A 143,496-nucleotide genomic window follows, 5' to 3' on the forward strand; every position below is an offset into this window, starting at 1 on the left:
GCCACATGACTTGCCCAATAGATGCTACAGTGGATGCCACAGAAGGTGTGTCAATCATGTCATGATATGTCACAAGGCAGCAACCGAAGAGCTAGATCCATTCTGAGAAATAGGGTTTGCACAGAATGATTCACTGGAAGGTGTCCTCCTGCAGCTGTGACTCTTCAGGAGGATCTGGGAATCAATCTGGGAGCCATGACTGGACTGTCACGCAACAGCAGAAGCATCCTGGCAAAGGTCTGTGCTAAAAAAGAAATAATTTGATTTAACAAGATTTGAGTCTTAGTCTTTCGTTGTGGAAAGAGGAAAAGTAATTCTTGCTGTTTAATGTGATTATTGAGAGAACAAAAGACATTCTTATAGGTGACCTGTTTGTTTTACATGGAAATGTCTCCATTCGTTCAATTGCTTCTGCACAGTACTGTAGGAATGACAGGCAGAGCATCTCCTCTCCATCAGAGAGCTTGAGAGGAATCACCTAGATTGTGGATTCAAATCTTCCCTTCACTGACAACAGGAAGAGGGTCTGCAAGGGCGTAGGAAGTGGTCCACAGCCGATCCACTGGCATGAGCGGTGTGGTGAGCAAGCACGATGTGAAGATTGAGCAATAGGCCACTTGGCTTCTGAGGGTTGCTGGTGGCCCACTGAGTCAGGTAGTCAGGGAGTTACAAGCCCTTCCTCAGGTATGTCTTGATGAGCATTCTTGAAATATAAGACTACCCATGCTTTGCTTGCATTTGCTCAAAGGCTTGTGGGAGACTGATGGCGGTTTCATCCTGGGAGAGTGGCATGAAAGAGATATGCAATGAGACCAGAAGTCAATGAATAGAAGTTATCTATGGAGCTGCTCATCTCCCATCTCCTGGGAGAATCATATTAGGGTCTTCTCCCAAATGGCTTAGGGAAAGGGCCCACAAGTGGAACCTCAGCTGTGAGGAGGAACAGAAATATTGAGTTTTGGTCTTGTAGAAGATCTTCCTTTTTTTTTTTCCTTTCTTTCTTTGCTATGGTGCAGAACCAGCTGCAAGACTTGGATCCATGTTACAAGTCCACCTCTGCTTTTCAGCCCTGTCCAGCTCTTTGGGCTTCACACAGATGCTGAAGACTGTTTCCGTTTTGTGCGTGTTGAATATCATGCTGGGACTCTGAGCAGAGATGACAAGGAAGCTGCCCTAAGTTCTTTAACCATTCAGACTTCCTGTACTCAGAGCATGAGCTATGCCAAGATCTCCAGTCCTCATAATTTGTTGGATGGCATCTCAGATTATCATTATTATTTTCATCTATCTCTGCATCCTGACAAACTGTACATATTACAGTTTCCCATCCATTTGCTATTACACACAGGAGCTGGAATTGCAGAAAGGAAGAGGCATCCTCATTGACCTGGACCAGAGATGGAGATGGAGGCACCTGGCTCTCAAAGAGTCTAGGAAAAGGTCCTTTCACAGTAGTCCTGGGAGTAACAAACTGCTTCTCAGTATAAGGAGTGATTGTGCCAACAGAGATTTTTCAGCCTTAAGTAAAGACTACTGAAGTAACTGCAGGATCTCTCTTTTGTTCTCCATCTCTCCCTTCAGACGAGGTTGTGAATGCAGCTTGGTGCATTGAGCTGAGTACATGGAGCACTCACTTCTGGGCAGAGTGCATGCTCCATCTCCTCTCATCCTTGGGCCCAGTAACAGTGGACTTTCATCTTTCTCCTCCTCCCTGAAGATTTACTCATGCTTGATCCTGCAAGGCTTGCTCAAAGAACTCCCCCTGCTTGTGTCCTCTGCTCCATCAGAACATTGAGGCAGGTTATCACCACTACCCACCCAACACACAGCTCTCCCCATCCCAGAACTCCCTAGTCTTGGTATGTGGCTGCTGCAGCTTCAAGTCCCACATGCTCCCTCTTCCCAGACACTGTGAAGAAGGCCAGGTACTCATAGTGGGGGGTCTCACCATGGGGAGAGATGATAGAATTCAATAACACAGCACAGGCAGCCTGAGGTCAGTTTGCATCAAGGTGTTGAAATCCTTCCAAGAGCCTGCCCTTCAGGTCCTTCTCTTTGAAGCAGGGCAGGAAAACGGTTCCCCAGGGCCATGCCGAGTTTCCGTTTACATAATTACCTCTATTACTTAATCTGGTGGTGTCTCTGGACCTCCCATATTGCCTAAACCCCAGGTGGGCATACCTTGATTATAATACCTGTATTTAACTCGTGAATGTAGTGGTGGGATCTACCTGTGATGTCCAGGTGTCACAAGTTGCAGAGAAGGTCATCACCTTTTTACTTGCTCCAGGAACTACGCCCCAAAAGAGCTGTTGCAGGACTATGTCTATACCAGAGCCTTGCTGGAGTCCATCAGACACTGCTGTATTTGCAAGTTTGCACATTGCCTTCATAAGCATGCCTTGGTCAATATTTCAAAATCAAAAAAGCCAATAGCAGCTGCTCCTTTTTGAAACAAGGGAGGATACAAAAGTTTAGCAGGAAGTGGTCCAGGAGGAAGTGAAGCCATCAGAGAGGGGACAGGGCCTCTTGCTGTTGCACACTGCATGAGGTCCATCCTACCAGGAAAGGGAAAAAAGATATATGCCGGTCCCAGCAAGGGGCAACTATTCTCTGAGGCCTAGGACAAATGCTGCTTCCAAACCCAGTGGCTACATTTCCTCTGCTCCACTGGCCCAATCTGAGTCGAGGTTCATGCCCCAAATCCATTTCCTTCGTAAGAAAACAACACAGCCCATTCCCTGCTCTCCATGGAATTATGCCCATGGTCCTTGGCTCTCCCTACACACATATCCAGAACAATTTTGTTTCCTCCCGTCTGCCCAGCTGGCACCTTAGGTTAGTCCCAGGCCATTGGAAAGCCCCATTCAACTTGCACCCATGTGGATTTCTCTTCAGCAATGTGGCCAAAGTGCTCCTGTACCAGCTCCATTACAACAGCTCTGAGCTCAGCAAGACACCAGTAGGTCAGGGAGACCAGAAGAAAGAGTAAAAACAGGAGAAACACGTTGCACTGCTGCAACAACCTGTTCTTAAAATCTTGTTTTACAAGCAAAGAGGAAACATTCTCTATGTATATATGTATAGATATAGCAGCAATGCTGTATTCTGGTTATGCTTGACTACAGATATAAAGCAAATAATTCATTATTAGTATAATTAGTATAACTGAAGCTCTAACTGTCTAATCTGAGAATCATTATTAATCCAGATGTAATTATTATAGGGAAAGAAAGAACACTTCAATACAGAAATAGAGTTAAAATCATTACTCTCACACTTCTTTGGGTCTACTCTTTTTCCAGATGTTATTTTGATCTCTTCCCACTCCTCTGCGTCCTGAGGTTGGTGGTTTCAATCTGGGGTTTGTGGTGGGAGTCATAGCAAATTCTGGACATTCACGACACCTGAAGTTCTTCTCCAGGAGGAAAATAATGTTAATGATGATGGCTTCTTCTTTTATATGTTTGCTAAAACGGTTTTATGCCTTTGCTTTTTCTTCATGGTCTGCAAGCCCATCTTACATCTGAAAGTGTATGATGCCTTTTTGTAGGGCAGATACTTTTTTTCCAATTATTGCTAAAGTCAGTTTTGTCAGACCAGGTCTGCATTTTTATAACTGACCATTGGAGATGTCTCAATAGGAGACATGGGATCTCCAGTGCTAACTTGTGCCCCATTTCTTATCAACCTGTGCCCTCACTCCTCAATGCCATATTCTGTGTGTCTGCTGTCCCAGCAGATCTGAATTTCTCTACACTATGCCACCGCACTAGGGTCATAAACATCTCATCCTATACATGCTTGCTACTGCTACCTATATAAATCTATACTTATACAGGCAGATAGAAGTAAAACAAATTAGCCATGGCCATCTGGTCTGTTAGCAAACTTGCTTTTACAGCTAAACCGAGGAAAATAAAGCTTCAGGTTGGTCAATAAAAGTTCAGTCAGAGCAAACCTGACAAACCACAGTCCTGAGACCTTGCAAACTTAGTACAAAGCTCATGGCCCATTACCGGCAGTGGCAATACTGTACTAAAGGCCTATAGAGCAAAAAATAAAAAAGTCTTAGACTCTTGAATGGAAAAAATGGATAGAACTACTGTCTGTGCTTTGTTTATAAAATGATATGTGTTTATTATTTTTCCAGTACACAGGAAGGCACAATGAGGTCAACTCAATGCTACCGCATGAAGAAGCTTTTAAAATATGGCAATATAAAAAGGAAAGGAAGAAAAAAAGATAAATTATTTGCATGGCTGGAGAGTCAGGAATTGTGTAGCTGCAGTCCAGGCTCACTGCCTGTTGCAGAGTCCATGCTGCGAAGCCTGCCTGACTTGCTTGAGGGAAGGTGGAACTAAATCAAACAAATAAATAAGTACAATAAAGGAGGACAGCATGAGAGCAGTCCCAATGATTCACAGCCCATTACAACACAAACCACATGTTGGCACGCAAAGATGCTCAGCTCAGTGCTGGCACTGCCTGGGCTGTATTGTATAGCTTGTCTGGCATGCATCACTATGCCAGGGATGGAGTTGGGTTGTATGACAGGTTGGTGACCACCTTAAAGATCTGCACTTATGAAGTGAGTCCATGACCCATCTACAAGTTTGCCTAATATGGGCATGTATGGGATAGGAACTGAGGGCAGACCACATGGGTCCTGTCCTTCTCCTCTTACCACCTTCAGGTCTCATCCCTGGGACAAGTCAATGGATTGGAAAGGTACTCAGCAGAGTTACCTAGTTACTGATGACTAGGGAGCAGGTTAGTGATACCCTTGCCTTTTCTAGGTTTAGATATGAGTCCTTGCTCCTTACAGATGTCTCACATCACCACAGGCATTGACTCAGTCTCAGGTTAGCACAGGCTCTGCAAGACATGGAGAGGAATGTGGAATGTTCAGATGCTATGAAATGGGGATGTTGATGGGTCTAATGACAAGGACAGGACAGGGGGTGGTGGTGATTTAACCCACTGAGGTTCTGCCTTCTGCAGAAAGGGTTTTTGCACCATGGGGAATAAACTGTGTGAAGTCAGGAAATGCCTCTGCCTGAGGGACTACAAAGAAGGAAATGTAAGTCCTAACTAAAGCTGGTTGCAACAACTGCCACCCAGTTCTTTTTCTCTTTAGCAATCCAAGCTTTCAGGAGTTGAAAATTTCACCTATAGCTTGAGAAATATAGGGAAAATATTATGAAGAACAGCTTAAAAAGACAAAGAGCTCACTCATGTATAGATGACATTAGGGAAGGAATCAGAGAGCTCCTCGTCTGACCCACCTTCCTGTCAGATAAGTAGCTTGCCCAATGTACAAGAGGAATGTTGGTCTGTAATCCACAGAGCTAGAAATACAGCATTTTTCAGAATCTCATGAGCTCCATCCCTCTCCATTCATTCCTTGCAGACCTGCTGCAACACAAGGCAATCCTAGGAATCTTACTTGGTTCTGCACAGAGGACAACCTGGACACCCCTCACCCCAGTATGTTTTTCATAGAGTCACAGAGCTGATGAGGTTGGCAAGGACTTCAGGATGTTGTCTGGTCCAGCTCCTGCTCCAAGCAGGGCCTTCAGGAGCAGGTGACCCAGGACTCCATGTGTACAGTTGTGTTTAGGGTGTCTCCAAGGGTGGAGGAGACTCCACGGTCTTCCTGGACAACCTGTTCCCATGTTCATCCACCCTCGCAATGAAGAAACATTTTTTCTTGTTCAGATATAATCTTCCATATTTCAATTTGTGCCCATTGCATCTTTTCCTCCTACCAAACACTAAGAATCTATCACCATCTTTACTTCTCCCCGTTGGATGTTTGTACATATTGATAAGATCCTCTCTGAACGTTCTCTTCTCCAGGTTAAAAGGTTCAAGCTGGCTCAGTCTCTCCTCACATGTCAGATGTTCCCATCCATTAAGTAACTGTAGGATCTTTTGCTGGACTCACTCTAGTAGGTCCACGTCCCTCTTGTATTGGGAAGCCCAGAACTGGACACGATATTTCAGACGTGGCCTCACCAGGACTGAGTGGAGGGGGAAGATCACCTCATTTGACCTTCTGGCAACGCTCTGCCCAGTGCAGCCCAGAATACTGTTGGCTTTCAGTGCCATAAAGGTGTGATATGGCCTATATTCAGCTCGACATCCACTAGGAGCCCCAAGTCCTACTTGTGTAATCTGCTTTCCAACATGTCAACCCACCAGCCTGTACTGGTGCATGGGGTTATTCCTCCCCAGGTGCAGGAATTTGCATTTCTCTTTGTTGAATTTCATTCATCTCTTTTCAGGCCACTTCTCCAGCCTGTCGAGGTCCTAAATCGCAGCACAACTATCAGTTGTATGAAACACTTCTCCCAGTTCTGAATCATCTGCAAAATTTGCTGAGGGTGCATTGAATCCCATTGCCCACGTCATTAACAAAGATGTTAAACAGCACTGGACCTCTATGAACACCTGGGGAGAACACCAGTGATTGGGCCCCAGCTGCACTTCCTGTTGCTGACTGCAACCTCTAAGATCAGTAGTTTCGAACTATATCATTGTACACTTCTCTTGACATTACTCAAATCAGTTTGACTATGAGGTTGTTATGAGAGATTGTCAAAAACCTTGCTACAGTCATAATGAATAATACCCAGTGCTGTCCTCATCCACCAAGCCAGTCATCTTGTCATGGAAAGCTATCAGGCTGATTATATACAACCACCATGGCTTTTCAGAGATAACAGAGCTCCCTCAACACTCACAGGTGCATCCCCTCAGGACCAATGGTCTTGTTTATACCTAGTTTAACTGTTTCCTAGCCTGATCCTCCTCTACCAAGAGCAAGTCTTCCTTGTTTCAGAATTCCCCTCTAGTCAGAAGGGCCTAGGATTACTGAAGGCCAGTCTCAATAGAAAGGATGGGGAAAGAAATTCAGCACCTTTGCCTTTTCTGTGTCCTTTGTAGCCAGGGGCTATGGCCCATTTAGCAGCAGGCCTGCATTTTCCCTAGCCTTTCTTTTGCTATTTATATTCTTGTAGAAACCTTTCTTGTTGCCCCTTTCTTAAGCTCATGGCAGTAGAAATAATTTAGGAGCCTTCTTGAAGTTCTGAAGGTAGAAATTCAAAGCCTTATTTCTGAGTCCCGCTGATCACTTATAATTGCACTCTAATCCAGGATTGATTTGAGAATATTAAGCAATTTATTGAAATCCCTCATGCCCCAGCTTGCAGAATCTCAGGATTAAGTTCTGGAGAAGTTATTGTCGGAGCCTCGGCTGGGTTTGGATGAACCGAGCTCTTGATTAGTTTTTCCTGTTATTTTGAATAACATATTGTGCTCAGCTAGCCCAAAATATCACTGTTACAACTACAAAGAAGGCTTAGGAAGCACCAAGCTGAATGTGATCAACACATGGTAGAAGCCTTCAGTCTTGAAGTTGGTCCCATTCCCACAGCTACCCTCATCAACTACCAGGAGGTCTCCTTCACAACACACAAAGCTAATACCCTGGAGTTTTATCCCTGTGTTTTTCCTCTACCCCTTGCTAACCCACCACTTTATCCCAGGGCTCCAACTTCTTGTAGGTTAATCACTTGCTTTCCTTTGTGCCCAGACTCATTGGAATCAACAGTACAGCCTGTGCAAAAACCTGGCTAGTGCTAACCGCTGTCCAATTTAAGCTTTGTTTTGGAGCAGTCAAGACTGAGCTGACGACTGATGGATGCAGAGTACAACTGCGAAAACAAAGGGAACTTCTTAAGCACATGCTTTACTTGTGCCAAACTACAGCCATGGTCTCCTCTCTTGCTAAACTGGATACTCCATTAGTTGCTTTCAGAGACAGCATGCAGCAACTACAGTCTCCTGTGAATATTGCTCTAGCCTTTTTTTTTCCCCTCTCTCTCAGGACCTCTACTGACAAAATATTTCCCTTTCTCTTCTTTTTTTTCCTACTTTTTTGTTTGTTTGTTTGTTTGTTTAATTTTGCCATCTAGGGCTCTAAAGGAAGAAATGAAAGAAAAGAAAATAATAAAAACCTCTGGAAACTTTTTGTAATTCTCTTTCTCTTATCCCCTCAGGGGTTTCCCGCCTCTTACATGTCTGCCACACTACAGCTGTTTTGTTTTCTCCTAATCTGATAGCTCACCAGGGAACAGATGCAAAGCATAAGAAACAGTTCAACAGCAATTGCTCATCACTGAGTGAGGAGTTTTAGCATACCCACTTCCATCTCTACACCCATTAAGATGAATCAGCCAAAAATCCATCTCTGAACCGCCCACGAGTGAGCAGAGGCCCTGCCATAGAGCAGATGAAAGAACAGCAATGCTGCCTTGATCAATATCCCTTCCTTGCATCACCTGCCAGATCTGCTCTCCATCTGACACAGCTGTGGTGCATTGGGGGTGCAGTGGTGCCCATCCTGCTAGTAGACCAGCCCATCAAGGAAAATCATGCTTGGGAAACAGTTTTATGAAAAAGGGTGCATGTTTTCAGCAACAATGATCAATAACCCTTTATCTGTGCATCAAGAATTTGTCTCATCCTTAGGAGAAAGCAGGAACATTTCTGATGAGCAGTGCTTAAACCATGGACTTTGGTTTCTGCAAAACATGTGGTCTTCATCTTTCTCTCTCTCCATGATGCAGGTGCAGGAGTGACATACTCAAAAGCAAGGATATAGCCATCTATCGGCGCTACAAAGAGCTTCCTATGGCAGCATATTTATGGAGAGAAATACTGCTTGCAATCCCCCAAGCTGTAGCTCAAAATGATCCTACAACCTTCAGCCATAAAATTCACCATACATCCCTCTGCAGCTGAGCAGACAGGTGCTTGGTGAGAGATGGCAGAGCCAAACCCTCCTCAGAGGTGCACAACGGAAGGACAAGCAGCAAGTTACAAGATGCAGGAAGGGAAATTCCAGTAAGTTACCCCCCCAAAAAAATTTCAACAGGGCAGTGGTTAAACACCAAAACAGTGGCTCAAAGTGGTAGTAGTGGAGTCTCATACCTCAGAAATATCAAAATTTGGCTGCAGAAGGCCCTGAGAAAGCTGACCAGTTGGTCCCACTTTGAGCTGGAGGTTGGACAAGAGGCCTCCACAGTTCTCCTGCAACCTTAGTGAGCAGGAGCTTGGAATGGAGCTGGACCCATGTAACCAGATGTCAAAGCAAAACCAGAATAACTTCTCACTACTGCCTACCTTCTACCATGGGGATCATCTTATCCAGCTGCTACAGTATCACTTTTGCCCATCTGCTGTCCCACAATATGGGCCTTCTAGAGCCTGCAGTCAGGGAGATGGGCATTTTGATCACCAGAAGGTTTTTGAGCATCATTATGTAACTAGATTAGCCCTGAGTATCAGTGTGGATAGTCAGCTCCATCCCTGGTAAATTGACCTTGAGGTCTCCTCCCTTAGCAACCCTAGAAGTTGCAGGAGAGGAAACCACTTCTGTTTTTGTCTGAGACCACATCTTCTTCTTTTGTGCTTTCTTTTTCTACTTTAAAATAAAAAAGAGAAGTGATTTTAATTAAAAATAGAAAAACAGATGGTACTTTCGCTTTGGGCTGCCGAAAGTGTTAGGTTCCAAAAGATAGGCTTTTATGTACCTATTGAAAAGACCTCATTTAAGATGCTGAGTTTAAAATGTCTCTGGAAGGGCCTGGGGAAGTTAAATATCTCTGGATGTGACAATGCTGCTTAGCATCACCAGATAACTCCAAAACACAAGATGGGAGAAGAGAGAAGCCTGCACTAGTAGGCTTCGGTGATGAGGACAAATTCCTGCTCCAGAAGGTCCCAAGTGGTAGGATATCCCTGGAAGATTAGGAATGAGGCCACATCATACATTACCGCATTGTACAGCTGTGATGTTGCCAGCAGGAGCTCATCTTCTCTAGCCTGCACGTAACTTGCTTGTGACTCCACCTGCTTATCAGAATATCTCCTTAACATCTTAAATTACCCAGACTCCAGAACAGAGTATCTAATACCTGGATGAGAACATGACCTCTACACCTTGCTTTTGCTTTGTATCTCCCATACACATGGATTTCTTATCTTGGTTTCACTGAATTTTTTGATAGAGATGGCCCAGCCCTGTGGAAGCACTTGGTATGGCAACACAGTCCAAGGGAAAATCCTTCAGGAGAAATCCAAATGCTTTATTAAGTTCTTCACAAAGCCAGGAATTGTTATTTAACTGACACCAGCAGGTCTTTGCAGCCCTTAGGCGCAGAGCACACGGAGCCTACAATACCAATAGAAACTCAGCTACTCTGAGCTGCAGCAGAGCATCAAGCTGAGATTTTTCCATCCCTACCTGTCTCCTGACACCACTCATGAGTTCAAAACTCTGTCACTTTGAGCAGGCTCACAAGCAAGCAGAAGGAAAAGCAGAAGCTAGAGCTGCACTGGGGCTGAGCAGGACACATGGGGCAGCAGTCACACAGATTTTCCCTATGGTTAGCTCCACAGATCTATAGCAAGGTGTCTTGGGCAGAGGATTGCAACACAAAATCTGACACAGAAGCAGCTAAGGACCAATCTGTGTTTTCCCTCCAAGGCTACAAGCAGGACTTGCTTTTGGAGCGACTTTTTTACTTCTTGTTCACCAGCTGTTCAAACACCTGCAGCTGTTCCTACCACTGCTGCTCCTTTCTCTCAGCTGGGGCTCGTGCAACTTGTTTCACTAGAAAAAAAAACTCAACTACATATCTATTCGTATACACACACACGCATTGGTTCAATGCAAACATCCACAAAGGCTCTGCTCACTTGCATCTTGCTCTTTTATTCTGCTCCTAGCACTAGTTTCCTGGAAAGGAGGATCCATGTTTCTCTGAGGGCTCCAATAGAATTATCAGCTTCCCCCCTTGCCCAGGATGACACAGTTAATAGTGAATATTCACATAAAGCAGTTCTTCCTTCTACAGTTCAAACAGCTCTGGAGGACAACAGCATCAGGCTGCATTTGGCAGGGTGGGCAGAAAAATATTTGCAACACATTGGGACTGAGCTGGTCCCCCTGGGCTCACAGGAACAAACCCAGTGTGTGGGCCAGGGCATGTTTGGCAGCTCCTGCCTTTCATTTTTACAGCTGATAACTCACCTGGCTGTGGCAGATTATAAGGCCCAGAGTGGCAGGTAGGGAGAGAAAGAAAAAAAAACAGACACCTTTCACTTTTGTCAGCATTCAGAATAATTTTAATCCATGATTTAGAATCCAGGTGTCTTGGTATACCATATATGAGCCAGTTATCACCATGCCATAAGCATCACAGCCAAGTGGCTGAAAAGCCAATGTTTGCATGCTCCAAACCCACTGCTGACATGAGATAAAACTGGGTTTGTTTCACCTGTTCGTTTTCTCTCACATTTATCATGGCTCAGCTAACACACAGCAGTTTAATTCTGGTGGCTCAGTTTTGCATATGGGTACTTAAGGGTCTTATGGGCCAACCACAAATGTGTTTGAGGTCTGGGGACAGGCTCTTTGCTCAAGCACAAAGGATTACCTATCCAGGCTAACTCCCTGCAGAAAACTGTATGCACACAGGTCCACATTATACATCATCCCCCATCCCAGTCCTCTGTGCCTCTCATCACAACAGTGCCTTGGATGAATTGGGGAAAAGAAAAAAGCCTCCAAACACCAGTCACCAACATTCAGAAAAATCACTTTCAGTCTTAATGAAACTCATTTCAATTACAAAATAATACAAATTGCAATAATTTGAACACAAGAAAAAGCATCTGTAAACACACACACACCAGAAACTCTGAACACTTTGGACTACAGCTACTGGAACGAGCTGCAAGACAGCTTTGCTGCCACTGTAACAGCTCACTTAGCACATCTTTAGGTGTGTTGCGTTCCAGCTACACACCAATCTCACGGTTTCTACTGAGAAGCAGCCAATGGCACAGCAAGCACCATCACTTTACACTCTTTCCCTAAATATTGCTCTGTGCCCAGCAACAGGCATTTCCCCATGGAACAAGTCCAGGGCAGGAGGAGATGCATGGTGTCAAAGCTGTCATCCCATGGTTTGCTCTCACTGTGATGAGCAGCACTGCAAGCTGCTTCTCAGCATTCCCACATCCCTCCATCATCTGTTCTGTCCCTGCCAGCATCATCCTTTCCCCATGTGAAATCCTTGGCTCAAAGATTTATTTCTACAAGTGTCACTGTAGAAATGCAAGCCAAACTCGTGGAAATAAGTGTGGGGGGGAGGGGCAGAAAAATACACCAGATCTTCTCTTGTGGTCTATGGGGATAAACTAAGGCTCTATGCCACACAGGAGTGGTTAAAGTGCACTTTGTTCACACTAAGATGATTTTCAGCCCTCTGATCTGAAGTCAGCTTGCTTGGACAAAGCTTCTATTGCAGTGACATGAGTTCTCCATCAGGAAACCTTCCACTGTGGGTGAGGAGGGGGGAGGGGGGAAGGCACTTTTCTCCCCTTTCTCTCCCCTTCTGAAGGGGAAAGGGCATTCTTTCAGCCCGATTAAACATCCTGCAAAACCCAGAGAATCCTGTTTCTCCCAGAGCATCCAACGCCAGGCTCATGCCTTTTCCTGCAGCCGCCTCTCTTAAGGCAATGACAGCGCTATGTTTCCTGTCAGGTTAATTCTGAGAGTCTTAAAAGGGCAGTGCATCTCCAATGTGCAGGGAAGATGGGATTAGATCATTTTACCTTGTTTATCTGCACAATTAAGGCTCATATTCTATCTTCTTCCCTGACTCTGGAGGAGGAAGGAAAGAGATCTAAAGCACTTGACAGTTCTAACTGGAAAGAGTTAAAAGTTCATGCTAAGGTCCCTACAGTCAGGAGAAGTGTCACAAGTCAGTGGTACTTGTTTCCATGAGAAAGCACACGTTTTTCCTTTTTTTTATAAAAAAGAAAGCACAAAATACCTTTTTGTGTCAATTTGTATCAAATTGTCCCTTTTCACATTTCTCCCCAACAACCAACAATTGCTGCAGCCCATAAACATATTCCAACAGCAGCAAAAGAGCATCAGGTAAGAGGAAAGGCATTTTTTTCTTCAGAATTCAAAATCTTCATCAGTCATGTCAATGGCCCAGGCAAACTTCTCCCTCTGTGTCTTGTTGTAGACCTTCTCAATGGGCACACCAAATTTTTTGCACCTACACAGGAGCACAAGGCAGCAGAGACACATCACAGGTTACTCGCTATCATCTGGAGTGTCCCTTCTGGTGCTCTGTGACATATCTACAGGAGCATCTGCCCCAGAGCATACCCAAGACCCACCAGGCTATGGTAATCCTGGGGTCCAGGTAATTCAACTTGGACGTGCCCAGAGCAATCTGCTTGTTCTCCTCTTTGTCTGTGGCCTGGACTTCCAGCTTGGCCAGTTGCTCTGTTAGTCGCTCCAACAGCTTCTTCTTCTTCTGCACATTACTGAGTGTGGAAAAGCAACACAAACAGTGCATCAAAGGTAAGAAAGAAGAGCAGAGGTGAAATGCAGAGATTTTTTTTATTATTATTTTTAAGCACATTATTAGCACCAAAGAGACTAGCACAAAAGCCTACATCAATGGAGACTGTCTCTTCAAACCCAGCATGCATGAGCAACAACTATCTCTGCAATTCACTAACAGATGATGCGAGCAGAAAGCAAGAAGCCCCTCAGCAGAACCCAAAAATGAGCCTCATTGTCTCTGGGCACCAACCCATATTGGACAGGCCTCATACAACACTTGCTGCAAGTGACAGATACGCCAAGATCCAACACTATATCCCTCATGTAAACACATGCCAATGCATGCCTTCATAGCTCTGATCCTGGTCCAGGCATCCTTTATAAAAACTGCATTTGCAGGGCAGTTCCAAGTCAGCAGCTCTGTGTGGAAGTGTAAGCAGAAATGTGCCCTAGCACTAAGGATCCCCTTCCCACTCAAGGAGCTCTTTGCAATCCTATTCTTGCAGGGAACCATCAAGAATTCCACTCATCTGCTTGGGATGGGAGGCACTCAGGACCCAACCATGGGCATTCCTGTTCTCATGAGCTGCATGGAGGGTATTGGGCATGACTATGCCACCTACAGGTCCCAGACTTGCAGGTGGCTCTGCAAATGAGGATTGTGAGAGCCACTTACACCTCTGTTTTATCATCATTTTTGTCTTTGAGCTCATCTTCAGCTTTCTTCAGTTCTAGCTGGGCTTCCTCCAGTTGTTGCTTCTTGGCATCTATCTGCAAAGACAAATACAAAGTGATCCCATGTTTCTGTCCTCCAGAGATTTCAGTTGACTTTCCATTTTTGTTTATCACATTTGCTCATCAATTTCTCAGACATTCATCCAGGCCAAGTGTCCAACACCTGAAGCACCTGCTATAGATCAAGCATTTCTTGGCATCTTGCAAAATAACCTTACAGCACGGATGCCAGAAACACTTGCAGCACTGATCTGTTATTCTTGAGCAACCATTTGTGACAAGTAATAGTTTGAGGTGATCCCAAAGCAGACTGGCTAAGTTTCAGTTGGCCCTGCAAACAGGGCAAAGAGCACTCAAACACCTGGCCCTGGTTCCAATTATGTTGAACCATAACTATGTGTCATCCCAAAAGGCACCCAGCTCAATCTAAATACACCAACAGATGATATACTGTCAAGTGTGCTTTATCCTCTGTTCAAGCTTCCCCATTTCCCTTTCAGCTCCTGGGTTGATGTCGTCCCTCCACTGGTTCACAGGAGCCTCTAGTTCCGATTCATTCCCACCACTCTTGATGAATGTTATCTCTTTAGGCATCAGGCTAACAATTCTTCCACTCCCCACTAAAAAAAAAAAAAAAATCTAAAATATGAGGGATCAGTCTCAGAGTTTAATCTGTGTCACCTTGGTCTGGAGGATTTGCATTGACTTCTCGAAGGTTTTTGGTGCGGATCTCTGATGGTTGCACAGGATGGCCACAGCTCGATTAGCTCGGTTGTAGGAGAGGAGCTTTCCAGCAACACTGTCTCCAGCTGGAATTCAACTAAAGCATCACTATGACTCCCCTCAGAGCCCAGGAAAAGGAGAAAACAGACTAAAACAACACAGAATCATTGGCCTTCTTCATCCTTTCCCCAAGCAATTGGTAATAACCAATTTCTCAAGGCAAAGGACATTGGGGATGGGGCCAAGCTTTTCTCCACAGTAGCCAGTGACAGGACAAGGAGTAATGGGTACAAGTTGAAACATAGGAAGTTCCACCTCCATGTGAGGAAGGACTTTTTTCCTGGAGGGGTTACAGAGTCCTGGAACAGGCTGCCCAGAGAGGTTGTGGAGTCTCCTTCTCTGAAGATCTTCAAAACTCGCCTGGATGTCACCCTGTGCCACGTGCTCTAGGCGTCCCCGCTTGTGCAGTGGGGTTGGACTAGATCTCTAGAGGTCCCTTTCAACCTCAAACATTCTGTGATTCTGTGACCCCTTTCGGGAAGCACCAAATTGCATCTCACTGCCTTTCTCTGCTATCCAAGCAAGGATAATGCAACCAACCATGCAAGGAAGGAAAAAAAAATAATAATAATCCTGTCTTGGCTATGTTAGTAGAACTATCACAGACTGGGCATCAAGATTTCTCACTTAGGATGGTTCATGAAATGCTCTATGCCCCCAGCTAAGTTACATACTACTAAATGTGGTACACCCTCTGCCGTGGAAGAGCAGGTGTTTATAGGGACCCCAAGGTGGAGAACAGAAATCTCCAAGCCCACTGCCTCCCACGAGACAGCTCATCATACTGCGAAGATCAACTTACCATTAGTGAGCACTTTGAGCTGTTCCTGCAGGGTGATGGAGGCGTTGTAGGTCCTGAACACCTTGGCAGACAAGCCTTTCATCAGATGCTGGAGATGTCTGTTCAAGATGGATGTCTGGAGGAGGGAGGATAGGACAGAGCAGAGAAAGCAAGAAAGGAAGAGAACAAGAAGCCAAGATAACAAAGCTCATTTTTTCCTCAGACCTTCAAACGAGCAAATAAAGATCCTGTAGTTTGCCGAGCTACTTAAGGAGTTGGGTCAGGCCCTTATCTACAGTAAATTGACACATAGTCCACCAAAATTCATGAAAAACCATCTCTGAAAACAAACAAGCAATTAAAAGAAAAAAACATTTGTGGCATTGGATTTTAGATGTCCTCTTGGACATGCATATCTCACATATGGCACATCCAGTTCTTTTGCGCTACTGAGTCCAGAGGGCTGCAATCAGATCAGAAGATGCTAAAACTAAAGTCATTTAGGCTCTAGAGGAAAGCTTTACTTTTTACCCAGAAAGATCTCCATAGAGAAAGCCCATATAACTAGACAGTATCAGCTTTTCTAGAGGAAAGGTGAGCAAATGGCTTTATAGGGGATGTAGGCAGACAAGTGACACTATAGGGGACATAGGCAGCACCCTCTGCCCCACACCGCAAAAGGGGACAAGTCTTTGCAAGGGAGGCGGGTAATGACAAGAGAGAAAAGGCTGCGTCATCTCTCTCCAGCGGCCTCAGCTTCAAGGCAGCCTCTCACACTTCTGCTGAAGCGCAGAGAGGTGCCAAAGCATTAAAGTCTGAGGTGTGACAACACCAGAAGCACCCCAGAAACACCTGTGTGGGGGCAGGCAGATGAGAAAAGTGAAAATGAACAAAAAGTCCTCTCTTTGGCAGTGGGAGGTAACCAGGAGGTTACTCAACGGTGCAGGCACTGAGCCTGGATTTGGGTTAATTGAGATATCACCAATGCAGCAAGAGAATTGAAGATATCACAGCATCTATCAAGGGATTCAGACAGCAGCATCAGCCTTGCTGGAGAAGTTAAATCAAGACAAAATATGCTGAGAAGAAACAGGAAACCCACAGTTATAGATCAGGGTGCCACAGGCCATTTACATTCTTTGCAGGCTGTCAACACTGTTTCAAGGGCAGAGAGCCCCAACTCACATGGGGCCCCAACTCACATTGAGCCTGTCAAAGAGGTCATCTCCTGGGTCCTTGTTCTTCATGAAAAGTTGCAGATTCTTGAAGACCTAGGAGGAAAGGATTGCCCAGGTTAAGAACAAAGAGCAAGTCACTCCCAGATACTTACATCTCTTTTCCATCTGCATCTTTATAGCCCATCCCAACTCATCTGGGCACAGATTCTACTTGTGGAACATGCATCACACCGTACTGCTGGTCTGCTCAACATGAGGAGCTTCTACTGGGACCTCCAGTCAAGAATACTGCCATAATCCCTATTTCCCCCATCACTGTTATGCCTGGCATTGCAGCTTCCCTAAAAACAGCATTAGAATCATCTATCCAATGGGTACACTTCAACTCCTATTTCCCACCAGTCAACTAAAGATACCTGACCAGTAGGTTTTCTCTCATGGTTCCTGCTGCCACAATTGCTTGCAGGTCTCATGTTAAGAGACTTGTGAGCTAAAAACAGACAGCCTTAAGACCTATACTCTGAATTACCACTCCTCCTCCGTGGCAGGCAAAGCATGCTCACACTGCTCCTCTCATCCATCATTTTTGCATCTGAGCCACATGCTATCACCGTATGGTTAACACACGAGACATCATCACCACATGGATCAGATACAGATTTGGGACTGACAGACCAGCAACTGCACCAAGCCACCCAGTTAACCACCAATCACATTGCTGCATGTGCCGCTGCCTCCATCTTTGCCTTACTCACCAGCTTCTCCACTGGCACTTTGTTGTAGTAGCGGATTGAGTCTTTCCCGAGGAAGTCAAATTCCACCACATGCTCCTGCCCATCCAGCTTGTGGTATAGTTTAATGTGCTCAACACGCAGAGAGCAGCAGCCAACTGTGTCCGCCGTCTCCCCTTCCTCCTTCTCATTGCCAGCTCGTAGGGCCAACTAGAAAGGCACACAGTGGAGACATCTGCCCCAAGACCCCTTTCTACAGTTACAGAGTATCTATGGGGAGATCTTCAAGCATGAGGAAAAAAGCTCACTTGAGTGCCACACTGAATGAGCTGGTGGAGCTCTACCAAGCAAGGGCTGAACCCAGCAGCAGGTTACCCCTGTTACAAGACCACCCAAAAATCTTTCCTCGAGGTAGGAACATTGCTATCACAGAGACATGGGTTCTGGTAGAGCACAAGGATCTGTAAAGTCTATGCATTGCCACACAACCAGGAGCATCTCACAAGGATCAGCAGAAAGCTGGAGACACCCATGATCTATAACTATGGTCAGCTTCCTCACTTGGACCAAATCCCAGCTAGCACTGTTGGCAGACACCAAGAAAAATAAATGTAAAGTTAAGCCCCAAACCCAACAGGTACAAGGTATCTGAGGGCTAGGCTGAGGCTACAGGTACCTTATCAATGAAGTAGAGAGCTACTGCTCTTTGCCGCTTTTTCATCTCCTTGGACTTCCAATCAGCTTGGTACTGAGCACGGATTTTGTGGACAACATCTTTTAAGCGACGAGCTACCTCATACTTCTGCCAGTCCTTCTCCCCCTGAGAAGAAAAGCAGAGATATTTCTACTAGTACTTTACCTTCTGTCCATCTCCTCAAGCTAGACACTTTTGTGAGGACATGATGCTTTCCAGAGTATAAATATTGCTCAGTAGTCACTGTTCATTTAGTTTTTTAATCTATGAACTGGAAATATTAGAATAGATAGAAACCCCAAATAAGCTTTATGCCCTCTATTGGCTGCTCCAGACCAGGATGGTCAAGACTCAGCTTCTCTGTCTGGAGGCACCCTCCAACTGTTCAGACCAGTACCTAGCAAGCAAGGAGCCAGGTGCTGTATGTCCACAAATGCTGCTGCTTGGGCAACACCACCATGGACTGACACGATGTGCTTTCTGGAAACATTTCTACATGGTTGCCAACCTTCACCTGGCCTTGGGAGCGAGAAGCAAGGAGTTACAATAACATGAGCTGGACAACACGGCATGTATTGGTTAGCAGATACTGACTTAGGATGACATTAGCAATTCTTCAGCAGGACCCAAGCTGAAAACCATTGGCATTTCCACTTCCTACGCTGTTTTTAGCTGCCTTTCCCAAAAGGCAGGTGAGTAGTGTGGCACATGCAAGGCCAGCATCTCAAAAAGGTAAGATGCTTGCCCTAACAGCAGCATCACTCTGACCTTTAGCTTGGAGCTAGGGTTCAGCATGATGTACTTCAATGTGTTCTGGATGTTTTCCGTCCAAGAAGCCAGCCAGGTGACCGTGTTGTCAAAGCGCACCTCCTTCCACTTGTGTCCCGCTGGTGGCTCTGGGATCTTGGAGTCCCTGCAGGCAATAACAGGATTACACCAGTACTAAGCACAGGAGAGGCCACAGAGGGAGAACAAACAGGTCAACAGCTCAATAACTTGTTCACTGTGGGCAAAGGTCAAGAAGTTCTAGCATTGCTCACAGAAGGAACAGATCCCCTCCAAATTATTCCATAACACAATCAGATTTTTGCACTTCGGGTGCTAAGAACTACTGGTGAATTTGCTAGGCTGCGTGGGAGTGAGGACATGTTTTGAGCCGAGACCACACTGTCTTCCTTTAGGAGGAAGTAAGATCAATCCAATTTATATAACTCAAAGGCAGAAGAACACTCCCACTTATTGCTATTTTTGCTCTTTCCAGGGAGAAGGGAAACGCCTAATGCTTCTAGCCAACATGAAGGACCTGTAAAGTGAAGAGAAACCCGTCATTTTGGAGGAAGGCATGGGAGAGGCCAGAGGAGCATTTCAGCATTTGCAGCTGATGTCTAGCAGAAGGTGCCAGTACTGATGAGAGGCAGGAGCTGTTGACTGACTTCCCCAGAAAGTCAGGCCTAACTTGGGTGCCCACTGCAAAAGTATCCAGAATAGGATTTGCCAGAAAAGAACAGTGACTCACTTGCTGCAGTTGATGACCACATCTTCGGGCATGATCCTCTTCTTTAGCATGCCCATTTTGGGGTGATCACCACGGCCACGAAACAGCCCTGGTGGCTCGGTTTTGAAGTTGCCTATTTTCTCTCGGTGCCCATCAAGGATGCAGTATCCATACTCCTCCTGTATCTTATCTGCCTCCTCTTTCAACTTCTGAAACGAGTACCATCCCACCATCACCCCACAGACAGAGCTGAAACCCCATGGCTCACACCTGCTCATCATCACCCTCTTTTCTCAGGAGGAAGCAATCCAGGAAAGAGAGCTTTGAAAGGCTGAAAGTCTAGCAAAGGTCTAAGCTCACTCAACACATGGAGTATCTCCATCTTTGCAAATGCTCAGGCCAAGGCAGATCCTGTGCCAGCCTAGAGATGTCAAGAGAACAGAGACTACCAACACCTTAGCAAGGTGCAACCTCCTCCAAATCATGAAAAGCCAGGAAATGCAGGGTATCTTAATGATAATGGATAATGACTTAATGAAGAGCTATGTGATGGAGAGGCAGGAACTGGTTCAAAGGCCAAAGAGCTTCAAAGGCCAAGATGTTCAAAGGCCAAAGAAGAATGGAAACACCTGAATTGTACCCAAAACATATCAAATTAGCCCCAGACACCAAGGGAGCCTTACCTGCTTCTCCTCTTTCGAGAGAGCTTTCCGTGCTTCGCTTTTGTCCACAAAGTACTTGTGGATCTCCTTGAAGTCGCACTTTTCCAGGTTTTTGATTATCTTCTGCTCTGCTGGGGTCATTTCCTGAGAAAGAGATCAAAGGAGGTGGGTAAAGCAAGGAGGCAAAACAGATTTTGGGTGCTAGCTAGCCAGGTTAATTCTTCAGAGAGATGCATATGGGCACACACTTCTCAAGTTGCTCGTGAGGCTGCTTGCAAGACCAGTGCCTTCTTTTTTGTGTTGTGCCACTAAACCTGGGGTTGACACTAAGCGCCACTGTCAAACATTCAAGGACACCGCAAAGAGCAAGCCCTGACCCAAACCCACACACCCTGAGGATATAACAAGTTAAGCTTCAGAAGAAGCATTTCCTTCTTCCTGCACCACAGACCATCCATCATACCCACCAGGAACCTGACTTTGCTCTGAATACTGTCATTAAGAAAGGCCCTGAAGAGAAGATACCTTCCTCCAGTCATTGAAGAAGTTGTTCTGGAAAATCTCCTTGGTTGTGTACTCATGATCTAACATTTTTGCATAGAAGGTGGCTATTTCCTCAGTGGCCAAGCTCAGCTTCAGAGGTTTACCTAGGAAGAGAACAAACACGTTAACTTCAGTTATGCAGACAGCCCAGCAAAAACATCCTGAGCAATCACTTGGCAAGACTACACTTGGCACATCAAGTTTGCACTGCTGAAACAGGGACCTGGCACCATGCACAGCCTCGCTAACAGATCAATATCTCAAGTCAGATGCTGCCATGGTTGATCTGCAATCACACACTTCATTTTCTTTCCCAGGCAAGTAGAAATCCTGATTTATGTTAAGGTCACTGAGCCATGGGACTTTCAGCAGCTTCCATGTGATGCCAAGCCCCAAGCTTGCTGTCACGCTGGTGATAAAGGGCAACCTAGGAAGGCTTATTTTCCAACCCTGGTTCCTTCCATTCCTCCAGGAACACAATTGTGCTGAAGCTGGATCCTACTTGGAGATATTTCATCTCAAAACACTTTTCCATGTGACAGAGCAACCACAGGAAGCTCAAAGAATAAACTTGTGTAACAGCAATCTATCAGTTTCTTAAGTAAGCTGCAGGAGAAGCACTCCACAGAGCTCCATGGAACAGTTCAATGCTGCCTGTGCCAGCAGCTCCAATTTTGGGGATTCTTGATGTCCAGCTGAGTTGCTAGACACAATGGGTCACAGGTTCATAGGAGATCAGCACAAGTCTGTGGCACCAGCAACCTACACGTTCTGGATCAGACTTGGTCTCCTGCTCCTTGAGACTGTTGCTTAAGCATAAATGTTTTTTTCATCCTGAAACTGTTATGTTCCCCAGCAAGCAAGCTAATGTCACCAAAGACCCTGTGCCAAAGTCTCCCAATGCAGATGTATGCAACCCACTGCATCCCTGTGCCAAGGGCCAAGTGTATCCCCAACTGCCCGAGAACCAGAATGCAGGGATGTGCAGCCCCAGAGAGATAAAGGGATGCACAGCCCCATTCAAAAAAAGTCAGATATCTGTACGGCTTCTCTTCATAGAAGCCAAAAAAATCCCAAAGCAAAACCAAAACTGACAGCCCTATCGATGTACCAGCAGTGCCCTCTGGTGACAGGAGCATTGCTTAGCATCTCTTTTCCACAAAGAGTCATTTTCCCCCCACCTTTGTTAAAAACAAACACACAGAAGCCATCTGGGTTTTCAAGAGCTCCATCAGCCTCATTAGAGGCTGAGGAGGACCCAGACCCTACCGAATTGCTGTAAGGCATCAGCTTCATGGGAGGGTGCAGAAGATACATGAAGACTTTGAGCAAAGTCATCATGACGCCTTGTTTCTCTGGTGAAATCCAAGGTGCAGTGGAGCTGCAGTCCCATATCCTTACACCTTCAGTTTGGGCACAGCTCTTGCAGCACAAGCACGAGCCCTTACCTTAGCCCAGGATGCTCTGCACAGCAGAAATGCACAGGACTCACATGTCTGCAAGCAGCATGGGCTCATTAGCACTAAATAACTCCCAGGAACCCATAACATGGGCCAAACACCTTGATAAAAACTTAATACTCAAGGATAAAGTAGTAAATTTTGACCTGTGCTTGGGTGAGGGATCATTCCTATGAGAGTGGCACCACCTCTTAGACCACCCACCACCTCCAGACAACCAACCCCTACCCCAGCCACCATGGACATACCATCATAGTAAAACTGGACATTTTCAGGCAGCGGTTCATAGAGGGGGGCAAAGTAGGGGCCTTTATGCTCCAGTTGCTTCCACTTTATCCCATCACCCATCTTCTCCTCTTCCCACCTGAGACAGACACATACAGGAGAGCATTCTTAAACCACCATAGGCTTCACCTCTGGATATCAGGGAGAGATTTTCCCTCCAGCAAGATGCTTGGCAAGCAGAGAGGGCTACAAGGGCCAACACGCTCTTCCTCCCTAGTCTTGCTATTTTATTGGGCACAAGAGACAGCACATGCATATCCCAGAGAGGAAGGCTCACATCACACCACGCTTGTGGCCAGGACACCAGCACCCTGTGCAGCTTACACCTGCAATCCTAATGCTGATAGGCCCACACCATCCAGCAAAGTTGGGAGAAACTATAAAATTAGGATATACAGCACTTCTAGTAAATAAATATAAAATCTGTCCTGCAGTAGTAGAGAAATAACATTAAAAACATAATTAAGGTTAGAGAAATTGAGGCAGCGGTATATGTCCATGGCTGAACTTGTTATGGTGCATCAGGACAAGAAGGGGATTTATCCCATGTGGTGGAGGAGCACAAGGAGGAATCAACACAGGCACCATGCCATTTAACCCCAGCCTACCCAAGAAGCCAGGAATTTCTGGGAAAGCATAGCAAAAATTCCCCCTGGGAATGAAAACCTCAGCATCTCTGCCCTAGCAGTGCTGTGGAAGAATTTCAAACCTGTCTCCTCCCCCCAGGAAGGGGAGGTAAAATAAAATCAATCTTCCCAAGAGGTGCCTCGTCCTCAGAAAACATGGGTGGTTTGGGGGCATCACAAGGCAAAGCAATGGATCCAGCACGATTCGCACCACCAGCAATCACCCTGGGCCAGTTCTCACCTGTCCTGGGTTGACCTGCTGGCGGAAGGCCTAGGGGCCAAGTGGGGCACTGTGGATGCCTCATTCCAGCACCAAGATCCATCCGTACACGCAGATGGACAGACGGACACTCTTGAAGCATCACAGCAGTGCAGTGAGCCGGCCAAGCATCCTCCATCCCCAAATCCATCCCTGGCATATTCCAAGTAGTCCAGGATGCACAACTCCCTCCCTCCACACCAAAGCCTTCTGGGAAACAGTCCCAGGTACATTTTTGGGGTAAAAGTGGTGTCACAGGGGATTGCTAAGAGCAGGAAAGCATCCTTCCATTTTTGAAGCCACCTTTTCCCACACCTCTCATCCCCAAAAGCCTTTCCTATAGCATTCAAAAATTGCTGTAAAAATTCACCATGGTCTCATACCCAAGGAGATACAAAAGGGTAATTTTAAAAGAAGAAAAAATAAACTTTTTCCTAGAGTTTTACCAGAAGAAATAAAACTACAGTTCCAGCTGCATTGAAGTTCAACCTATCCAGAGGCCAAAAACTGCTGCATGCAGAGCACTTACCATTTCCATTTGTTTTCTATATTCTCTTTCTTTACTTCTTTTACTTTTTTCTCCTTTTTAGCTTTTTTGCTGTTCTTTTCTTCTTCCTTGTATTTCCTTTTCTGGGTTTTCTCTAGGGTCTCTGTCTCCTTGCTCTTCTCTTTGCTCTTTCTCCCTTTCTCTTTTTCTTCCTCCTTTGGCTTTTTCGCTTTGGCTTGTTGCTTTTTGCCCTTCCTCGGCACTTCTGTCCCCCCATCGACTTCATCTTTTGCCTCCTGCCCAAACTCCATGTTCCAGGCTGGTCCCAGACCTTCACCCCCTTGCTCATCCTCTTCTTCCCCCTCCTGCTTGATTCCCTTTCCATCTTTGCTCTCCTTCTCTTCTCCAACCTGCCCCTCGCTTCCTCCTGGTCCCTCTTGTTTCTCCTGTTCCTCATCTGTCTTTTCTACTTCTGAAACCTTTTCATTCTTAATTTTCTTCCTTTCCCCCTTTTCTTTCTTGTCCCTGCTCTTTTCCTGCTCTGATTTCACCTTTTTGCTCTTCTCTGCCTTCAACTTTACCTGCTTTTTCTTATCCTGGATTGTCTGTGCCCTTGTTCCCTTACCCCAGGCAGTCCCTTCTCGCTTCCCCCAACCCTCCTCCTCCCCTCTCACTTCATCCCCTCTCCTAGCCCTTTTCTCACCATCACCAGCCCCATCACCCTTTTCTGGAATAGGGCTGGTGCTCCTAGTTTTCTTCCTGGCTTTCCCCTGCTCTGATTGCTCATCCTCTCCTTTCCCAGCACTCTGCTCCTCTCCTTGCATCCCCAGGTCCTCTTCCTCCAACTCATCCTCCTCCTTAGGATCTTTCCTCATCAGTCCCCTCTTCTGCCGCTTCCTTCGCTCTTGTTTTTCTCCATTTCCTCCCCATTTCCTCTTCAGGTCTCGGGCACCTGGCTCCTTCTCCGCTCTCCTTCTCTCTTCCACATCCTGATCTGCTTCATCCAGGATGGTCTCTCCCAAAACCACCAACTCTCCATGGACACATGCCACCTCCGGTCTCACATCCTGCTGCCTTGACACCTTCCAAAACAAACAAACAAAAACAAACAACAACAACAACAACAACAACAACAAAAAAGGAAGAAAATATTCAAGTCAGGAAGGATGATCCAAGAGCTCCAATGCACACAAAGAAGCCATTGCCACAGTCAGGAAGTTTCCTACCCCAGCTCTGGGTATCCTCCGTCTCTTTGTTCCTGTTCTCCAGGGCTCATGCTCTGACCTGCAGCGAACAGCACAGCTACATTTAGCCTCATTTGCCTCCAGTGCACACATAAGCCAAGGCAAAGCATCAGCACCAGAAGTATCAATAAAGCACTGAGATATTTGTATTTTGGGATGGCAGCATTATGGCTGCTGTGGCCAATACAGATCTCCCAAAGCAGCAGAGACCTGACCTATCTGCCACAGCAATGTGGTGGCCCCAGATTGTGGATTTGGGAATAACAAAGCTTAAAAAAGCAAGAAAGTCTCAAGGGGGGGGGGGGGAAATGACGGGCAAGTGGGTGGGGAAAGAAGCCTATGTCAAGGTCAAAATTTCTTTGGGATCAAGGCCATGGTGGCCTCCTGAAGAAACCAGGCAGGGTCACAAGCTCTGCTGCCTGGACTAGTCCAGCCTGGTTGCCAAACCCTTGGTTAGAGCCCAAGGAGGATTCAGGGGGTCCAGTTTTGAAATATCACTAGCTTATTTGATGCCACCATCAGAGAAAGTCCAGGACCAGCTGCATTTCTCACCGCAAAGCGGGGTCATAGTTTGCTTTTAGTCAAAACATTCCATAGAGGATTCCCAGAAAGGGGAATTTGGGACTTCAGTGCAATGCAGGGCTCACGATTGTCCCAAAGCAAAGTTGTGGTCAAATAAGTCATGGAGCACTGCTCATTTTCCCATAGCCCTGCCCTAGCTCCACAATTTCCTTCCCCGAGAGGCTGGAGGCTCCAGCCACAGGAGCAGCATCAGCGCACAGGAAGCAACAAACTTGGAGCTGGACAACTTTTCCTGCATTTCTAAAGCTATCATTGCACAACTTCCACCCAACTTATTAGAGTAAATAATAAGTTGCTGCAGAACAAGCTCGGCTGTCCTGGTCTCCTCAGGGAGCGAGCACGGTGCCGAGGAATCCATGACTCAGGAGACATGCAAGGTTTCAGGATCAGCTCCTTCCCCAGAAGGTCTTTAATATTAAAGGCTTCTCAAGCAGACACGAAAGCCCCTGAGTCTGAGACGCAGAAAGGATCATCCGAGTTCAGTTTCGTATCTCTGCCCAGATCTGAAAGGCCTGTGAGAGGGAGAAACGCCCGTTTCCCAGGCCTTGGTCCCCTCACTACCATGTTTTTCTGGCTTTAGGATCACCCAGAAAACATGAAGCTGGCAAAGTGGCCCAATGGACCTACCTTGTAATGCTCTCCTGCCCTAGAGCTGGTCTTTGGCTGACAGTGGGTTCAGGCTGCTCCTGCAAGAGATGGATGGCAGCAGTGGATGAATCCCACCCAGAGCCATCAGAAACACCATAATGCCCATGGCATCTTCCCTTCCTCCTCCAACATGAATGGAAACTAGGAGCAGCAAAGCCCAGAACAGCCACGCCAAATCAGCCAGGTTTTCTCAAAGCATAGGGGCAGCTCAGACATTGTCCAATGATGGGAAACCCAAAGGTTGCCTCCACCAACAATAAAAAGGTCCTTTTTGGAGCCAGAACACAAAAATCCATCCTCGCTCCAAATAACCACTCGTTAGATGTGATGCTGCTATTGGGGACAGTCAGTGCAAAAGCCTGACCAGGATGCATGAAGGGACAGGAGGCCTCCAGGAATATGATCCCTTGAATGACAGTTTTCATGCATTAGTGACAACTTTACCCCTAGCAAATTAAATGGCAACTATAGCAGATGGTGAGAGATGGGGTCAAAAGCAGCAGGCAGACAGCAGCAGAAATAGGAGAAGGGGAAATAGGACGGAAGGAAGAGATGAAAAGATACAGAAATTGGGGGGCAGGTAGGGGAGAAGGTGAGAAGAAAAACAAAACAAACAAACAACACACACAGATACAGAAGCTGAGGACAACATCCAGAATAACAGAAATTGAGCTCAAGCAAGACTTAGTTCAAAGCCCTAAAAGTTGACCTGCAAAGGCAACCAGAAACATTACTGTGCTGCGTTTAAAAGCGGCAGGTTTTAAAAGCTGAAATGGCCTTGCTGTACCCTGAAACCAGGCTCAGTTTTGGCCAACGCTCACCAAGCATCTGGTATTTTGTTACCAGTTCCGGCTCCCCAAGTTTCCCTTTCCAAGGCTTTAAAGGGAGGCCAAAACCACACAAGGGTTTCTTTCTGCTGAGAAGCAGCAGTGTTAACTCATTAAGGAGGAGGAAAAAATAAAATAAAATAACAACCCTTGAGTTAATTAAAGGTTGATTATGGCTATAGACACTTTCGGTCCTTGGGAATATGCCCGCCCTTGAATTCACAATCTTTTGGCTACTGTCAAAAACCAGCCTGGTGGATCTGGGAGGGTACCCAGAGCTTTCAAAGAAACCCTGCACACAAATGCTGGGGGTTTGCAATGGGGAGAAGAACAACACCAAGACACCATTAGGAAGGATGCAGCCCAACCTTTGGTCCTTGCAGGGCCACAAATCTGGATGCAGTGGAGAGCTGAGGTGCCTCGGGCAGTTTGCAAGAGGGACAGCAACTCAAGGAAAAAGCAAATTCCAAGCATCTCCAAAGCAGCTAAAGGCCCCAGGGATGGGCATCTGCCTGCCAACACACAAAGACCCTCTGGCTTTTCCTGAGCCACCAGGTTCTATCCACAAGCCCTGATGGTTTGACATACCAGTTGGCTAAGCATAGTGTTATCATGGCCAGTTTCACCTCCACTTTCCCTTCTTGCCCTCTCTAAGGGCAGCAAAGAACAAACATCTTGGACAAGAATGAGTCACCAAGGTTCTGGTGCTCCCCACTAGGGCCAGCTCCCACTCTTGATCCAGTGCTCAGAATGACCCTTTCATCCCCAAAGCCGTGCATATTGGCCAGTGGGGTACACAAGCTCAGGGTAATTTGCTCTTTAACAACCAAAAGAAACTTTCTGCCTAAACACAGAGTGGACACTGCAGAAACCAACATAGCAAAAGGAAATGTGGCACAAGTTTTCAGGAGGCCACTTTCTATTATTTGCAAGGTCTTCCCAATCACCCACATGTTTCATCCTGAACTAGGGAAGCATTAACATCTTCCAGTCTCCTCAAAGCCTACCTAGACCAGACTCAAGCACAACCTAATTGTCTTCTAAACTCCTTGCAAGGTCTGTTCCTGCCATTCAGAGCTTCTTAGATTTAATTCAGTGTGCTCAAAGGAACACTTTTAGGGGCTTATACCCAGCCACAAAGCCTCACATGTCCCTCAAAAGCAAATCACATGAGTGTTTAATCCTTTAGCATAGGCACCATCACATACCAGTTCAGACATGGCTTCCTCTTTTGCTTGGATCCCATTGCACAGAGTTGAGCTAAGAGCTTTGCCTTCTGCAGCCTCTTGCTTTAGAGAGCTTCTTGGCAAAAAAAAAAAAAAAAAAAAAAAAAAAAAAAAAAAGATTTTTTCCATTAAAAAAAAATGTTTGATAATCTATCTCATTTATCTCCTCTCTCCAGACAGCATCTCGGGTCTTCAGCAGCTTTTTCTGAGAAGATGCCCAAAATCTTTTTGTACATCTCACACATGTCCCTGAGACCCCATCCCCACTGAAAAATTGCATTGACTAGGGCAGAGTCAGGGAAAACATGTCTATGGGTCAAACTACAACAACCCCACCCCATTCTTCCCCAAAGCTTCCAACACAAGCACTGGAAGAGAGATCCAGAGCCACCCTCAGCTCCCCAGGAGACCATTCCTCCCCCTGGACATGTCCAAGGGCTTCCAACTCTTTCCCAGCTGCACCTTCCAGTCCCACTCATTTCTTTTGTGGGAAAAGCTACCTGCTGATGATGTTTTCCTGCAGCGGCTTCCCCTTCATTCTGGATGCTCTCTTCTTCTGTTTTGATGCAGAGGGCTCCACACAAGCCAGGAGGAAGAAATGGTTTTAGCAGAAAGAAAGTTTGTGCCACAGACATGCAGGGCACAAAACTTGTTGCTTTTTTGTCCAATGGGATGGGCTCCAGGGTCACCTCCAAAGCCCACATAGGGATGGTGGCCAGTAGGATGCCTCCTACCTGATCCGTGCATGGAGTTTCCTCCTGCCCCTCCTTCACAGCCTTTTTTCTGGGCATCTTCAGCACATCCTGTCCCTTCTCTGACTCGTTCTTGCGTTTCCTGGCAAAATATCATTCCATGAGTAAAGTCAGTCATCTCATCATCACCATGGCCAACCAGCATCACCCAGCTTATGGCAAAGCTGCAAATACTGCCAAGAGATGAGCTGTGAAACCACATTGCCAAACCTTTATGTCTAGCAGGACCAAAAAATATCCCTAAAAGGAAATTTGGAGCATCTATACCAGAGAGCTCACAGCTGCCTATTCTATGGATGAGCTGCCCTACAGAGATATCATGCATTCACTTCAAGCAGGATTACATAAAGCTTGCAGATCCCAAGCACCCCTGCCCACATCCCACTCAGAACAGCAAATGGTACCCACTGACTGATGCTGTTCTTTATCTCCACCTGTGTCTTCATACCCTTCACCCTCGAGACCGCCATGGGTCTTCATGATCAGGCACAGGGCTAATTCAGCCATCCCCAAGGAGAACTCCAAGCAAGATGCAGACAATAGCACCGAGGTTTTGCTCTCATAGGCAGCTCTGCCAGGGGGTTGTTTGAGCCTCAATCCTGAGGTCCACAACTACATATATAGGGATTCCCGAGACCTCCCCCCAAAAATCATTGCTTCTGCTTGGAAATTTGATACAGGAGATACAAGCAATAAAGTTACATCTGAGACAAGAGCTAGGTGCTCTCTGAGAAAGAACTTCACCCTCTTAGGAAAACAAGCAACTTTCAAGAATAAAAGCACAAGCCATGAAGCAAAAGGACAGGCCCTGCAAACTTTTTAAAGAAAACAGACTGAAAACCTTTGTGTTTTACCAGCCCTTCCATAAGTAGTTGCAGCTGCTAGTAGACCTCCACACTCACCTCATGCTGGCTGAGTGGCTCCCTCGGTGCTGCTGAGGGTGGAATGAGACCTCAGCTAGCTCCCTAAGGACAATGCCTTCCTCACAGGGAGCGTATTTCAAGACTCCCTTGGTCCTGATTGGAGGCCCCCAGCCCAAAATGCATCCTGGGAAATGAAGTTTTAGCCTGAAAGATGAATTTTAGGAGAGCCAGGGGTCAGCAGCTCTTCTGCAAGGGTTGTTGCTGGATAGAAAGCACTTCACACCACTCAGAAAGAAATAGGGGACTTCCAAAGAGGACCCAAAAGCCATGGTGCAAACAGCTTAGAGTCTTCCCCTTTAAAGAAAGATATCACCTCTGTGGTTAGGCAATTGAATTGCTTACAAACACAAGACTTTCTCAGCTGCCTCTTACCCAGCCCCATCTCAGGGTGGTCTCTGAGCATAAGCCTTAGAAGCTGGAGGCCAGAAGATACAGCTCATCATCCCTGCACTAAGCCCTTTGCACCACCCTGCTCCCCCTCTCTCCCAGCCCTATTCATGCAGAGGAGTCTATTGCTTGCACCTGCAGTGTTTCCCCATCAGGAACCTCCTATCAGCTGAACAGGAGCCTCAGAATAGGCCTTTCTGTCCTCAATCAGCATTAAGGCAACATATGGGGTTGCAAGGATGCCAGAAATAAGTGCAGAGCCCTCCAAGCTTCTTTTCCATGGGGAAATTTCTCCCACTCTGCCCAGCACCATGCACTTCCATTCACTGATGTGCAAGCTTTTCTGGGCCAGCAACTCCTAATTTTTAAGAAAAGGAGAAGCAAAGGAATAGTCATGTATCCAGCTCTCCAGTCTGGGCGAGTAGCGGGCCAAGGTTGAGGCTGGTCGCAGAAGTCGCCCTGGGCAGGGCTGGCTGCGGGAGGGCTTCTTTGATCCCAGTTGCGCCACCCATGGAAAATGCATCCAAGCCACTTTTCTTGATGGATGAGTGAAAGTCATCCGGGGGTGGGAGCTGGCCACGAGGCAGGGAGCAGGCAAGGGCTTCTTGCCAGGGCTTGTTTGCTCTCGGCCTCCTTCCTCAGGGTGACAGAGGTGCAGAGCCAGCGTATCGCGGGTTTTCCTCTTCGCCTTCTCCTTCTTCACGGTGGATCCCACAGGGATTCAGCTGGTTTCCAAGTGAGAAGTTCTCCCGAGTTGTCCCACCAAATACACAACCTGCTTCATTGATAACCTAGATGTTGCTATACAGCATTTTCCCTCTGCAGAGACCAGAGTTCTTTGCAAAGGAGGAAATGGGGGAGATAGCATTGCTCAGTCAAGGGCTCTTCCACCGGGAAAGCCAAGCTGGCTGCAAACAGGTCCCCAACGCACCCAAGCTGCTGGCAACCGCAAGGGTTGCGTTGGTGTCAATAGCCTTCAAGGTGTTAGTGCAGATTGGACTGAGCATGGCTCCCTCGTCAGCAGAAAGTGAACTACAGGACACATCGGTCCTGGAAAACTGTGCTGAGAAGCTGGAGCCAGCCACGCATTCAGGTAGCATTACAGCAGTGGCAATTTTACTGGCAAATTGTGTATTTTTAGAGCATTAGAGAGTATTTTAAGAAAGAGAAATGCCATGTCTGTGCTTTGTGATGCTCAACAACCCTTTCTATAGGAAATGCTGAGACTTGGGCCCTTTTGCCCTTCTGCAAAAGTGCCCCTTGGAACCTTTGGTCTTCCAGGATCACAACCCCTCCAAGCAAGCCCCAAGGAACAGTCAAGGAATAACTTTGGGAAAGGGAAAAAAGGAAGTGGCTTAGCCAAATCACTCTGTTATGAAGTGAAATCACGCACTGCAAACAGTTTAATGTATGCTACGCTCATTTTCTTTCTCCCTTTCATTAAATATCCTGTGGGTAACAAAACAGAGTTGTTACGTGCGAGTGTGAGTCTTATTAGCCTTATTTTAGAAGGAAAAACAGGCCCAGGCACAACATTTGCAGGGTGACATGCACCAACACATGGCATTCACAGCCCTGGTGGATGCTGAGCCAGCTCCAGCGCACATCTGCCGGCCCAGATGTTCTGGTGTCACGCACCATGTGGTGGCACGGAGGGAGCAGCTTGGATGCTACTTTGGTGTCAAAGGCAACAGAATGAATCCTCCTTGGGGGGGGGGGTGCTGCTGCTTATTGTACCCTATCCACAGCAGCTCAGATGTTGTAGGGGGGAGGGATGGCAAAATCCAGGTGTTGTGCAAGGGTGCAGGTAACGCAGGGGCTTTACGGGGGGGGGGCAGGGGCGGGAGGGGCGCCCAGATGTGGAGCGCGCGTGCGCGGGGGGAGGGGGTCGTGCGTCCAGAAGTGCCGAGGGGCGGGGCCCCCCGTCGTGGGGTGGGGAGAGCGCGCTAGACCCCGCCCCTCTCTTGACGTCGTCGGCGTTCTAATTCCCACCGTTGCCACGGGCGACGCCCCGCCCCCGCCCCGCCTCGAACCGCTCCTTCCCCGGCCTCGCCCTGCGCTGCGCTCTCATTGGGCAATGCAGCCGTCCGTCCCCGCCATTCACCGCCTCCATTGGCCGCCGCCGCGCTTGGCCCCGCCCCACCGCGCTGCTTATGCCCCGCGCCGGCTCCGTGCTCGCTCCCCAGGGCTGGTGCCGAGGCCGCGGCGGTTCCTGCGGCTCCTCGGGGCTCGACCCGGTACCGAGACCCGCGTATCGCTGTCCCCCTGGCTGCTGGCGGCGGCGCCGCCCGAAGTCTGTGGGTAGCGGCACCTCTGGGGGGTCTTTGGGGTGAAGGGGCCTTGGGTTTAACCCCCCTCACCCTCCCCCAAAGGATTTTGGGGGGTTCCCACCTTTCTGGGGGGAGAATCCCCCTTTTTAAAGTTTTTTGGGGATAGCGTGGCTTGCCCCTATCTTGGGGTCACCCTTTCCCTGTAAAGATTTTTTTAGTGCTTGGTTTTGCCCCTTTTTGGGGGTTCTCCCCCCTCAAGAGGATTAGAGCACTGAGTTGGACTCTTTGGGGTGATTCCCCCCTTAAGGGATTTTTTTTTTTTTTTAGTGGGGTAGTTGCATTTCCCCTCTTTTGGGGGGTGATTCCTCTTAAGGGTTTTCAGGGCACTTGATTTTGCCTTTTTTGGGGGGTTAACTCCTCCCCCCGTTTAAGGCTGTCTTTTGAGGCCCACGGATGCCCGTCTGCCGGCGATGCTGGCCCCTGCGGAGGAGCGCCCAGACGGTGCCATCGACGGTGACGCTGGTGTCGCGCTCCCGCCAGCGCCCAAGAGCGGCAGCGCCCGCAAGGTGAGGCCGGTGGCAGCGAGGGGATGTGATGGGTGATGCGGGGACCCTCCCTGGGCGGCAGAGGTGGCTCTGGGGGGTGGTTCAGACCTGTCCTGGAGCCCAGATCTTGCTGGGGCCGTTTCGTGTTGTTGCAGGGTGACCCAGTAGCCCGTGACCCAGTAGCCCATGACCCATCTCCTCTTACCCCCTCTTCCTCATCCATCACCTCTTGCTTGCTCCTTGCTGCCTCCTTTGCAAGCCTCTTGCAGCCTCATCTTTCTACCTGTTTAACACTCCTCTCTTGGCTTTTCCTTCCTTTTTTCTGTTCCTTTTTGCCTCTAGGAAGCCAGGTCAGCCCGGCAGAGCATCGTCTCCTCTCCCACTTGTCACCGGAGGTAACTAGCATGCGAGGGAAGCCCGTGCACCCGCCACATGTTTGCTCTTGTGGGTCGCTCAACCTGTGTTTGTGAGCAAAATGGGGCTGATAAACCACCTGCTGTCACTCATAACTGCAGAGTGAAGCCAGTGGGGGTTATCCATGGGTTGACACCGGTCCTTGGGGCTCAATGTGACTTTCCACTGGGTCTCTTGGGTGTTTCAAGGAGTACTAGTGGTTGTACAGCAGTGATAAGGCAGGTAAACATTGGCTTTCAGGTCTACTTTAAGTGTCTCCCGTTAGCTCCCTCCCCTGGGAGGGAGCTTTGGAGACCTGCAGTAAATTCTCCTTGTAATCTGATGCCTTTCACAAGGATATAATTTTAAAAACTTGTTCTCCAGCAGAGAGCCAGCGCTCTGAGCTCTTTCTGCAGCCCTGTGGCAAGGAAAAGAAAAACCTCTTTCATTTTCTGGAGGTGTCTTTTTCCCCTGTGCAAGGGTTGAAACTGCAGCTTGACAAGGATCAATCTGATCTCAAGTCACCTGTGCTAATGTCCAACCTTTCTGTCCTCAGCTAAAGAGGCTGCAACCTTAAACCAGGTTGGAGCTTACCCAGAGCCTTGTCTAAACAGCAGGTGCTGCTTGCAGGGCAAGATCGGCAGAGCATCTCTTCCCATCTAGTCCACGTGCCGTTTCCTGTGTGTGAGCAGTTGCCTTGCCCAGTTTTAACCTCTTGGATGGTAACGCGGAAGAGAATAACATAGGAAAATGTTGCAAACCACTTTTTTTTTTTAAAAAAAAAAAAAAAAAAAACCCTGGCAGAGGATATGCAACATCTGTCATAACATGATGATTTTTTACCTGAAAAAAGCCCCTGATTAGATTCCTATTAGAAGTATCAGTTTAGAAGTGGGGGAAAAAGGAAAAAATCGGTCCTGAATAGTTGTTTTTGTTGTGTGCATTGGAGGTTGTGGATGTGACTGGTGTTTATTATTTTGGCAGGGGATTGCAAATATTGCTGTTATCTTCTGCTGGGGTTAACGTGCTGTAGCCAGGATTTAATACATCTGTTTCCTGCTGGCACCCTGCCCTGTGTTTCATGACATGCAGGCAACCTCAGGCATCTCCCCATCTCCCCAGAGCCACTGCAGGTTTCCAAAAAGGAAAGTGGGGATTCAGATTTGTGCAGGTCAAGCTGTTTGAAAAGCTAAATACTCTATTTTTTTTTTTTTTTTTAATTCCCTCACCCCTCCTTGTTGCTTTTGCTCAGTACATTAGCCGACAGCCAGGACATTTCTTTGGAAAGTTTAAAACCCTTAATCCTCTGCTCATTTGTTAAAAGGCCATGTGATGTAACCATATTCTCAATAAAGGTTTTAGAGGTCTTAGCTGGTAATGTCTCCCACAGGAAAAAACAGCATTGAGCTAGAGTGCTTCATGAGATTAGTTTCACGATAGCAATTTTTGTATATAAACAGATGTTTGTGGTGATGGCTCTGGTGACCCAACTGTTGTCTTAGTGGCAGCCTGTGTTTTGGAAAAGAACTCGGTTGGTAGGAAAATTATCCATAAACTTTTTAAAACAAGGATTTGGGATTGCTTTTTGCGCATGGAGTGGTCTCCTGTGTTTCCTTTTGCTCTTTCTGGCCCACTAACGTGGGCTAAACTGGGGTCACTCAGCCCCTTGCTCTGTGTTGTCCTTGTTCAGAAACTCGGGGACTGCAAAGAGCAAGAGTAACCCCAGCTGATGCTCTGACTCTATGGAGATAGTGGTGTTTTCACGCTAGCACTGTTCAAAATGAGCTGGAATTCAGGAGGGTAGTTAGTTGTCCTCCTTGCTGTCAGCTTTCCATCTGCAGACCCTACTTAAAACATCCCTTTTTGGGTGACAAAACGTCCTATGTGCTTATGTCAGAAAGTAAAGCTTTCAATCAGCTCTTGTAGGCAATTGCTGGATAAAATTTGGAGTAAGAGCAGACTGAGGTTACCCCTGATCTGCAACCCTAATCCCATGAGTATTTCTGTTAAAAACGGTGGGGTTTGTGTACCATGGCAGTGAAGTGTCAGCGCTTCCTAGCAAAACGTGCTGTGTGTCTATAGATGTTAGTGTCACCTCTGAGCTCTTGTCTGCAAGCAGGAATTCTGCTTTTTCTAACTATAGTGCTAATCTTCTGGATCTGAATTTCACAGGATTTGAGAATGAAGAGCATAAGAGCTACCTTTCACTTGCTGAATGTGCACTGGGTCTCCTCTGAACGTCTGCTGAATTAAGTTTGCTTTTGACTGCTGTTTTCTGACCCTTCCAACTCCTGACCTTTAATTGCTTTTTTCATCATTCCTGCTAGAGTTGCTGGGAATGATTTCTGAACAAAACCTGTTGGGTTTTCCTGAGCTTTAGCCCTCGTCCTTCAGGTGCTGTTAAATGTAAACCAGTGATGCTGGTTAATGGCTCCATGGAGTGGGATTCAGTATAAACTAGTTACCCAAGACTTGCTAAACTGAGAACTCTGAAGGTTGGAGACCCTCAGAGTTAGCACCAAAATGAGTACAGCACCAGCCTTTCCAATGACTCTGATCCATGGTCCATCCTGAAGCAGTCTCCTCTTGGATGAGAGGAGAATTTAGGTGACATGAACCATTCGGTCCACTAAATCTACCGTGGCCACCAGAATGTGATATCTGGAGTGTTCCCCTTATGACTATCAGGTGTAAAAGAGACTGTTGAGCTCATCTTGTAGCCTGCTTTGCCCTTGCTCTATGTTTTCTGTCATGGCCGTGTGCATATAGAAATAGCACCTGGAGTGGCTTCTGGAAATAGCTGGGGTAGAAGGAGATGAGATGGAGGTGAGTCACGCAGAGCCAGACTTGAGTAGATCTCCTGGAATTTTGTCCAAGCTGTATATTCCTGCCTGGGGCATCCAGCCTCAGCAAGTGATTGGTGCCATAGGGGAACAAGATGATACTCGAGAGAGGTTGACTGGGTGAAATCACCCCCTAAACTGCCTCTCAGAGGAACTGACCTACATCCTGTCCTTTCCCTGGGGAAAGGCTGAGATGTAGCACTTTGATGCTTTTTAACTTCCTCCCTTAGAAGAAAAATGTAATAACCTGTCTGTTCCCTTGAAGGGATAATTTTATAAAATTGTTTTTTTTAAGAGAAATTCCCCAAGACTGCAAATTGTATCCAGAATGTCTGGGGTAATATGTAAGTATAGCAATGTAAGCTGAGCCTTGTGGCTCACTGTAAATGCAGTTGGTCCATGCTGAAGAGCTTGGCATCCTCATGGCGTCCAACATCTCCTGAGTCAGCATAAGAAGTGGAAACTGAATTTGCCTGATCCTGATATTTGTCCAAATTTCCTGAGTTCTATTTTTTTCTGGCCTTAGAAAACTGTGTTGCTCTTTGAAAGATTCAATAAGGCTGATTTTTTTTTTTTTTTTTTTGGATCAGCACCAAGAGTGCATGAAGTTACAAGTCTGTGCATTGTCTGGCACTGAGTGGAGATTTGCTACCACACGTGTGCAGTGTGTGACCCTCAGCTATAAATCTTGGGGCAGATAATTCTCTTATCAGGAGAATGGGTGCCACCCTGCTAGAAAAGGAGGGTGTTACAGAATATGCTTGATTTATCTGAAGCACTGATTCACCCTTTGCTGAGATTCATAATGTTGGTCTCTGCAATATATAGATATTTATATAATTATATTGTGTGGTAGTGATATAGGACAAACTGGTGCCTCACTGTCCTACAGTGATCTCCTATAACTTCTCTGTCCTTGTGCACAATATATTTTATTTGGAGATAGGTTCGCAGCCGAGCTTGGCACCACATGTTATTGTGACACTCTTGGTATGTCCTGTTCATATATGTGATTTAAACATATTTTGGTTTCACCAGCTGTTCTGTGGACATTCTCAAGCCTTTCAATTCATAACACTCATCACCAGGAGTGTTATGAATCTTGTGGCTAGAAAAAGTCCTAAATATTAGACTATGTGGTTCTTTCGTGATGCAGCCAAACTCTAGCTTACAAGTAGCTTTGGCTGGATCCTGGTTTGGGCTGTAACTAATCTCATAGCTACAGATCCTGTTCTGATTTCTATTTTGAGTAGATCTGTGCCTGGTTTATACGAACACACTCTCAAATCGCATCCGCTGCTTCAGACAAGGATTCCGTGGCCGCTGTAAGCAACACAAGTTACATTTCCATTTCTCTGCTGCTGGTAACTGTAGCAGCACATCCTTGGATCACATTTTCTTTTCTCACAGATGTGTCATGCTGACAGCTCACAGCCACCCTTTGATCACTTAATGTGCTCGGCTTTTGTTGTTCCCAATTTGCCTCCAGCTGCCAAGCACCTATTTTCATAGCAGAAACTCTGCAGCAGAAATTAGTTGCTTTGTGTGTGGTGGCTTTGCTCTTTGGACTTGCTGGCCTCCACCTCTTCCAAGAGGTGGTTGTGGTTTTACATTATGAGCGCCAATAAAAAAGGTCACAAATTAGACAGGAGGTGTTGCCGCCTCATGAGATTCATCTTGTCTCTGGGTCTTTATGGTTCTGGAGACCAGAAGTGCAAAGTGCATTTGATCATCTGTAAACAAACATTCCCTAAGGACTTTTGGGAGGAAGCCTAACCACATAATTGCCCTATTTAACACCCCACAGGGACGTACATAAACTGGGAGAAGTGTTGGCTTTGGGAGTTACCAGCATAATTGCATCATTATATATGTTCCCTGCAAAGGCAGGGTTAAAGCTGGCAGAAAACTTTGAGTTTGCTCATAAGGGGCCCTATTTGTCTTGGCCACCTCTGGAAGAGCCCGTCTGGCCTTTTCTTACCTGCGTGTAGAGCCTGAGCACTTTCTGTAACACGGTTTTCCTTCCACGCTGCGTATTAAATGTAGCATTTGGCAGGTTTCTTCCAAGCATGGAGTGGCCTTGCTATGGTAATACTGGCTTGAATCCTCCTCTGAGCAAGGCAATGAGCTTCAGAGCTGGACCCAAGTCATGTAGCTTCATGGCCCACATCTCATTTGTTTTCATCCTTTCTTAACATACATGTTACTTGGTGTGCATGCAGTCTGTACTGTTCTGGTTTATAGGCCCTACACAGTTTATGGCCTCCTGTTGATGGGTAAGTTTTGTGCTCACCTATTCTAAAGCCTTTTAGACTGGAGTTCTAAAATGTCATGTTCCACCTGACTTCACAGGCACTCAACTTTATTCTTGTACCAATGTCCCTGACCATGCCTGAAAGCCCCCAAAACTATTTGAAAACAACAAATAGCCTGCTTTCCCCCCCCGCCATTCTTCTGACCCTAAAGGATTTATTTGGAGAGTTTGCGCAGAGAAGAATTAAAGCAAGGAAAATCCCTTTTAAAGCTTGCAAGAGCTTTTTTTATTGTGGTGTTTTATGCCCTCTTATGTAAAGCATACTTAAATCTGTTGCTACATTAGAAACTGCTGTGGCTTTTAGCTTGTGGTTGCAACTCAAAATGGGTTTTGTGTGTTTGAACGTGAGCTCCAAGGGGCTGCACGTGCTTTCCTCTCTGATCTCCCCTAGCACTCCCCTTTTGATTAGAGGTGGTCTCTGCTTGTGGTGGTGTTTCCTTTCTCTCCTCTGTGAGCTGGCCTGGGCTGAGCTTCTCATTCTGGTGCTGAATTTCCCTTTTGCTTCAAGAGTTGTAAGGAAAAAATAATAATTTCTGAAAGTCTCCACGGGAAGCTGGCGACTAGACGTGGTTGCTTGCTGTGGTGGCCTTGGTGGCACGCTTATGTCGGCACATGCAGCTAGTAATGGTGCTTCAGGGGAGACAGCAAAGCCTCTTGCAGAGAAATTGCTGCAATTTTTGTGGGTGACTGCAGTTACCTGGCTGCATAAGGAGTGAAGAAAGTGTGAGGAGATCAAGTGAAGTCCCTAGGGCAGCAAGTCTCAAGATCCTGACTTGACATCTTCCCAAGGCTTTGGTGTTACATCAAGTGCTCTAATACCTGACTTTCCAGTACCTTTTTTTTTTTTTTTTTCTCTGAATGGGAGTAGCCATCTCATCAAATTTGATTGAAAAGACATGCAGCTTTCAGCTCGGGAGGGAAAAATATAGCTGTAGAAATGATTTAGTTCCTGTTTTTCAGGGAAAAGCCAGGACAAATCTGAACACTGCATCATCCTGCTGCACCTTTTCCCCAGCAGCACTAGGGCTTCCAAGTGTTCCTGGAAGGCATCCCTTCTAATCATGCAGGGAAAGCCAAAATGATTAATTAATATCAGTGCTCCTGAGTTTGAATACTTGAGCAATGCTCTCTGATCAACTTTGGCTTCCAGACCTTGTGGTGACTTGAGTTTTGCCTCCTTGGTGTTGTCTCAAGCTGGGCCTAGGAAAAATGAGGAGCTGCCAGGTTGATTAATTACACTCTATAATTGTTTTTAGTGAAGAGCTTTGAATGCTCTCTTTGAATGCCTTGCAGAGTTGTCCTAATGGCTTTTTACACCTCCCATTTCTGCTGTAGTTGTCCTTCTGTACCCTTGTCTTGCCTCCAGACAAGAATATCTTGTCTGTAGCCTAATGCTTGACTCTCCTGTGTAGTTTTGGCTTGTCCTTCTACATATGCCTCTCTTGCTTCTATCATTTATCCTTGGAGGCTCTTTGGGTCTCCTGCTTGTGCACTCATGTACTTGCTTCTCTTCTCCAGTAAATCTTAAAACACTCTTGATTTCGACCAAGCCTTTAAAAGAGCTAGAGAGATCTCAAAGATGCTGGAAGCTCCTGTAAGAAGAATAAACCAGAGGCTGGGAAGGAAGGATGCTCTCAGCCTCCCTCCCACACAGACATCTGCTCCAGTGCCTCACCTCAGGCTTTGGGATGACCACGGCATTTCTGTGTGCTCCTAGTGTGGGGAGGTCATGGCTGGGATTGCCAGCAGGGAGGTGGAGCTATTTTAGTGTGGAGTAGACAGATTCAGGGAACCAGCCCTTTTGCTTCTTTTACTCGAGATAACGCTTATTTTTCTCCTTTCTGAGGATGCAAATCTGAAATTTAGCTTGACCAGGAACAGGGTTTTTCTCCCTGTCCTCTCCAAGCTCAGCACAAGGTCTCTACTTTTGGAGATTTGACCTTCCAGCATTGCTGTGAGATGGTCAGTGCCCAGTTTCCCCTAACAGGTTGAAAAACCTGTTGTGCTAAACCCTAAATGAAGCTCCTTGGATGCCTTGGACTATGTGGGGATGAAGAACTCCTTTCCAGCCACAGCTCTGTCCTTCTCGGTGTGACCAGGCTAGCTTGGAGCTCAGCCCCTTTTGCTGCCTGTATAAACAGCCTTCCTACCCTCTTATCTTGCTCCTGGCACTTTGTAGACTTGCACCTCTGTTTGCACCTCTGTTTGCTTTGATTGCAGGTGATTAGAAGCAGTACTTTAATGGACAAAACCATGTTTGGATATGAGTTGTGCCAGCCTGTTGCTTGGAAGTGCTTTGTTTGGCTATGGCCCCTCTTGTTCTCCCTTGAGAAAACCTGACACAACCCATCACCTGCCTGCATGCTGTGGGATTCCTCATCCTTTTCCACTTTCTTTTGACACTTTTGAGCTTCTCCCAGGCAAAAGGATGTGTGAGGGGAAAGGGTGGGTTGCCCCACAGTGTGTCTAGAAACTGGACCTTTCAGATGAGGGCATTTGTTCCTCTGACTATCCTGACATTGGAATTTGTGCAGCAGTTGGTATTATCCTTAATGTCCCTTGTAATTGCTCCTCTAGAATAATTGTGCTTCCAGCTTGCTCCTTCAGCCTCTAGTAATGGCAGCAAATTCATGGATTACTGAGAAATACTAAGCCTGTAGACTCACAGACTGGATGGGTGACTTTGATTCCTCAGTCTCTAATATCAGATTTGATCTCATAATTGCTTCATTTAAATGGAAATGTCTGTTATCCCAGAAACTCTTTTGAACTGGACATTTTTTGTTTGACTGTAAATATATTAAAGAGAAATGTTTCTTGCAGACACTGTCTGAAGCGTGCTTAAAACATAACATTTTCCATTCACTACAAATCAAAGCTGGTGTCTTATTTCTACTTTTTTTCACTCAAAAGATTTTTTTCCTTTCCTACCTATCTAGCATTCAAGAAAAAACTTGAACCCTTTCTAACAAATGATTTGTTCTTCCCAGAATCTCACTGGGAAGATGTGAGACCTTCAGTTTTCCTAGAGATGTGACCAAGTGTTGCCCAAGCCATTGGGTTTGTCCATTGCCAACCATTCTGCTGGATTTTCCAAGCAGAATTTCTTTGGAGCATGGTAGAGAAGAGGGACCTGGGGAAAACCCTTCAAGGCTTCCTCTATGAAGTTAGCTGAGAAACTGTTTTTTTTGAGCATGACATGGACCACTGGAAAAAGCAGTTTCTCAGCACTCTCTGGCTCTGCAAGGTCTCTTGGGTGGCAAAATCCCTTGTTTTGAAGGTGAAGGTTTCCCCAGCAATGATGGGGGTAAAGGAATAAACCCTCAGTGAGTAGCAAATTGAGGATTAGAGCAAACAGGTCAGATCGGGGCTGCCGTGTTCCTCATGCTTCATGATGGCTGTTTTGCATCCCTGTGTTTTGGCAACATGGTCAGTGTCAAAGGCATGCAGTTCACCTGGGTGTGATAAAAGCTCTGAGGTCTCCATCTTCCTGAACTACCCAGGGTTGTACCCTTCCAAAAGGCATTTTTTTTTTTTTTTAAATCCAGGGAGCTCTTAGAGGCCTCTTTCAGCTGTCTGAACTGCTCCTCGCACAATAGGAATTGTCTCTGCTTGGGTAGAGCTTTTGTGGCCCTGATTTCAGAGACCCCTTTTTCTCAGCAGCATTTCTGCTTGGAGCATTCCGCAGTAACCTTTTGCCCTCGCAAGACAGAAGGATATTGCCATCTGTTATTTCCTGGAGTTGGAGATTAATTGTACTTCCCTGTCTGCAGCAAGTCTGAGCCGTAGCAAATGAGGCAGGGATGGAATTAATTTACTGTTGTGTGTGACTTGCTTCTCCATTGCGTAAACTCTTGACTTTCTGCCTGGGCTCTATTTTTCTGTAGTTGTCAAGAGTTGCAAGCCCTTCTAAGTGGTGGGATCGCATTTATTTCCAGAGTCGCATTTATTTCCCAGTTCTGGGGTTTGCTGAGCTCATCTGTCCTCAGGATGTCTGTCTGAACTCTTGTGTTGTGTCCAGATGGTCAGACCTTGGAAAAGAGATGTCTAGCTTTGCTGTTGTATTTGGGAAGCTCTTATGGAGTAGCTAAGAGATTGTTGGAAGCAACAGGTGATAGTAGGTGGGAAAACTTCCCCTAAACCTGTGCTGCATCCTGGGATGCTGGACTTTCAATGCCTTCAGCATGTATCTCTCCAGGGCCATACAAATGCATGAAGCAGTAGGGCATCTGAAATATGGCATTACCATCACCCTTGAGTGTTGTGTCTAAGCTGGGTTAGTCTTAGTGCTACAAGGTGGCAAATCTTCAGAGGAAATAAGGATGGAGAGGAGATGCCTCTGCAGCAAATGTCTTGCCTGTATGTTTTGGGGCAGGGTGCATCTAAATGTCTGCGGGGACAGTGTCTGGCCACTGTGCAGTGATCTGTCTCCAGGCTTCAACAATACCTGTTGCTTCCTTGTGCCCAAGCTGGCTCCATGATGCTGCAGTTCAAGCTTGCTGCTGCTCCAACCACAGCTTGGAAATACCTGTGGGAGGGTTGTATCACAAGCCTGCAGCCCTGGACACCCCTGATTTTTTTTCTCCCATATTGGAATTGCCTTGCCTATCATGGGAGATGGCAAGAAGGATGATCCATCTGCACAAAAAGAAGCCCAAAGCCTCTGTGTCTGCATGCATGTGCTGCTCGGGGGCGATGTGGGCCCGCGGGAGGGGGAAAGCCACCGTTGTGCCCTAAGTGACACTGTGTTACTTTCTCAGCAGGGCTGCGATCCCTTCGCGCAGACCCAGCGCAGCAAACTGCAGCACCGCCGCGCGCGCATCAACCAGCAGATCAACAAGGAGATGAGGATGCGAGCGGGGGCTGAGAACCTCTTCAGGTGAGTGCTGGTCCCCAGGACATCTGCCCAGCCCTGGTGGGAGAACACAGTCCAGTAGTGCAGAGGAGAAGGATGAAAAATAGTTTTATCAACTTGTTTTTGTCATACATTGCAGTGAGCCATCACTTGTCCAGACAGCACCTGCTATATTAATGCAGACTGCTTGTTCTGAGCGGATATTTCTGGTTTATTGGTTATTTTCTGAGACCAGTTCCTTGTCCTTCTAGGACAAGGCAGGCTGCCAGACCCCAAACTGTACAGAAACAGCCACCCACTTTCTACCCTGATAACTCTCCTGTGTCTTCTAAGCATGCTCCTCTGCCCCAGTGTCACTATGGACAGACTTATCTCTGCTTCGTTTGACAAGCCTGATCCCCTCTCTTCCGATATGCTCAGCTGTTTTGCTCCTGCCTACTGTCTCATAGGCTCTAGGAAGAACTTATCCGACTTGCCTAAAACACACAATTTTATCTCAGTGTCTGAGAAGTGATGGATGCTGTCACTGCTGGACCTGTCTTGCCTCTGAGTTGGCTCAGTGTGTGTGTGTGTTTTTTTTTTTTTTTTTTTTTTTTCTCTCCTTGACTTTGCAGCAGCTTTCCTGCAACACTTGCACTTTGTTCAGGGCAATGCTGATTTTAAACATCTTTACTTCTTGGTATTTTAGTTTCCTGGAAGCCTGTTACAAAACAAGGTGTGAGTGGATAATAAATGGTAATAGTAGAAACAAATGTTGAATTGAGCTCTGAATATGTATGTGCTGTTTGATACTCCCAGGAAACTGGTCAAATTCAGCTTTGGAAAAATTGACCCAGTATTTCCCCCAGGGTATTATATATCTGAAAATTTGAGTATTATACATCTTTAGTCCAATAACAGCCCTCCCTCTCTTAGGAGGATGCATGTGTAAACACATTTGTGCAAAAGTTGCATGTTTGAATGGCTTTCAGATTGCAGCTGGTGCAGCACAGGTAGAGCCAACTGGTTACTGCTTCCCCCTACTCAGTGGTTGTAAAAAAAAAAAAAAAAAAAAAAAAATGCGTGGGCAGGGTTTTTACAGCTACTTTGCCTCTTCTACCTGAGAAACATTTTTGTAGCTCTTATGTATCTCAGATATCTTATATCTGAGCAGAACTTCCCACATGTACCCAGAGGGCAGGTCTATATTAATGCAAAATAAAGTATCATAAGGCTACTGTAAATTTGCTTATGAGCAGGCTTTCCAGCTGCATATGTGACACTTCCTGCGATGTTACTTCCCTCCTTCTAATAAAATGAGATTAACATTGGTTTTCTTGAGTTTCAGTGATTTAGTGTTACTCATACATGCCTGTTGTACCTAGAGGGAAAGGAAGTTATAGCTGTACCAGTGAACTTTAGCAAGGAACCTCATTTTACAGGCAAAGGAGGTCAGCAAATGGTGCCCCGAAGAGCTCTGATCTTCATGACAAACAGAAACTGGGGGCCTGCAGCCATACAGCTGCTCCACTGCATCTACTGCTTTAATTGGTCAGGATGCTGTAAACTGCCAAAATGCCAGGCCTCATGCCATTAAAAAGGCCTTGAAATCCCCATGTGAGCCATTCCACATGCCTCTCCTTTGCTGAGCGAAGGGGAAATGTACTGCCTCTGCAGGGATGAGCCTGGCTATGGTTTTGGTGTAAATGGCATGAATTGGAGCTGTATGGTACCAGCCACTTTCCATGGAGGATTTGACATTTGTGGGATGTGAGCAACTTTTTCCTCTTAATGCAAAGAAGAGCTGAGAATAATGCAAAACACACCTTAATTGGACAAGGAGGAAAGTCAGCAGTTTGAATGTCTCTCATGGTAGCAGCAATTTTTCTTCCCACAAACTGACTCCGTGTCTGAGCAACATGTGGGTTTGTGGACATTGCAAATTTTGGAGCTTGTGAGACTGGGAAATCTGGGGAAGAAGCAAATTAAAGGTGTGTATATGGCGGGGGGGAATTGTATGCAAAGGGTGGTGGTTATTTTAAGCTTGGGCTACATTGCCCACGTAGAGTTAAAGGAAACTTCTCAATGTCAAATGCAAACAGGAGAAAACTGATTTCCCCAGTTTGGAGTAGAGTTTGCAGCTGAACATGCTGCTTTCTTTGCATCCCCATTTCTGGCTTATGGTTGAGAGGGAAACAAATGTGAAGAGAGAGAAGAGAGGGGGGAAAAAAAGAAAAAAACAAACAAAAAAAAAACCAAAAAAACCCACACACTTCTGAATGGTTCTGCTCAGTGCATCACTCACCTTTCCTGAAGAGGTTGCCATAAATGGTGCACTGGAAAAATGCACGTTGTATTTGTTCAACAGTGCAAGGGCTTTTCTTTGCTAGGCTAAGTAAATGGGCATAGGCAGCGGAAACCCTTTCCATTCCTGTTCAAACACTGCGGCTTAACTAAGTAATCGGGGAGATAAAGGTGTTGCCAATTTCTTTAACAATAAAATGTTCAGAGTTAGCTAAGCAAATCTTCGGCAACTTCACCAAAGGGCTAGATTAGGAGCTGAGGACTTGGTGTGCTCATAAGGAGTTCAGTGTGTGCCCTGCACGGAAAGCATGAACCTACGTAAGTGCAAACTTGCTCCAAGCAAACAACTTTGCTATTGATAATCAAGGCTTGTTCCATAAATTACCTCTGTGAAAGATACTGTGTTCCTGATGCCTGCAAATGCCATTTGTAGAGGATGAAGGAAAATGCCCAAAAGCAACAAGAAGTTTTGAAGTCCAGCCTTAAAAATCATTCGATGTCTGAACTGGATAACAAGCAAAGCTGCCCTGGAAAAAGTCACCTGTGCATGCAAAATTCTGCACAGCAAATTTTGCTGCTTCAGGCTGAAGCCTCTCTTCTCCCTCAGAGGAAGGGGTGAAAGCACTGATCAGAAATATGTTATGTGTGTGCACAGAGGTACCCTGGTGTCAGCCGATTGCAAATTGGCACATAGTAAATGCAGCTTTTGATAGTACTAACTTTTTTTTTAAAAAAAAAAAAGGTCCTAGCTGAAAGCAAAAAGGAGAAATTCTGTTCAACCCAGTTGAAACTGAGCTGTAATGAAAGCAGAGATGCACCTCCCTCCTTGATCTGCAATACATGAAGGACAAAAATGCTAACTAAATACTGGTGTATGTGGTAAGGGGGGTGGTGACTGTGCTGTTACCTTATGGGAAATTGCAGAAATGCTGAAGGATGTTTTAATGGAATGGGCTACAGAGATATTTGGACCTGGTCTGGTTTGATTTTGTTTATTTAAAATAACATGTATATATATATATATATATATATATATAGGTCTTTTGGGAATCCTTGTAAAGGAGCTGGAAGGAGACTAATGGACCAGAGTTTTAAAAGAAAAATATAGGCCTATATTGTGTCCTGAGCTGGGTCAGGGGAAGGCCACTGAAGGTGGCTATCGCTTAAAGTGTGACTCGATGCAACGTGATCATTACTACGTCCCCAAAGGCTGTAGGAGAGCAATATCCCACCCAGCAAAGCTCGTGTGTGTTGTTTTTACTGCACTTTGCTGGGGCCCAGTGTGATTTAGTGCGAGGGGCTCGAGCACGTTTCAGCGGCCAATTGCAGCCTGTCAGCTTTCTGCTGCCGCTGGGTTATCTCTCCCCTGCTTTCTTTTGCAGCAGATAAGAAGGGTATAATCAGCCTGGAAGTTTGTCTTGCCTTGTCTTGCAACTTGCCGCAGCTGAAATCAATCCTGGGTGTTTATATCCCCTGACAGGCAATAGAGGAGAGGGAGGGCAGGGCCTGGCACTGCTCAGGGGTGGCAGGAGGGTCATTTGCTCCCCAAAAGAGCCTTTTCCTGCTTAAGTTGAGGCCTAACCCTAAAATGCCACTTTTATTTGGTGTAGATGGCTGTCGGTGACCCAGTCTGGGAGGACAGAAGGGATGAACGGAGGGCAGGAGTTGGTGGAGGAAGGGTCAGATTAATCCAAGTAGGAATTAATCCTGTTATGAGCTGTGCAAAGCCTCAGCCTCCATTGGCACAGGGTGAACAAGACAGAAAACATGTCAAAAAGCCACTGGAGGGTTTTTTTTTTTTTTTCCCTTTTCCTCCATCCCCATCTGCATTCTAGTGCACTGTAGCATCCACATGTTCCCAAGCTCTATTCTCCTTGGTTTCAGTTCTTCCCTCAACTCTTTCAGAGGCCAAACTGCAAATTTGGAATAGACACCGAGAAAAGTTCTTAAGTTTTTCCCTGCTGCATGAAAAGTTAGATAGAAAGAGCTGATCCTTCAGCATGAGGGACCTTCTGGGTGCTTGTTCCTCCATCTCTAGGCTTCTGAGCAGAGGTCCTGCCATGGCCTGTTTGGTAGCCTGCCTAAATTTTTGGCTTGCTCTTGCAAACCGCAACCTGACCAAATTTGAGGTCTCGTGCACAAGTCATGAGGCTCATTTGGGAGCTGCATGTGGCAGAGCAGTTCCCCAGAGCCTGGTAACAGTTGTCTTGCTTTTTCATCTGGGGACATGTGGAGAAAGAAACAGATCATAATAGCAAAAAAACATCCTCTGGGGCTTCTCCTTCTACCCTGGAGCCACTGAGCGAAATTATCAGGGTGTCCAAAAGCACTTCCCAACCAATGGAGAAACCATGGCCCTGCGGGAGGGTTTGGAACAGCTGCTACATATGGCAGGGAAGAGGGAATGGCATCCTATGGTCAGATAAGTTAATTGCTGTTTATCTGCACAGCCTGGCTTTTATGGGGGAGTTTTGATCTACATGTTATTGTTTTCCAGAGCCACCAGTAACCACAAAGTAAAAGAAACAGTTGCCTTGGAGCTCAGCTATGTGAACTCCAACCTGCAGTTACTGAAGGAGGAGCTGGAAGAGCTGAACAGCTGCATGGACGTGTACCAGAATGACAGGTACATGGAGCTGCCAAGCAGGCCGGGGAGGTTGCTTTGGCGTGGGAAAAGTGGTTGGTTTGGTGGGGATTTCTTTCTTCTTTTTCTTTCCACCTGGCACGCGAGGTTGTTTCTCTTCTGCCCTCAAGGCATCGCAGGGCTGGTGTCACATCAGCACCCATGTCAGTCTTGCTGCTACCCCCATTGCTTCCCTGAGCATCCTGGTGTGTCCCCCTGATCTGATCAGAGTTTGATCCGCTAGTTGGTGGTGGGAGAATTGGAGAGGGATAGGGCACAGGCCACAGCCTGAAAGGATTTGCTCTTTCCTGCTGGAAACCTCCATTGCTTAATCTCTAAAACCACAGGGAGACCAACCCTGACTTTTTTTTCCTAGTAGATATTTAGGATGTGTTTCAGGATGGATTGTGCGTTCTCTGCGTTCTGATATCCTGAAGCCAGGAGCGATGGGTCAGAAGTAACCATCTTGAGCACAGCAGTGAGAATCCCTCACCCCCCACCAAAAAAAAAAAATCACATCAAGTGAAACTGGGTATTTAACAGAAGCAATTAAAACCCTGGCTGCTTAGGTGCCTGACCTCCTGCTCGGGCTACTCCTGCAACGGATTGCTCACTCATTTTTATTTTCCCAGAGAGGCTATTACATTCCTCCCCCTTTCCGAGGTTAGACCTTTCATTAATTGAAGCGTGTTGTTTCTCTGAATCGCTTACCCAGCCACCTCAGCCGTTTGACTCACCGGAGCCGTAATCCTAGCACGCTCGCCAGCAGCAAACCAACGTGCCGGGGCGGCTCAGCACAGCTATTTATCTGGGTGAGAAAAGAAGAGATCCCCGAGGCAGAAGAGACCAGGGACACTGCGGCAACGTGGGAGCTGCAAACGCTCCTTGCCTTCCCGAGACAGCCTTATGGCAAGTCTGTGAACATAGGAAACACAAAGGAAAAGCTGAGGGAGGCTGCGTCTCACTCTCCCTTGAGCATTCACTGTGTCCACAGAGTCTACTGCATCTCTGAGCATCATCCTGGACATTTTCCTTATTCCAGCAATAGACTGGGGAAGTTAAATTGTAGGACTGAGTCCTCCCGTGACACAGGTTTCTTCCTTAAGCTGTTTCCAAGCAGGGGTGCTTGGCCGGTGTAACCAGCCTTATGTTTGCTGTGGTTTAAAAAGAAAGCAACAGCAATAACCCCAAAACCCTGCACAGGCCAAACAAACCCCCTTTTGTTTGCTCTGTAGTATTCGAATCAAGCTGAAATCTCATTAGAGAACGAGTTGTAACCGTTTTTTCATACTAATTATAGCTGTCAGGAGGCTGTTTATTCAGTGGCCGAATGAGAATGAACAGGCTGAGGATTTTCCCATCACTCAATTTTGGAACTCTTTTTTTTGTCTCCTTGCCTCCTTGGACCATGGTGTGCTAGTGACTCATCAGTGGTGTCTAGAGCTAACTAGAGGGGTTTAGGTTGTCTCTTCCCACTTGGGGACATGGTAAAACAGCTCAGAGTGGAGGGTTAGGAACATCCTTAAGGAATAAACAGTGGTTGGGGAAACCATTTCTCTGCTAGAGGCCGGCACGAGCTGCAGGTAACACCATAGTTTCTCATCTTAGTATCCAGGAATGAGGCTCTGGGTATTTGGGGTTTCCGGGCAAAGAGCCTGGATCTAGCAGGTCTCTATGTGCAGTTGGAAGTAAACTCTTTCCTCCTGCTGCAGAGTAAAAAAGCTGTATTTTTCTATGTGCCCAAGGCCCTGCTCCTTGCACAGGCCACTTCACTTGGCAACAGAAAATGAAAATAGCAGCTAAAGCACCAAAAGGATGGTGCTACCTGGCTGGGATGCTTCTTTGCTCCACAGATGACCTCTTTTGTTTTCTTTCCCTCATGTTGAAACACAAACCGCTCCTCAGCTGGGTATTGCCAAAGTCCTCATAATCTTTGGTGTTTTACAAGTATTGAACCAGCTCTGTGATAAGGGCTATTATTAGACAACCGGTTTTAATAGATGCAGGAAATTTCAGTATTAGCCATAGCTCTGTGCCTCGGAGCAAGTCCTTATCAGTGATGAAGTCTATATTAGCCTGTGGAAGTTCATGAATCCTGTCATGCACATTTCCCAAGGGCTGTTAATTAAAATAGCTTTGTCACTGCAGCCTATTCGGGTTGCTATTATATTTGTTTTGGAGATAAAAAACAGAAGCTGAAGTAATAACAGACTGATGACTTCAGGCTGTCATCCTTGTGCACCTTTCCAACATGCACAGTCATTCCCAGCATCACATCCCTCAGCACGGATCACATCTGTCTTCCTAAACGGAGTCTGGTCCTCTTTAGTTTTGCCCTTCAGTAGGATCAAATTAAACCCAGGGAAAAGAGTGTTTTCCCCTGTAGTGTCTGTGTTGCTGCCAGCACAGGCAGAAAAGAAAAAGGAAGTGCAGTCCAGCATTGATTTTGGGGACCTCTCTGCTCTCTGACATGGGTGGCAGCTTCCCATCATCTCAATGCTGTCCAGTTTACCCCTGAAACACAAGGATTTTCCATCACTTACGAAACAGTCACTGAATAGGTTGTTTGTTCTTTCAGCGAGTCCATCAGCGTCCCCATGATTCCTTTGGGCCTCAAGGAGACCAAGGAGCTGGACTTGTTGATACCACTGAAGGTAAGTCTTGAGGGTTTGCATGCCTGATGTAATTTAGACTGACTAGGAAACCAAATTGGGGGATATTTCTGCATATGGGCACCATTGAGAGCTGTAGAGGGGACTGTACAGCAGCTGTAGACCATTTTCTTCTTTGGAATGGTGACTTTTAGGACCTGGCAAAAATAAATTCAGGATGAGGAGGTAAAAGACAGGGGAGGGGAAGATACAAGGCTGAGGAGTGGAACAGTGGGGAAGTGATCACAATTTTCCCAGGCTGCTGGAGGGCAGAGGCCTGGCAGGCCTGCAGCATCCCTTTGTATGAACTAGGGGTGTCGTGCCTAGGGAGATCACATTCCTGGCTTTTCTTGGTGCAGATTTCCAAAAACCTTGTTGAGAAAGCTGGCATGTTGCTTCTACAGAGTTCTCAGAAGTCACCTTTCAAATCTTGAATGTCTGTTTTCAAGGGTGACTGTGGATTTTCTTCTGTTCCCCCCCAGGATCTCATCAGTGAGCACTATGGAGAGGATGGTGTCTTGTTTGAAAAGGAAATCAAAGAGTTCATGGAGTTGCGGCAGGTCTGTGTCCCTCGAGTTGCAAAATCTTGCTCTGGCTTGCGGGAAGTCTCGCTGAAGGTGCCACTTTTTCCTCTGTGTCCCTTCATGCTCCTTCCAAACTTCCTTGTGGTTTTGGGTGCTGGATTCCTATAGCATACATTAGAACACGTTGGCTTCAGCTCTTAGGTTACAAAATGTTATAGACCACTAAATAATTATTTTCCTTCCCCAGCTAACACATTATATAGTAGTAGTCAAAGAAAAGGAAATGTAATCTGGTAAGGGTGAACTTTATCCTCTCCTACCTAATAGCTTCTCATAAGTATTTTCAGTTTTGCCTTGCCATAAAGCTTTGACCTCATGAGCAGGAAGAATGTTCTTTCCCAGCCTTATAAAGGTCCCAGTCCTGTTCTTCAGGCTGTGGGAGGGGAGCCCTGGAAGGTCAGAGGCTGGGAGAGGGCTCCTGACTGAAACTAGACATTAGTAAAAGCCATCAAATCAATTCCTGTCTCGTATTTTCTATTATTCTATTATCAGATGGATTTCTTCCCTAAAGTTCCCTAAAGTTTATTTAATCAGACTGTGCATGCGTTTCTCTCTTAAGAAAAAAAAAAAAAGGAAGTAATTAAATATCCCAGCTTGATTTAGTTGAGCTTTGCCATCAGAACAAAGGCAGAACTGGAACAGCACCTGGTTTTAGTTTGCTGGGTTCAGTCTGTGTACCCCAACTTGGACTTTGTACCTCCCCAGCCCTTTCCATAGATAAACCCATATCAGCTGTTACACAAGAGGCTGCCTCCCTCTGCTGCACAACCACTGAGCGTGGTGCTGAGAAGCTGGGAAGTCACATTAGGGAAATTCTCTCCCTTTGACTGCATGTTCTATGGTAGTCTTGAAGGTCTTGGCCCAATGATGCCCTCCTGCCCATTGAAATACTTTGCCTGGAAAGAGAGGGGCTCTGCGCAGAGCCTTTTAGGGTGGAGTTTCTCCCACGTAAGCCAATGTTGTACACCATAGAGCTAAGTACTGCTGACCAGCATCTAAATTTCGTGTTCCTTCTGTTCCCTCCTCTCTCTTCCCACCCATGTGTCCATCCTCCCTCTCCTGTTTCTCCACAGGCGATGCGGACGCCGAGCCGGAATGAGGCTGGGCTCGAACTCCTCATGGAGTATTACAACCAGCTGTACTTCCTTGACAACCGCTTCTTCCCTCCCAGTAAAAACCTGGGTGTCTTCTTTCACTGGTACGCAAAGCCTTTTCCTTTCTGACCTTTGCACTTCCACAAGCATTCCTAAATGGGGCTAATGTGGGTGTGTTGGGGCCGGAAGGTAAATAGGACCAGACCTCGTGGCTGTCTGCAGGGGTCATCTTCCCTCGTAATGTCTGGAAGATCCAACCTGTCTTTTTTTGACCTCAAGAGCAATACAGGGGCCAGCTGACACGGAGAGCTGGCTTTCCTTCTTGCTTTTGGCTTAATATTGGCTTAAAACATTTGGCAGATCCATTAAAGGAGGCACGTGGAAACACATGCTCTGTGGGGACTGGGAATGAATTGCTGGGGGAATTGCGGCTGCCTCTTCCCATCTCCAGGTATGACTCTCTGACGGGGGTCCCTTCCCACCAGCGGGCACTGGCCTTTGAGAAAGGGAGCGTCCTCTTCAACATTGGAGCCCTGCACACCCAGATTGGGGCACGGCAGGACCGTGCCTCCCTGCCGGGAGTCAACCGGGCGATCGACGCATTTCAGAAGGCAGCCGGTAGGTTGGTTCCCCTTCCTCTTAACATGACCCAATCTGCGGTGCTACTGCAGGTACAAAGAGGGGCTGTGCTGGTCTGAAAGCCACCCGAAGGCCCCTTTCTCACTGCACAGAGCTAGGATGTCTGCACTGGGTCAACCTACAAGAGCCTGAAGGGGAGAGGAAATAGTTGGGGGAGAAAAAAAAAAAAGGGCTGGTAAAAAAGTAGAGGGCAAGAAAAGGAATGATTTGCCTTCTGGTTATCTCCTAGGGAAATGCTGATCCACCTGCAAGCATATTTGACTGGTGCAGAGGAAGGGATTTTTTTTTCCCTTCTTGCCCACAACTGGCAGAAGGTGATAGCTTGAACTCCAACAAAAACTCTTAGTAAATGCTAGACTGGCATGGAATTGTGATTGTCCAGGGCTTTTAAGAGCAATCCACAGGCATGAGGATCTGTCTTGTTGCCAGTTATGATGAGAAACCTAAGATGTGTGTGGTACATCTGCACAAACATCCTGGAGCTGACTCTAGGGATGTTCCTACTGTGGTGCTATTGGAGATTGATCTCAGAATCTTTTTCCTAGGAAAGGTGATTCCTCCTGTTTGCAGCCCAAACAGCTGCAGCAAACAACAAGCAAAACAGCTACCTGGAGCTTTTCCCTTCTGTAGGTGCATTTAACTACTTGAAGGAAAACTTCTCCAATGCCCCCAGCCTGGACATGAGTGCCTCTTCCCTGAACATGCTGGTGCGGCTGATGATCGCGCAGGTGCAGGAGTGTGTCTTCGAGAAGGTGACCTTGCTCCGAGCCCAGAGCGACTTCCTCACGCAACTGCAGCTTGCCCAAGAAGCAGCCAGGGTAAGTGCTGCCTCCGGGCTCCACGGCAAAGCCAGGCAAGGGTGTCATGGACAGAAAGCAGAGGATTTTGTAGGGTTGACACCGGTGGGAGCAAGCAAGAGGGGTCCTACGAGCTGTGGTACAGCCTCACAGATTACCATGAAGCATCTGGAGAGCAGTGTGAACATGTGGAAACAGCATCCTTCTGGGCATTGCTTGCCTGTGTGTGCATGCTGGGCTGTTTGTAAATATTGCTGGTTGTTAATCCCACTATAAAGAAAAGAAACAATCCCCTCAGTGGTTTAGGGGCTAAGTCATGCACACTGTTGACATAACTGCATTTCCTAACCTTGAATTATGAATAGAATTAGCCCAATGTCCTTATCGGAGTTAAGCCCTTAATCGTTCCACCTTGCCCTGCTGAGAATGTTGCCTTCTCTACGTAGCTGTAACAGTGCCAGGCCCAGGCCAAGAATAAAGTCAAGCTTCGGAAGATGCTCTGTCTGCCAGGCCCCACCTCTCATGTTGCCCTGAGATGGCTTCTGAGATCTCTGGGATGCACCAGCTGCTCAGTGTGATATCAGATTTGGCAATCACAGCATCACCATCTCTGGATGTACTGGAGCAGGGCAAACAGCTGAGCTGACGCAGTTTATTTTTCTCAGAGCAGGATTTATGAGGGGCTTTTCTGTGTCACTTTGGGCAAGGGACTAAGAGAATCTGTGCCTCGAAGCAGTTGGAGAGAGAGATCTTTATTATTCAAATATCCTGCGAGTACAAAATGCTGTTATGGGAGTTTGATGTGCTGGGTTAGAGCATATTCAAATTCAGATACCAGATCCCTGTGTAGGTTATGGTGCCTCCTTTCTCCTCCCTGGGGTCTCTGGTAGCAGGACAAACCATACAAGATGGGAAGTGCTCATGCAGCTGCCTCCCTGCTGCCCACGCAATAGGGATACCAGGACTCCCCAGGACAGCTAGAACTGGCATCCCTGGCTCCTACAAACTCTTAGGAGTGCCCACTGATGGAGGCAGCTCTGTCAGTGCCTCCAGACAGATGTGATAAATATCCCATTCAGCTTGAGTTTTGATGCCTGCAGGTTGAAGACGTCTACTCGCTGGTGCACCAGACGATGACCCAGGCCCACGTGAAGGATTATGTTCCCTTCTCTTGGACAACCATGGTCCATGTCAAGTCAGAGCATTTCAAGGCCCTCTCCCACTACTTTGCTGCCATTGCCCTCTGTGATTGCCCTGGTGAGTATGAAGCACCTCAGTTTTGTGGCTTGGATTTGGCTTCTCCTTTAGCCAAGTGCTGATCTGTTGTGGATGCTGTTGCAAATCATCCCAATAGCAGCCTAGCACATGGAAGATTGTGAGAAAGAACTAAAATGCTGTTCACAGAGTAACAGGATACAAAACCTAGAGCCTTTGGGAGGTTCTGAGCTATTGGTCCTGCTTGACAGTTTCCAAAAGAGACTTAAAAAAGCACACTCAGGCTAGATGCTCCCTCATTTCTTTTTTGATTTGCACTGTCCTTGCAATGTCTGTCAGACGAGGTCAGCAAAAAGGTGCTTGTAGGAGTGTCTCACGCTCCCTGCTTTTTGGGGCTGGGTAGATAAACACAGGGAAAGGCTGCCTGCTGACCAGTCCTGCCACACTGGTCCTCCTGGCAGGCCAGTCAGCGGTTGCAAGAAACAGGCCTTCCCTGGACAAACTGGTCTGGGCTACCCAAATTTAATTGCCAGCCTTGTGGCTGGCTGTGTGGGTGCAGATAGGGTGACATGAGTCTGCAGAGTTCGGATGGAGATTATGAGTCACATCCCCAGCTCCATCTGCGCTGTCAGCAGTGTTTGAGTGGGTGAGTTTGGGTCAGGCTGAGGATTTGAGGGACAGCAGCCGACGCGCGCTGTGACCTGCCATGTTGGCTCTCCATGGGATGGGAGACAGGCAGCAGACCTGAGCTGCTGCTTGGGGTTGTCTGAGACAGCAGTGCAGCCCTGCAGACCCCTGTCCTCCCTCTCGCCACCCAATTCACTTTTGTGAAGCTGTGAAGGGCCTTGTTGACCATTGAATCATCCCAGACACTAGCCCTGCTGCTTGTTTGCCTGCACCAAGGGGACCTGGTTTGTTAGCCAGGGCTATTCTGTTCACTGTCAAATCCATCTGCCTCATGTACATCCTTCCCTCTGCCTGATTTCTTTCCCTGCCTCATCATCCAGTCCCTCGCTCAGGTCTTTGCAGGATCTGCAGCTTTCCTGGACATCTTGACGAGATGCAGAAGGCTGCAGCGAACGCCCAATGCCCCAGAAACACGAAGGGGTCTATTTTAGTGTGTGTTGCACTGGGTTGCTGATCCCTGGAGGACAGCAGCGTCATGACTGCCGCTACAGCCTGCCCCAAAAAACGGGAGCGTGGGGAAGCGGGGCTGGCAGCCCTGCCCGGGGACGCAGCCAGCAGCAGCTCACTTGGGAGCTGCATCCGGCCCCCGCTCTCCGCAGCCTGCCCAAAATCTTCTCGCCAGGCCTGGGCTGTGTGGGCAATGCAGAACCAAGAGAGGCTTTTAGGGCTGAGTGAGAAAAGATGCTGGGTCAGAGGTGGGAGCAGGGCTTGAAGACAAAAGTGACAGAAGCAGCAGAGGACAAGGATGAAGTGAGGTTAGCAGGGACAGGACAAACTTCTCCCCGGACACTCTGTGGCTCTTTGCCTGCCCTAACCACGTTAGGTTCTTAGGAGACGTGAGTCTGCACATTTCCCACTTCAATTTTTTCACAAGTGCTGCCTGGTCAAATAATATGTGCCAAACTTTGCCACTTCTCCCAGCGTGCTCTGGCCCCGTTGCTCAGCATAGCAAATCCCTTGCTTCTGTAACCAACCGTAAATAAGCTCTTTATGCTGCAGTTTAGTCCCCTGTGGGTGCTTGCACGGAGAGAGTTGGCATCCAGAGTCAGCCTGATGGAGCTGCCTGTTCAACAGCCCACAGGGTGCCAATGTCAGGGGGGTTGGATGGGCTTTGGCATCTCCCTCGATTTGGATCAGCAATTCCTGGTGCTCTAGTACTGGAGCCCAAGAGGCCTCTTAACTTCTTGCTGTCCCATCCTGTCCCCAGGCTGGAGGAGAAAGGAGAAAAACAGGAATAGAAGTCCTTGGTCGTGCACTGGGATCCGAAGTGCAGCAAGAAGAAGGGAACAGATTTGGGTGTTCAGCTCCCCATTTACACTGTAGCCTGTCATTTTTGTACAGCTCTTGTGCTTTAGTTGTCACCTGGCTTAGCTCCATGTCACTAACCTTCAATAGGAATATTCAGGACCTTTATTTTCAATTCCGCTTCTAAAACAGACCAAAGGAGGGAAAAGAGCCAGATATTGAAGTGACGCGGACAAGACAAATCTTGCACTTTGCTTCAAAGCATGGTGTGACCTTTAATATAATAAATCTTCCCCCTCTGTCAGCTATTTTGTGTTTTTTTGCAGACTAAAGCTAAAGCCAAGCCCCCTTTGGATGAAAGAAAGCTACCCCTGAAGCTAGCAGGGCCATGTCCATGTCACCAGCGGGGATGTGACTCGCTGGACTTGCTGTCCACCTTCTCTTATCACCTGGGACTCCCTGCCCGTGGCTGAGCAGTGCCCTGACTTTCTCTAAACATGTTCCCACCTCTTGTTTTGCACAGCAGCTTCCGATGCCGAGCTCCCAGAGCACGAGAAGGCTTTTATCCAGTTTCATGTCACCATGCCGGACGGGCCGTCTCTCCGCGTCCTGCTGCAGGATCCCGAGGAGAGAAGGAAGCTGGGTAAGTGCGGGCTTGGTGGCAGATCAGGATTTGGGGCTCAAAGGCCAAAACCCAATATCAAATCTGATATATGAGCAGAGCAAACCTTTCTGCAACCCAACCACTCTGCTGTAGGAGTTTGAGGGGGTCTCTGTAACTCAAAGACACTTTTTGTCATCTTTTCTTTGAAAAGATGCCTTCCTGGGAAGGCAGTGATCAGAAGGTATCATGATTCCTTCTTTCCCCATGAGGATGTTTAAATGCTCTGTCAGTCACAGGAGTATTCTCTCTAATTGAGCATGTTGGATCTAACTTCCCTCATGCCCATATCCTCTTATTTTACATGGATACTTAAAGCATGACACCAGCCATGAAACAGTCAAGCCTTCACATTTTTCCTCCTTGGATAACATGTATGCAAGCAGTAAAAATTGTGCAGGGAGCCAGGATTGGAATAAAGCTATTGGCATTTGCCACTGCAGAGCTCCTTCTGGTTATGACCAAATGCAGCACTTCTTTCCTTTAGCCTTTAGACAGTGCTGGTGCTCAAGAACCAAGCGGAGCCCCAGAATATTGAGGCTTCTTTGCTGGGGTCCGTGGTGTGACCCCTGCGTGGGAAAGCCCGGACCCCAGCTAGCTGGTAATACTTATTATCTTTCTTCTATTAATAAAAGACAATATATATCTATGGTGGTTGCCTCTCTCCTTGTCAATTTGGTTACCGGACCCAACATCTTTAAGTCACTGCTGTGAAGGCAGAAGACATTGCAGCTAGGCTCAAAGGGAATACAGAACAGATAGCCCTTCTGCCCTACAATTCCTTTTTTTTTTTTTTTTTTTTTTTTTGCATACTTCTTACCAAATCTGTTCACTGTTTTTGTAAATGGTAGTCCCGCAGCTTCTCTCTGGAATCTTGGAGTTGCAGAGCTGCACTGAGCTCTTCCTGGCTCCCTCCTTGCCAACAGTAAAAATCCCATGGTCTGAAGGTAGTTATATCTATCATGGGGAGGTTGTACCCACCTTGTAGTGCAAGCTGCAAACCATTTCCAGGAACTCTGTTGCCTGCTCCCTGGGAAAAATTTCCAAGTGTTTCCAAAGGGGATCTCACGTTAATGCTACAAATCAGCCCCACTGTTGCTGGGAAGGAACATTTGCATGGATGAAGGATGAGAGAAGGGCCCTCAGCCCTGCAGCCAGAAACATTTAGGGGAGGACAGTTCAGTGGTCCACAATAAATAAAACAACCCACAGAGCCTGTACTGCTCTGTCTTGCTGAGTCTGATGCTGACCCTGAGGTTTCCTGAGCCAGATTTCCTGCAACGTATTGCAGGGAAATGTGTTTGCAGGTGGAGCTCCTGGAAGGAGTTTGGCTTGAGCTTTCAGCTGATCGACTTGCCTCTTAAGAAGATACAGTGAAGGCCGCCAGTGGCTTTTTTTAGCTACATCAAAAAGATCGAGAGATGAGAGCTTCTTCCCATGATGATTTTCAGCTTAAGGGGAAAGATAGCAACACTTGCTTATTCAGCTAAAGTTGAATCTTAACAGCCCTCCCCAAAGAGGCTCGAACAATGGGAAGCTCAGTTCGCTCCTGCGAGAATGTCATCTTGTTCACCTCCCACACAAAGTGTCTTTTGGTGCTCTTTTCCCTAATTGCAGAAGTGTGAAATGAAACAGGCCCTACCCGGAATGAGTTTGTCACGTAGCCAGCCCGGGCAGAGTCCTCCCCTGGCTGCTTCGCCTCCTTTTGCGGCTAGCGGGTGGGAGGCAGAGGACATTCAGGAGGTTTTTTTTTTTCCTCACCCAAGCACAGGGAGACTCCCACAGCAACCTTTACGTGAACCCCCAAACCCGAGTATTACAGTAAACTGCCCCAGCACCTTTATCTGGTTTCCTGATTGGCATCAGCCAAGCTTCCAGCTCCGCTTGTTCTTCTGAGAGAAGACAGGATCTGCTCATCATTTTCTTGTAAAAAATTGAACATGCAGGCACCAACCTCAGCTCTGTTTTCAGGAAGAAAGTTGCAACACTAAAAACATCCCCCCGGATTTTTCCCCCCACCTTCTCTTGTTACATACTCTGATAACATTGTTTATATCAGGCATGTGATGTATTCCACCAGCTTTGCTAAACTGAAACCAAAAACTGCCTAACTTCGTGGTCAATTCCTGTTTGATCAACTGGCTGAGCAGGCACTGTCATTTGAAAGGTGAATTTATGGTCTCACAGGGAGGCAGTGTCCCAGGTTGGTGGTGATTTAGAAAGCAGCTAATGATCTGAGACCTGCCTCAGCCTGTATCTCCTGTGACCTCATGTTATCCATTTGTTCGTCAATAGAAATAGAAGGAATCAGTGGCAGTCATTACCAAGCCGCATAAAATCAAGGCATGCCTGTGTTTGTGCTTTCCTCCCCCCATAAGTTGCAGTTACTTTAATTAAGATCTATTGCATTTGACAAGAAAACACAAGTGATGATTTTGCAGAACCTTTTCCTCTCAGTTTTATATCCAGCCTCAAAGTATTTCCTTGACTGGAAATTTTATTTCTGAGAAGAACAAAGGAGCGTTATTTAGGGAACTGATTGATTTCCACTCATTCTCTGGAGCAAATCCTGGTCATCTCCCTGGATTATGTTGCCACCGTGTGTCTTGAAACTGGTACTGCTAGCAGCACATATGTTTTTCTTATATATGGATATTAAGCTTTTTTATATATAGTTCAACGTTAGCTGTGGACATCTTTGTTGTAGTCTCTTGCAAAACAGGGATATTTGAATTTGTAGGTCCCATATTCACAGGTCATCAGTCCTCACTCCTGATATCTAGATGTATCTGGCTCAATGGGGTAGTGTTTACATCTCTCCTGACATTTATCACCACTGTGCTTTTGCCAAGGTGAAAACAAATGGAAGTCTTTTTGGGAGGAAAAAAGCAAGAAGGGGCACCAAAGAGGGAGAAATGCAAGTATGGGCACCAAAGAGGGCAAAAAGCAGGACCTGCAGGGAAAAGTGAAGGACTGGGGTTTGCTCAGCCTAGAAAAGAAGGAAGAGAAGCATCAAACCATCCTAAAGCTGTAAGGCAGTCACAGGGAGGACAAAATCTGATTGTCGTCTGTGCTCACCAGGGACTCCGGGAGCCGGAGAGAAGTTAATTTGCAGAGGAGATTTAGGTTAAATGTTAGGTGAAACTTTGCTCGCTGCAAGGGCAGCGAAGCGACGTCTCCACCTCCCTCGCTAGGTGATGGCAGCTCCTTCGCCGGTGCTTTTAGGGAACATCTGCCATGTATTCTCAGCCCTGTCCCTCCTGCCAGGGAGTGAAGTAGGTCACCCCTCAAGGTCCCTTCCAGCCCTACATAGAGGCATTAAGCTGGCGACTGGGACCTACTCCCATTTAACGCACGTTGAAAGCCTGGCAGGCTGCTAACGTGACTGGGCTGTCCCTGAAACACATCGAGTGACACAGCAACTGAAACTCCTTTAATCCGTGGGCAGCCAAGCAAGCAAGACTGCCTGGTGTTGAAGAGGTAGCGACAGGAGAGCTGTGTGGATCTCTTGCTGGCGTGGCCAGGCTGTGATTTCTGTTCTGCTTTTTCCAGCAAAGGCTCATCTGAAGAAAGCCATCATGAAGCACGAAGAAGCCATGAGAATCCACAGCTTATGCAAGATCCTGCGGAAGATGGATATTCTCCAGGAGGTCCTTTCCTTTGCTCACAAACGCTCACTGAGCAAATACTCAGAAATTGACCATGAAGAGGACTTCTTTGAAACAGGAGATGCCCCAGATATTCACCGTAAGTGATTTTGGGGTGTATTCTGCGTGGGGGAGAGTGCCTCAGATAAGGGATGCAATATGCAAGGGTCCTGTGGAATGGGCAAACTCTGCAGGGTTTTATGGAGTTAATGTGATATGTAGCTGTGGGCAAAAGGTTGTGCATGTGTAAGAGGAGCTGGGCTCCCTATACTGAAATGGAGCACTGCTAATGTGAATGGGCTGGAGTTCTGAGTTTCATGTTTGTAGCTCCGTGAGCAGGTCCGAGCTCTTCTGGGTTATGTTTTCCCTACCTCAAACATGTTCACAGTGAGGTAGCAAACCCGCTGCCACTTGGCTGATGCTAAAATTACATGACCCTGGCGTGTGTGCTTTCTCTTTTTAACACTAGCCAAAACCCATCAGAAACCGGAGATAAAATCACCCAACTTTTCCCAGGTGAAGGTGACCGATCTCTTCCACAGACTGGTATGTACGGATGTGGAGCGGGGTGGCACTCTGTGGTCATGGGCAAGGTCAGAGATAAAAGTGCTCCTGTTATGCAGGCAGCCTTTCCAGGCAGCATTTAGGGGCACTCGAAGAAGCAAAAAAGCCCCCGCAGCCTGCAAAGTTCTGTTTCTTCTCCAAAACGCCATCTGGAAAGCAAATGCTGCCTTCTTCTCTTATTATTTCGTTAGTCATAGAAGCAACAGCAGGTTAGTTAGTTGACAAGCAGGGATTTCATCCAGCTCCCCCCGAGAAGACAGCAGGCACACACACAAAAGCTTGTCCTTTCATCCTGCTGTAAGAAGCAGTAGGACTGTGAGTCATTCTTCCCTCCTGGTGCAGGCACTTCCCTCAAGGGCTTCCTTCCAGCAGGAGACGAGCCACCTCCTCCCAGGCAGGAGCTTTTGCAGCAGAATGGGCAAGGGGGGGGCCATATTTGTGCATGATCTAGATGGAGCAAGACCTATTCAGTCCCTGAAAATCAGCAAGGGGCTTTGGTGTGAAGATTCCTGGATGTAAAGTGGAGTGGACACCTCTCTTGAAGCAATGACCTATCCTGGTGCAGTCCACTCTGAACTGGTTGCATCCCCCAGAGCCAGGCTGCAGTGAAAACCTCAATCCCTGACCCTCATTTGATGATGAGTTTTATTTCCTTAAAAGAGAAATTGAGAAAGGGGGAAATTGTTTGATTCAAAACTGTAATGTTTAAACTGACCCAAGTTTACCCTGATGGTGAGACTTCCTTCTCCTTTGCAGTGTCGGAGGATGTCCTCATCTATGTTGGCTCTCCTCTGACATGAGACCTCCAGAGATTCTTTCCAATCCACATAAGCTTGTGTTGCTTCACTCAAAGCCAGAGTCTAACAAGTGCTCTTAACTCCTCTAGCCTTGCGCTGCACAAATCTGCTGCTTTTTTTGGCATGAAGGCAGGCTGAAATCCTGAGCAGGCTCAAAACAGGTCAAAAAAATGCAAAAGACAGGATTTTTTGTCCTCCTTCCTCTCCGTCAGTGGGTATTTTTGCAGCACACGGTCCTCAGAGAGTTGCTCTTGCGCTAGAAGGTATTTTCACTGTTTCTGCTTTGCCCTAGGGACCCCTCTCAGTTTTCTCAGCCAAAAACAAGTGGTACCCAGTACGAAGAGTCCACCTGATGAGAGGGGAGAACGGCTTTGGGTTCACGCTTCGAGGAGACTCTCCCGTTCTCATCGCTGGTGTCATCCCTGGAGGTTGTGCTGCTGTGAGTATCCCATGTGCTTGCTGCCCATGGCTTTCCCCCTGCCAGGGATGATGGAATTGGGGTTGCCTTAAGGGCTGCCTGGCAGTTTTAGCACTTAACATTAGGCAGCCAGCATAACTTGGGAACAACACTGATCTGTCTAGCTGGAGACTTAACCCTGCTGGATCTGTGCCTCAGGTTGGCAGATGGGTGCTTCCAAAAGTGTTGAGCTGTGGTTTTAAGAAGATAACTAAGGAAAAATATAGAGGTTAGCTCAGGTTCTAACTGCTGGGGTCTTTTTTTCTCTCCTGTTTCTCATCTGGGAAATGAAAGTAGATGGAACAAAATGGCAAGTTTAGTACAGAGATCATCTCTGAAAACTCTGGAGTGGGCTTTGACTCTAAACAAAGATAGCAAAATGGGGGTATCCAGATGCATACAAGTTTCTGAACCTCCATTCCAACTGGCCCTGCATGTCCTGGCTGGCATGCTGAGTTTCTCCAACCTCTACCAATGATGTTGGCTACATCTCCAGGGCCTGTATTAGGAGCTCTGTGTGTGTGGAGGTACTGAAATGCATGCATCTAGATTCGAAATGGCAATCCACCCTGGAGTCTTGCCATGAGCTGAACTGAGCCCGCAGCCCCAGGCTAGTGCGTGCTTTGGTTTAAATGTGTAAAGAGCCTTGTTGAAGCCTGATTTGCAAAGCCTGGGTGTTAGACCTTGCTCTAAACCTGCTCTGAGGCAGTGACTGCAGGCAGTGATTTTTCTGGAGACACATCGTATTTATCTTCTGGCAGTAGGCAGGTCAGAGTTGGATGCGAGAGTTGGATAGAGCATCCCCCCTCCACAAGCACACTGGTAAACAAATTCAGAATTGCTAGACTGAAAAAAGTAATGAGCAGCCTCACGCTACAGCGCAGACATGTCCGTGTTCTCCGTTCCCTTGCAGGAAGCTGGGCTGAAGGAAGGGGACTACATCATCTCAGTGAACGGCAAGGATTGCAAGTGGTCCAAGCACGCCGAAGTGGTGCAGCTGCTGAAGAGCACTGGTGAAGAGGGAGTGGAGATTGGTGTGATAACGCTCCAGGACTCAGAGGGGCCGAAAACTGTAAGTCATGAGGGCGTTTTGCAAGCAAAGCTTGGCAAAATCCTTAAGTAGGAAACTGCAACTGTGGGGAGAAATTTGCTTTAGTCTGCTTAAAACAAGGCTCTGCTTTGTCTCCTGCATGGTGGGTTTGTTTACAGCTGGCCTGGCAAATACAAAGCACTGGTAGCTGCTTTCAGAGGAGGAGGGCCATCTATCTTCACTCCTAGCTGCAAAATAGTCACCAAGGCAAGCTGACCCAGCGGCTGCTTTGTGAAAGACAGAGGTTCCCTACTGGTCTGTAATGGATGAAGGTAGCAAGGCAATGAGGATTTTTTTCTTCCTTTTACTGCATAAGTTTCCTTTCCTTGCAGCCAGTGCAGCAGAGAGGCTATAAATGAGACCTGTTCTGCCTGAGGTGGAGGCTCCTCAGCCTATGTGCATGTGGCTTGTGTGTGTCGGGGAGTTAAAGCATCACAACACCAGAGATGATGGCTGCGGATTGCACTTGATAGAGGAAGCTGAAAATTTGAGTTCTTATCCTCGCCCTGGCTTTGTGCCACTCTGTTTTCAGATGCGTCTTAGGCTCCCAGACCCTGGCCATGTGAGGCATTCCTGTTATATACAGGGAAATATTCAGGAACAAGCAGAAATGCTACGGAAATGAACCACTCGAGTGGTAGAGACTATTCATGTGGGTTACCTCTTTGCCATGACACCTCACACTGGTCTCTGTTCCCCCTCCTGACAGGCAGACAAGAAGGCAGCGGTGATGTCTTCAGGAGGTGCACTGATGAAGAACAACAAGGAGAACAGCCGGAAAAGTCTAATGAACAGCAAGAGTGCCAGCACGCTGCTGGTCTGGAATAAGAAGAGCAAACGGAGCAAGAACAGCACTTACAGCGTCCCCTTCACCGCAGTGGGAGACAACGAGGCCATGTACTGAGACAGCCACCTGGCTAGGTCATGTTCTTCAAACTCTGGGCCTGCCGGACGTTGAATCCTGCAATGGCAGACCCTCAGCAGTGCAGGCAGTCTGTCTGGGGTGTCACTGCAGCACGATGCTCCTCTCGTTTGGAGGAGGCCTGGCTTCTAATGCTGTACCCGTCTGGGGTTACGCCACTGGTTGGATTCTCCTCAAAGATGTGAGTGACACACAGCCCCTGTCGCTACTGAATATTGGTTTCCTCTATCTCCCAGCTCCTGCATAAGTTGTCCTCAGCTAAACAGCATTGGGAAACTCTGATTTTTTTTTTCCTCCCCCTCTTAAGGGGACGAGGGACCTGTACTTTGGTATAAAGCAGGGACTGGTTTGTGTCTTCTGCTTAACACAAGAAGCAGCTGAACCAAGCCCAGCCATTAAAGCAAAAGCTGTAACCTTCTTTAGTGTCTCTCTTAGGCTTTATCTGCAGTGTAGAAGACAACACCGGTGATGCTCCTCACCAGAAACCAAGTCACGTGGCAATTTCAGCCCAGAAGAAGACCAAGAGGGAGGTATTTGGATCTACTGTGAGCAAGCCACTGAGTGGTATGAGGGTTTTCAACTCCCCTGGGGCAGCTGTGCAGCCCAGCAGGCTTAGACAGGCTGGCCTGAAGAGTCTGTAGGTTGCAGGGCCTCTCCATGACCTCCGTGACTGCTTTGCAGCAATTTGAGGGAGAAATTGGACCCTGTTGTTTTAAAAGTGCCCAAACTGTGAGTACTGAGGTTGTGGAGAAGAGCATTCAGGTCAAGAAATGCTCATGAGCGCCCGAACTGAGTAAATTTATGCTAACTGGCTTATGAGCCAGTCTCCCAGCGCAGTCACAATTCAATGTGCATGTATCTTACTGTAGCTAAGAGAGTTCTGTCCCACTAGGCCTACAGGGCTGGCTGTTACATAGAGCAGAGTAGGTGGAATGAAATGTCAGATTTGTCCCCATGTCAATATGAAGGGACAACAGTTCCCACTGTCCTAGATGATCTTTCTAAGGAGCAGAACAGTCGTGCATGTGTGTATTCACTCTCTCTGGTTTACATTGACATGACAATCTCCATGTGGTTACCGAGTGAACAGAGATGTACCTAACACCCCAGTACTGGAAAACTTTAGCATTCTCAATATTGCAAGCCCTGAACCAATGGATTAACAAGACCTCTTGCTGGCCAAGATATCAAATCAGAGCTGCATTCAGATTACATTCAATTCCCATTTAATGAGAGCAGAATAAATGTGGCAATAGCTCAGGTACTGGTGAAAGGTGGTGACAGTATTGTGGAGTTCAAGCACCCAAAGACCTGGAGAGCCTGAGTACTTAATCAGGCGATCGGGCAGCAGTGCAGGTTAACCAAGTCACAGCTGACCGGCTTAGAGCTCGGATGGGGTTGGCCACATGACCACCAGCAGAGCTGGCAGCGTGTCAGACCTCCCATCACTTCAAATCATCAGTGAGGCAGATTTTGGTCTGCTTATTCCTGAGTTTCACAAGTTGCGCATGGTTGGGCCAAGTTTAGCAAAGCTAGTGAGCTACAGCTGATACCAACTTGAGTATCCGCTCATGCTGTGCTGAACTGGGGCTTGTGCATATTTTTGTTTTAATGGGTGAACAGATTTGCCCAGCAAATAGATCCAATCGCATAGCCTGTTTCTCTGAAGGAAAAGGGAAAGACTTACTGTGTATTTGTTGTCTTGCTTTTTTAATCAGTAGAAGTGGATTGCCCTAAATATGTGAGTAGATTAATAGCTAAGAGCCTTGTTTCTTTCTTGGTATGAGATTAAAACTCCAGGAAGATAGCTCCTCCAGATTATTAAACTACTAAATTTGTGCTAGTATTGGATCTTGCACACGTTGCTAATACCCTAACATTGTGCTGTCAGCATTCATATCAGACTTGGGCTGATGGATGCATGCATCTTGGTAATTGTACTGGAAATGCTGGAAGACTCAGAATACACACTAGATATATTGGCAAAATTTTCTCAATTCCATTTCTGCATTGTGCACTATTTTTCTGAAGGCTAAGGAGCTGTCTAATTTTAAGTGCTTGGATGATCTTGGTAGGTATAAAATACCCTTCAGAGATTCAATTGTATTTTTGTACTTTTTAAGTTGTGACAAATTTGTAACTATAGTTTAACGGAGTTAACTGAACACACAGGTCCCTTGAGGCTGGCAGTGGGATGTCTTTGTGTTAGCTTCCCTTTGGGTTGTACCTTGATTTGTTCTAGGTAGCTCAGTGCTCATGTGCCAACCTTTTGGTCCTGTTCTGATTTATGGAAAAATGAAAAGAAGATTTCTAGTTCTAGACGGTATTATATCCAAAGCACATTAGTTACTGACAGACCTCTGCTCGTGTAACATATCTTGCCTCTCCTTGTTTCAGCAAGTTCTGTGGATGGATCAAGATTCATGCTCTTTGCTCTTGTCTCCACACATGATTGTAAGGTCTGGAATGCACTGTGTTTTGGTAACGAGTCTCCAGGCTCCTGGACACAAGCTGGCCCTACCTTGACTGACAAAAGGGATTTTTCCCCATGGAGGAACCCTTCATAATTATCATTTTCTGCAGCTTCCCCTGCAATAACTGAGAGCTGTACGTTGTCAGACAGGATTACAGGCCTGGCTTTGAGCATGAGGCCATCTGGTACCATCCGCTTTTCTGTGTCATCTTGCCAGCTGTTTGGTAGTGGGGCGGTAGGGAATGAGGTAGGTTTACATATAAGGCAGATTTACCGTTAACATATCTTGGAAGAAACTCTGGAGATCCTAGATGTGTTGCTTCCACCTATATAACCCAGTTCCTACATCTGTAGTGTCAGAGGGGTTGTGCTTTATGTGACATGGATATTTTCCTAACATCAGTGATTTCTTTGTTTGTTTTTTAACTTGTATGTGGAATTTCACCATTTATGGATTAAAAAGCACTGATTTGAAAACACTTTGCAGTGTATCTCTGCTGCTAACTGTATCAGAACAGAGTGCACCAGCCATGGTATGGGACTAAGCCATGAGCTGGGCTTGCAAGTGAGGCAGTTTAACATAGATCCAGGGATGGTTTGAATCTAGTGTGGTCTGCTCTGAAGAAGCTCTGAAGATCAGAGGCAAACCGAACTCCTAAACACTTAGTGAATGGACACCCCAATGCTTCCTATGTGAGGTAAAGGGACAACATAATTGCTCTTTGATAGACACGGGTGGATGGGAATGAACTAGGGTCAGAGCTTGAAGCATCAGTTTATTGTATAAGAGGATGGTGAGCAGTTATTCTTATGAATCTAACCACAAAAGCTAGTCAAGCCTTGGTCAAATTTGAGATTCCTTCAACGTCAAGCAAAGCCTTTTAGCAATTTCTGCTCTCACATAATTTATTTTCCAGCCTGCTCCAAACCGAACCATCCATCCTACATCCATGTGGATCCATCATGTTATGATACAAATCTTTGCCAACAAACTGCAGTGATTCTTCACCGAGTCCACATTTTATGGTGGTCCTTGGGCTCATTTTTTCCTCCCATATCTACCAAGCCAAGATTAAAATGACATATGACTTCTTTTGACGTCTTTTCTCAATATAGGCAGTTATGCCTTGTTTCCTCCTTTGCTAATGTGCCCAGCACCAAAACCTTGCCAGCTTTTTAGTCCTTGAAATAGTCTCAGATATTCAAAGCCACCCACAGTAATCTGTTCTGCTGCGGTAGATTCCCTTCCCATCTATATCCAGGGGACGTGGGAAGTGTGTGACTCCATAGCCAGGGCTGCCTCCCCCTCTGATGACAGAGGAAGGGCTGACACGTGCTCCATCGGCAAGTGCCTGGTTCTTCCTCTCCCCCACAGGAGAAGGGCTAAAAGTCCAATGATGATTCCAGATGCCCATTCAAGTCCTCTCACATGGAGCCTGCTCAAGGCAAACCACTGCAGTCTGTCCTTTACCCGAGTAGACTTGCTAGACAGCCTGATGGGTTCTTGGAGTACATTGGCTCACTCAGAGCTAACCATTCTGTGGTATTCCTCATTTGCAGGACACTCTGGCATACCAGGAACATCTCCATGCCTTCACTATCCTAGTCCAGCACAGACCATTGAAATGAGCAGCAACCTAATTTCCATCTAGGAAGCTGAATCACGCTGTGCTCATCTTCTCCATCTGGACAAGGAGTTGGAGGGTGTCCTGTAGGAGCCAGAAGGCAGTATGGGCAGAGAGAGAGGAAGAGCTATTGCAAAATGCTTTGACAGTAATGGTGGACTTGAAATCTCTCCAGCCTCTGTCCCCCTATAGAGAGGCTCAGAGTGGGCTTAGGAGCTGAGGCTGCCCTACTCCCGTGGCATCCAGGAGGGAGCCACGTGGATGCAAGAGCCAGGTGAGTCCCCTGGTTTTGCCACCTCCTGTGAGGTCCCACACAGGCTGGTGTGCAGTGAGTTTGACATGTCCTAGTGCAACACTTCTCCAACTGGAGGCCCCATTTCCAACATGAGGATGTGACCCCCATCTAATGTGGATCCTGAGAACAGCTTGTGACCAGAGAGGTGCGAACAGGCCTCTTAGTAATAGTCTTCCTGCCCGAAGGACTTATGTTGTTAAGCCCTTCAGCTGGGCCAGGATGTAAGGCTGCCCTGCTTGATATAAAGCGCTTGGTGAAGCGAATGAGGGTGTCCAGGACATGGGAAGTGGGAGCTGAGATGCTCCAAGGAAGAGCTCCGGAGCAAGCCGGTAGCGAGTGTATCAGTGCAAAGATTTCCAAGTTTGAGACTTGGAATGGGAGTTTTTCCTCTAAACTGGAGCTGAGGTAGGAGAGGAAGCAGGGTAGCAGTAAGAGAGAGAGGTTTGACAGCTAGACAGCTAGAAGAGAGTTGCCTCTTCTGTCCATCACTGATGTGCTTTGGGAACTTAGCTGCAACGCAAAGTGACCCAAGCTGCAAACGGGTCAAGGAACAGGGTCTAAAAGCTTCTGGCCAATAGCAATTTTATTGGGTTACAACCTCATATTTAAAAGCAAACAAGGTGGTACATGTGTCTTACACGTGCCTCAATAGCCAATCCAGCCTCATTTGAGGCTTGCATAACTTGAGATATCCAATCACAGAAAAGGTCAGCTTTAACTTTTTATTGTGTCTAGTCAGCAAGCCACATCCAGGTTGAGCCGAGTTCAGTCAGTTCTTGTTTTTGCCATTTGGTACCTTTTGCCCTTTCCCCTGCACAAACAGGTCAGCGAGGTCTGCTCAGGGGCTTTCTCCTGCGTAAGTGAAGCCCATTTGGTTCCTTGTCCTGTGCTTCTGAACAAGGTTTCATCCTTTGGCTATGCTGGCATGGCCATTTCTGCACTTCAGTCCATGTAGCCAAAGAGCAGGTATGTTTTGGGGGTAACACTGACTCTTCCTCCTCTCCCTGGACCATCAGCAGTTTCCTCCCCATTCTGGCATGAAATACCTCCTCTTTCTGCACAAGAGGAGGAGAAAATCCATGGTGCTGCCCATCATCTCCTGCTGCCCTGTTCCATCTTGTCCTCTGTCTCTTTGGGCTGCACTTTGCTGGGTGCAAACCCACATGTTCCCTCCGCGCCCGAGCGCCCTTGTGCATCCTGCTCACCCCTTGTTGGGCTGCCTTGTGTATCGCACTCACCTACCTCTGGAAAGAAGCGGGATGCCTGGTGCCACCCGCCTTCCAGCTTGAGCCCACTGGAGGGCAGCAGCACCCTGACCATCGCACCCACCACGGCAGAATCAGCACCGGAGTTTTGCTTAGGGCACCTCTTCCAGCGCCCCTGTTCCCACACTGACACCCAACGGTGACCTTTATGTCCCTGAGGTGCTTTGGAGGCCAGGGCACTGCCAAGCTATAGTGTACGCAGCCTTTCTGCTTGGTCCGTGGTGGGAAGGATGGGAGAAACAGAGGGAAGTGTTGGTTGGAGGTGCTGGAGCGCCCTGACCTTGCAGAAAGGGAGACACTGGCGGAGAGGCAGAGGCTGAACCTGCTGATGGGACTAAGGTCCAGGGTGAGGGCAGCTGTGCTTTGAGTCGAGGTAGAATATCCGGAAAGGCAGGGAAGTAACGGGCAGGTTTAGGAGCCACCGACAAGCTCCGCATGGGGTTGCGAGCCAGCAGCATCACGCTAGAGGGCAGAGTCGATTCACGCTGAGTCCTCGTTCCTGAAGTTCTGGTGCTGGGTGGGATAGTGGCCCCCCTGAGCCCTTGTTGCCCCAGGCCATCCCTGCTACCTGTTCCCTGCCAGGCAAAGGACACGGTGAGCTGGTACTCAGACCCCTGAACCCCCATGCACCCAATTGTGTGCAAACCTATATGTGCACTCACTCCCAAGTCTGCTCTTGATCTAACAAGCACCCTCGATGCTGAAACCTAAGCGTGAGCCCTCTTCTTAACCGCATACTCGCCAAAACGCAGCCAAGAGGGGAGGAAAGGGGACAGCCCTGTCAGGTCCTCAGCTGTCCTCAGTGCCAGTTTGCCCCAGCTGTTTCCCATGGGGACTGTGGTGGCTGTGGGATGGCCCTGTCCTCAGGGACAGGGTCATGTGCTCCCCAAGGAAAGATCTCCCACATCCCCACACATTAGACACATCTTCATGCTTGGGAGCAAGGTCATCCGGTGGGAGTACCCTGGCCCAGCAGTGTGAAATGAAGCCAGTCTGGCCACAGGGATACAAAATTTGTTACCCCAGATGTAGCATCTGAAGTCACTTCAATATGGGATCTGCATCACCATCCAAGGCTTCTGGCCATCACTGTGCAATGGCAGCATCAAGAGATGGCAAATTCTTGCTTTGCCGCAAACTCTACCAGTGGAGGAGGCCATTTTCCAAGACATGCAGGGATTTTGCTGTCTGTGAGATGCACCACGTGGCCAATTGGACCTACATGATGTAATTAGGACCAAAAAGGGCAGGAGGGTCATGCTACGGGGCAAGATGGTCGTGCTGTTGAGCAGAATGGTCATCCTATGGTGAAAGAGGTCATACTCTATGGGAAAAGGGCCATGTTATGTCACAAGAGGATTATGGGGCAAGGGGATCATGTTATGAGGCAAGGAGGTCATGTTTTGAGGAAGAGGTCCATGCTGTGGGTCAAGAGGACCATGCGTTAATCAGGAGGCCATTCAATGGGTCAGGAGGGTCTTAGAGCCAGGATACAGACATATGAGTGGTCCAAGAGTAGACTCAGCCCTGAGGCTGTCTGCCTCAGTGCCCCACTCTCCAGTCCAAATTATAGATGAATATAAGCAGAAATCAGCCCAGGTGGGACCAGCATGTCTGTGCTCCCCAACGTGCTTCCCCAACCCTTGACCATTCACAGTCTTCAGGTCCTGGAATGGTTTCCACTGGGAGAGGTGACAGTCATTCCCTGCCATCCTCTCCTAACCCTTCAGGATCGGCAGCCCTCAATCCTTTTCAATCTCCATCATCTCTCAGGCTTTGCAAGGGCTGTTATCTGTCAATAGATAAATGGACCAAAAGCATCCTAGCCCGATACTGAGATATTTTCTGTCCCACTGCCTTTATCTTCAGTTTCTCCTAACAAGCTCATCCCATTTTTTTTCCTGTCTTGGGAGCAGTCTCCCTCTTTTTTCCCACACTCGTCAAGGGCCTCCTCCACCAGGGCGCAGTCTTTAATGGAAGGGACAGAACTGAGCCATTCGGAAATGGCTCCTGAATCTTTAATAAAGCAAACATTGCCTGGGCCATAAACATAGGATGACAGCAACAGAGGCTCTCAAGCTTATTGCCTGGCTGCTAGTTCTTTACTTAACTCTGCCATAATGGCTTTAATAGCCCGGGAGGGAGCTGAGGTGAAAGTCCTATTAAAAAATGTATTTCCGAATTTAATTGAGGCTCCATCTGTGGGGAAAGACAGAGGAGAGGTCGCTCCACAAGAGAGCCATGAAAAAAAGAGCTCTCTCCACCTCTGCCTCCCCCTCTCTTGCCCTGCAAAGACAAGCTAGATAGAAAGTGTCTGAAAGCAAAACTCACCTCTTGACGACAGCCGTGGGGACGTGGGATCTTCACACTGTCCCCTTCCCAGGTGCACCGCCAGGGATCATCTGCTGCAGAGCAAGGGTGGATCCCCACTTGTATTTCCTCCGCTCTGTCCTTACAGGATGTCCTCTATTCATGCCCACTGGAAGCAGGCTGCTAGCATTGGCCAGGCCATGCAAGAGCTGTCCATGGGGCTCAGCAGTGCGTTGGATCGATGCAGGGATCCGTACTGAAGAGTATTGACTGCCCACTCTCAAAAGTGACCTGGACAAATGTGATCAATCTGACCGTATCCCCATCCATCCACCCTGCATGCTTCCCTCCAGTTATCTCTTAAACTATCCAGCTATCCCCATAGACTCTCTATACTCTGTTCTTATACACACGCATGCACACACATATATATACATACATACACACATCATTAATCCATTTGCCCCAACTCCACCAGTATCCATCCATCCTTCTACCTATCCATCTATCTACCCATGCATCCATCTATCTATCCACCCATCCATCCATCCATCCATCCATCCATCCCTCCATCCATCTCCCCTGTCACCAGCACTGAGCTTTCCCCCATCCTCTGTGTGCTGAGTGCTTTGCGGGCAGCAAGCTCCATAACAGCATCATCTCAAATGACTCCACTAGCCCAACACACTGAACTCCAGGCACAGAAGACTGGGAGACATCTGTGTCTTGGGTCACCACTGTCTGGGGCTATTTCTGGTGGTATTTCTACCCATGAAAATGTCTGTGGGGAGAAGAGAGTTGGAAGAACAAGAGGACAAACAAATGAGTGGGTGACAGGTGGGGAAAGGAGAAAAGAAAGAGGTAAGAGCCAGGATCAGGCTGGGACACTCCCCCGTTCCTTCTGTGCTATGACAGATGTGGGGCTGCAAGTGGCCACGGTGATTAGTGATGAAGAGGAGGATGAGAGAGCAGAGAAAATCAATCCTTCCTCCATCCTCTTCCTCCTCACCCACATCCTCCCCTCATCCCCTCCTGGCGAGCATCACCCTGAGTCAGCAGATCTGCCGAGGTCACGCCACCCGCTCTATTAATTGGATTAATAAAGATGTACGTCATTGAGGTAATTACCCGCTAATTGGGGATGACAAGGTTGTCAGGGTTTGTCCCTCAAAGGGACAATTTCCCGTCCCCGGCCCTCCCCTTTCCCAACACGCACTGAGTCGATCGCATTAATTAAAAATCAGAGAATCCATAACCTTGTGCTGCTGGGCCCCGGGGGATTTGCCGCCTCCGGAACTATGCGGAGGAGCAGGGATTTTGCATCTTCTACCTCCCAGCACCAAGTCCATCTGGGGAGAATGGGCTGGGCTGATGACACTCATGCATCAAGTTAGAGGGACCACTCACTCAAGCTCCCAGAAGATCTCTCCTGCTTTCTCCATGTCCTTTCCAACAATGGGATCTGCAGTGATGGACCACATCTCACCTGTAAACATTCTTGCGGTACGTCCCAAGCACCATCCCCAGCACCTTGAGCCGCACCACGATTGGCCTCATGGCCAAACAGGACAGGTGCTGAGCTCCAGCCCAGGCATATTCAGCAATGTTTCAGTGTTCTCCAGTTGTTTAAATCCCTTCAGGATAGTGTAAGGAGTCAAGAGTGGCCATGCTGATGCTGCAATCAGGGCCAAGACACATGCTACTATAGAGCACCTATCACCTTCAGCAACACGTGGTCCAGGACCTCCCCAGTAACCCAGGTGACTGAAGACAGGGTGTTGCAGAGCAAGGTCTTCCTCTTCCTACCCAGATGGGCTCCTGAAGGCCCTCCTTGCCTGGGTACTGAACCCAGCGTGTCCCATCCCTGCGGATCTCCCCGTGTGTGTCCCTGCACTGGGAGGGCACTGCCAGCCTGGGCTGAAGCTTCTGGGAGCTGCCAGCTGGGGAAAACACGACCTGACAGGTCTCAAGGAGCATCCAGAGCAAAGCTCGTCCCTGCGGAAAATACATGGGTCAGCAGAAATGAATCCCAGCAGGCCGGGGGTCTCCTGGAGCATCCCCTGGCATTACCTCCACCCTGCGACTGATCTCAGCCACGTATTGACAGGGCTTCTGTAGGGAAGTGGTTATTGTCCCTCTCTGGGAAACTCAAATAATGGGGCAGCCCCCAGTACTCACTGCTATGGGGCTGAAACACTGGAAAGGGTGTAAAACACACTGAGAATAACCTATATTGGGTTATTCTGGGCAATTAAAACTGGGCAATATTTCAGTTTTCCAGGGAAAAGCCCTGCCTGTCCAACTCCAAATTTCTGGTTGAACTAATCACCTCCTGTCACATCTGTCCATTTTAAGGGAAAACCAAACTCTGCTTCCTCAGCTCAGCCCTGTAACACAGAGGTATCTGTATGGGACAAGGAACAATTCATTGGAAACACCTTGTTAAAAAATAATCCCCTGAGGAAAGATCTCGGCCAAATTATTTCTCTGTGAGAAAACATTTGCACCCTGCCAAATCTTTCCCTGCTCTTTTCCTGGAACATGTCCCTGCTGTCAGCAGAGACCAGTGGACTGTAGCTCCCTCTCACTGGGCTCTGGTGTTGTGGGGATGACCCACATAGCGCTGGACTTTTCTCCTTGCATAGCCACAGTGTCCCAGGGTGCCGAGGCACACACAGGAGTGCAGATGTCCATGCGGCCAGATGCTAAACACTGCATGAGTGGTTGATGAACATCTGTGAGCTTGGAACAGAGCCCTGCAAGTCTGAACACTGAGCTGTCCACAAGGATAGAGCCTTGCACATCTGGATGTGGAGATATGCACAGCTGGATTACTGTTCTCATGCATGGATGCCACGCTCTGCCCAGATGGATACTGAGCCCTGATAGACTTGATGCGGAGCCCAACAGAGCTGGATGCTGAGGTAAACAGAGGGATGCTGACCTTAGCACACCTGGATGCTGAGACCAGCACAGCTGGATGGCAAGCTCCGCATGGCCATGCTGGCCTCTGGATGCTAAGCCCCACTGAACTTGGTGCGGAGCCATACACAGCTGGACACTGAACGTTGTTACTTCAGAGCACAGTTGGGCACCGAGCTCTGCGCAGCTGGATGCTGAGCCACGCTGGACCTGATGCAGAGTTCTGCAGAACCACATGATGATCCTTGTACGTGGATGCAGGCCTCTGCACAGCTGCTTGCTGAGTCTGCACTGAGATGCTGAGCCTTGCACACCTGCACGATGAGTGCTGTCCATCCCTGACGCAAATATCCAAATGCCTCAAGGCCCCTGCTGGCATTTGCAGGAAAAGAGGAGGATTCAGTTTGGTTTGGTTCAGGGAAACTGAGGCACAAGGTTTCAGCCCACAGCACCTCCTGCAGAGCTGCTACATGTTCTTTTCTCCCATCACGAGGCTGAGGACCGGGACCCTGATGTTTCTTTAGCTGCTTATGTGATATAACCAAATCATTTAATCCTTGCTGAGCTGAAACCAGCCTTCCTGCCCATGCACCGGCATGCTGGAGAATGCAGATATATTAAAGTGCATATTAAATTGCCTGAGTAGTCATTAAAAATTGCCATAGATGTTTAATGTTACTGAGCTAATGTTTCTACAGAGATTTGAACTTCTTAATTACCCGGTTTGGGGTGTGTTTACTTTCTCCTGACCTTTTTTCTTTTTTTTTTTTAAAAAATTGTCTTTTATTTAAAACAAATTGAGGCCAACTTAATTGTTTCCATGATTCAAAAGGAAAAATGCAGTCAGGGGTGATATCTTCACCAGGCACTTTCCACTGCCATATTTGTAACCAAAGTCCATGCTATGCTGAGAGCAGTGGCTGAGGATAAACTCCACCAAAGCCCAACAGAAAGTGAAGGGAAAGAAGGAAACTCAACAAGCTAAATTTCCATTCTAGTCATGGAACAGATATAAAAGATGATGCATTAGGAAGGAGGCTTAAAACAAGAGTTTCGATCCCCTGGCCAAAGATCTGGTTGTACCACAGAAGTAGGGGGGGGTCCTCTGTATGCTTCTCTCCAACAGTAAAGACAAGCAATGAAAACACAGTAAAGAGATTACCACTGGATCATGTGGCTCCAGCAGCCTTCAAACAAAGGAACATCCCTAAATAATTCACCGGTCATAAAGACAAATAGTGGAGAACTAACACCATTGTTTTCCCCAAAATTCCTTGGCCCCAGACAATTCTAGATGTGGCATGGAAGAAGAAGAAACCCGATGGGGCATCACAGGACTCATTTCTAGGGTATTAGGTCCTGGACATCAGCCTCGATCTCTGCCTCATTGGCTTTTGAACCCAAGAGCTTCCTTTTAAGAGCTCTGTTGGAAAGACAGCGGGAGATGCCGAGCCGCTGAGAATGGATGCGGAAAGAGAGCGATTATCCGGGCTATAAATCAGCAGTGAGGAGTTGATGATATAATAATGGCGATATGATGTCATCTCAATCCTACCCATTGATTTTTTTCCCCCCCTCGGCAAACTGGCTTTTCCCATCCATTACCCTCCCTGAGGCCCCGGTGCTGCCGATGCTGCTGCTGCTCTTCATTTCCACGGCTATTGATTTACAGCCACTGGGTACAAGTTGCTGTGCCTGCACCACAGGAACGTGGCTCTGATTTGGGGCCATATAGGTTCACAAGGGTGACTGCCAGGGTGCTAGTGGGGTTAAACATCAGACTATAAGTACGTTGTAACCCCAAGCTCCCATCCAGCTGGAACGGTGGCAGGAGAATTCAGGACATGGTTCATCCCTCCCTGTCGAGGACACTGGCCTCTAGTCAGATGAATTATGCCCTGAAGGGCACCAAGATGCTCTTTGCAAGACCTAGGCACCACCCACAATGAACGGGAGAGTCTTTGCTCATAACTGAGCTGGGATTTTATGTAATTCTTGGTCCATGAGCGGTGCCAAGGGGAACTTTTCCTCTTGCCCTCTCCTTGCTCTTCCTCCATTTCTGTCCCTTGGATCAGGGAGTAAAAAAGAAATAGCACCTGGTCCTGACTGGCAGTGTGTGAACATGGATGTAGGATAAGGAAGAAGGGAAATCTCCAAGTGCACATTCAGGTCCCAGTGCACATCCAGGTCCAAGTCCAGGTGTACATCCAGGTCCACATCAGCACTGCACTGACATCCAGAGCTGCTCCATGACATGAGATTTGCATGGCCTGCCCCAAGGATGTCTGTGCCACCTGGCACCCCGGACCAGCTGCTTGCTTGGAGCCAACCACGTTGCCCATCTGCTCACAGCACCTCCCACCAAGGAGGTTCTCCCTTGTCTCAGCATCCTGGCTTCAGCAAGAAAAGTACTAGGCAATCTGGTTCCTCCGGAGCAGATGTCTTTCCCTGAGAAATGCGAAAACAAGCATTAATCCTCAGGCTCCATGGAGTCAGACTCTGCCAAAGATAGACAATGGCTCAAGTCAGAGAACAGCACTGCATCACTGATTCCCAATCCACAGTACCCCCTGCCTCCATGTGTCTTCCAGCATCTGGCTCCATCACCCCATATCCTGCCTCACCACCCCTCTGCCAGCCTCAGGCACACAGGGCAGAGCTGACCCCCACATCTGTCTCTCCAAGGGACCAAGACCCACTCATACTTCAACCCAGTCAAGGGTGGTATCCCATGTAGCTTTACATTAAAAGTCTGGAATTAAAAGCATGTGTATGAAGATGCTTTCTGGCTGGTTTGCAAGCACATAAAGTGCACATCAAGTCCTGAGTGTCCTGCAGTGCCAGCTCAGGTGAACCCCATCAGGATATACACACCGATCCACATGTCCCATTCCCCATCCTTGTCCCCTGGCTCTCTGAGCCTTGGGATTGGCTGTGGGTTCACCTGGGACACCAAAGCAAGGAGCAAGGAGCAACTGTCAGATAAGACAAGCTGCTGCCAGCAATTTCATGCTGGGTAAATCCATTTATCACCCCAGTGTGAGGACGGGAGGCACTGGCAGCACAAGGTGCCAGTGGATGAGCACATCTCTCTCCAGCAGGCAGGAGGGACTCCAGGGCTGGGGACAGCCCAGGTGATCTGACAACATCCAGATTTTTCTACCAGCTGGACACCTCCAGCCAGGCCTTGACGATCCTCAGGCCTTGGCTGTCCATTCCCTATGTGTTCCCTCCCAGTCTGCAGGTGTCCACCAGGGTTAGGATGGACTTGGGGACACCTTCATCCATGGTAGGGATGGGTAAGGGCATGATGTAACATAGAGGTAACCGCATCAGGGTGAATCAAGGGATGGAAATGGGATTTTGCCGGAGATACGGAGATGTGCAGCCAGGGATGGGAGATGGGGAAAGCATGAGCTTAACCCCTGCTGGCATGACTAATCGCCCCTGCCTCCAGCTCCCTCCTGGGACCATCTCATCCAGCAGCACTGCAGCGGAGGCGACTGGGGCTGCTGGAAGAACCGAGCAAATCACAGAGGCAGGGATAGCGGAGGAAACACCAGGAATGTCACGGCAGCTCATCCAGCCCGTCACGGCAGCAGATGGGTCCCACCGGTATCTCCAGGGCTGCATCCCCTCCCCGGCTGCCTCTGGACTTTAACGCCAGCAGCTGAGGATGGGACGGAGGTCTGAGGGGATGAACAAGGGATTTGGAGACGTCTTGCTCTTGGTGTAGGGGGGTCTGGAGCACCTCTCTGTTCCTTGCAGATGGGCAAGGCTTGGCCATCCCTGACAAATGTGATCCTCTGATTGGGGAGCATGAGATACTCTGAATTTTGGGATTCAGGAAGCTGGAAATCCAGTCTCTCCCCCCCCCAAATCCAAGTGACCACGCAGCTGGAAAACCCCTCAAGTTCCCCAGCCATGAAATACTGTCTGCTCTGTGGATCTTCTCATCCTGACAGCAGTTTCTGGAGCCCTTTCTGCATGCAACTCACCCAGATCTATACTCAGACCCAAGTCTCCATGTCCTTTTTTGTGCTGGGCTCTGCCCTGACCCTGCTCATGACTGCTCTAGTGAGCTCCTATTTCTGTCCATCCCTAGTCCCTCTCCAAGGGGCAGGTTTGGGCACGGGGCATCTTGGTGGCAGGATGCAGAGCCTTGCAGCACATGCGCCTTTAAGAGAGCGCCTCATTTTGCCATGTTAGCACTTTGCAGTACGCAGCATTAGGGCTGCAGTGGGAATTGCTCTCTGATATTGAACAGGTAAATAAAGCAAAGCTCAGGGAAACAAAACAAAACAAAACAAAACAAAACAAAAAAGCCTGATAAAATGAGCTGTGTCAAAGGCTTCCTGGGCCTGCAGCCCCTTTGGTGTCCTCTCCCCATCCCAAAAACAGGATAAGAGGCTGTGATGGGGACACCTGAGCAGCACCTCATCCCTCTACTCCCCTTTCTCATCTAGGCATGTCCCAAGGGCTGAAACTCTTCCTGAAATATCCCTTTCTGCCTCTCCATTTGGGTACAGCTCAGTAGAATCATAATGTTGCCTGGGAACGGTCCTGGGAATGCTGCAAACCCTTGGAGGTCTCCACAACCTCCTGCGGATCCCTCACTTGGGAAGCAGGTCAGAGGGGATGGAGGTGGGATCCAGAGACCAGAGGCATCTACAGAGCTTGTCTGTATCCTCCTCCACCACAGAGGGCCAAGGGCTTGGACTTCTTTGCAACCAGGAAAGCGAGGCACAGAGCCAGGATGAAACCCCTTTTCCAAGGCATGCAACAGCAGCATTTTTTGGAATGGGAATGGACAACCTGAAGAAATGAATCCCGGCATTCCACTTTCTCCCCAACAGCATCCCAGCTCATGGCATTGCTCCTCCAAACCTTTCCTATGGGACATTTATATTGCACCCACTCCTACGTAAATTGATGTTTTCAGCTCATTTCTAGAAGCAGAGAGGGAATACAGGGAGATGACCAAGATTTCCACAATTTTAAGCCAACAGAGGTTGGGCTGCACCTCTCACATACCGTGGGCTCCTATTCCCATCCCCTCTGCAAATCCCAGCCTAGTTTCCTCTCTCAAACCTGCCAGGTATTTACAGAGTGGCACCTTGTGTATCGCCACGCTCATCATTTCCCAATTTGATTCCCCGCTTCTCTACCGTCCTACATGATTATAAAGTGGCCACATCTCCCGCTGAAGGGGATTCGCAGCTGATATTATATCGGTATTTTCACCTCACCACAGGGATCCATTTGCAGCATTATTGCTGCCAGGTAGACTGCCAGGACAGCCGTTACTTGTGCCGTCTGGACAGGTTAACAGTATTGACTCTGGGGACGTTTCCTTCGGAAATATTAAATGGGAAGTTTATTATTCTTTCGAAAAAGAGAGAGGAAGGAAAAGAGAAGAAGAGGAAAGCCCTCCAGAGCCCACATAAATCTATGTTTGAAGAAGAAAGAGTTGGGAGATGGAATTTGTTACTTATGAAAAATTTCCCTCCTCCCCAAAAAATACAATTCCAGTGGTGTGTTTGGACAGTGTTCTTTTAAATCCAAAAATCTTGCCATTCTCAAGGTGTTATTTGAGTCTATTTATTAAAAGCCATCAAAATATTTTCCTCTGGTTGGTTTCTAGAAAGCATTTTCATTTATTAAAAATATTGAAATGATGCTTTTCACCCTGTTTTTGAGAAAAGGCCAGCTGCATTCATGTGAAGCAGTGGACATACCCTGTCTTCAGCCCTAGGGTGTACACAGGGACTGGGCCCCTTTAGAAAGCAGTGGGTGTATTCCCAAATCTGGAGTCAAAGCCTAGGATAGAGGGAAAAAGCCTGTGTATATGCAGAAGAGGCTTGGTGTATTTATTTGGGGGACGAGGTGGTTGATGAATACATGCAAAACTCAGTGCAGCTAAATAGCTGGGGCTTGTGTGTACATCCAGGCAGAGCCAAGGGTTTATCCAGTCTGGTGCAGAAGTGGTGGCCAGTTTAGGGCAGAAGTCCTGTGTGATTTCACCCTGAGTGTATCCCCATAACAGACCTTTTCCGGAGCAAAAGTGGGTTGCCAACTGCGGGGACATGCATGTCCATGTGGGATTGTGTTCAGGGGGATGGAGCCATGGGCTCTAGCGTTGGCCTCAGCAAATTGCTGCCCATCAGAGTCAAATAAGGTCTCCACAAGCAATGGGGCTGGTCAATGCTCCTCACTGTGATCAATGAGCAAGCAGCGGTAATTACATTCCCAGGATCAAATGAGCATATACATAAATGTTCCATTTGGGTAAATGTTGTGTCTTCCTTCCTTCCTTCCTTCCTTCCTTCCTTCCTTCCTTCCTTCCTTCCTTCCTTCCTTCCTTCCTTCCTTCCTTCCTTCCTTCCTTCCTTCCTTCCTTCCTTCCTTCCTTCCTTCCTTCCTTCCTTCCTTCCTTCCTTCCTTCCTTTTTTCTTCTTTTTCTTTTTATTTCTTTCTTTCCTTCCTTCCTTTCTTTTTTATTTTTTCTTTTTCTTTTTCTTTTTCTTTTTCTTTTTCTTTTTCTTTTTCTTTTTCTTTTTCTTTTTCTTTTTCTTTTTCTTTTTCTTTTTCTTTTTCTTTTTCTTTTTCTTTTTCTTTTTCTTTTTCTTCTTCATCTTCTTTTTCTTCTTCTTTTTCTTCTTCTTTTTCTTCTTCTTCTTCTTTTTCGTTTTTCTTCTTCTTTTTCTTCTTCTTTTTCTTCTTCTTTTTCTTCTTCTTCTTTTTATTCTTTTTCTTTCTTTTTTTCCTTCCTTCCTTTCCTTTTCCTTTTCCTTTTCCTTTTCCTTTTCCTTTTCCTTTTCCTTTTCCTTTTCCTTTTCCTTTTCCTTTTCCTTTTCTTTTTCTTTTTTCTTTTCTTTTTTTTTTGGTTTCACCTATCTGAGTGTGCTGCAAGCAGATCCCGCTGACCCGGGGAAAGGTCTAGATCAGGCTGCTGTGATTAGGAACAGAAGAAACCTTTGAAATCTAGGTACATGCACCCCTAAATCCTGTGACTCTTCATCAGGTGGGTGAAGGGACACCTGGTTGTGTTGTGGACACATCACAAGCACAGGGAAGCAGAGCAGACCTGATGCACATTGGCCACCAAGAATGTACCCACACCTCCAGCCCCACCATGCCCCGGTAGAATCCCCTTCCTGCTCTGCAAACGCCCCTGGTATCACTTCTTCTAGTTTACAGGTCAGAAATGCCTGGGCATTTGAATCCCAACATTGTGTGGCAGTTGGACCCATGGGCCCTGCAGCAGCTCTGCTGGAAGCATCCTCACCAGTCGCCGACTTTCCCTTTCCCTGCGATCCAACACCAGGTTGTTTTGCACAGTGAAGCAGAAGAAACTTCAGCAGCCTCTGGGGACACGACATAACCACTTGGATCTGTTTTGCCCTGCAGAAAGACCCCAAAGCATTTCCTTTCCAGATGCTTCAGCTCTCTCCTGACACCACCGACCTCCAGGTTGTGACATGCCAATGGTAGAGCCACAGGAAGAGGAATTGGTTTCTTCCAACACCCAGCAATGTTTGGCAGCTCAGAGAAAGGCTGACCCCATCTGTACTCCTAGAGATCCTGTGCTACAGGGAGATGACAAAGAGGATCTCGAACATCTCAATCGCTGATCAAGGCAGTCCTTAGCAGGAAGGTAGACGGTTTAGTGTACAGAAGATCCTAAGACATCTTAGGTGGGGAGCTTTCACCCAGCACCCTTCAATTCCATTTGTGCTACTAAACCTGATCCAAGGATAAATCCACACCAAACTCTCTGCACTTCATGCTTACCTGCCTTCTTCCTCTGCATTCCTGTCGCACACTGGCCAAACCAGTCTGTCAAAAGTGTTCTGGCCCCATGTGGCCTCTGCAGGAGGGTTGTTGTCCTTGGAACGTCCCCCAGAAGCTGCTGAGGAGCCAGTTCGTGAGCTGCTGACTTGGTGTGTTGGCTGCAGTCACACAGGGAGGCATTTTGGGACTAGCTTTCCCACCTGGGCCCTGGAGCTGAAATCCAACACCACGTTGACCCTTGGAAGGAGGTTGACTCTCCTGACACTGCTGGGGAAGAGTTACTGCAGAGAGCTGGGATGCTGTTCCCATCTGCTGCATGACGATGCTAGACTTTCAAACTGGACACCGATCTTTCTCCTCCCACACATTTTTGTGACTCACCTTTGCCAACCAGGTGTAGACAGACCCTCACTCTGTGCATAATCCCTTGGTCCTTGATGGAGTTAGATAACACTGTCCAATGAGGCCTCAGTGCACCAGCCAAGAGCACAGATATCTCCTTGTCCAAGCACTGAAACCAGAAGAAAGAGCTCTAGGGCTGGTCCCTGGGTTGTGGAGAGGTGGGTACGTATATGTGTGGGTAAACATCCCTTCTGCCACACACTGACAGCGGCTTACCTGCCTGCCTGGAAGGGATGAATCTTCTCCTAAAATGAGAGGACGGGAGAGTCCCAGCACCATCTCAGTTGAGTTGAGCTGACTCCTTTCCCTGTGCTCTGAGCAGTCCTCTATACAGAATCTCCTATAGCAGAAAGAGGTTGGGTGAGAGGGTGGCATGCCCAGGAACAGCCTACTAACAGCTGCTACGGGACTGCTGTGCACCATGGATAGGGTCCCACCACAGCCCAAGGACCATAGGTATTCTCAGCAGATGTGAGGCTGAAGATACCACAGGGCAGCAGGTTTTACCCTTGCAGAAGTCTCCTTTCTTGAGTTCCTGGGTAAGAGAAGGAGGATAGGGGAGGAATCAGCACTACCCAGAAGAGCTGGTGAACTCATGGGAGGACAGTTGCAGAGTGAATGTACCTCTCCTGGTGTCCTCCCACAAACCAAGACAAGCTGAGCTGAGTGACCTGAGCTGCCCCATCCATCCCTCACTTCCCAGAAGACAGAACTCTTTAGCACCACAACCCCAAGGTGGAAGTGAACAGATCAGAGTTGCCCCTTTTTACCAACAGCTTTCTATCATCATCAAATCCGTGCCCCTTCAGGTTGGAGGAGGTGTTAGATCATTAGTAACATCCTGACCAACATTATTACTTAATCACAGTTCCCTTTCATTTGCTCCCTTACTCTTCTATCTATATAATGGGTTTTCTGAATCACTGGGAACCTGTTATTTGCCCATTCCTCCACAACTTCTTGGGCAAGGCTCCTAGTTGTATTTTTTTCTCCTTCATGCAGGCTTTTGCTGTCCTTGCCAGTGATTATTCATCCCTGTGGAAGAATGATTGAACATGGAGAAAAATCAGCAAACACCCTCACTGTCCTGCTGCATATTTGGAAAGTCTACATGAAGATTTCTTCTTTTGTTGAGAACTTTAAATGTCTTTTTCACAAAGATATGCAAACTTTCTGGTTCTTCTTGCAAGAATCACTGCTGGTTCTTTATGGAAACCTGAAAAAAAAAAGAAAGAAAAGAAAAAAACTTCATCAAAGCAGGTATTTTCTAGGTAGTTTCATTTTTGTCTACGAGGGGATTTTAATGGTAATTTCCAAGCAGCTCTGCTTCAAGGGAACTTCGCAGCAGCACTTCTCTCTCTTGCACATCAAGAAGCCTCCAGTGAAGCGGGGTGCTAAACAGGGACGTTACAAGAGACAAGCTCCACTGAGCCGGCAAACTAACCAGCATGGGGATTGCAAACAGTGCCAAGTGTCGGCAGTAACTTCTCCCAGGTAGCTCCAAGCCCGGAGTGCAGCAGAGCCCCTCAATCCCAGGCTGATGACCTCACTGCAGGGGCCCTTTTTGCTATTGAGAGGGTGAGGATGGTGAGTGGAGGGATGCAATCAATGAGCATCATTATAATTCGGAGCGTCATGCCTGACTACTCAAAATCAGGTTGTCATCACTGCATCTCTCAGGAACAGCAGGAGTTTGAAGGGCTTTCCAAAGCCAGGATCATCATAACATCTAGGAGCCACAGGAGCAACTCCAATGCCCTGAACTATCCCAAGTAGAACATATAAATCGCCCTGGTCCATGGACAAACCGGGCCAAACAGGGAGCAATCAGGAAAAAACTAAACCCCCAGCAGCTGGCTTGATAACTTCATCCCCTAAATAGTCGCTAAAAAGAGCCCTGGCCTCTGAGCTCTTTCCCCATGTTATGGCATTGAAATAATTAGCTTTCACTTCTAAATTTTTTTTCCAGAGCCCAGAAGGTCAAAGTTTAGTCCCTTCAAAAATAAAAAATAAAAATAATACTAGTTGAAAAAAAATCCTCTCTCTGCTTTGCTGGCAGAAAACAGCAGGGGGTGAGGGGTAAGGGAAAAAAATCAATTTGAGCTTGGGTCAGCGGTGTATGCCAGAGAGACCTTTGGAGCAATGGAGATTAATTTAGTAGGAGAGAGAAGGCAGAGTGGAAAAGCAAGGAGGGGGGAGAGGAGAGAGCCCAGCCCTGCTCCAGGGGAGCTGGGGACAGGTTCGGGATGTGCTTGCTCTCTCTTTAATAAGATCCCAGTGTAATCTGGTGAAATTAATCACTGCTTCATTAGTACACAGATGCAAAAGTGCCAACTCAGTTGTGCACTAGAGGAAAAATAAAACGGAGAGTTACCAGCCTGCTGCTGAGCCCCAAAGCCACCATTCCCCCAGGATGGGAGCATGACAGGGAGATGAGTTTAGGGCTCCCATCAAACAATGTTCATGTTTTCCTCCTGTTTATGTCTGCTAGAAAAACCTCATGCCACTGAAAACCCTCTCACAAGGTTGATGGAAAGCAATGGGGGTGATTTGATGCTGGGCCAGGGCTACAAAGCCCTGAGGATGGTAGTGGAAGTAAAGCAATCTGGGGAGCACTCGGGCAAAGAGCCTGCTATATGGCAGGGAGCTAGTGCTGGGACAGGCCACGGACCCGCGAGAAGAGCGGAGGAAGAAGGGATGGAAGAAGGGATGGGCCTGCTCGCTCATCATAGGCCTGTCAAAAGCATCATCCCTGGATTATACATTACTATAAGCAGTGAAGGATATTAAGCACCTAATCCGAGGTTTGCCCAGCCCTTGGAGCATCTTGGTGGAAGATGAGCTCTTTGAAAAGCTGTCTGGTTCACCTCCACTATCAAAGCGGTGCTCAGTGTGACGTGGGCTTAAGAGCTGCTTAAGAGCTTATGGAGCCCACCTGGCTCATTAGAGGCCCCTTTCAGGTCTTCAGATGGGAAACATGAATGCTTAAAACTGGTTGGGGGGAATAAAAAAGACAGTTATTTGGCAATCTCACTCCACAATAAGATGTAGAAGCCCTAACCCATGCTTGCTGCTAATGACTCGTTCTTGGATTGTTTGATTCATCTGTAACAACTGCCATAAAAAGTTCTGGTCCAAATCCTGATCATATTGATACTGGTCACCCTGGCCGTCAAAGGCTGTATTGACAATTCTGAGTATTGCGATGGGTAGCATTCTGGTTTGATGAGGATGACGGCAGTGGCGGAGGGTGACTAAGGGGAAAGAGCAAGGTTTACTTTTCCCAGAGATGCTCCCAAAACTGCCACAAGTGCAAGAATGGAGCCTGAGTGGGAAATAAGATGTCAGGGGAAAAAACAAATGTGAACTCAGAGCATCTTCCCATCTTCTGGGTAGTGACCAAAGACTGACTCATCCCTGGTGGGGAATGGAGGAGGAACCTCACTCATCTGGACAGAATGACAAATATCTGGGGAGATTTTCTTCATTTCCAGGCCAGGAGATGGTTGGCCAGCCGGGATCCTCTTGGCCATTGCAAGGATCTCAACAGCAAAAACAACTACACAGCCTGGCCTGCCTTATGCATGCAGTAGACAGCAGTCTAGCCTCTGGAGAGTTGCGATGCTTGGGTTTGTCCTTCTCTTAAAGTCAAGGGACTCAAGACAGTGACATTGAAGATGAAATGTCCCTGATATCTGTGGATTAGCAGTCTACAAGAAACTTAAAGCAGCCACTTGGTGGGCATATAATCATAAGGCCAGGTTACTAGCAACTGGAAGAGTCTTGCCCACTCTCAGCTGTCTTCAAAGCATCTCTCCTCTGCCATGAAACAAGGGCCAAGACTTGCCCTGATCTCTGTGTTTTGCCAAGCACAGTACTTGCAGAGAAAATAATTGTCCAGAAAGGAATGCCTGCTTATAACACGCTTGTGCCTGAAATCAGTACTGCTTTTCACAGGGAGAGATAAAGATATGCCCAACTTGTCATAGATGTGTTGATGTCCTGCTCCAGAGAAGAAAACTGGGTCTGAATCCACCCGACTCTCGGTGACAGTCAGATGTTACCCATCTGAAGAAGGCAATATTGCTAGCAAAGCTTATGTCCAACAGGATTAATGGCTTACCGGATGACCCCACAACTTGAACATGCTTTCTCTGCCAATCATGGCAACAGAAATGCGTAAAGACTTTCTTATTGTTATTTAAAAAGCTTTTAAGAGAAGAAAAAGCAACCCCAAATCCAGCATCCTCTCAACCCTTTTAATTGAGTTGGCAAAGCACTTAAATGCTTGACTGGTCGGCAATTGCTTCCAAATTACTTCGGGAGCCACGGGGACCTTCCTGCGTGGGGCTGGTTTCATTGAGTGGTTCTGCCTCATGACACTCTCCCTGGATGCCCTGGCACAGACCTCGTCATTGCAGGATGCTCATCCCATCAGAGGAACCGTGCCCTCATCTGAGTGTTTCCCAAGCCCTGGGAGGATACTTGGGGACCAAGATCCTGCCAACATGGGCAGAGTAAAGGTGCAAGGACCACGAGTGGAGCAAGCATCATCTTTCCATAATACAGACACAGCCATTGTGCCTCAGTTTCCCTATCTCTAAAATGGATTAAATGTATAACAAAGATGACAGTAGAGGTGGGTCAGGTTAAGTATTAATATATGTAAAAAGAAAATCACTTTGTTAAGTGTCTCTCTCTCACACACAAAGACATATATATACATAATATATATGTATATATATTTCCTTCTTATATTTGAGCACAGCATGAAAGCAGCCTAGGAGGAGCTCAGTTTGTGCTGAAGGACTTTGTTCATGGCTCACTTAGTGAGAACACCAAGACGTATTAAAATCTACAGGGAAAAATCATCTTAAAAAAAAAAAAAAAAGAAAAAAGAAAGAAAGAAAAGGAAAGAAAGAAAAAGACCCAACTTGATTTGACTTTCATGAGACTCCAGTTAAATTTTTTTTTCAAGCTTCCACACAAAATGGCAAATCTTCTAAAATTAGATCTAGGGAATTATTTTATCTGCATGGGGAAAAAGACTGTTTGATACCACGACTGTGTAATAGGGGACTTCTCGGTTTCCCAAACACGTTAGCAAGATGCTTTTGATTTTTTTTTTCCCCTTTTTCTCATCCTTTTGTCTTGGCAAGCCCTCAACATGTTATTTAAAGAAAAATTAAGAGCTGCTCTTAGGTCTGGCTAAGCCTAACATATAGATTTCGTTTTAAAATAAAAGGTTGGACCGCTTTTTTTTTAATTTTCTTTTTCTTTTTCTGTTACGTGCTTTAACACAGCCCAGGAGCTCTATAAAAGCAATCTCATCATTGACATTGCTCCAAATGCTGATATTTCTCATCCACCTCTCCCTGAAGCATTCATACTCCTCACAGGTCAGCTGGGAGCAGCACACCAGGCAGTACCAAAAACTTAGTGTAATCGGTGAATTCTGGGGGTGCAAAAAGACCTGGAAGAGAGAAGGGAAAGGTTGTGAGTGGCTGTCCTGCATGTGGGGTTGCAGAAGAGGAGAGAAGCCACAACATACAGCTAAAAATGTGGGACATCCCAGGCTGGGTGAGGGGCACCAAGCCAACATGGGTCTACCCTCTACAGCTCTGTAGGAGACAAATCCCCTTGCAAGCCACTCAGGTCCCGGTGACCTGGCACAGGAGAGCTTTCAGGGACAGGACCTACGTTTGCACAATGCCAAGCAGAGCTGGGATCTGCTTTTAGCTGTGGACGTGCACGAGGCATGAAATACCGCTCACGGGGTAATAGATTTTACGGTCAGAAGGAATCATGGTAGTCTCTGCTGACCTGCTGTGCAGTACTGGCTCGGCAAGAATGGCATTTGGTGATGAAGGGACAACAAGAAGCATCCATCTGCTCAGCTTCCTCGTGCTTCCAGGTCCAGGGCTACTCAGGCAAAGAAAGAAAAGATGGAAAAGATAATGGAGTGAAAACCTACAAGCCTTTTATCTTGGGTGACTAATCCTAAATGGTATCCTGCTCTTTAAAGACCATTTTTAAACCAACATGATCCTTTTAAATGCAGCTCTGGAGTCTGGGGACAGGTGACCTATTGAAGAAAGAGAAAGTATGTTTGTTTTGTTTTTCATTCAAAACTGCCAAGGGAATTAAGTTGCATGGGAAACGCTTGTACATGATGCTGGATCTAAGCTCCTTACCTGTCAGCATTTCTAAATTAAAGCCTGATCTGTATCCGGCTATAACCCATGGAATTGTTTTGCAAGTCATGCTCCACGTGTGATGGGTCAGAGCATGAGGGCCTGAGATGGGTAGGAGGTCCTCATGCCCAGAATGAAGGTCCAGTATTTCTATTATCTATTCAGGTCCATCACTGGTCCATCTCTCTGGAGATTATACCTTCTCACTGGCTGCAACATGAAGGAAATAGGTAGAAATGCCTCATCAAAATCCCTGTGTGGTATTGCTATCTCAAACACCGCTTTGCAACCTTCATCTGCACTTAGGAGACAGGATAAGAGTGGACAGGGAATTGCATCACCAGTTTAGTATTTCACTTGGCACCTCAAGCTGGACTCTTGGCCTGGCCTTACTGGGTAAGTGTCTCTGACCGGTGTCCCTAGGAAGGTGTCCCTGATTGCAGTCGGCATCTCAGTAAGCATAGACCATGAGCGTGCAGATGATGTGTTTTTTTTTTTTTTTTTTTTCAGTGGATGGTGAAGACCCCTGGAGTCTTCACCTGAAACAAAAGCTGGTTTAATTCATCTCCACCTTTTTTGAATGACCATTCAGGTCTGGTGGATGGACAAGCCAGGCACAGTCTCTGAGTAAATGGTTGTTCTGTCAAGGGAGAATGCATTTTTTTTTTTTTTGGCTGCAGTGACCAGGAGATGGTGGAGATCAGGATCCTAAGAGAAAGGAACGAGGCAAATAACAAGAGCACAATCCTGGACTTCAGGAGAGCAAACTTTAGCCTGTTCATGTGTCTGTTTGGAGGAATTTCATGGAATTTAGTCCTGGAGAGGAGTCTAGAAGAGTTGATTTGCAAGAAGCATCTCCCAAAACTCAAGTATGGTCCATGGCAGAAAGACAAAGACAGGCGGTAAGAGGCCCATTTGGGTGTATGAGAAGCTCCTCATAAAACTCAAATATAGAAAGGAAGCATAAAAGAGATGGAAGCAGGAGTAGATGATCAGAATAAAGAGACACTGTCTGAGCATGTAGAAATGGGGTTAGAAAAGCCAAAGCCCATCTGGAGTTGAATCCAGTAAGGAACATGTAGGGCAAAAAAGAGGCCTTCTACACATTTATCAGTAGCAAAGAAGACTAGGGGGAAGCATTATTCCACTGTGGAGTAGGGCAGGGGACCTGGTGACAGAGCACAAGCCACTCAGTGCCTTCTTTGTTTCAGTCTATTGCTAAAACTATCCTTCAGCAATTCTAGGCCCCTGAGACCAGAGGGAAAGTCTGGAATAATGAAGAGTTAACCCTTGGTGGAAGAGGATTATGTTAGGGAACATTTAAAAAGATTGAACAGACACAAGTCCATGGGCCCTGACTTGATGCAACCATGAGTGCTGAGGGAGTTGGCCAATGCCACTGTGAAACCATCCTCAGTTACCTTCGAAACACCATGGTGACTGGGAAAGGTTCCTGAGGATGAGATGAGAAAAAGTGTCACCTGCTGTCTTCAGAAAGGGAAATAAGGAAGATCCAAGAAACCTTGATCCTAGGGAAGGTGTTGGAGCAACTAATCCTGGAAGGTATTTTCAGACATTTGAAGGCCAAAGCAATACAAAACAAAACAAAACAAAATCCCAGATGAAAGTAGTCCGCATGAATTTAAAAAGGAGCAATCAAACAGAACCAACCTGGTAGCCTTCCACAGTGAGATGACTGCCTAGGTGGATGAGGGGAAAACAGAGCATGTTGTTTATCTTGGCTTTAGCTTTCGACACAATAACCCATAACATCCACATAGACAAGCTGCTGAAGTACAAACTGTAGGGCTTAGAGGGTCATGATGAGGAGCACAAAGTTCACCTGGTGGCCAGTCACTATCAGTGTCCTCCTAGGCTGATACTGGATCCCATACTTTTGAAGCATGCTGTTTGATGCAATTACATGTATAACGAGACTGAATGCAAGTTTGTAGCTGATATGAAATTGGGAGGACTGGCTGATACGCTCTGTGGTTGTGATGCCATTCAGAGAGATCTCAAAAGGCAAAGGGCACAAGTCAAAGTACAGGAAATTCCATAGAAACTTAAGTTGTTTTTTTTTTTAATGTGAAAGTGGGAAATAAGGGAAAAGGTGCCCAGAGAGGTCGCAGAGTCCTTATCCTCGGAGATATACAAAACCCAACTGATCTTATCCCTAGTCTGTGACTGACCCTGCTTTGACCAAGAAAGCATACTAGGCAGAGGTGCCTGACAAGCTCAGTGATTCTGTGATTCTAATCTGCCACCTGAACTCAATGAGATTTGAGACAAGGTCATACAAGCTAGCACCATGATTTGCAGTTGATGTAAGGAAGATATCGGATAGGTCCACCCAGAAATCTTCCCAGGGGGTCTGGTGGCTCCCAGCACTGAATCATGTCGCGGCAAGGGCTGATGAGAGTCTCACACACTGCTTTCCCAAGATGGGATAAATAATTTAATTAATGCCAGGCTTGAGATGGGTTGTACCATCTTCATTATAGCTCCTCAATAGAAAGCTGCCCCTCCATTTAAGATGTCCATTTGTTACTAGGAAATTATCGGGAGGATATGTAACTATCCCTATGTTATTGTTATAAGCAGTGATTATGGAGGAGAAATTGCCAGAGCCTATTTTATATATACCACCTCAATTTAACATGAGCCAGTTTGTGCACCCAAGCCGCCTCCTGGGCTACACCAAGCTCCCCTCCTAAGCCATGTCCTTTAGCACCAACAGTCTGAACCCTGCAATGAGCTGATCCAAATATCATGTCCAGAGATGTGCTGAAAGTTTGACAAAAAAAAAAAATGCAACCCATCTGTGAACCTGTTTATTCACAACCATCTCCTTCAGCATCCATCCCAGGAGCTGAACACTCTGATAAGAAAATAGCCCCTCAGCTTCTTCTCCTGGCTTGCTCAGGCCCAGACCAGAAGTCTCCAGCCCTCATCCTGCTTCCCTGCTCTGAGGTCTGTCCCAGCAAGCAGCACAACTGTGAGTGCAAACATTGGGCAGCTGGCACCTGTCATCAGAATACCTTCGAAAAATTCCAGGGGTGAAGTGGAGCTGGGAAACCCCATGCACAGATACATCACAGCACAGGTGACTTGCTAATATATGAGCTGTCCTGGAGATCTCTGCAAGATATCAGAGAAGTCGCTTACTGGCCAGCCTAAGGAAGTGTGCTCTGTAGCCTGTCGTGTCATATTAATGGGCAGGATCATTTAAGCTTGGATAAAACCCACAACTTAATTTTTTTTTTCTCTTTGGTGGTGGTGGTGCTTGTCGCAGCTAACTGTTCCACATGATGAATGGGTCTGTTTCAGGCTGATCCGCTCGTTTGAGCACTGTGGTGGTTTCAAGACTTCATGCAAAAGAGGAGCCCTGGCCATTTTTCACTTGGAGAGATGAGCGACACAGGAATAAATTTTCCTGCTTAAAATTTGCTGGGCCCAGGGTTTCTTGGTGAGGCAGCTTTGACAGCCTGTCACTTTGCTAGATGTTTGGTGCTTCGAGTATTCTGGGTCCTTTTATTGCTTTTTAAAAGATTTAAAGGAAACAAAACCCTGGTGCATTATGACATTTAGCAGGGTCGATATGTGTATCTGACTCTATCCAGGCACCACATTGAAACATGCTGGGTCCTGATCCCACCCTTGCTCAGGCCAGCATAAATCAGCAGTGGATCGGTGGCAGGTGCAGGAATCCAAGGGCTGTAAAGCAAAGGGAAGAGAGATCTGAATAACACCAGATGCACGAATCACCGCTGACTTGTAGATAAGCCAAGATTCCACATTCTGCACTTTCTCACAACAGTTAAAGTAACTTTTTTTTTTCACAGGTCTCATACAGAAATAGCAATGCATGTGTGATACACCTACAAATGCACAAAGCTGCAGGTTGTTGTGTCTGCAAACACCTGGAGGTGGATGCATTTTATCCAGTGACCTCTGACGAGGCTCATAAGAGCTGGAGAAAAGGCCAAGAGACAGGACACAGACCCCCCATAAGGGAAGTGTCTTCATTTTGAGGATGTAGAAATCCCATCCCATTCCAGCCGACAAGCTGGATAGTGGAATAGTTCATCTAAACCTCCTCAGGCTGAATAATGAGCTTAGAGCAGTTGTCTACCAGACTAGGCACTGCAGGAAGAAGAAAACTTATCTTCTATTTGTCCTGGAGCATCAAACCACTGCGTCATCATTTCCCATGCCCTGGCATAAGGCAATTCTCTCTGCAACATGCAGGGGCATGTTGACCACAGAATCACAGAACCACAGAATTGTTGAGGTTGGAAGGGACCTCTAGAGATCACCTAGCCCAACCCGCGGGCTCAAGCAGGGACATCTAGAGCATGTGACGTAGGGTGGCATCCAGGTGGGTTTTGAAGATCTCCAGAGAAGGAGACTCCGCAACCTCTCTGGGCAGCCTGTTCCAGGGTTCTGTCGCCTTCACAGGAAAGTTCTATCTCATATGGAGGTGAAACTTCTTGTGTTTTAATTTGTACCTATTACCCTTTTTCCTGTCACTAGCCACCACCATGAAGAGTTTGGCCCCATCCTCTTTACATTCTCCCTTCAGGTATTTGTACATATAAATATACACATATATGCACATGTAAATGTACATATAAATGTATGTATTTGCACATACCCTCTAGGGATGCCAATAAATGGAGGAAGGGATGTGCCTGGTGAGAACCATTCTTTGAAGCTGCTGCCACTGCTCTGGTAAGGGATCTTAAATGCTTAGTTTGTCTACTGCAGCAAGAGCTTATGTGGGAAAGGTTGCAATGTCCTCCAGATACCAGCAGCTCTGAGTGGCCCTGACTTACTGTGTAATTTGTGTCCCTGCTAAATTTGCCACCAGTGAGTCACACTTCTGGACAGAAGCTGGACAGATGGGGTAAGGGTGGCTCTCGTCAGGAGAGATCAGAGATAGCCTGGTTTGCCACCTCAGGAGAATGCTGGACTCTGAAATCCACATTGTGGAGGATATATTGGCCATCACCATGGACGAGGAGCAGAGCCCACCCCAGGAACTCAGGGTATCACTGCTGCAGGCAGAGAAAGATTAAGTCAAATATGAGCCTAAGACCTCGAAAGTAGAGAGGAGGCACATTCAGCTGCCAGTCGGACCCCAAGGGAGCTGTCTGGGGCGAAAGCCAACACTTTGGGGAAGAGTGGAAACCATCAGCCACAGGAACCGACTCAGCCGAGCACTACATCAGCAAGGGACTGTCCCAGGGAAGGAAAGAAAAGTGAACAGAGGATCAATTCCTTCAGTGTAGAGGCCAGGCTGGGCCAGGAGATGAGCACTTGGGAACGCAGCTTATAAATGCTGCATGGAGTCCTGCAGGGACAGAGATTGGTGTCACTTTAAAAAGTAAACATACGCAACCTAATGAATGAGTTATATCCCAGATGCTCAATTCCAGGAGAGTATTTAACAGGCACTATTGGATTCTGCGGTATCTCTCTATCTGTAACCAGTGCATTATGACCATTAATGGATTTTTGAGGCCAGATTGATTTTTCATTAATTTGGTAAAAATCTTTTCCCTCTCCCATATAATTCTGTCTTAAAACGCTCCCCCTGACAGACCGATAAGTCACTCACCTCATAATGCAAGCCTGGCTCATAAATCTCAGCAGTCCAGGGAGGTGGGGTATGGGGGAGCAGGCTGGGCTGCGGGGAGGAGGGAAGAAGGGGAAACCTCCCTGGGTCTGGATGGAGCTGCTAGAGAGCTTTCATTGCATGCACTGTTAGAAAGGTCAGTCCTTAATGGACTGAGGATGGAGGGAGGGAGAAAGTGGGTGTGCAACTTGGGTGGAACACAGGCCAGCCAAGCACGGCCCCTATAGCCACTCTCATCCCCAGCAGCAAGTCTCCAAGCTTGGATCTCTCACATACTGATATGTAGGACAAAGCCGGGACCCCACATGCCCAGCACAGTGCATCCTACATCAAGGACTATATGGGAGACAAAGACAGTGGCACTATTTTGTGTTTAACCCAGGGCGTCCTAGTTAAAGGTGCTGCATGTTTACCTGCTTGAGGGTTCATGACTTCCCACTGGGTACTATCTAAGGCTTTATAGAGAGACAGCTCACTGTCCAAGGTTTCTTTGCACTGGAAGTTGCATTCCATTCCTAAAAGGGTATTGTCAAAGTTGGCTGGGTAGAGGAAAATGGGGAAACCTGGATCTGTTTCTCTGAGGGTTTCTGGGACACCCGAGGACTCTGAAAAGGTCTCAGTTCAGCTTGTGACAAATTTCAGGGTGCCCCAAGACCTGTTTCTGGCCTGATACCCTTCAAGAAGAGGCTATTTATCTGAACCCTAGAAAAAATGATCATACGATCCATTTTATTAACCATGGACTCTTCAGTTCAGGTTACAGGACTAAAGCCTTGCAGAATGAATATGCATGAGGGAACTCCATGCAGCAAAACATCTCTCTGCACCATCAGGGAGGGACAAGAGCATCTATCAGCTTGCTTAGTGACGCTAACTGGTCATCACAACATCTCTGCTTGCATGGGAACAACAAGGCAACAACGAGTAAGGACCCTTTGCATGGCAAAATGGCAAGGAAGGTGTTTTTTGCAGATAATCTGAAGAGCGAAGTCCTAAGGAGATCACTTGAGTGTTGCCCAGACTCACATGTGGACTCTCCTCCCTTGATGCATCTTGATGAAACAGCCTCATGCTCCAGGCAGCGAGGCAGCCAGGACATCTTGGAAAGAGCAGAAGCAGCTGCCGCTGCTCTCCTCCGAATCTGCCTGCCCCCTGTGCGATCCCCCACAAATTACTGCGGCTGCAGGAAGGTGTGGGGGGCTCACTCTCACTGGCACTATTGGATTTCACTGTAGCTCTTGCTTCTACTCTCTAACCAGTGCATTATGACCATTAATGGATTTTTGAGGCCAGATTGATTTTTCATTAATTTGGCAAAAAAAAAAAAAAAATCTTTCTCCCCCCTGTATAATTCTGTCTTTAAATACACTTTAGGACAGCAAAGAAAGTCAGTGGTTCCCAAAGCAATTGGTAAGGAAGAGGTAGAAAAGTGGAGTTCAGAAATCCCCTCTTCTGTGGGTTGGCAGCCAGTGTGTTTATGTTTCTCCTCCTTGTTCCTACATGAAATCAGTTCCCCATAAATATGTGTCCACACAGCCATTCTCCCTTCACACCTCTCCCCTTTTCCAGGCAGGAAACCCTGCACCTTCTCAGGTCTGTAATATGCTCACTAGATGCTGCAGACCCACTTGCAGCGTGATGCTGTGTCCTTCCCCTGCCTCGTTCATAACATGAGTGCAAAGGCTGGATGATCTGTTAGAAGATGGACTGCATCCTAAAGCTCCTCCATCTGCTCTTACTCTTTGCTGGCCCACCTGGCCAGTCACACTGCCATTGTACCCATATTCACCCTTAAGCACACACATGGACCCTGCAGCCTTCATGCAGCCTTCAAAAGCATCCTTGATGCTGTTAAGGGCATCCCATGTGCCAGAACCCCCACCAGTGACATGGGGTGTCACACTGATAGCAAGCTGGCCTGTAGGAGAGCCTCCCACTTTCAAAAGTTAGACTATGTAGGATGAGAGAAGAAGTGATAGGAAAGATGGCACTCTCAGATGTCCATGCATTTGCATCCCCCAGAGTAGATAGCTCAGCTTCCAGCTGGAGGTTGGAGGAAGTTATGAGGGATTCCTATGGATCCCATAAAGCACCACAAGGGCATGTCCCAGATTCCCTGCAGAGCCTCAGGTGATACATAGTGCTCCATATTTCTAAATGTCAGTCGTCATAATGTCAGTCTCCTGCCAGAAAAGGAGAGAGAGGTGCTATAGAGAGGAAAGCCAAAGGCATGAGTTGAGCCAATCTCTCTCAAATCACATTCAGCACCTTCACTGCCTCAAAGTACAGCATGTGTCATTAGAGTCTCCCTTCTTTTCACCTGTGTCCTGCAGACTCAGGTGAATGGTAATTACACCACAGACCCATCTAGTCCCACCATGGGGATTTAGCTGGCAAAGGGGAGAGACAGAAGAAGAGCTCATCTTCTCCCCCAGGACAGGGCTTTTCTACACATGCTATGTGTGTAGCAGCATCCCAGGAGCAAACAGTAGGGCCCTATTAGCACCACTATTGCCTTAATCCTGGAGCAGGGTATGTGAATCACCAGACCTCAGTGATGGGCCGGTTGCATCCATCCTACCAACGGTGACTTGAATGACCTGAGAGGCTGAAAACTGTGTGAGACAAGTCCTATTTCAGAGGATGTTTTCCTGATTGGAGGACGTTACTGGAAGGCACTATAAAGTAGAACCCAACTCAGGTCATAACAAAGTCAGGAGATCAAACCCAGGATTCTTTGTTTGCCCCTTGAAGAACTGTGAATGAGTATAATTTTCTATTCAAAAGGCTCATCTTAAGAGACATGCCATATTTCTCAAGAAAAGCTTTTGCTTGTATCTTGATTACCTTCCAATTGTTTATTAAAAACATATTTAATAAAGACTAACAAGCAAATAATCAATACCAATGCAGGTCACCTAGGAATAGATAAGCCTCAATAAGCCCTTGGGGATCAGCGTATTTACTAAGCAGACAATTACAAGGGTAATGACTATCTGTGTAATATAAAATTAATAAGATGTGATTGCAGCCTGAGGAAATGCAAACTGATTAGCAGAATCACACATTAAGGTGGGTAGGAATTTCAGAAATGTGTTATGACCATGGGTAGGGAGCCCAGGGCAGGATTGCCACAAAGCCCTAGGATTGAAGATCTTAATTGGTCTGACAGCCAAAAACCAAACTTTGCTAAAAAGCCAGCCAAAAACTTTGAATTCTCAGGCTTTTTTTTTTTTGGATTCACAGAATCCAAATTTAATGAAGGTTGGAAGGGACTTCTGGAGACTTCTTGTTCTACTACTTCCTGCATAAAGCATGTGAACATTGAAGTTGTTCACAAGCTTCCCTTGCCTAGATGAGGTCTGGGTATGTCCAATGATGGAGACCTCATGCCTTCCCTGAATCTCTGTTTCAATGTTTAATCATCTTCATGAATAAAGTTTTATTTTAAGATCCAATTAGTATTTCCTTGCCTCTCCTCCTATCACATAGTCCCTTCAAGAAGAATCTGGACCCATCTCCTCTGTAACCACTCTGGCCAGTTTGTATTCATTTTTTTAATGTTATTTATATTGTTCATCACAAATTGTTCTTTTCCTTTCCTGTTTGTTGTTGTTATTGTTCTTGTTCCTGGTATATTTTCATACTGAGAAGAACCATAACTTTTCTCATATCACTTTTTGTTGACTAACCAAGCCATAGTCTTCTTGTTTTCGCACAGAAAACTGTCCATTCCATCAAGCCTTACTTATCCACATGTCCTAGTTCAAGGTCAGTTCAGCTATGATGACCTCAAGCAAAAACATTCTCTCTTTGTCAGGTTCAAGAGAAATCCCTCCCTTGGTATATCCTGCAGTCATATCAAACAAGTGACCGATTTTGGTTGTCTTTGGTTGTTTCCATCTTGTAAGAGAGAAGCTTGTGATAGATACCTATATGCATGGCCTTGTATTTTTCATAGCTACATTTCATCCCATTGCTGCTTTTCCAGTTTCTCAATGTCACCCATCTCTTTCCTGGACATATTGCCTCCTAACCTCATATCATCAGCAGATTTTATCAGCGGACTCCTACTTTTTGAAATGAGACCATAGATGATATTATGATATAAAAGTGTTTTAAAAAGAATTTTTTTAAGGAAATCCACCAATAACTCCCTTTCAGCCTGATAATTCACCTTTCAGCACTAGCCACTGTTCTCTCACTGTTAACAAGTCCTTTATCCACCTCAAAGCTCTTGTACTGATCGTATAGTCTCAGCTTCATGTCTAATTATCCATGAGGTGCCACATCACATGCATTACTAAATCCAGGTAGATAAGATCTACTGCACTCTATTTATTTATTTATTTATTTCTGGAAGAACCACTATCCAGGAAGATCTTAAGAGAAGGACACTACTTGTCTTTAATAATAGCATTTCCTTTCATTTATCATTTGCTCCATTTCTTCAATAACTTGCTCCTTGCATGCCCCTGAGACCAGGCTAACAGCCCTGTAATTGCCCAGCTTTGCCTTTTCTTAAGCCAGAAACTACTTCTGCCAGCTTACAATTAAATGATTCCACTCTTGCCCACAGAACTACTGCCTAGCTTGTGCTGTTTCATGTTTCAGTTCTTTCACAATTCTGGCTGGAGCATCCTTGGTCCCAATGTGCCTGAGGGATGTTGCACATATAAGAGCTTTCATGTGATACGCCCTGGATGAGTTTCCATCAACAACGTAGTGGTGTTTGTTCTGGACTTAATGCGAGAGATGACCTCAAATTTCAGAATCTACAATTCAGTATTGTAGAGCACCTTCATCTCTGTTTCCTCCTAGAAGATGGCTCCTTAAAGCCTAAAGCATCCAAGGATGATGGGCCACTGAGCAAGTATGCTTTCAGTCAATGTTCTGAGTCTGGCTTTGACCAGTAACAACAAAAGGTCTGAATGTGTGATAGCTGTTGTCTAGCTGAGTTTCTACAAAAAGAGCTCATAATCCCTGGAAAACAGGTCTGGAATGGGCACTGTAAGTCATTCCTTCTCCTCAGAGTAGGATTAGCAACACTTATGTTGCTTTTAATAGGTGTTTTAAGTAACCTGATCCTGAACTCTTCCAGTGTTTGATATCTCCTTCCCCCCAAGACACTGCTTCTCTCTCCTGCCATGCAGTTTTCCCTAATGCCCAGCTTGAACTTACCATCTTACAGCTTAAAATCTCCTCTTCTTAACCTGCTTCTCTCTTTGCTGCTTTGTTTTGTGATTTGAAGGTAGTTTTTCTCCTCCTAGCTATGAAAAAAGACCTATTTGGTCTTTCCTTGTATTTCTCTGATCATCCTTGCTACTCCTCTTTGAACTCAGCAACCTGACAAAGCACTCCACCAGTATCCTCCACAGTCAGGCATTTCCAGACAGTGCATCCACATTTACAGAAAGGATGTCCGTTCATGGGGGAGGCAAACGGGCCAGTACTAGCATGAGCCAGATAAACACTTATTTAGAAGTGCCCTTCGAAAGCAGAAATAGTGCTGCTCTCTGTACTTTTCTTACCCCAGGCATAAATGCGCAGTTTCAACTTCAATTCAGCAAGTTTTGTCAAGCAACAGCAAATTCTGGCTTTCCTTGGCATATGACAAGGGTATTTTGCATCTTGGACTCGTGATGCGAGAGGGGGGTTAGATAGCTCATTTCCTTCTACACTGGACTTGGTGCCAGGAGATGGGTTCAACACCATTTTTGTGGAAAACAGGGAAAACAAAAACTTGATTGGCAGAGAAGGGAAAAGGTGGCTGTATCACTTACAGACAAATGGTTGGGCACCAAGGAAACCCACTCCATTGCTAGGAGGTGAAGTCACTGACACACAAGCTTGAAGGAGATGCCCAAGGGCTAGTTATCTGGAAACCTCACATTTCTTGATCAATAAACAACTCATATTTGGGAAACCAGCTGTGACCTGAGTCATCTCCTTACTCCATTTGTAGAATAACAGAAAGTGATGCAAATGCCAGTCCATAACAAATGGAAATCAATAAATGTGTCAGGTCTTGTTTAGCATAAGGATGAGAGGAATGCCTTCCAAAAACACTGTGTGCCCTTGTTTACACCTGACTATTTCAGCCAGGTTCTTGAATAAGCAGCTTTAGTGTTGTGAATGATAAGTCTTCTGGATGCAAAGTCACTAGGCACAGATCAACTCCTCACTGAAACCTCACTGGAAGGGAAGCACTCGAATGTAAGGACAAGGCATATTTGGATATATAATAATATATTCAGACCATCTATTCTAGCCATTTCAGCTGGACACTAGTTGTAAAGCATGCAAGGGCCTGGTAACTCTGACCATTTCTTTCTCTGCTGTTCTTAAACACTTAATTATTTAGCTATTTAGCTCCAGGAGGCAGTAGTATACAGCTCCAGCTAAGCTGATCAGCCTAGCTGTGTCTTTCCAAATTATCCTTTCCAATTGTTTGGACAAAAATCCCAGTAGTCAGATGGAAAGTAAATATTAAGACTATCTTCACGTCAGCAAACAGTTCTTATTCTTTGTTCAGCCAATAATAGTCTATTGTGTATTCTGGGACAGAAAAAAAAATAATGAAATTTAACTACTAGCCAATGAATATACATTTTCTCTCTTCAGAAATATCTAGTTCTTCCCCTTTACATCCAATTGTGGCATTATAACTCATGGCTTTCCTGGCAGCTGGTTCTGTAGTGCACCATTCGTTTTATGGCTGCGAGTGTTAACATTTCTGCAGAACATCATGGTAATTTTCTGAAAAGAATGATCTTTTTTTTTAGTGACTCTCAACAATTAATTATCTACCTCTTAACAATTTGCTGGGATGAATGATAGCCAGGGAGAAGCTGGGGTCTCAGAGAAGCTGATAATCTAAAGGCTGAAATGGCAAGAGGTGAATGAAGTACATTCTGCTAAGAGGTCGGTTTTGGTGAGGAACCTCCTTGCATGACACTGGTTTGGTAGCAAGTGAGTCAGATCATTGCATACTTTGAAAAACACCCGTGCCATGTGCAGACTTTTGCATGGTAGGGAGTTTATATGGAGATATTAGCCAGTACTTAGTGGAACCAAAGTCAGTGCTCCTGTTGATCACCAGGGAAGTCTCCCCTTCACGTTGACTTATAGAGTTAATGGTTTTATTCTAGGTGCCAGAAGGAGCAGGAGAGCTGGAAATATAGAAGACATTATCTCCTGGCCAGAACAGGCCAGGGATGTTTTGTACCCTATCTGCCTGAGAAGTGGCCACCCAGCATTATTCTGCCATGGGTTTCAGCACTAGAATTAGTAAGAGTGGTCTCCTTTCAGGTGACCTCAGGTATCTTGTGGCATTCACTTATCTCAAGACAGGTCATTCGAGGTAAGAGAAAAAGATAATCTCCCAGCAGGGCCTCGCAGAGAGCACAAGGACAAGACAATCATAGTGAAAACTCCCCAGAACTTACCAGCTTCCAAAAATATACACCTTGCATATTTCCTGAACCAGAGGCAGGCATGTATTTCATAGCTTTCCACAGATTTTATTCCCTCATTTTTTTAATACTCATGAACATATAGCACCCAAAACGACCCCTAACAAAAATATCAGGCTTAACTATCTGGTACTATCTGAAGCACCACCTCTGTTTTTCTGTTTTGTTTTTAACACAACACCTTCTAGCTTGATGCAATATCCCACAGTTCTGCTGAAAGAGGCAATGAGAAGCTGCTCCTAATACACCTTCTCCAGTCCAAGTTCCTCCAGTGCCCTGGGGAAAGGTGCAATCACTCTGTGCCAAAGGGACATCTGCCTGGCTTTAGGATGACTTGATCTTAGACTTTCTGCCCATTGGCTGAAGAGTGATCCCAGTACAAGGTTGGGTGCAGACAGCTCCACTATAGACATCTACAACAGTCAGATGAAACCACCCCACGTATGTTGCTTGGCTGTGACAGATATCCCACCACAAATACACCAAGGAGTCCAGCATTGCTCATTCAAACCCATGACCTTTGTAGTCTTCTTGTCCCAAGATGCTGCCTTAAGAAAGACGTACATCCTCCATATATATCCCATCCCAGTAGGAATAAGTGTTTGCATCCCATCTGGGCTGCTCCTGCAAAGCTCAGCCATGCTGGAGGAACGAATTTTGCGTGACTACCCATCTTCTGGCATGACTTGCTAGAGGAGCCAAACCACATGCTCTCCTGCCACTTGAGACGACTGGCGTGGGGGGAGCCCAGCCCTGCTTACGGACTCAATCTGCTGAAGCCAGCACATTTCTACAGACTAAGCAAGTTTACCAATAAAAGCCTCTCATAATCTACCAGCGCTCAGGGAAGAGAGAGAGAGAGAGAGAGAGAGAGAGAGAGAGCAACTGGGCCACGGTGTCCATGTGTAATAAGTGTTAGAGATTTAAGTGGGAGCGTATTACCTTATATAAATATCTATATAGGGGGAGAAAATATAGGTGTATTTTTAAAAAGAAAAAAAAAATCTGCACTACCGAAGAGGAGTAGAACCAATTTCCCAATTTTAATCTGCGATATGCTGGAGCTCAGCCTCTCAGATGTTGCCTGCTTTGCTAAATTGGCTGGGCTGAGGGCTGCTCTGTTGCTTATTTCGGCTCATTGTGGTGCATTTATGAAGGGCTGTCACACAGGTCTGACAAGGTGATGAATTGGCCAGGCTCACCAGAGCTGGAGGAAGGTGGGGAGGGAGGCAGTGGGAGGGTTGCTAAGGGCTGGCAGAGGTGAAGAGAGCTCTTCTGAAGGCATGAGACAGAGGCAGGGGAAACGGAAAAAACAGGGGAGGACGAGGAGGAAGAAACCATTCCAGAAGGTTTCGCTCGGTAATCAATTCCACTGGCAATAAACAGCCAAACCAGCTGGGAATCTCACATACATGGGAGCAAGGGGCAGGGGAAGTTGGAGGTGGGGGCAAAGATGGTGGTAGAAGCAGCAAGTTAAGCAATTTATTGGAAAAAAAAATCCCCAGGGGTCTGTTACTTGGACATTACAGATATGTAGCAGTAAGAATTGGCACTAGCATGAGTTTTGGACACTGCTAAACAGGCTGATTCCACCTTTTCATATCCAGTTTCTCGGGCTCTGGGCACCTCCCTGCCAGTACAAAATTGGAAGAGTTTTACGGATGCCTAAGCTAGGTTAACAGCAAAGGGCAACAGGGAGCATAGCAAGCAGGAGAACAGTTAAATGCATAGATCAGGGTTTTTGCAGCATCTGCCTTTTGCACATCTGATGCTCTTGATTTCCTCTGTATACGTGTGTGCTCTGGTAAAATGTTTATGTATGCAAAATGTAAAACATAAAATAAGTCAGACATCCACCAATGGCAAAGGAATGAGTGCAAAGCAGGTATAGACATATTGATGTTTATATAAGACAGATAATATCTGTCCAAATCTATCTTCCATGTATATCTCTCCTCAAATCTCCCACCAGCCATTTGACCATCATCGCTACAGCTCTCTGTCCATCAGATATTATGCCTGTCTGTCTGTCCCCAGGCATATAGCACCTACCAGACATATGGCACCTACAGAAAATGATCCTAAACTGTTAGCAGATGCCCTGCAATAAAGGGAGTAAAGCCTTTTTTGTGTGCCCAGATGCAATGCCTTCTTCTCTCTTGGTGAGAGTATCTGAGCCAAGCAGCCCTTGGACATCTACAGTCAGCCCCACATCCTGTCTCCTCTCCACCATGTTTTTTTCTGTAGATTCACAGTTTTGCAGATGGAGAGGGAAGATTCCCTTATGTTCCTGTCTTTGAATATAACATACAACTACTCCTTAAAGGATAGGAACACTACAGTTAAAATTAGCTCCCTAAAATCTAGCCTTAAATTGCAGTGATATTAATATTGACTGCCTATAGCTATAATACAGGAAATATATAGATAATATAGTTCCTTCTCCACAACATATATTTTAATAAATAATCGTATAATCTAATAAATCTCCTCTGTGCTCTAATAAGCATATTTTTTCCCTATAGAAAAGCCAGTGCTTTCAAAGTGGCTTCATCAAATTCCCCACCTATCCCAGCAGATATATCCCTTTTTATAATTACACTTTTTGTCGATTTCAAATACAGTTAAAAATGTGCAAACCGAGTCAATTTTTACGCCGTAAGTTTGCGTGATATAGGGCCCCTGTGTTTCAGATAGCCAGCCCCCTCCCCTTCTGTGCTCTTCTCCCCCCATGATCTTGACATTAAACTCCTCCACTTAGGCAGGATACCTGGTGCCAGGCAGGCTGACCTCATTAAAATAGATTACTGCAGAAGTAAAATCTAAAAGGTAATAAAAATTGCCAATATTTTTTACCAGAGCTTGCATGTATTTTCTTTCTTTTTTTTTCTTTTTTTTTTAGCCTTATCTGTAACTCAATGGAAAAGAAAAGAAAAAAAAAAAAAAAAAAAAAAAAAAAAGCTCTTCTTTGGATATCTAAATATCCTGCCTGCAGCTGAAGATCCACATTTTCAGTATCACCCCTAGCACAAGATGCTTATAGCAACCTGGACAAGTGGGAATGCATTTATTTTTTCTCCTTTTGCAGTTCTAGTAATTTATACATGTAGTGTAGTGATGTGACTGTAGCCAAGAGGAGCTAAAGGTTATAAGCAAGACGGGGAGACTTCATGAACCTGAAAATGTTCCCATTTTTTTCTAATCGTATCACTTAGCCTTATTAAAGCTATTACCTCCCCAAATACTCACCTTGATGAAATAAATACAGGAGGTTTTCATTTTGCCCATTTCTTTTCTTTCTTTCTTTTTTTTTTTTTCATGAGAAACCTGTTTTGTGGTGCTTTCTTCAGGGTGCACAAGTTTCTTGGCTTCGCAATACATAACTACAGGTCACTTGACCACACAAGTGAGAAGCATCTTCAACACAGTGACTCGTTTGGGCACAGGCTTTACTGCAATCCTGCCAGAGCTGTCTGTGCACAGAGCAATCGTGTCCAGCAGTGCTGGAGCCAGATGCAGCCCAAAAACAGCAGGAGGAGGAGACCAGTCACCCACTCATCCATGAGGAGGATGAAAGGAGGAGGATTCCTCAGCCAGAGCAGGTCAGCATAGCAGGAGGAGGTGGCATCTCATTTAGCCACTTAATCCAGGAGCACCAGGCATTTTATGGGTTGGGATCTTCTGGGGGATCTCCTGGACAACTATCCCCTAAAAGGCAAGGTATCTCCACCAGGAAGGTATCACCCTGCTTTTTCCACCTCAGAAAGCTCATTGCAGGCTTTAGACTGAGACAGCTGCCCCATAGGGCAAAGAAGGAGCATGGAGAAGCAGAACTGCCCACCTTCAACCTGGGTTCAGCTTACGAGGTGGAGTCCAGTTTTGCCCAGCAAGCCTCCCATGGGCAGATTCACCCTGGTGCGGGCCAAGATTTACATCCCAGCAAGTGCTGCATATTGCCAAACATGTGGCAAGATGAAAATGCAGTCAAAATGAGGAGGCATGCAGCTAATTAGGTGAGAGCAAGAGGTACTTCCCAGCTGGGTGCCAGAAGGGAGGTCTCGACCCTCTCCACACAATCTTTACCCAGACAGGGACATAATGAGAGCAAGGGGTTTCACAAAGCTCCTGTAAAAAGGATATGGCTGTGGATTACCTGGATCCCTGGACCTGGGGACTCTCCCCCTTCTGTGGCTCCTTTGAAGGGAATTAGAAATAACAACCTCTCTTGTCCCTGGCACTCTGGGAAGCATTGGGGAGTGATTTACTCTGCACAGGGGAAGGGAGATTTATCAGTTCTTGGAACCAGTGTTTATGAATATTCCTAAAGAGGAAAATCAATCAGTTCTATCATAACATTGTCATTTTTCTAAATGATAGAACAAGCATTTTTATACACCTCGTGCTGGCTGGTTGAGAATCGATAGGAATTATGAGCTCCTCTCTGAATTTACTAATGTTCTGGCACCCTCCCCTCCCATCCTGAAGCCAGGACAAGGAAGATGCTCCGAGATGTTGGTCTGAGAAGACTCTGACTCACCTCTCACATCACTACCCCCTCTGGTGTTTATGCTTCTGCCATGTCCTCTGTTTCTAAGTCACCTAACAAGCTCAGATCAGGGTAAGGATAAAAGACCCTGTGAAGTGTCCTGGACTCTGTCCTGGCCTGTGCAAGCTCAGATTAGGCATCTAGAGGCAGGACTCACCAGGGGATAAGCTGTCCGAGTATTTTACAAATCGTTTCTCCTACAGCCTACAAGGGAGAAAGTGACCCAAAAACTCCTGGAGCCAGTTTAGCCCCTTAAAATTTGCAAACATAGGTCGTATTTTTGGAAAACTTTACATATTTTGCAAAATAAAGGGCTCTGAAGAGACACATTACTGCTGTTTTTCTGAGCACTCAAGAAAACAGTCAAGGGAGAAAAGCTATTAGAGGATCTCCAGGAAGACCCTCCCCAGGGAGGTAAACTCCCCATCCTTTTGCACTATCTGTCTGAAAGGAGACTGGAGAAAATGTTTGTCATGCTGGCTCAGTTGCCTCGATGCAAAGTGGCTGCATGACCCCTTTACCCACAGGATTTCCAGAGCTTCCAGCAGAAGTACATCCCCCTTTTCTTCCCTACAAGCTTGGCATGCTGTGCATCCCTTGCAGATATCAGCAAATTTCACATTGGGAGATATTTCACCAAAAAAAAAAAAAAAAAGAACCTTGGAACCAGCAGAAATGAATGCAGAAAACCCTTAAATTGAGAGAAGCACTCCTAACATTGACTCCTCTATGCACAGTTACTTATCTGGTTACCTTTACAACTCTTCTCCTCCCACTCATGCTCCAGACTTCTGGGCCCAGTGTGGCATGTGCCATGTCTCCAGGAGGAAGTCTGAGGCAGAGCAGAGCCTTCTCTAAGGCCCTTACCATATCCTGGACCTCTCCTCTCGCACACACCTGCAAAAACCTTCATGGTGGGGAGAGAAGAGGCCAGTGTTTCCATCCTTGGGTTCAGCCACTTGGTCCTTTCTCTTTCTGGAGAGACATGAATCTTTGCAATAAGGGTCAGGCAGGGCCAGTGATAAATCCCACTAAAAGTAAAAGTGATTGATTTTAGAAGACACTGTTTAAGAATTTGTTTTTTCCTAATGGATCCTAAAGTCCTGTCATCAATTTTGCCAAGCTCAGCGGTGCCAGGAGGCTGCTGTATCCTGGCTGGAGAAGAGGAGGTTGATGCGGAGAAGGAGGGACAGGGTGAGTGAAGTGGGGATATAGGGGGGAAGAGCTGGAAAAAAAAAAATTAGTTCAGAATGTGTCCCTTCCAGATGCAGTATCCTAAAACGTGGATTATACTCGACCATAAATACTAATCCATTAGTTGCTCTTTCTCACGCTGCTGACTGGAATGCTACCTCCATTTGCCTGCATGATAATCTATTTGAATATCAATGTGGCTTCATGTTAAACTGCTTCCCTTGGAGTTTCAGATGAAGGGCAGGCATGCAGGGCCTGCGCTTTGGGGATAGGGTACCGTATCGGGGGCAGAATCGTAAGGTAATTATTGAAATCCCTCTTCATTTTGAAAGCTTTCTCACAGCCAACTGAAAAGAAATAATAATAATAATAATAATAATAATAATAATAATAATAATAATAATAATAATAATAAGGCAACCAGGCAGCAGTCTTGTCTTGGTCTTTAATGGGACGTTAAAAGAAAGTCCTCTTTGTTTTTAATTCTGCCAAAGGACTGTATTGATTTGTTTGGTTCCCAATGACGGGAAAAGGCAAACACAGACAAGTAATGCCTAGCAGGTGGTCTGCATAAGGACAATGATGGTATGGGGGGAAGGGAATCCCTCTAAAGAAATAAGAGTCCCCACCACTGTTGAGGAACCTGGAAAGCTCTGAGAATGAGTCTGCTACAATCCCTGCCAAGTCTCTCTCCCTCATCCTCAGCTAGGGATATTGTGAGGTCTGATAATAAAAATAACCAGAAAATAACAAAACCCTGCACCCTGAACCATAGTTGTCATTGTTTCTAAGGTCACAGAGACCTTGCCCATCCAAGCTGAGGTGGTGAGCTGAGAGTCCCATGGAAATTATTGTAAGACAGGGATTGTGGCCATTCTTTTGGCTTGTTATCTCTGTGTTTAGGGGAGATTGATTCACCCTGATCCTCACTGAGCACGCAGAGCCCCTACTGTCAGGAGTGTGATGAGGTCCCAAGCAGGAGACAGTCCAGGTCAAGATGTCCCAAGCACTGCAGAGATCTTGTCCACACAGTCCTTCAGCTTGGATTTGATCTGTTCTCCTGGTTAAACTCCCCCATAGGAACTCAGGAGATCTCCTGTTGTTGCTGCCTCCACCCCAACTTCAAAGTCATGGAGGGAGAGTATTCTGAGCATGTACAGTCCCTCAGGGCAACTTCCTGTTCATGCAACCCAGAGAGATCAGTCACTGGGAGGGTGATGTGCTTCTAGGAGGATGGGAGATGTGTTTTCCCTCAGCTCCACTAAGGCACAAAATTGAGACCATGGCTAGAGAGAGCCCATAAAGATCCTCAATGGTCTCTTAATCTTCCAAATATAACAGTGTCTTTGCAGTGTTTCATGTTCCCATTATGGTCCCAGCTGGATCTTCTTTTCATAACTTTTTCTTGCCTTGAAAAGTCTAGGTGGGATTAAGCAATGGTTTGTCTGTCAGTGGATGAAGCTATCCTTCTGCTGAGTTGCAAACCTTCTGGCAGATATTCCTGTTAAAGGAACTCTTCAGCAAAGTATCCCAAGATTCTGACATTGTTGACTCAAGGAAAAGACCTTGAACTTATTTGTCCTATCAAGTTTAGGCAGGTGATCAAGGGGCATAGCTGGATAAAACACGGCTACTTCCAAGCAGATAGCCTAAGATTAGCTGGAGAATCTCGAGGATGAGCTGAAACCAAGACTGGCAAGTTTTTAACATCTCCTCCGTGGGGATTGAACCATGGCCAACAGAGCTACATTGACTTCTTGCTTTATTTGATGTAGCAGTGAGAGACCATTAAAAGCCTCCTGCTCAGGATGTTCAGCCTTGATAAGGGGCTTCTGGAAAGCTGCCAGCTAAACCAGACTGTGGTTGAGTGTTGAGGAGAAGGGTGGGAGGAGGACAGACAAGAAAACAAAAACTGACATTAATCAAATAAAGACTATTTTGAAGCCACAAGCTTGGAGTTTTTTTTTTGGATTTAAGTTCACATTCCAGGCATCAGCAGGTCGTAAGGTAAATCACTGTGACCTTTGGCAGACAGGCTTATATGCATGCCATGCGTAATAGACATGCACTTTCTCTGACCTTAAAAACTGTTAATGTTCCTGCAGTGCATTGCTCTCAAAGGCTGTCCAAAGTGTTTCAACAAAGGGCCAAAACACCTGAACAATGTGGCTTTCTCACCCAAGCTTGTTCACATCTAGCTGGTCTTCTTAAATACTGCAGATGCTGAAATGAAAGCAGTGCATTGCTCAACTCCTCATTCTGAAGGAAAAACCCTACAGGGGAAAAATATACATTTTGATCTCCCTTTTTCTCTCCCTTCATCAGCCTCTGCTCCAACATTTGCCTCTGTGGATGAGTGGCCTGTTGCCCTGCAACATCCTCTCTCTGCTTGCATGCATCTCCAATTTCAAACCCTGGTGTGGCATATCTAATTTGAGAATGTAGATTTAGTAACCTCCAAGGCTTTTTGTTTGTTTGTTTGTTTGTTTGTTTTGTCTGAGACAGGACTTTAAGCGGTTTGGTGTTTTTTCAGCAGATTTGTATAATATAGAAAAATATCCCAAACCCTTAGGCAATCCTGTAGTCAAATGGCAGATTAGCATCTTCCCTGGAAGAGCCTGAAAAGGAGGAATACACGCAAAAAAGACATGCAGAATTTAAGAAATTTTAGGGATTTGGCCTCCTGTTTTCCCTTGAGTATACTGCAACCCTAAGAATGACTATGACATAGTTCTTCCTGGGAATTTCAGAAAGTAATAGAAAGAAAGTGTTTTTTAGTTACTGAAGAGTACTAGTGTTTAGCAAAGACACAAGAAAAGCCATCTCCCTGGCAGTAGGGTATGAAGTATGCTAGAATGCTAATCCTGCCTCTAGGAACAATCTGTCTTGGACTTGCCTCTGCAAGAGATTTCCAGAAGTGCCAAGCACCCAAGACTTAGCGTGATAGGTGCTTATTCTTTCTGGAGATCCAGACCATCATCTTCCTCCTGCCTCAGTTTTCTGCCTGCTGTATAGGCTGCTTCCCTCTCCAAGGGGATAGTTAAGGCTATGAATAGCTACTCAGTGCCAGCGTGGTGCGTTCTCCGCTGCAGAGACTTTTTGGTATACCTGTCCCATGCTGCATCGGGCCTGGAGGCCTGTCAGAGGCTCCCTCCCTCTCCATGCCTTATCCATCAAGCCAGATGATATTGGTTGCCCACTCCATTCTCCTTGCCTGCCACTGGCCAGAGAGAACAGTGATAAATAAACTGGCACTGAGGACACCCTCTCCTGCTGCTTAATTTATCTATTATCTGTGCTGTAATCCATGCCCCTCATACGCTTTCCCTATACCATTGTCATTAACTCTTCTTCCTCTGATTCAGGTTGTCTTTCTATCTGTACTCCTCAGAGCCAGCAATTAGATTTTCACAGACTTTTCAGAGTTTTGCCTTCCGTCTGTGATCTGGGCAGCATCAGTAACAGCTGGAAGGGGCAAGGGACACGCTGCTGCACAAACACTGCTTTTCCATGGTTTGTGCAGCCTGATTTTAAAAGATTTAAACTCATGTAAATGAGTTAGAGCATATGCATGACCAGTTACCAGGACTGATGTGTAGCAAGTTGTTTTGTGTGTCAAAGCTCATAGTTGTACTCTTCTTCTCCAAACACTGCTCATCATTAAACAACTCTGTAATGCCTATTGGATTTTTGTGGAACGTACATAGGATCATAGAATCATAGAATCATTATGGTTGGAAAAGACCTTCAAGATCACTGAGTTCAACTGTGCAGAGGGATTTGCCTGTGATGCATTGAAGTTAAAGGGAACTATCTTGGCCCTCGTGGTCAAGAAGGCCAATGGGATCCTGGGGTGCATTAAGAAGAACATCTCCAGCAGGTCAAGGGAGGTGATCCTGTCTCTCTACTCAACCCTGGTGAGGCCACATCTGGAATATTGTGTCCAGTTCTGGGCTCCACAGTACAAGAGGAATGTGGAGCTGCTGGAGAGAGTCCAGCGCAGGGCCACAAGGATGATCAGGGGCCTGGAACATCTGCCCTATGAGGAGAGGCTGAGGGAGCTGGGCCTGTTCAGCCTGGAGAAGAGAAGGATGACAGGGGGCCTGATCAGTGTCTATAAGTACTTCAAGGGAGGCAGTGAGGAGGATGGTGCTGATCTCTTTTCAGTGGTGGCCACCAACAGAACTAGGGGAAACAGCCAGAAACTGAAGCATCAAAAGTTCCACAGGAACTTAAGGAAAAATTTCTTAACAGTGAGGGTGACAGAGCACTGGAACAGGCTGCCCAGAGAGGTTGTGGAGTCTCCTTCTCTGAAGGAGATCTTCAAAACCCACTTGGATGCAGTCCTGTGCCACGTGCTCTAGGTGACCCTGCGTGTGCAGGGGGGTTGAACTAGATGACCTCTAGAGGTTCCTTCCAACCTTAAACATTCTATGATTCTATGATTCTATGATCCACTATTCAGAAATATTTGGCTAGGACACTCTGTAGGGCAGAGAGAGTAGAGGCTGGGACAGGATACTGTAGAGTCTACTGTAGGAGACAGGCGTTGAAATGTTCTTTGTGGAGTGACTGAGCAGCACATCCTTCAGGTCCTGCTGTAGGTTTTGTTTTTCTACGGCTTATCTGGACTAGATACACAGATTTAAAATATTCCTCATAATCACTTCTCAGCCCATCCTTTGAGCCTTGCACCCTGCTTGCAGAAGGTTGCATCTGGCTCCTTGAACACCTGCCTCATCTGTTATTATGATGTTTCTTCCCACACAATAAAACCATGAAGGTAGTTCTATAACACACAAGGCGATAAAAATATATTAAATGTTTAATCAAACATTGCCTTCCTTTATTTGCTGCTAGATTGCTAGTTATTACATCATCTGGATCCATTCTTTTTTTAGGTGCCATCAAATTATCTCGGCTTCTTGCAGTCTGTGAGTTTATGATTAATCAATTACTTAGAGGAGTTATCTATTAAAAATCAAAATGTGTTGCTCAGTGCACTTCCAATAACATGCCACACAGCAAGGGATTATTGGTCTAATCCTTTTCCTCATCAGTTGCTTATTACCAGTAATTGTGTTAAGGAGATCACAGGAGTCATTAAGTAAACAGGGTGCATTAAAAGTGTGTGCAGCATAACAGGGAAAATTACCTAATTAGTGATAGGTGGTGATGGAATGGATTAATTGAAGAGGTCTTTCCATCAACTTTATGCAGCCTGACTCATGCCTTGCCTTGATAACGTGACCAGTAAAATCACTTCTTGGCTTGAATAAGGTTCCCCTCATGTTACACCACCTCTCTATCTAAACTGCAGGGGTGAAAAACAGCAGTACAGAGCAGGATCACTCTTCCACCAGCTTTCCGGGGATCATGAGGAAAGAGCTTTGCCTCTGCAGAAGATGGGCAGCAAGCGCCTGAGAACTCCAGTCCTTAGATTTGCTGGGACAAATCTCCAGAGAGTGGTGATTAGTGCTCACTCTCTGAGGGTTCCTCTTCCTCTCCAGCAAAAGTTCCTTCAGTAGGTTCAAACATTCAGGATTCAAACAATTCCTGTGGTCTTGGAGCTCTCCAGCTTCTCCAGTGCTGCAGGGAGTGCTCCGTGATTCAAGTCTGCCGGCTCTCATTGCAACTCCTGGCAAACCAGCCTGTTGTCAACAACACAGCAAGCAGCAGGCAGGGACTGGCAGCACCTTAATTAGAAAAGACAGGACCAAAAATGAAGCAAGGGGGTCGGAGTCCCCCCGGATGTTCCCCTATCTCGGGAGCCTTGACAGCCCAGCGTGTGGGAATGGATGGGGCGGCTCCCAGGCAAGATGTTCCCACCCCACTGCTCCTGCATCAAGCTGCCTTCCTTAGGCTTGTCACTTTGCAGAGCTCGTTTAGAGACACCAAGCAATTAACGACTCTGCTGGCTCCCCTGTCCCCCTCTGAGCCTGACATCTCTGGAGAGACAGAGACCGCAATGCAGGTCTCTCCCCAGCAGCGTGAGTGGCTCATCTCTGTCTTGGCCCATGCAGGCAGTGCTCAGTGGGTCTCATTTGTTTGCATTTGCCTGGTGCCTTGACATGATGAAGTAAAAAGTTTTAATATTCACTGGCATGAATTTTTAATGCCTGGCTCCTGCTCCCGTGTCATTATTTGCCTGCGCTTCAGCAGTTTTGGAGTGCGTTTGTTTAGATAATGTTCTGTTAAAGAAAAAATGGGGGCGGGGGGAAGCCTGTACCTTTTTCCCCACAGTGACCACTAAATCATATACCAGCACTGGGCTGGTGTTTGACAGGTGCTGGCGATGCAATTTCCCTCCATGTGAATTTGGGCTGTGGTCACTGTGCTCGCAGCAAAATTAGTAGGAAAAATCTGGCATTGAGGTCAGCAGTATGATTCCCAGGAACTTTAGTGTGTTGGGAGACCAAGAGTTTCTGCCTTCTCTTGCCTTTTCCCAACATCCCCAAGGTCAGCAAAAGACAGGGTGGAAAGGAAGGTGGGCAGAAGGAAGGATGGTAAGAAGTCAAAGGAGGTGAAATGATTTGAAGTCTTTGGTGAGCTGTATGAGAATAAAATGGGATGGCACTGGTATAAGAAGGGATAGGCCTCGGTGTAACAGCAAGGTTTCTTTCTGCAGTCCCATGGACTGAATTTTTGGTGTGAGCAGAAAGGTCCTAGAACAGGACAGATTAGATGAAAATATGAGTGGTTTTGCACCATATCAGACAGAGAGAAGAGTATAAGGGCTGATAAAGTGAGTCCAAACAAGTAGAATCTGGATTCGTGTATGGATTAGGTTACAGTGACAGAGCTCTATCAAGATTGAGGCCATGGCCAACACACACTAAGAACAGCTTCTACAAAGACAAGCTTACGAGTTAACAAGAAACAGATAGAGAAAACATTAGGTGATCTGTGGTGATAGATGGGTGGATGGATGGCTGGGTGGAGTAATGGATGGATGGAGGGATGGATGGATGGATGGATGGATGGATGGATGGATGGGGACAGCAAGGATGGACAGGCGAAAATGCAGTGATAGTTAAGGGCTAAGCTTCAACCTTCCTCTTAAACCTATGAGCCACTCCAAGCTTAACTGCCTGAATCCCTTTTGCAGTCACACAGGCTTTCTGTTTATTCAGTCTTTCAAAGTCTGAGAGGAAAACCCTCATGAGGAAGGAAAGGTGATCTCCTACCCTGGCTGTATGTCGACTTTTGGGATAGGAGAGATTACACCAGCATCCTTCCCTTCCCAGGCTGGGCACCTTTCCAGGATCAGGACAAATTTGGGACCTTTGTTCTCACTGTTACCCCAACATGGGCTTTGGCCCCTCTTGGGGAGGGGGCTCTGTCCGTGGTTCTGAGCACTGCCCACAAGGCCCATTCCTGTCCACCCAGGAAGGGTCCCACCCCTGAATGCCCATGGTCAGATGCTGTTCTTGGATAATGTTTCCTCTCCCACTCCACTGGATTGCTGTCAGACAGATTGAGGCATTGGGTTGCGCACAAGTTCAGAAGACAAGTGGCTGCTCGGGCTTCCTAGGCTCTCAGCTGACACTCTCTAAATCAAGCCATGGTAAGACTTTCTCCCAGGAAGAGCAGTCAATGTTGATAGTTGTTTAGGGAAAGGCAGTCCACACTTCAGCTGTTCATGTTTCATTTAGCTGTTCAATACCATAGCTGAAAAAGTGTCCCAGAAGTTTGACTCTAAAGCATCAGACTGGAAATAATCCACCATTTCTTCTGTGTGGATTTTCAAAATCTCTCTTTGCAGTCCCAGAATCTGGAATCTCAAAAATTCATAATGGAAATGTAAACTCAGAAGCAGAGAGCTGGGGAGCAGGGAATTCATCACTTCAGTGCAGTTCACTTGCCTTTCAGTTATAGACTTGGAGAAGGCCAAGTTTATCTTTGTAAGGCTTCCTTCAAAATCCTTTTCAGCCACTGAGATTCTCCTACTTCTTTTAGTGAGCTTGAGACCGCCTTTCTCTGTGAATGGGTCTTTCGGTTTGTTTGAAGACAGAATGAGCAAACGCAATGGTCTTCACACCTCCTCTGGGAATGAGTAATGTGGTTCTCATGGAATAAGTCCCCATGTCACCAAAAAACTTAGATATAGACAAGATATAGGGACACATAAATGAGTATAACAGCAGAAAACTCAAATCTCTGGACTTCCACTCTGATTTCAGATTATGTTTCGGATTATCACTGTCTCAGAATTAAACAAGGACACTTTTGCTCTAAAGTGTGCTGGCGTACTGGGAGATGGGCAGATCAAGATATGCATTACTGCTCCACAATGGATGGAAACTCCTTCCATCTTCTTTTACAAGGCAGACCAGTGTACATGAGATCCTAAGTCGACAAGTACTCTGAGTTTGCATGCAGCTGGCCCTGCAACAGCAGCAAATTATCTCAGCAGCAAGCTGGATGTCCTCTAAGAGAGATCATGGGTTGAAACACGTCTCAGGGCAAAAGTAAGAGGAGCTTCCACCCACCCTGTGGTATGAGCCCAGGGTGCTGTTGTCAGTTCCTAGCCCTTTAAAAGCTGGAGACAGCTCCAAATCAGGATGTCCTTGGCTCTTGTGTCTGTCAGCAGTCTCCCTCTGGCTGCCCAACACCCAGTTCCACAGAGGCACGAAGGACCAGCCTGTCCTGGCGGCAAGCAGGAGGTTACATTTCACACACCCGCCTGCCTCTGCCGTGAGAAGATAAGGGCAGCACTGTCTCCATTAGGGAACATTCTTAAGTTACTTGCGTCTCTGCTCCGGCCGATATGTAATCCAGGGGAAAGCAGGTGCAAGAGAGGAGTACAGCCAGGTGGCTTCTCTTTAAAGCCTGAGGGCAAGCTAAGGATAGAGAAGGAAAAATAGAGAGATGAGCTTCACCTCTAAAGGGAATTAGCACCTTCTGTATGCTATTAAAGTATCCGGCACAATCCATGGGCATGTCAGATGTCAGAATCCTAGCACCACCCCTTCTTACAGCAGCCAGCCTTAACTCCTATTGCAGTCCTTTCCTATCCCTCATCTTGCAGGGGGACATGGTGAGGATGCGCCAGAGAGATGTTTGGATTCAGGCTTTGGCCAACGTGAGGTATGTGATGCAGCTAAAGGAGAGATTTCTTTTGCAGAACAAAATCTCTGGTCCACACTTATCCTGGTGTGGGCCAGTTTTAGGAAAATTAAGTGCCTATTTGTGAGTTAGCTGTCTGCACAGCTTGGATAATCAGTGAAATACAGTCAGAGCCCTCTGATCTGCTCCAGAATAGGAAAATTTGCACCTCAAACTACATTGATTCCATTAGCTTGCTTCTATTGACTACAAAGGGAGCCCAGGGTGACACGCCCAAGTATCAGCACATCCACTATAGATACTCACATCCAGCTGTGTGAATCCCAGGCTTCATTTTGTTCTTTCTGTGGACTGGAAAGAACAAACATCTCTGTTCTCTTGGGGCAGGCAACAACTGTGTCCTCTCATTGTTCTCTGCCTTTATGATTCACCCAAGACTCTTGACACCCACAGCATTAATAGAAACCCCCAAACCAGTGGGGTTCAGAAAACCCCAAACGAGTTATGTGTTAATGGATTCACCTTTTTAGGAAGCATCTAAAACTAACAATGACTAACTTCAACTTTGCAATTCCAAATCCCTGTTAGAAGGGGAAGTAATCTCACAGGAGCTCACAGATGCAGGAGTGTGTCCCTGTTTCACTGTGAACTTGAGCACAAATGTTAAAAAGTGGAATTTGTGAGTAATTTGCACTTCAGCACATACCAGACAGCTTCTCTTCAGGTCTCTATTAACTAACCTGTTCACAGGACTATGACTTCATCCCAAAACACATATTTGTGAGGAAAAAACAACCAGGCTATGCTGGTTTCACCTGTAAGGGACATGGTTTTGATTCATCTGCTCTTTACCTTTTCAATTCACACTTTACTAAAGCTATCAGACCCTCCATAAATACGCCGATAATGATCAAGCGGCACTTCCTTAATAGACAGTAAGTAGCCTGCTACATCTCAGCGAAGTGGGCTGTTAAGCAAACACAAGGCATTTCCCACAAAGATACTGCTGCTCAGTGTTTACGCCCTTCAGATACTTAGAGAGATGTCACATCACGTCTTGATCACTGTTGTACTGATTCAGCTCTTTTCATCTTGCCCTTGTAAATCAATCCTTCCAGCCCTCAGTCATTTGTCGGTTGTTCTTATAAGAACTCCCTGCCATTTGACAATATCTGTCTGGTAAGAAGAAGCTCAGAAATGAGCACAACTTTCCATTTACATTAACGTCGAAGTGCTGCCATCCCTCCGGGATTTTTGATCTTTCTGCTGTTCGTTATTTGCAGAAGGTTGCGCTGCTCATGAAGTGGCTTCTTGACTGGGAGCTGAGATTTGCAAGTAAACAAAAAAGCAAACAAGCAGGGGCTTTGCCCAGACTCTTTGACTACTTTTATGCATTAAAGGGCTTGGACTGTCCTCTGGCCCTGAAGACAGCTAGCAATGAACAACCTGCAGCCATACTATTAAAATTTCTTACCCTCCACGTGAGATGTTCACTTCTGCCTAGTAATAATGTCCCGTAGTTGGTGGTGATTCTTGAACTGGACATGAGCATCATATGAAAAAAAGTACCAATTATCCTGTGTCACTAGTATGGCTAGAACTGTTCTAGCAAGTAGCCAGTTTAATTGATTCCAGTGCTGAGAACACTCTCTGGTACTGTTATGTTTACTTAGTGACCTTGGTTTTCCTCCATTCCATCCATGCAAATGAGATTGGGAAGTAATTCCAACACATTCTATTTTACTCAAGGAATAAAATACCCAAGGAGAGAGTCTGAAGGTAATAATCTATTGAGCCATGAGTCAGAGGACTGATTTTTATACCTAGAGACCCCACACAACTCCTCACACAAATTCTTGTCCATTTTTTTCACAGATCCTATTAATACGTGACTAATATCTTTTGTACAGGAGGAACAGACCATGAGTGTTAAAACAACTTTTGAAGTATGACATCCATGCCTAGATCTGGACTTGATTTTGCAGTGATGGAGCAGAGCTACTTTCCTGGCAAAGCATCTCTTCAAGAATGGAGACCTGTTCATGAAGCAGCTGCCCAGCCACCAAAGAGGAGCCCTACCCAGAGTCAATCCTCATTTCCATTGGTTGAATTAGAGAAGCCACAGCTGATATTGTCCTTGGTATTTGTTGCCTAAATATCCAGCAACAGGGAGCTTATGACCCAAGAGGCCAAGAAACAGAAAGCAACCACTACTTCAACTAGCAAAACTGGTTTCACTGGGAGCTATATTCCCCTCTCCTCCTGGACGAGTGGTAAGGGACAACAAATTCATCAATCTGTCATTTAAGATTGTTCGCTTGACAGCTCCAAAATGCATCTTAAAAACCCCCTAAACATTAAGGGCTTTAATAATTTAAGATACTCTTAAATATGCCCTGCAATTCAAATCCTTGGAGTGGTTTAAACATTTGAAAGAGGTTCAATGTGGACAGTGATTTAAAGTCAAGACAGCCGAGTTCAATTTGTCTGTGCAGTACAGACTGACATAGTACCTGGAAGGCTGCAGGTCTGACATAACTCTGCACCGAGCCTCTCCAGATCTGATCCCATTGTCAATATGAAACAATGATAATGTCGATGACCGAGTCTGGAATGGTATGCAGAGATATTGCCAGGGACGGGGGCCATTGCCTCTAGTTCTGTTGGTGGCCACCACTGAAAAGAGACCAGCACCATCCTCCTCACTGCCTCCCTTGAGGTACCTATATACACTGATCAGGCCTCCTCTCATCCTTCTCTTCTCCAGGCTGAACAGGCCCAGCTCTTTCAGTCTCTCCTCGTAGGGCAGATGTTCCAGGCCCCTGATCATCCTTGTGGCCCTGCGCTGGACTCTCTCCAGCAGTTCCACATTCCTCTTGTACTGTGGAGCCCAGAACTGGACACAATATTCCAGATGTGGCCTCACCAGGGCTGAGTAGAGAGACAGGATCACCTCCCTTGACCTGCTGGAGACGCTCTTCTTAATGCACCCCAGGATCCCATTAGCCTTCTTGGCCACGAGGGCACACTGCTGCCTCATGGTCAACTTGTCATCTACCCTGACACTCAGGTCTTTCTCTGCAGAGCTGCTCTCCAGAAGGAGAATTCCAAATGCAATGATTGGTGACCCAATCAACATCCTATATTTAAGAACTTCAAAACATTGTTGCACAGAAAATGAGTTTCCAAATTTCAGCACTATTTTGTTCTCTACGGCTCGCACTGAAAAACTGTCAGCTCACAGATAAAGGTATTCGAGCAAGGTGTGGCAACAGAAAGAGGAAGGTGAGGCATAAAACTTTAAATCTGTAGGATTTTACATGCTTCCAAAATTCTAAAATCATTTGTGAATAATCATTTGTGAATAATAATAATAAGCAAAAACTTGTAGATGCTCACATGGAAATGTTACAAAGAAATCAATTAAAACATTGGCGTGGGTGGAGTCATGGTTAGGGAAACAGGCCTGCAAGACAGAACAGGGGACCATCTGGACCTGCAGGCCCCTGCACCTCCATTCCACAAATATCTACACACTATGAACCACATCAAGTGTCCTGAAACACATTTCTGCTCCAAAAGCCCATCTTTTAGAGTCTTGACTGTAGAATGCACAAGTTGACAAACATCAGATTGCATCCAAGGGCTTACTTCAAGTACACTGAAAGTAGTGAAGGATACCCCATTGTCTCCATGGAGTCTGCAAAGAGCCCCAGTGTAGGAGAACCGATTTCATGAGCCACTAACTTCTGCAAACCCTTTCCCTGAGGCATAATAGCTATCCTGCCTAGCACATTCTAGAGTTATCATCATAACCCCACTCTGGCTAACAACAGGATGCTCCATTAATGACTGGAGATTAAATTATAATCACATCCAATTCCTTTCCCCTCATTTCCAGCAGTTTCATTACTCTCCATAATCAGACACTGAGTCACATTCTTCAGACACTGCAACCAATATTGCTCTCCATATTTCACAATAAAAATTGCATGTGAACCCATGTCACTGAGAATTAATTTTTGTAAGACAATGTTTATATTAACCATTCATTTATTGACTTCTGTTTGGTGGGTCAATTTCGAAATTTATGGTCCCCTGAGATCCACATATTGACCCCAGTTTCATCTCAGGTCAATATTCCCTTCCCAGGTCAATAAATCTTGAAACTGACCTTAGCAGAAGTCAATATTATCTGCATATTCTTATATTGTCAGAGGTTTGGTAACATACAATTGTGTGTCTGGGAGATGAGGAAGCACAAGAGACATCCAGAACTATTGAATGAGGTATTAAAGTGAGATTCTTGCTCAATATCTCCATTTCCCATCCATCTGCAGCGTTAGATCAGCCAGAAAATCATTGCTCATGTTATTTGTTTTTGTATAAATGCATATATATATATGTGTGTGTATAAATGGTGGGCATCCTATCACAGAGAGACGAGATGAGATCATGAGAACAAACATGAAATTCAGGACACTGACACTAAGGAGCTTACAGCAGGCCTAGGCAGCTGGGGCCATTCAAAGCAATGGCATAAAAGTGGAGCATGTAGCAATTGTATGTCTCAAAAATAACTAGGTGAGATCTCTAAAGGCCTCAGCAAGGAGAATTTTAAGCAGAGTTAGCAAAGAGGTGACTCAGCACGTGTTTATGAGTGGTTTCTTCCAAGTCAGATAAAGCACCACTCTGTATAAAAATCTACTATGAAAGCAATAGCAACTGACCTCTTGGGTTGATCAGAGATAAGAACCATTTTTTTGGCTGTGAACGAAAGATGGGAAGCAGGATACAGGCACGTTGTTAAGATCCTTGACAGAGAAAAGAAGCTGTTGATGTTTTAAATGACAGAAGAAAAACAATGGAAAGAGTAAAGAGAGGTTCAAAGAACGACCCCTGCAGCTCCACATGGGTAAATAAGAGCAATGCTGAACTGGGCAGATGAATGGTGGATGGGACCCTTGAGAAGTCCTGCCACGTGGGAAAATTTGTTTCATTCCTGCTGCGCCAGCTTAGCTCTAGCAGAGCAAGCTCATTTCCCTATCTTCAAGGGATCAGTAACAAATGTAGCATTTCAGTCAACTGCACCTGAAGACCCAGGGTTCAGGGAAATCACTGACTGGCAGTTAATGACACTAAGTGTCCCGGCCTGCACCAAGATGTTGCTTGCCAAGCAGGCCAGGGCACCAGCACGGATCCTGTGCTGCCTACACAGTGTTGCATGCAAGCTAGGTAACTCTGCCTGACCAGAGGCTGCAGAACCTGGTGGGAAGGTAGGATGTGGCAGAAGGCTTGGATGGAGCAAGGCATGGGGCAGCACCATGGCTCTGCAAAATGTAGATTTGAGTGTGCAAATCCTGTTTTGGGAAGGATTTTTGAGATCCCTTGCAATGGCAAGGTTGTAGTTTCCAGCGGTGGAGGTGGTTGCATAGAGAAGGTTAATGACAGACCCATGGTTTGCAGAAGAACCAGGAAGAGAACCTGGGAATCTATTGGGCAACTTCTTGCTGTTAATTCCTCATGACCTGAAGGTACTCACTATAGGTCAGTACCCCGATGTTAGATCCAGACCACATAAACCTCCAAACAATGGACCTCCCTTGGAGCTATAGTGCTACATCCAGCCACATGTGCTTCCCTTATTCAACAGCAATCATCAGGCTTTGTTTTACCAGCGTTTTCGGAGATGAGTTTGATTCTGCTTCACAGATCCTGCTCTGTTCACTTCCTCCCATGTCCCCAGTCCCGGGAGCTCTCCTCCCAAGAGCTCCTGCGAGAAGCAGCTTTCCTGGATGTGGAAGACAACAGGGTTTCAAGCATCCACAGTTCTCTCTCCTGCCTTTCCCGCCTGGGAAAGCACAGCTGCTACCTGTCGTCTTTTCCTCCGCAGCTCTAGCTCTGGAGCCCAGATCCTGCCAGCCACTAATCTTCCCTGCCTCAGGGCTTTCCTGACAGAGCAAATGATCTGCCAGACCCAGCTTAATGGAATTGTAATTGCCAATTAAAAGCTGTCCTGTTAATTGCAGCAGCTTGAAGGTTTGAGTGTGCATTCAGATGTGCACGTGGGCACGTGAACTGCGTGAGTTCCTGAAGTTTTTGCCTCTGAAAATTATGGTCTCCAGACAAGGAGATCAATTTGGGAATAGCCAATACTTTGTGAGTTTTGTTGGTGCTGAAACACTATCCTGAATGTCCCCTTGGCCTGCTCAGGCCAATGAACCAGCTAAAAGGCAGAAGAGGAGAACAAGTAACGTTAAGGGGGAGAATCTGGTGTCACCGACGAATAAAACGAAGAGGAAGAGTCATTCAAATTGTCATCAGTACAGAGGGTGAGCTTGATGGATGCTAGCGGAAGACTATGAGAAGAAGCTTTCAGCTAATGCAGCCAAAGTATTAATGAACAAGGTTTGATAATATATTGCACTTCTGCAGCTTCCAGACCTATGTTCATCCAGACCTGGCATACTTGTGCTGTCAATCTGAGACACTCTTCAGCTTAGGTGAAAGGAAAATACCTGAACAGGGAGAAGAAAATTGAAATTTTCTTGAAAAAGTGAGAGAACAGAAACCATACATTTTTACAGGAACACACAACTTTTCAACTCACTGCAGATTGACAGCCAATCTCCACATTTCCCTTGGAGTCCTGATTTCCCACCACCATGCATGTAACTGATTATACCTGTGCAAAGCAGGTGTCCAGGAATGATACTTAAGTTCAGGCTTGTGCAGAGACTTGGGCCATGTGATGCCAACCCAAATTTGGCTACAGGAAAAAAAAAAAAAAAAAAAAAAAAAGAGAGATATATACAATTCAAGAGGGCTCCAGGAACCAAATGGAAGTGTTCCCCACTTTCATCTCTTGTGCCACAGCCACGAATAGGAGGCTGTCCAAGCAAGGAACACATGCAGCCATGGTGTGCATGGCATCTCCCTTTCATGGCCTATGGCAGATATGCTCACCAGGCGCCTAGGACCATACCTGTGAGCACAGTGATGGATGGGAAGGATATTAAGAGGTTACCAGAAAGCCTTGACCCTTTGAACCTCATCTCTCTTAGAGGTACAGATAGCACATCTTCGAGGGGTAAGTTTTTCTCACTGGTGATGTTTCCCAAACTAAAGTTGGGTCCTTAGAAGTGAGTGCTTCATCAGGCTTTGTCTTGACCTTCACAGCCAAGGAAAGAGTCCCTGCTTTCCTACTCCCACAGGCTGGAGGTCTTCTCTACCAAGGAAGGATAACAGGAGCAGCAGCCATGTCACAGGTCCACTCCCACGAGTGGACCGAATTTTGACTTTCCAAGTCAGCTGCTGTTTTCTCATGAGGCTATCTTGAGTGCCTCCCTCCACCCCGGCCAGCCTGGGACCATGATGAGTGCACTTATGCTTCATTGCTGCCAGAAGCCTCCAGCACTGCAGATCTATAGGAAGAGGAGATTAGATCTTTGGCTGGAGCTGGGAGACATTCATCTCCCTGCGTGCCTCCGATCAAGCAGAGTCTTAGGGGCCCATTTATCAAGGGAGATGGAGGCATGCGGAGCTGCCAGGTGACAGTTCACTGTTCTTTGAAGTGACTTCCCTTGAACTGTGGTTTGTGTTTTCTCTTTCCATCCTTGACAAGGCACAACAGAGAAATCACTGCAACTCTGCTCTGCTTGGCCTATTCTTCCTAGGAACGATCTCCTCAAAATTTCCTCTGTTTTGTACCAGATTTTGACTGTGTCATGCCCTATCCCAAGAGAAGGAACTCTCTTCTCTATATATTGCACAAAAGAGCAATAGGATATTGTATAAAAACACTGAAGTCCTTCCACAAGGGAGATATTTTCTTGCTTTCTGAATGTGCTTCTGCAGTATTTTCCTGACTTCTCATCTTCAGACATAGAGCTAAGCCATTAAATAAAGTAACAGAGCTTCTATATGTATGATGACATCTCTAGGAAAAAAAAAAAAAAAAAGCTTTCCTACTGGATTTAAATATTCTAGCAAGAAGCCAGATAAGACGCAAGGGAGGCCTGAAAGAAGATCCATGCAGATTTGATCAGCTCAGTTCCCCGGTGATGGAGTTTCCACCAACTCCCTAGATCCTTTCCCATTGTTCAACCACTTCAATGGGGATTTTTTTTTTCTAATTGGATTTTCCTTTCCTGACATTTGTGGACACCAAGAACTCAGGATTGCAAGACCTGATCAGTTCAGATCCAATCACCATTTGCACTGGACTCTCTGCAGTGCCAGAACATGGTGGCTATCTGCAGGTTGCCACTACTCAGACATTGGCCCTGTGCCTGAGATCTCCAACATTCTGGAGGCAGTGCAATGAGGAGTAACAGAGGAGAAGAGCAGATTGGGGAAAAGGCGAAAAATCCTCCCATTCCATGCTGGTTTTATTCTTCTCTTCCCCTGCATAAGTGACCCATGTTTCCCCTTGTTACACAAGCCTGTTGCTGTGATTTTCCTCCCTTTGTCATTGCTGGTGTAAAATGCCTTTGCTTCCAAGAGGTCTCATCTGAGCTCTTTCTCTCAAAGACTAGTTGTAATTTATTATGGACTCACATTCCTTCACATCCCGATGTTGGAAATCTAAGTCACAAATGTAATAATCTTATTGTTAAAGCAATAAAGCATCAGCCCAAGACATGAAAGGATGATTTCCTCTTGTATAAACTCCAGGTTCCAGGTATGATCTTCACAGACAAAAAGCCACCCTGTACCTCTTTCCACTTTTGCATAATAGAGAGAATTGTGTTCTTCACCTGTAAACTCTTTGATGGGTGAATGTCATGAGAAGTGCTTTTTACACAGGGAGAAGAGCAGTTTCCATAGAGTTCATTTCACCCTCTCCCCTTCTGTGCACTGGAACATCCTGGAGCTCAAGAGACCCTCCATAGGAGAGCTCAAGAGCTCTGGTCCTGCTGGAGTTCTGGGACACCATTGTCTTTGTGTTCATGGTGGTCTCCCAGCTCATACTATTTTTGCCTGCAAATAACCCATTTCAGGAACTCCATACCCACCTCAGAAGTGAAACCTGTGTCTCTTTTCCCTCCTCCCACATTGGCATCCTTGCAAGCGGGTTGCTTTTGTCCCCTTTTCCTCAGTGGCCCAAGGAATGACTTCAGAAGAGGGCTTAACACAAGAACAGATGAGTTGCTTCATCTTTTCATGTCTGCTTTGTGAGCATGGAAGGGTAGGTGGGTGGAACTGGAGTATGAATATTGACACCCTCAGCCATGGGGTCTTTCATGGGTGCTGGGGAGGACAGAGGAGTGATTTGGGCCAGGGAGTGTGTGTTCAGCACCAAGCACTTGGGAGGCCCTAGTCTGGGCTGAGATCTTTAGCTCAGGAGCAAAAACAAATGAAGAAATAAATGTAATGAGCAAGATTGCTGCCTACCAGCTATGGACAGTGTGTGCAGAGATGCAGAGACTCAAGGTGTGGGTCAGGCACAGCTGTATGAAACCAAATAAACCTCCTCCTAGCAGGTCAGTTAGCTCCAGGCAGAAGACACTGATACTCACGCTGTGCTGTACTGGACCTCATAAACCCTGCTCTATTGGAACAGCATCCGATAGAGCTTGTGATCTCTCCTGCACATCCCATGGGGATCATTTTAGCCTTTTAAAAAAAAATCCTTCTTCCAGGCATTACATAGTCCAGAATCCCAGACTCATCCCTCTTGCTTGTCAGCACTTAACTGAAGTACTTGACTTCAAAGTACTTTTGCCCTCAGCTAATTCTGTATCCGTGGGAGAGGGTCCGGCAGGGAGCCAGCACAGCGTGCCACTTCCCTCTATTCCTAGGATGTGCCCTCAGCTGCTTGGACCTGGGAGGGGCTCACCTGCAGCAGGATGGTCCTTCTGCTGCTAGGAGGATGGCCTCACTCTGCTCTGTGTTTGTGGGATTGATCTTGGGGTCTGAGGGCTTGCTAAAACTAGGTACAAGCATGGGTGCAAATTTCATTGTCATCCTAGAGGAGTGCAGTGATCCCGACCTGCTCTTTCTCTGTGTATCAGATCTGTGTCAGCTTTTTCTTTGTTGTTTCTTTTAGCTGCTTAAAGCGATACAATTACAAAAATCGGAAAACTCGTGATGGGACAGCTGGGCGTGGAGTGGGCTTGGTCTCAGGCTCACAGGCTACTTTTGCCACCCGAGATGCTGAGCTTGCACTCACGTGGAGCACAGCATGCAGTGTTGTCCATGCTGCGCACCCAGATTCCCTCCCATACCTGCTGCTGCATGCGGACTTGGATGATCCTTGCAGGCCCATAGGTGCCTCTCCGGAGCCTCCACTCACCCACGCATGCTGAGCCAGGTACTGCTCTCCCAAGCAGGAATTGCTGCTCCATCCCAAAGGCCCTGCACACACTGCTGATGGATAAAGTGCAGTGTGCACAGACAGCCTCAGGTCCACAAAAGTGCTGCCAGTTTGGCCTTTGCAAAGGAGCCTAGGGAGGCACAGGCTCATGCATGTCCCTTTCCAGACCTCCTCCCACCCTGCTCTCCTGATATTCCCAGCTAAACACACGTTATTGGGAAAAATCCATCATTATCATCATTCCTGGCTAAATCCACCTTGTGGAGATAAAAAAAAAAAAAACCCTTATCATCACCATAGGATGGCCCAAGGGGTGAGGATCCCAGTGGGCATCCTGCAGCAAACCACCCATCACCCCGCCAGCCTTGCAGGGAGACGGTGTCACCATCCACCCTGCACACATGTCCCCATTCATCCTCTTCCCATGCAGCCACTAGACGGCAGGTGAGGCCCGCAGAAACGCTTGTCTCTGGCCAGCAGTCGATGGGCTCATTTGTCCCAGCTTCTTTCCCCTGGTGAGTCGATGGGGCTGACACTCAGCAGTCAACGCTCTGATTAAGATGCCACAGTTGAGTTAAAGCACGCATTAAGATTTGATGAGTAATTGATCAGCGCGTCAACGGGGACGCGGGGCTGGAGCAGGGAGCCAAGACTGCGGACATCAGAATGAAAGCTCCTCTCACACACGCCTGGATCCCACTCCGCTGCCTGGAAATAAAACTTACTAAGGGGTTTGGATCTGATAGGGGGTATTTCTGCTTTGTTTGAGGAGGGAACACAGTGAAGACTTGTAGTGCAATAAACAGGCTTGATATAATATGAATGGTGATTTAAAATTCTGGCTCCCTCCTATACTTCCAGGGGCATATCCAGCCAGAGCAGGAGAGAGGGGGCTGGGTTAGCACTCGGCCGGGTTGCATTTATCCTGATGGGAAAGTGCTGACGCTGATGGATTCGTTCCTGCTCTTACACCGGCATAAGCGGGTGTCTCTAGCCGGACCCGGAGGTATAAATAGGCATGTGTGTGTCTGATGCAGATATTCAAGGCTCCGGTCTCTCTTGCCTTTTCTAAATCATGCTTTTTTTTTTTTTTTTTTTTTTTTTTTTTTTTTTTTTTGCGAGGGAGAGGAGGGAAATGAATGAGAAGTGACTGTAAAATGCTACCACTTTGCTTCACAGCTTGATCAAAGCCATGCTGGTGTTCACAGAAACAGGGACCTAACCACAAGCCCTCTAGGAAAAGGGTTTGCTTTAGACTCTGTATTGTCACAGGAAGATAATGTAAGTAGATAAAATCTACCTGTAGTGAGAGTGCACAGTTCTTGCAAGGAAAGCCTTGCTTCCCTTTTATGCACATATCAGTACACCCTATAATCAGCATGCATGCGAAAATGAAAAATAAACCCCCGTAAATACTGGGGTAGAGGTAGCAAATCCGTATCTCTATCCATTACAGATCTATACCTCTTCCTTGTTCTTCAGGAACCAAGACGGAAGAGGATTAACAGAAATAATAATTTTATGAGCATCCATAAGAATAAATTCGCAAAATCTCTCTGTGATCTGCCATTTGACTGAAGCCAACTGCCTCTGAAGGATTTTTGTTCATGAAAGTGCAAGAGTATTGCCCCAACTTGGTCCCCACTGTGTGTGCATTTCCTCTACGTGACACTTACGCAACATCCTGATGCTCCTCGTCCTTAAGCACTTGGCCTGCATCTCTTCAGCATCTTTGCAGCAGGAATTATTTCCTCTCTGAGGATCACACAGCTGAGCTGTTTCCTAACTCTGTCTCCAAAGTGCAAGCTTCACAGTGCAAGCAATCACAGCCCAGAAAACTCCTGGGCTGTAGGTGGCACTTGTCAGAAAAGCACTAATCACTTTTTTTCCTGAAGAAATACTAAAGGGTCAGTTTCCTTTTGCAAAGCAGAAAGACTTTGGTCTATCTGAAGTCTGTTTTGGAGGCTTGCTAGTTTCAACATATTTCCAGCCAGCCCTGGGACCATCTCAGGTTAATTGTACATCCCCTGACAGCACCGACAACGAGCAGGGACATATTTCCAGTTCATTGACCCATTTGCTGGTCACTGGCCACATTTGCATGAGGACTATTCACATATCCGTACATGTATATGTATAGATAAATGTATAAAAATAAAAAAAAATAGCATCTTAAAAAATAGGGTGTTATGAAGGATCTTTATATGGCAAACTGGAATTATTTTTCATCATTTATCTAAGGATGCAGCATACAATTTGGCTGGAGAATGATGCCAGCTTGAAAACCTGATGCTTGGAAATACATTTGCATTCTGAGGCCAAATATATATTTATATATATATATTATATATACATACACACACACACACACACACATATATAGGTAACACATCAGAGCAAAATATTTCCAGGTTGATTTTGTATTGAGGATAAATTTTAAACCTATAGATACAAAAATACTTATATCTAATATATTATATATATATATATATATATATATATATATAAGAATGTGAAATTTACCTTCAGAAAAATATATATAAGGGTTTGAAATTTACTTTCAAAACAAAAACAACCTGAAAATATTTAGTTCAGCTAAATAAAAATGTTCTGTCTTGCTAAAAATGAGGCAGAGTCAAAATCTCAACTTTGTAATAAAATATTTTGTTAAACATCAGGTTTAACTATAAACATTCAAAGAAATCAGGATGCCTTTGCAGAGATGAAACTGTATGTTTTCCCCTGGCACTACGAAATATTTTTTTGCTTTGAAAAGTGAAGTGAGACAGTTGAAAAAACTCATTACAGTATTTTTAGTACATATAAAAAAAACACATCACCATGATCAGTATGATCCCAGGCTGATTTTGATGAAAATCTATTTTCGGGTAGAAAATTCTACTATAAAAAAAAATGTTGACCAGCATTTTGTGGCATTATCACACAGGCACAACGTCAAATAACAAAGAGATGCATATAAGCTGCATCTCTATAGAACACACAGTTTTACTGGGCTTTACGCTGCAAAGAGGACAGAGCAGTCTTCAGCTTTCTGAATTCAAAAGATCTGACAAAAACAGTGCAAGGTGCCCCTGCATCAGCTAGGTGTGTTGAGAGCTGTTATAGCTCATGGGATGGTGAGCTTACTTGATTCACCAGAAAAAAAGTAAAAATAAAAAATATTATGTTAGGTGCACCTGAACACACTGCAGATTTAGCATTTGCTATCACAGCTTTCTGAGACTTTGCATGTCTCACTGCAAACTCTTTTTTTCTCCTGTCAGTGAGGGCAGATAAAAGCAGAGGCAGGAGGTTAACAGGAGAAAAGCAGAATTACAGGATTGCAGAAGCTGGAGCTTGCTCCAAAAGAAAGATCAGATGATGCAGAATTTAAATTAAAATCTATCACTAAGTCCAGTGGAACTTTCTTGGGACCTGGGCCGCCCAAGTCTCTCCAACCCAACAGTCTAGCTTTATAATGCATTTTGTTTTGTGTCAAATTCCATAATGCATTTTTTGGAACCTAATTTTATAATGCATTTTTTGTACTTAACTTCATAATGCATTTTTTGCACCTAGCTTTATAATGCATTTTTGTGTACCTAACTTTATAACACATTTTTGTGTATCTAACTTTATAATGCATTTTTTTGCATCTAACTTTATAATGCATTTTATCATATCCACAGGGCATGTGGGGAGGTGCAGGACACCTCTGGGGGATTGGCAGAGCCCTGGCAGGGGCTGTTGCAGGGAACAGGCTGGGTCGTCCGCAGCGGCAATTGAAGGTGGCATTTTGAGTGTGCAATTACGCACATCCCTTCTTTTCTCATCTCCGCCAGCTCTTTCAATCCTGCTGCTCCTGCTAGTATTTACTGCTGAGGGTGGCTGAATTCCACATGCTGCTGGCTTGGCCTGAATTTCATCACACACACACACAGACACACACACATGCACGGAGCATCCCACCTCCATCCAGATGCAGTAGTGGCAAAAAGAAAAAGCTCTTTGTTTTCCAGCCCTCCCCATTTATTGCACCAAGACAGGAGGGCTGTTGCAGTGGGGGAAGGAAAAGTGGGGAGATGGGGGGAGAGAAAAGGTTAAAAACTGCCACAACTCCTGTAAATCTTCCTGCTCTTTCTCTCTCTCGCATCTCTCCGCTAGTTTCAGTGCTGCTTGCTCCAGTGGAAATTCCTGCTGTGCGAAGGTGTTTTTCTGTTGCAGTGCTGCTTTTTGCATGTAAAGGATAAGTCTGGGTACCTTGGAGGCCACTGCAGATGGGATGTCCCTAAGAGCATGATGCCACAAGAGGCACTTGGAGCCCAGTGAGGTCTCAATTCCCTGATCCCAAAAGCCCCCTTTAACAAACCTTGCAAAAAAAGCTCTTCTGCAGCACTCACCAAGGTGTTGAAATTGACCCATGTGCTACAGCTACTTAATGGTATCTAAGGGTAAACATAAAGAGGGCTGAGGGCAGAGGGTTGGCCATGAAGTTCTGACCTCCCTGATTTCCACTGGTTCTTAATATGTTTCCAATTCATATCTGAGGTGGAAAAAAATGGCAACAGCCCCACAGACCTGGCCTTGGTGACCAAGCGGATGTGGGGACCTCACCTTGATTCCTCCTTTTTGCTAACCCCAGAACCCAGGATTCTCCAGATGCTTGATGATGCTCCACAGAAGTGTGGGCAGATGCACCTTGGAGGGAGAATGCAAGTGCCAACAAGAAGTGACCTCTTAAAATATTAATTAAAAGGCATAATTAAAAGGCTGTTCCCATTAGGGAAAATAAAAGTTGAGCTCGACACCATTTGGCAGCCCTAAACCAGGGCAAACATCAAGAAGGATGCCTAACCTCCCTAAGCACAGCCCTCAGAAGCAAGAGGAATGCAAGGTGGGGGGCAAAATGTCTCTGGTCACTCAAAGATGGATATTGCATCCAGAATCCATCCAGCACAAGGAAGAGCAGACTCTGTGCAAGTCTGATGCACACCAAGACCACGTGGATGCACTCACCTCCTTCCTGCAGCAAACCAAGCCAAGAGGCGCAAGGAGAGTTGGAGCTTTTCCCCGTTTTCTCCTTATGCAGCAAAAATGATAGCTTCCGAAAGCTGGTTCCCTTCCAGCATTCCTCACGTTTCTCCTCTGTTTTGACTTAAAATGTGACTTTGGCTTTCAAGTTTAAAAGAAGAGAAACAAGAGCTGACACTTGCGTCAATATGAAATAACAGTTTTTGCCTCATTTAGACTTAGCACTATGAGTGTTTTTGCTTGCTTATTTTTTTAAAAAAGGAAACAAAACAACATTTGACACTGAGTACTGGGTATCTCTTTCTTTCAGAAAGCTGTGCCATAGATAAGCTTCCTTTTCACAATCACAGAATAATTTAGGTTGCACCGCCCCTCTGGAAACTCAAAAGAGGGCCAACTTAGACCAGTTTTATTTTTGCATTGTTTAAAATTCTCCTGCAAAAGAATTGCTTTTTTTTTTTCCAATTCAAAAACTATCACAGAAATTTCTCTTTGAAATTTTTTATGGGAAGAAAAATCACTGCTCTTCTCCCATTCTGTGTTTTTGGAAGTGTCCCAGCAGCTCTTAACCACCTAGGTGGGGATATTTAACAGCAATCACAAGCTCCACCCTGGATAACTTATTAGGTCATACGCTACCGTAAATTACTCTCAGAGTTTGCTAGGAATCATTTAGTAAGCGGAAGGTGTTTGTGGTCTGATGCCGCATTTCCAGATGCATAAGGAGGCAGTGAGTGTGGGTTTAAGTGCATGCATGTCTGTGTTTACAAACACATCTGAACACTGCAGATCAGTTTAATGAACACAGTTTACAGCGGCTGACGAAAATTGGTTCAGCGCAGTCAATGAAGCTGGAGCATTTTCCAGCAGCTACAGATCTGACCCTCTGCTGCAGCATATATTTATCCAACTAATCTTCAAGATATTAGTGATAATCTTTGCCGTTTTCCTTTAATGAATGACTGAATGTGCTCGCCTGGAAGCTGTTACTGCAGAGACCACCAGAGAGAAGAAATCAGATATCCTATCTCCAATCGTTTATCACCATCAGATCAGGGCCGGAGTCTTTTCCCTTGCCTCTTTCCTCAATACCTCCAGGCATGTTCAGCTATTAACCTCACTTAGCCTCCAGCAGAGCCTAGGAGACCAAAACAGAAAGGTTCACATTTTATTCCCCAGCTGCTCCATTCTGGAAATCTTGGGGCAGAACAAGACAGTAAACATGATAAGGAGGGAAGTGAAAACAGGAAAGAGGCATCTTTAAAGATCTTGGCTATGGAGAGGATTTCTCTAAACCTACTTGCTTACCCGGTGACACAACCACTGCTGAACAGGGAACCAAGGTGTTTCTCGCTTGTTACGAGGTCCTCCACAAGGGCTGAGATCTCTTTAGCTCTCCCAGTCAAAGGAAAGAGGGATGTCAGCCAAGGATGCTAACAAGGTACCACAATGAACAGAAAAGGAGACTCTGAGTTCATATCCATCCATCCACCGGGCTTCATGTTCTGCAATTCCTATGCTTGAGTACTTGCTTCCAAGTGCTTTTCTCCAACCTGAGTCCCCCGAGGTTTGCTAAAATCACAGAGTTAGCAAGAGATGGTGCCATCATGCTGACCAAATTCCACCTCCATTAACTGCTTAACAAAATTTCTAGCACCTCCCTTCCCATCACAGTTTATGGTGCTCCTCATTTCCAGGCCAAAAGCCAAGACAAATCACTGCAAAATTGCTTTCCTTCTATCCTACGAGTATTTGGTTCGCAAAAGAGTGCAAGATGAGAGATGTGGCCTCGTGGTTTGATGTGAGCTTTATCACCCATACATTTCTGTTACACCATGGCTAGAAATTCTGGAAATGTCTGTAACAGTGCTTTATTCCAGTGCAATGTCTTGAGCAAACTAACTCCTAACTCCTTAAATGCCAGACCCATACTCAGCTCTCAGTGTGACTGTGAATGTGTCCACTTACTTGCTGCTTTGTGGTGGCTTTCCACTTTCCAGATGTCTTCTGGGATCATCATTTTTTTCTAAACTGGGAGTCTTGGGAATGCTTCCAGGTCCTGAGCTTTGTCATGCACCTATTACTTTGTCCCAGCAATGTTTTATGGGGAACCTCAGTAGATGTTACCTCATTCCTGCTCTGCACCTTCGTTTCACCCTGTTGTCTAGAGGGAAACCTAGGTACTGGAAGGTAGCATATCCCTCAAATGGATATATTTGAAGGAAAAGGACTTCGGTTTAGCTGGATGCAGCTTCTCTCAGATATGTAAGATCGTTTGAACCTGAAGGACAAGGACTTCTATGTGCTCATTCATAGTGTCTCTTCACCCTCTCCCTCAAACTACAAGCATTATAAACTTAAACCACAATGAAAATATTCACCAAACCCTGTTGTTCTGTACACCTATTTGCCATCAGCTTGCTCTCTCTCTTAGGAAAATTACTCTGCAACATGCACATACAATATTTTGACCTAAGGTACAATCAAAATTAATTGATTTGAGTGTTGGAGGGGGTCTTGTCAGAGTAGGGGTGGCTGAGTATGGGAACCTGCAGATTTTCTGAAGAGTTAATATGACAGCAAGAAGTGACTTTAATAGATCTTGACACCTGTCCAGTTTTTCACTCATGAGTTGTGAGTGACAAGCTCTTTACCTTTTCACCATGATCGTGTAGATATGGAGATTAAGTTCCATACAGCCAAATTAAAAACCTTGGATTCATCATGTTATCTGCTGCTCAAGGACAGCCTGGAAACACGCACCAACCCTCTTTATTTTTTCCTCAGACTGAGGGAATTGGAGCAGAAAGGCTAATGGCAGTAACTGCCAGAGACCACAAGCATGGCATAGAAGGGGTGGTAAAAGACGTGATACACTAAGATGATCCCATTGTGGGTGAGTGATTTGTTTTGTGATTTTCTAGAGACTTTGAACATTTGGCTACAGAGTGGCTACAGAGTCCACTTTTCCAGCGAACTCTAAGAGTCCTGTGTAATCTGAAAGAAGGTGGGTTCAAATCTTCCTTTCAGATTCCCAGTTCAATTCTCATTTACAACAGGAAGGAGCCGTAGGTTAATTGAAGTCACTGGATAAAGTCATGTAATGCTTGTTCCGGTCCAGGGGAAAACCAAATACCCAGGAATGTGTGAATGAGGCATCTCACAGCTTCATGGAAACTTTTGCATTCTGTCCTTTCTTCAAACAGCTGGAGATAAAGTTATTGTCTTTATGTGCCATGTGAGACACAATCCCATCACCTCCCTGCCGTGAGTGTCTTCTGCCAGAACTAAACTGCATTTTCTTTTTATCTCTCTCACTTCACAAAAACCTTCTTCCATTCTCATCCCTATGTCTAAAGTCTCCTTCCCTGCCCTTTGTGTTTCTCAGCCTGGAGTATTTTAATCCATGGGTCATTTCCCCACTTCTTTCGACCACATTTCCTGCCCGTTTCCTGCATCACCCTGCCTGCTTCCATGGACCAATGGCAGGACCTAGCAGAGAAGGACCCCAAAGAGTTAATCTTGTGTCCTGGAGCATCCCAAGGCTCCAGCCTGCTGGTCCCCTGGAGCCAGCGATACTGTTGAGAAGTTCAGCGGGGCGACAGAACCACTTAATGCACCACCGCTGTCGCCACTAACAGAGCAGCAGTGGCGGGACAGGGCTGAAAACAGATCCATGCTTTCAGGTGACACTGAGGAGCAGGGATAGGGTTTCATCATGTGGAGGAGGGAGCAAGGAGAAGCTCAAGGGGAGGGTGGGTGGAGAGAAGAGCACTGGGATGGAAAAGGTGGCATCCTCCGCCATGGGGCATGCATGCTGGCACCACTGGGCATGCACAGGACAAATATCCCTGAGCAGGGACAAATATCCCTGAGCAGATTGGATACAGACCACCCACTGATCTGACTCCTGGCTAACCATTTGTTCCCTGCAGCTGACGAGTCACCAGCATTTTCTTGCCAGCTTGGACTGGTAGATAACCAAGAATTAAATCCATTGCTGGGATTCAGCATGGTAAAAGGCCTCCCACCTTCCTCTGGCCAAGGCCTTTGATGGACTCACGCAAGGACATAAAGAATTTCCAAACATAGTGAGTCAGAGCAGGACAGTGACATATGAGGAGGGGTATTTGCAGGCTACCCAGCCCAAAGAGTACAACTCTACACCCACATGAATTCAAGGAGCAGGATCCCAAGCCGGTATTTTCTCAGGAGCATGGGCAGAAAGCACCTCATCAGAAATGACTGGAGATACTGAGGTCCCCAAGCAGCATCTCCTGAGCATTCAGGTCCAAAACCACCTAGACACCAAAGTCCCCAGGTAGCATCTCCTGAGCATGCAGCTCCCAACCCTCCTAGACACCCTCCCACACTGCTGGGACCTGATGCATGCACTCGCGCGTGCACACAAACACTCACCAAGGTGAACATATTCATTGTCCCCCATGTGGACATGTCTCTCCACAAACAAGGTGCCACCTGGAAAGAGCGTATGTCCCTAAACTGCTGCTTCTGCACTGCTCAGAGAACATCAGGCTCCTCACCCAATCCAAATGGTTTATTGCTTTCACACTCATAGGCATATTGGCATCACAACAGAGAGCTCAAACACATATGGGAGCAACAGCATGTGGTCCAGTTGCACGGCTGCTAGCCAGAACGCCTTGTGCAACCCATGGTGACTGTTGTTGCTTCATTGCAAGAGAAGCCTTGGCCTTCCTCCACTTGGCCAACCTTCATACATCCCACCAACAGCCCTCTGGTAGGCATACATTTCCAAGTGGACATCTGAGAGATGTGACATACATCTGTGCAACAACATCCCCAGGTCTCAGCAGGTTATCAGCGGAGGGGAGTGACCCAGACCAAGGGGGAGACCAGCAGGCAAAGTGTTAAGAGAATCCACCCCAGAAAAATATGTCCAACAAGAATAAGAGCTAGAAGAAAGAGAGAGAGGGAGATTTTAGTCCAGCTGGACCTCTCCCCTATCCCCCAGTTTGATTTTATGGGCTCTGAAATGTTGCCCATCTGCCCTTGGTGTATTCTGCTCTTTTTTAATTGAAACGGACAGAGGGTATTGACTAGCTATCAAAATTCATATCTATGCAACATTTCATTTCCAGTGGCCTCAGCACTCTGCCGCCACCTCTCCATTATTCCCCATCGTTACAATATAAAGGCAACTGTCACTTCAATAAACGGCCCCTAATGGTGGGTGGTGAGGGTGGGAACTGGGGGGAGAATCGTGGGCAGGGGTGGAAAAAAAAAAAGCTTTCAGAGCCTAATGGAAAACTTCATCAAAGAAAAAAAATCCAATGGCTTTTATTTTTTTAATAACTGGGAGATTTAATTAATTGATTGACTATTAAGACTAATATAATTTTGATGATGTCGCCTATCTTTTCTGTCATTGATTTTAAGTCAGGCTCTCTTTCTTGTCTTTTGGTTTTATTTTTGGTAATGGAGCCTGTTGTTATTAAAATTCAATTGAATTTTCACTATCTCTACACCATAAGCCAGATGAGCCAAAGAGAAAGATGGAAATGAGCATTATTGGTATTTATTCAATTGAACTTTCACTACTGCTAGTCCAGTTCTTCCTTTCTGCCTTGACAAGCTGCTCTTTATGACAGATAGCAAGGAAGAAACGCCCACACTGTTTATTCAATTGAATTTTCACTTTCTTGTCCGTCTATGCTAAGTAGCTTCAGAAATGGGAAAATTTCATGATCCAAAGGAAAACTAAGAAAAAAAGAAAGAGGCTGCAAAACATTTGGACATTTCCTAAGAGCTGCGTTGTCTATGGGATTGAGATACAGATAGCAGCTGGCAAAGTAGATGATAGAAATGCTGTATTTACAGCAGCAAATAACATAATCTGGACAAGTCCTTTGTGGTGGAGGAGTCAGGGCAGGCTGGCCTCCCACAGGCACGTACTGCGGAATCTGATGGTACATCCACATAGCATAAGTACTAGCAATTTTGGTGAGAAAAAAAATTGTGTACCTGATTTTTCCTTCTCTGGAGATCTTCAAAACCTGCCTGGATGTGACCCTGTGCCATATGCTCTAGGTGTCCCGACTTGTGTAGGGAAGCTGGACTGCATGATCTCTAGAGACCCCTTCCAATCTTAACCATTCTATGATTCTGTGATTTGGAGAGCAAGAGGTAGAGAAATGTCACTCCCTCGTTCTATACAGCAACAGCTCCCCATCTTTTGCCAGAGCAGTCATATACAGGCAGCAGTGCAGGAGAAGACTTTTGGGTGCTTTAGAGCACTGGAGCAGATGGCCAAAAGAGGTTGTTGAATCTCCTTCTCTGGAGATATTCAAAACCTGCTTGGGCATAATCCTGTGTAACATGTCCTAGGTGACCCTGCGTGTGCAGGGGGTATGGACTAGATGATCTCCAAAGGTCTTTTCCAACCTTAATCATTCTGTGATTCTGCGGGTCAGGCCAGCATAGGAGAATGTGCCTTGATGCCTTCAATGCTGCCTGATGCCTCTGCCACACCAGATCCACAGGATAAAGCTAGATCCAGCCACATAGGAACAGGGAACAAAGTGCAGCTTGACTGATGCCAGACAGGGGTTTTGCACCTGATGTGCTGCCCTGGGATTTCTTTCCTGACATTTGGATGATGCAGAATATCCCAGACCATTTGTTCCCCTACTCCCTAGCTGTGTCACAGGGAGACCGGACCATGGTTAGATGTCCTAGCCATGCAGATGGGACCCATAAACCTGGCACTGGCAGACCTGGGAAAGACCCTCTCTTCTCCCAGGAAAAGGCATGAGTGCTATACATATCTTCCTACCTGCTTCCCCAGCCCAGCTCAGCCATGCAACATTTGCCATCCCCTGCATGACATCCGCTCTTCATCAGACGTGTTCAAAATTTCAGTTACCTCCCTAGCAAAAGCAGAGTTTTACCACCTCAAGCAAAGTTTGGGAAACTCATATTTCCATCAAATGTCACGTGAGATATTGCCACCAGCCACTGATTCCCTTCCTTCCCATTGCTCTAGAAGGCAGAATAAATCATACAATTAAACTAGCATTATGACATTAGCTTTTAGGGCCCTCGTCCTATGAAATAATGTGCCTGCGTTAGCGCACCACGCATAGGAAGCGCCAGGAGTGTAAAACTTTTATTATTAAAATTAACATTTAAAACCCGTACCATGAAGTAATGTGTGAGGTGAGCATGGATAAATCAGACAGTTTAAACTAGTAACGTAACATTAGCAGTTAGAATCGTGACCATGAAATAAAGTCAAGGTTAGGAAATGGATAAATCAGGTAGCTCAGCCAGGACTTCCTTATGTTAACACTTGAAATCCCCAGACCAAGAAGAAAAGAGACAGACAGGGAAAATCAAATACAGGGAAGGCAAAATAACAGCTGTGTTGTCAGTCGACTTCAAGGCCAGAAACTGGGCTGGAACTGGTTTTAATTACTATTACAGGTAAAGCCATCAAGCTCTAGCTGTCTCCCAGCTAGCTATGTGGACATAAAGATGTGCGTTATGAGGTCCAGGTTGCTCAGGGCAGATAAGCCACCAAGTATAGATGGATCTTGGATACTTTACAGGAGTAACTAACAATCCATCCATGATACCAGACGCTCTGCTATTCCTCCAGGCCTGGAGTGAGTACTGTGCAGTTAAGATGGGGTTGAATTTATCTGGCAATGTGAATTAAGTGCTAGGTAAGGACTCTTCTACTCCCAAGCCAATGGTATTCCCTGAGATGTGGTTGTGCTACTCCTTCTGCACAGTGTGACTGAACTCCAGACCAGTGATCCTTGATCTGCATGAGATAGAGGTGATGCTGAGAGCTGTATAGCAAATGGAGAACCTGGAGAAAATGATTTTTTCACCAGTGACGGTTCTTCTTCTTCTCAGCTATAAGCTACATCCTCAGCAGAAGCCATCACCTCATGCACAGCAGGATCCTCACCAACTTTGTGCCCTTGCTCACTGAAAAAAATGCATGACAGGATAATTAGAGTTACCTTTGAAATACCTGAGGTAGAAAATGATGTCTCTCTCCTTTAATTTTCTGCCGGGCTTAAGGGGATGCTACCCCTGTCCGAAAGAAAACAGGCTGGGTTACCCATTGTTGGCTGAAGCCACTTAAGGGGTATAGAGCTGTCGCAGTTTGGTGCTGAGGTGTCCCCACCAGTCCTCTGGCTGCATGAAGGCTGAGGTGCAGAGAAACGACAAGAAAGAGGCAAGGAAAAGCCTTGGATTCAGGGTGGCAGTAGGAAGAGGGTGGGATATGATGTCATCTTCCCATCCCCAGGGGTATCCTGAATTATTAATGGGAAAACAGAGCTGTCCCTGTAACTCAAGCTAGGGCAGCTCTGATTTCATTCCTATCTACAGCCCTGGCACTCGGCTGAGCCGGCAGGGCCCCACTTCCGTACAGGAGCGCGTATCGGATAGAGCATTGGCGGCAGCGGGACCGGCATGAGTGCCGGTGGTGCGATGGGTCAGACAAGTGTCTCCGCGACATCAGCACCAAGACGAGCTGTGAGTGACCTCCAGCCACATCTGCAGCTCCTCTTGAGTGCTGGAATGAGGCAGGAGGAAGGCTCAGGGTCTCAGAGCATGGGAAGAGGGTTTTTTTTGAGTAATCCCTTTCCATGGGGATCAGGAGAATGGCGATGTCACCTCCTATTTCACTCGCAACACACTGGATGCACCAAAACTGTTTTTCATCCCTATATTAAGCAGCCCTTTTGGTGATCTATGTGCAATGAGTAGCACAGATCTCAGCACAGCCCACAATCTCCAGCACCACAGCCTCCACTGAATTCCTATTACCTGGACTCATTAGCCTTGTTCTCTTCTCTCAGCTTGTCCCTTTCCTCCCTGGCTTCCCAGATATGGACTGTACAGCTGGACATCTATTCCTGAAGACTGAATCCTCTCCCACTGAGGGTTTGCTTTTCCCTCTTTCCATCACCAGCAACAATGAATCTAAAGCATTTGTAACACCTTGGGGCCAA

At 46.4% G+C, this 143,496-nt stretch overlaps 2 protein-coding genes across 2 annotated transcripts; one reads left to right on the forward strand and one right to left on the reverse strand.

The window, feature by feature from the left end:
- Nucleotides 1–13,036: 13,036 nt before the first annotated feature.
- TOP1MT (DNA topoisomerase I mitochondrial) lies at nt 13,037–29,912 on the reverse strand. The gene is made up of 19 exons (XM_010227872.2): nt 29,851–29,912; nt 29,425–29,524; nt 29,191–29,264; nt 28,622–28,766; nt 28,053–28,114; nt 24,206–25,261; nt 22,755–22,870; nt 21,029–21,150; nt 20,525–20,647; nt 19,863–20,050; nt 19,115–19,259; nt 18,329–18,472; nt 17,677–17,862; nt 16,946–17,014; nt 15,765–15,879; nt 14,861–14,988; nt 14,121–14,215; nt 13,273–13,422; nt 13,037–13,148 (listed from the first exon to the last, which is right to left on the reverse strand). The coding sequence occupies exons 1-19, from the start codon at nt 29,910–29,912 to the stop codon at nt 13,046–13,048; spliced, it is 3,183 nt and encodes a 1,060-aa protein (XP_010226174.2). The 3' UTR covers nt 13,037–13,045.
- A 3,580-nt stretch (nt 29,913–33,492) lies between these two features.
- Nucleotides 33,493–65,988, forward strand: RHPN1 (rhophilin Rho GTPase binding protein 1). Its single transcript, XM_088531353.1, has 16 exons — nt 33,493–33,588; nt 33,837–33,962; nt 43,878–43,996; nt 48,753–48,881; nt 51,457–51,532; nt 52,012–52,089; nt 53,187–53,311; nt 53,659–53,825; nt 54,477–54,664; nt 55,744–55,900; nt 58,314–58,433; nt 62,004–62,198; nt 62,568–62,644; nt 63,752–63,898; nt 64,830–64,988; nt 65,716–65,988. Exons 1-16 carry the CDS (start codon nt 33,493–33,495, stop codon nt 65,908–65,910), a joined length of 2,154 nt encoding a protein of 717 aa, XP_088387479.1. The 3' UTR covers nt 65,911–65,988.
- Nucleotides 65,989–143,496: the final 77,508 nt, after the last annotated feature.

The sequence above is a fragment of the Tinamus guttatus genome, unplaced genomic scaffold, assembly GCF_059628265.1.
Source record: "Tinamus guttatus ecotype Peru unplaced genomic scaffold, ASM5962826v1 Tinamus_guttatus_pri_ptg000032l, whole genome shotgun sequence".
In the NCBI taxonomy this organism is placed as follows: domain Eukaryota; kingdom Metazoa; phylum Chordata; class Aves; order Tinamiformes; family Tinamidae; genus Tinamus; species Tinamus guttatus.

Excerpts from the sequence above, each read along its gene's own strand:
- TOP1MT (XM_010227872.2), bottom strand. The coding sequence starts at position 29,912 with ATGGCGGTCTCGAGGGTGAAGGGTATGAAGACACAGGTGGAGATAAAG. Across the intron at positions 29,265-29,424 it reads AAACTCCATGCACGGATCAG|CCCTCTGCATCAAAACAGAA; the intron begins GTAGGAGGCATC and ends GCTTGTGTGGAG. Across the intron at positions 22,871-24,205 it reads ATAGAAAACAAATGGAAATG|GTGGGAAGAGGAGAAGATGG; the intron begins GTAAGTGCTCTG and ends TGTCTGTCTCAG.
- RHPN1 (XM_088531353.1), top strand. The coding sequence starts at position 33,493 with ATGCTGGCCCCTGCGGAGGAGCGCCCAGACGGTGCCATCGACGGTGAC. Across the intron at positions 52,090-53,186 it reads AGTTCATGGAGTTGCGGCAG|GCGATGCGGACGCCGAGCCG; the intron begins GTCTGTGTCCCT and ends GTTTCTCCACAG. Across the intron at positions 62,645-63,751 it reads CCGATCTCTTCCACAGACTG|GGACCCCTCTCAGTTTTCTC; the intron begins GTATGTACGGAT and ends GCTTTGCCCTAG.